This window comes from Scatophagus argus, chromosome 9, assembly GCF_020382885.2.
Source record: "Scatophagus argus isolate fScaArg1 chromosome 9, fScaArg1.pri, whole genome shotgun sequence".
NCBI classification, from domain to species: Eukaryota; Metazoa; Chordata; class Actinopteri; family Scatophagidae; genus Scatophagus; species Scatophagus argus.
The window spans coordinates 2,300,906-2,445,084 of record NC_058501.1 but is presented as its reverse complement, the minus strand read 5'-3'; the positions used below and the strand labels follow the sequence as shown (position 1 = coordinate 2,445,084).

Here is a 144,179-nt window from a genome sequence, read left to right as displayed (position 1 = left end):
TTTGTGTCAGCGTAGTAATTGCAATGGCTTGATATGGCTTTAGCAATTCTTTTAACGTGGGCTTCTTCAAACTGTGTGTTTGAGAATAATTGGACATTGAAGAGTAACTTAAGGCAGCTGTTATCAACATTTTTGACAACGTGAAAACACTGTGACAATGTAAAAGGCTTCTGCAGTGAAGAGAATCCACAGAGGACCTGAATGTGCAACTTTTCTCAGCTTTACAGAGCCTTATAGTGAGTTTCAGCTGTCCAATCAAACTGTTTTCTGTCCAATTGCGACTTTACTGTTTTGGTTCACTTTAACTACTCTCATAGTGTATGTCAAAGAAGATCCAGCTTCAAGCTCAGAGAGAAGTGTGTTTTTGGCTGTGTGTTTGAGTGACAGGTCCTGTCACAGCCACAGTGGCTGCTGCTTGGCTCAAATACCTCAAGATGGCAGCTACTGGTAAACATATGTCTGAGCCAGTTCCCCTTCCATTCAACCTTAACTGCAAACATGTCAGAAAATCAGCTTATGTTAATGGTCTCATTTGATATTCTTAAATAAAAATGATAATTGCTGCACCTTCAATATGAAATCAATATACAATATTCAATATACAGACTGCAGATACAGTACCATGGCCTTTATCCAACGCAAACTGCACATTTCAGGCATGAATGTCTCGTCGAGGATCTCTCAGTGTACAACCTTTCAGAGTGATGAACAGAGAATATACAGTTAATAGATCCCAATAACGCCTCAGACTTGAAGTATAGAGGGAGGTCAAGTATACAGCCAGTGCTGCTGTCCAGCAGAGCTTGTTCCATTAACCCGTAGCAGAGTGCGGGCAGTTAAGGAGACAATAGACCCTGCAGCCCAGCACATGGGAAACTCAATACCACCATGGAGACCAGAGAGACACAAAGCCAAGCATCGATCCAGCAGGAAGTCCAAGCTTTACTCCCACCTGGACTCGTCACAGTGACATTGTCAGCAGCTGAATCTGTGGTCCATATGCCCACGACAACACAGAGACAGTGACCAACGTAGAGCTCTCAGGGTTTCTGAAAAAAATATAATGGTCATTGCTTTATCATACTCTACAAATTAATTAAATTAATTAAAAAAACAGTAAATATAAAAATATAACAGAAGTTTTGCTTGCTAAGAATCTTGAGCAAAGAAAATAAGAATGATAGTCTTGACTGGTGAGACTGACTACATCCAGTTAGTGCTGTGCTAATTCCTGTTTTGGTCATTACCATTTTACTCTTTTTTGCCTTTTAAAAACACTGACACTTATTGTCTCTATTAATTGCTTGATCTATAAAATGATTTTGGCGTCCTTAAATGTCTTGTTTTTCCAACCCCCAGTTTACAGTGTTAGGCCAGTTGTATACTCTTAGCTCAAGGATCTTTCCATTTCACTTTTGACTTGCAACTTTCTCCTTCGACACACAAAAGTACCGCTGGAATCACAGAAGGTACACTCAAGTCGGCTTTAATGTACTTTAATGGAAACAAGTTTGTGTCAGTGGCAGACATTTAGAGCAGCTACACAATGCAGCTCAGTTTGCAAAGTGAGAAAGTCCCGCTTTGTTTGTCCCCCTTTCAGTTTGTGTCCACTGTGTAAGGAAACACATGTATTTCCCTGATTTAGCCATGTAGTTTCTGTGCCTAAGCTTAACTACAGTGGTGTTTCATGTTAAACACGTGTTAAGGCTTTGTGCCACACGGACACATCAGACAATAAAAGGCATCTTGTCTGTCTGGAATTACAAAGGGCAAGACAAAGCATCTCTACACTTGTATTTTGAGTGTAATTCAAATTTGCCAAAAAAGAGACAAAACACACAAGAAACAAAGCTAAAGATAAATTTTACTGAGACCATTATGATTATTTTTATTATTCTTGTTTCAAAATTTCTACACATATTATCATGAATTCTTTTGTCCACGATAATTGTGTGGTGAAGATCTGATATTGTGACAGTCCTAATTCTGTGTGAACATTTCTGGATGCAGATATGTTGATATCCTCGATAAACTGATTAACTGATAAGTTGATTGGGAGAAAATTAGTAACTAACAGTTCTAATTCTAGTTCTAATTTATTCATGGTTTCAGTCATTTTTCAAGCAACAGTGTCAAACCTTTTTGCTGGTTCCAGCCGCTTAAATGCTGCATTTCTTTGTCGATTTTAATAATATTTGGGTTTTGGGGGTTTTGTTTGTTTGTTTGTTTGGTTATTTTTTTTATATTTTATCGAGTAAATGATTGATGATGAGCATCTGTTGAGAATTCACACCATGGCATGGGAAATACATAAAGAAAACAATAATAATGTTCAACATTCACATAAGAATATCAGTCTGTTCATTCACAATCCCAATCTGCTCCTCCAGTCATTAACCTGACCTATTAGTTTCTGCTGAACAGTAAAACAATACTAAATAAATTGTCTTCATAAAATACACATATATGCTGATCATTTTTCAATTTTCATTTCAAGTAGAGAACTGTATGACCTTAACTGAGAAAGGCCACCGGACCGACCTGTTTTCATGACAAATATGCAAAAAGAATATCTGACAGCAGTCAACACAGAAGCCTAATTGTTTTCTTTTGTTTATCATATAACCGCATGTGTGCATATATCAGCCCAATGACCGTACTATTATGTTAGGTCACACTCAATCACACCAAGATCAGTGTCCTCTGAGACAAGGGCACAGTCATGGAATGTGATGGACGAGATGAGAAATAGCAAGTGACACCAAGATCCATTTTCTGAGCATACTGAAATTGTATGTGAGCAAGAATACATTGAATGTGTGTTATCAATGAACACCGCACTCTGTGTTTACCGAGCACTGTTTACCAAATTCAGCTACTTTAAGTCTAACAATACAAAATCTTTCCAAAGAATAAGCTGCTTGTCATGTCCTTAGTGAGGAGCAAACACTGTTGCAGTGCTGAACGGGGAGTTTATCGGAGTTACTGAAAGTGAACTGAGTACACCCTCCAAATTGCCGGAACGCCACAGCTTTCTGAGTGGGGGGAAGTGGATTGTTTAAACTCATTGTGTATTTCAAACAGGCAGGCACAATGCTGCCTTTTCTTGACATTCCATTAAAGAGGCTGGTTGCGGCTTCCACACAGAGGAGAACTGGGCTGGGCTGCAAGAGGAGACAAGGAGGAAGGGGAGGAGGAGGAGGAGGAGGAGGATGATGGAGACAATGAGTTGGCTTGAGTCATATTGCCATCTAGTGTCGGTGCAGACATCAACAGGCGCTGTCCATGGTGCTGACCATGCATGCAAAAATAGGTCTAATTGTTAGTCCTTCGGGGGCAATCATTACATTCTGTGTGTATTCAAGGTAGCATGCAGCATGAGCAGCCACAGCACAGAAACCATTGCCATTCAGCTGAAGGCCAGGCCATCCAAATTTCGGCAAAACATGTTAGATGAGTCTAATTGCAGGATTCAAGGGTAGTTCACAGCCTCTCCCGTGTGCACAAGGAATACCAACCGCACTCATACAGGCAGCTCAGCCCCTGCAGGTTAAGCCTAATAGATTGTAGAACTAATTCATCCCTGGTTCAATTTAACTGCTAAAGCAATATATGTGAGCTCGCAGGAGGCCAAGGGCTGTGTGCAGTGCAGTTCATAGAGAGAAATGTTTGCATCTGTTGCCTGTGGTGTAGACTTGTGGTGAGTTAAAGTAGGTCATGTCATGTAGGGGATACTGTTGGGATGTAATGATGTTTATTGTGGTGTGTGTACTGCAGTGTACTGTTTGTTAATATAAAAGAGAGACAAAGACACAGAGACAAATGCAGACTACAGATGAGCTGACATGACATGAAGTGTTTTTCTTATCTATTTTTTAGGCTTAACAATAGACACGGTTAAAGAAAATGTTGAAATTTAAAAAAACACTACACAACACTGAATTAACAAACAAAACAAGGAAAACAACGGGTACCAGCAGGAGTCATATATGTAAAATAAAACTGAGGAACGCTGGGCTTTGTTGTTCAGGCCAGCTGCAGATGGGAAGAAATTATACTTCTGGTATGAGTTTTGGGCTCTGATGGTCCGCAGCATCCAGCCAGAGGAGAGGACTTCAAAAAGCTTGTGGCCGAAGTGGGAGGGGTCATCCCAATATTTCTTGCTCTCCTTTGGCTCCCGGAGACGACAGGTCCTGGAGACGTGTCAGATTGCAGCCAATCACCTTCTCAGCAGAGCGAGTGATATCTTCCCTTATCCTTGGCTGTGACAGCAGCATACCGGATGGTGACGAAGGAGATGAAGATCACTCAGTGATGGTGTATCAGAGTCCACCATCATTGTCTTTGGCAGGTTGAACTTCGCCTTACTGTACTCTGTATTTCTCAGTACTGATTGTCCATGTGTCAGGAGCTTCCTATGCTCACTCCTGGCACCAAAATAACAAAACGGTAATGGCTATCATGTCAGGCTCGAGGCTCCAGAATGGGAGTCCAAAAGCCCCTGGGTGAGGTCGCAGTGGGTTTTTCATAGTTAAAAATTTAAATAGAGTAATTTCCACTGGGTTCTTAGGCTCTTCTTTGGATGAAAAGCTCCTGGCACTGCAATACAACACTGAATTAACAAACAATATAACCAACACGAGACAGTTATATATGTAAGATGAATCAGACTTTGGATACATACATCATTAGAACCAATTCATTAGCGATTTAATTGGTTGTCGGTAAGAGAAATAAAGCAAAGCCTGCAAGCTAGTTCAGGCAGTCAAATTGAGCTGCATTGCTGAATACACATGTGACATACGTCACTCTGCCAGTGATCAACAAACACACCCTCCAGATCTGGAGGTTCTATTTAAGCCGCAGACATTTTCCATCTCACCCTCTTAAATCATTTTGTCGTCACAAAAATAGAATTGTCTATGGTGTCGAAACTAAATAAGGCTAGATCTGTTTTGGACTAAATCAAATCCAGAATAGATCCCATGCACATCTACATTTAATTAGTCTTTGATTTTGGAGTTATGGCTATATTCTAATACATCCATCCATCCATTTCCTATACCGCTTATCCGTCAGGGTCGCGGGGGAGCTGGAGCCTATCCCAGCTGACTACGGGCGAGAGGCGGGGTTCACCCTGGACTGGTCGCCAGTCAATCGCAGGGCCGACACACAAAGACAGACAACCACACACTCTCACACTCACACCTAGGGGCAATTTAGAGTAGCCAATTAACCTAATGTGCATGTTTTTGGTATTGTGGGAGGAAGCCGGAGTACCCGGAGAAAACCCACGCAGGCACAGGGAGAACATGCAAACTCCACATAGAAGGGCCCAGACCGGGATTCGAACCTGGAACCCTCTTACTATAAGGCGACAGTGCTAACCACTGCACCACCGTGCCGCCCCAGAGGGAAACAAAACTTTCATTTATAACTGGCCAGACTGATAATTGATCAGTCTCTAATATACAGTGTATATATGCTGTTGATACTTTAATATCACTATGAGATACTTTAAGACTTTACTCAAGTACTCCTCTGTAGATAGTGTACTATATTAGGTTGTAAGACTTCCATCAGTCGGCCATAACATTATGAAAACTGTCAGGTGAAGTGAATAACATAGATTATCTTGTCACACTGACACCTGGCAGTGGGTGGGATATATTGGGCAGTAAGTGAATATTTTGTCATTGAGTTGATAGTTGGAAGCAGAAAAATGTGCAAGCATAAGGATTTGAGCAACTTTGACAAGGGCCAAATTGTGATGGCTAGACGACAAAGCTGCAGGTCTTATTGGGATGTCCCCAGTCTGCAGTGGTCAGGACCTACCTAAAGTGGGCCAAGGAAAGAAAACTGGTGAACCAGCAACAGGGTTGGCCAAGGCTCACTGATGCACATGGGGAACACATCCAGCCAGTGTTGACTGATCCAATAGAAGAGCTACTGAAGCTAAAATTGCTATTGGTGAAAAAGTTAATGCTGGTGCTGACAGAAAGGTGTCAGAACACACAGTGCATTGCAGTTGCATATGGGGCTACATAGCCACAGAACGGTCAAGGTGCCCATGCTGACCCATGTCTACTGCCAAAAGTACCTGCAATGGACGCTCGAGCATCAGAACTGGACCACAGAGCAACAGAAGAAGATGGCCTAGTCTGATGAATCACATCATCTTTTTCATAGTGCGAACAGCTTGACGAAGAAGGCAAACTGGCGGAGGCAGTGTGATGCTTTAAGCAATGTTCTGCAGTTGCTGACCAAGCACACCCCTTCATAGAAATAGTATTTCCTGATGGCAGTGGCCTCTTTCAGCAGGATAACACACCGGACAAACTGTATAAATGCTTCAAGAATAGTTTGAGGAACACAACAAAGGTGTCAGAATGTTGACTTGGCCTCCGTATTCTTTAGATTTCAGTGCAGTCAAGCATCTGTGGGATGTGCTGGAAAAACAGCTCTGAAAGATGGAGGCCCCACCTGGCAACTTACAGGACTTAAAGGATCTGCTATGGATGGCTCCGTGCCGGATACCACTTTATACCTTCCGAGATCTGACCCCTCTAGTCCATGCCTCAATGGGTCAGGGCTGTTTTTGTGGCAAAAGAGGGACCAACTTTGGGCAGATCTTCATAATGCTATGGCTGATCTGAGCATCTATACATCTTTTGTGACCATCAGTGACAGAAATACAAATGTTTTTGGACACATTTCTGCTAGTGCAATGTATTTTATTTGTTTGAATGAATAGAAATGTGATGTAAAAAGTGATATTTTGTGTCAGCATAGTAATTGCAATGGCTTGATATGGCTTTAACAATTCTTTTAACGTGGGCTTCTTCAAACTGTGTGTTTGAGAATAATTGGACATTGAAGAGTAACTTAAGGCAGCTGTTATCAACATTTTTGACAACATGAAAACACTGTGACAATGTAAAAGGCTTCTGCAGTGAAGAGAATCCACAGAGGACCTGAATGTGCAACTTTCCTCAGCTTTACAGAGCCTTATAGTGAGTTTCAGCTGTCCAATCAAACTGTTTTCTATCCAATTGCGACTTTACTGTTTTGGTTCACTTTAACTACTCTCATAGTGTATGTCAAAGAAGATCCAGCTTCAAGCTCAGAGAGAAGTGTGTTTTTGGTTGTGTGTTTGAGTGACAGGTCCTGTCACAGCCACAGTGGCTGCTGCTTGGCTCAAATACCTCAAGATGGCAGCTACTGGTAAACATATGTCTGAGCCAGTTCCCCTTCCATTCAACCTTAACTGCAAACATGTCAGAAAATCAGCTTATGTTAATGGTCTCATTTGATATTCTTAAATAAAAATGATAATTGCTGCACCTTCAATATGAAATCAATATACAATATTCAATATACAGACTGCAGATACAGTACCATGGCCTTTATCCAACGCAAACTGCACATTTCAGGCATGAATGTCTCGTCGAGGATCTCTCAGTGTACAACCTTTCAGAGTGATGAACAGAGAATATACAGTTAATAGATTCCAATAACGCCTCAGACTTGAAGTATAGAGGGAGGTCAAGTATACAGCCAGTGCTGCTGTCCAGCAGAGCTTGTTCCATTAACCCGTAGCAGAGTGCAGGCAGTTAAGGAGACAATAGACCCTGCAGCCCAGCACATGGGAAACTCAATACCACCATGGAGACCAGAGAGACACAAAGCCAAGCATCGATCCAGCAGGAAGTCCAGGCTTTACTCCCACCTGGACTCGTCGCAGTGACATTGTCAGCAGCTGAATCTGTGGTCCATATGCCCACGACAACACAGAGACAGTGACCAACGTAGAGCTCTCAGGGTTTCTGAAAAAAATATAATGGTCATTGCTTTATCATACTCTACAAATTAATTAAATTAATTAAAAAAACAGTAAAGCTGTTTTTTTTTTATTTAAAAATATAACAGAAGTTTTGCTTGCTAAGAATCTTGAGCAAAGAAAATAAGAATGGTAGTCTTGACTGGTGAGACTGACTACATCTAGTTAGTGCTGTGCTAATTCCTATTTTGGTCATTACCATTTTACTCTTTTTTGCCTTTTAAAAACACTGACACTTATTGTCTCTATTAATTGCTTGATCTATAAAATGATTTTGGCGTCCTTAAATGTCTTGTTTTTCCAACCCCCAGTTTACAGTGTTAGGCCAGTTGTATACTCTTAGCTCAAGGATCTTTCCATTTCACTTTTGACTTGCAACTTTCTCCTTCGACACACAAAGGTACCGCTGGAATCACAGAAGGTACACTCAAGTCGGCTTTAATGTACTTTAATGGAAACAAGTTTGTGTCAGTGGCAGACATTTAGAGCAGCTACACAATGCAGCTCAGTTTGCAAAGTGAGAAAGTCCCGCTTTGTTTGTCCCCCTTTCAGTTTGCGTCCACTGTGTAAGGAAACACATGTATTTCCCTGATTTAGCCATGTAGTTTCTGTGCCTAAGCTTAACTACAGTGGTGTTTCATGTTAAACACGTGTTAAGGCTTTGTGCCACACGGACACATCAGACAATAGAAGGCATCTTGTCTGTCTGGAATTACGAAGGGCAAGACAAAGCATCTCTACACTTGTATTTTGAGTGTAATTCAAATTTGCCAAAAAAGAGACAAAACACACAAGAAACAAAGCTAAAGATAAATTTTACTGAGACCATTATGATTATTTTTATTATTCTTGTTTCAAATTTTGTACACATATTATCATGAATTCTTTTGTCCACGATAATTGTGTGGTGAAGATCTGATATTGTGACAGTCCTAATTCTGTGTGAACATTTCTGGATGCAGATATGTTGATAACCTCGATAAACTGATTAACTGATAAGTTGATTGGGAGAAAATTAGTAACTAACAGTTCTAATTCTAGTTCTAATTTATTCATGGTTTCAGTCATTTTTCAAGCAACAGTGTCAAACCTTTTTGCTGGTTCCAGCCGCTTAAATGCTGCATTTCTTTGTCGATTTTAATAATCTTTGGGTTTTGGGGGGTTTTTTTGTTTGTTTTTTTTTGATATTTTATAGAGTAAATGATTGATGATGAGCATCTGTTGAGAATTCACACCTTGGCATGGGAAATACATAAAGAAAAGAATAATAATGTTCAACATTCACATAAGAATATCAGTCTATTCATCCTCTAGATTCACAACCCCAATCTGCTCCTCCAGTCATTAACCTAAGCTATTAGTTTCTGCTGAACAGTAAAATAATACTAAATAAATTGTCTTCATAAAATACACATATATGCTGATCATTTTTCAATTTTCATTTCAAGTAGAGAACTGTATGACCTTAACTGAGAAAGGCCACCGGACCGACCTGTTTTCATGACAAATATGCAAAAAGAATATCTGACAGCAGTCAACACAAAAGCCTAATTGTTTTCTTTTGTTTATCATATAACCACATGTGTGCATATATCAGCCCAATGACCGTATTATTATGTTAGGTCACACTCAATCACACCAAGATCAGTGTCCTCTGAGACAAGGGCACAGTCATGGAATGTGATGGACGAGATGAGAAATAGCAAGTGACACCAAGATCTATTTTCTGAGCATACTGAAATTGTATGTGAGCAAGAATACATTGAATGTGTGTTATCAATGAACACCGCACTCTGTGTTTACCGAGCACTGTTTACCAAATTCAGCTACTTTAAGTCTAACAATACAAAATCTTTCCAAAGAATAAGCTGCTTGTCATGTCCTTAGTGAGGAGCAAACACTGTTGCAGTGCTGAACGGGGAGTTTATCGGAGTTACTGAAAGTGAACTGAGTACACCCTCCAAATTGCCAGAACGCCACAGCTTTCTGAGTGGGGGGAAGTGGATTGTTTAAACTCATTGTGTATTTCAAACAGGCAGGCACAATGCTGCCTTTTCTTGACATTCCATTAAAGAGGCTGGTTGCGGCTTCCACACAGAGGAGAACTGGGCTGGGCTGCAAGAGGAGACAAGGAGGAAGGGGAGGAGGAGGAGGAGGAGGAGGATGATGGAGACAATGAGTTGGCTTGAGTCATATTGCCATCTAGTGTCGGTGCAGACATCAACAGGCGCTGTCCATGGTGCTGACCATGCATGCAAAAATAGGTCTAATTGTTAGTCCTTCGGGGGCAATCATTACATTCTGTGTGTATTCAAGGTAGCATGCAGCATGAGCAGCCACAGCACAGAAACCATTGCCATTCAGCTGAAGGCCAGGCCATCCAAATTTCGGCAAAACATGTTAGATGAGTCTAATTGCAGGATTCAAGGGTAGTTCACAGCCTCTCCGGTGTGCACAAGGAATACCAACCGCACTCATACAGGCAGCTCAGCCCCTGCAGGTTAAGCCTAATAGATTGTAGAACTAATTCATCCCTGGTTCAATTTAACTGCTAAAGCAATATATGTGAGCTCGCAGGAGGCCAAGGGCTGTGTGCAGTGCAGTTCATAGAGAGAAATGTTTGCATCTGTTGCCTGTGGTGTAGACTTGTGGTGAGTTAAAGTAGGTCATGTCATGTAGGGGATACTGTTGGGATGTAATGATGTTTATTGTGGTGTGTGTACTGCAGTGTACTGTTTGTTAATATAAAAGAGAGACAGAGACACAGAGACAAATGCAGACTACAGATGAGCTGACATGACACGAAGTGTTTTTCTTATCTATTTTTTAGGCTTAACAATAGACACGGTTAAAGAAAATGTTGAAATTTAAAAAAAAACTACACAACACTGAATTAACAAACAAAACAAGGAAAACAACGGGTACCAGCAGGAGTCGTATATGTAAAATAAAGCTGAGGAACGCTGGGCTTTGTTGTTCAGGCCAGCTGCAGATGGGAAGAAATTATACTTCTGGTATGAGTTTTGGGCTCTGATGGTCCGCAGCATCCAGCCAGAGGAGAGGACTTCAAAAAGTTTGTGGCCGAAGTGGGAGGGGTCATCCCAATATTTCTTGCTCTCCTTTGGCTCCCGGAGACGACAGGTCCTGGAGACGTGTCTGATTGCAGCCAATCACCTTCTCAGCAGAGCGAGTGATATCTTCCCTTATGACAGCAGCATACCGGATGGTGACGAAGGAGATGAAGATCACTCAGTGATGGTGTATCAGAGTCCACCATCATTGTCTTTGGCAGGTTGAACTTCGCCTTACTGTACTCTGTATTTCTCAGTACTGATTGTCCATGTGTCAGGAGCTTCCTATGCTCACTCCTGGCACCAAAATAACAAAACGGTAATGGCTATCATGTCAGGCTCGAGGCTCCAGAATGGGAGTCCAAAAGCCCCTGGGTGAGGTCGCAGTGGGTTTTTCATAGTTAAAAATTTAAATAGAGTAATTTCCACTGGGTTCTTAGGCTCTTCTTTGGATGAAAAGCTCCTGGCACTGCAATACAACACTGAATTAACAAACAATATAACCAACACGAGACAGTTATATATGTAAGATGAATCAGACTTTGGATACATACATCATTAGAACCAATTCATTAGCGATTTAATTGGTTGTCGGTAAGAGAAATAAAGCAAAGCCTGCAAGCTAGTTCAGGCAGTCAAATTGAGCTGCATTGCTGAATACACATGTGACATACGTCACTCTGCCAGTGATCAACAAACACACCCTCCAGATCTGGAGGTTCTATTTAAGCCGCAGACATTTTCCATCTCACCCTCTTAAATCATTTTGTCGTCACAAAAATAGAATTGTCTATGGTGTCGAAACTAAATAAGGCTAGATCTGTTTTGGACTAAATCAAATCCAGAATAGATCCCATGCACATCTACATTTAATTAGTCTTTGATTTTGGAGTTATGGCTATATTCTAATACATCCATCCATCCATTTCCTATACCGCTTATCCGTCAGGGTCGCGGGGGAGCTGGAGCCTATCCCAGCTGACTACGGGCGAGAGGCGGGGTTCACCCTGGACTGGTCGCCAGTCAATCGCAGGGCCAACACACAAAGAGAGACAACCACACACTCTCACACTCACACCTAGGGGCAATTTAGAGTAGCCAATCAACCTAATGTGCATGTTTTTGGTATTGTGGGAGGAAGCCGGAGTACCTGGAGAAAACCCACGCAGGCACAGGGAGAACATGCAAACTCCACACAGAAGGGCCCAGACTGGGATTTGAATCTGGAACCCTGGAACAGTGCTAACCACTGCATCACCATGCCGCTCATTTTGTAATATAATAAACTTTTATGGAAGTTGTATCATGCACACTGCAGTAGCTGAAAAGACAAACATGAGGCAGAAGTCAAAGGGATTACTGAACTGTTCACCAATGCATTCCAAAAATTGGACTAAAAATGGACTAACACATTGTTAGAAAGTTCCCACATCCATTCTGCAGTTCCAGCACAAATTATAATTCATCAGTTTGAGTGTACGGAATCCCATTGGACAAACATAATATCCATGTAACATTTTGCATTGTGGAAACTTCTTTAACGTATTCACCACATTATTCGAACATAATGTTCAGCCATTTGTCATGTTCAAAGGAATAACCCTATTAACCTTGGACAAATTTAGTCTCAATTTCACTGCAGGGTTTTAATATCCAATGATGATCTAAATGCTTCCTCACCACAGCTGAATCTCTTTGCCATGAAAATGCTCCCGTTTCATCATTTTGTATATTGCCGCGATATATCAGCATCTTCAGAAAATTCCACATTGGAATACAGCCTTTATCAGCCCTTTGTGCCTGTCCAGTCTCATTGCTCTGAAATAGATCACAGCAGTTCAACCACACACTGATCCATGGCAAAGGCATTACACACACGCACACACACACATCACCATCAGTCTTTTTGACTGGAGGGCCTGTGTTTTTCTGAGGTCATGGAAGATCAATGTTGACTCCATGGCGTAATCATCTGAGGAATAAGATTAGCATATCTTAGCGCCGATTGAGTTGTCTCTCTGGCTGCGGTGGGGAGGGGTGATTAAGGATTGATTGTCCCAGCAGGAGCGGTTGTGAAATTCAGGAGACAAGGATGGAGAACAGAGGAAAAGGAGAGCAGAATGACAAAGAAATGAGAAACAGTTTGACTTGACTCTGGCAGACATATATTGTTTTTTAAATCCCAGATGATAATTACTATAATTTTCACAATTATGTATAGCTTGTAACTCTTGATAGCTTTATCAGTTTTCTTATGGTTTATTAGAACTTTTCTCAGTGGTTTGGACTATTTATGATAGCATTGCACTCACCAAAATAATTGGCCAAGAGGCTTAAGCAGGACAGTATGGGTAATTAAAAAGTAAAATATACAGCTCAATTTTCTTTCATTTTCCTTCAAAAACATTTAAGAGAATCCTGCAATAATATTAGCAAGACAAAAATGTAGTCTATGTAAACCTTCATATGGACTTTATAAACACACCTGTTCAACATTATGGAAACACTACATTACAGCTTATCTTGCTTTACCCACACTGAGCTTAATTCTGTACAAACTTGTCCCATCACTCACTCTTTATTGTCTTGGTTGTTAGTTCATACATATTCATAAATAAATTCCAGCCTCTGACTTTAACTGTCACAGGGGACAACAAAGGGCTTATCCACATCCTGTGCCAGTTGTTGTCAGAGAATATAAAGAGCCCATTATTGTGTCTGTTTAAGTGGCTGTGAATAACATTACAAAGTCCTCTATGCCACCTCTGAGTGTGTTTTGTGACTCTCCGGTGGGGTAAAGGTTATATGGCGTTCATTTATTGCGACCATTACCTGCATATGCACACCTGCTCTCTCCAGATGCCGTTACATTTGGCCCAGATCATCAGAGTGTGACTGACAGATGCCAGGAGTGATTAGATCCAGCGGATTAAGGTGGATGCTCACTGCCTGAAATACATCTCTGCAGCTCTCAGATGTAGGCCATGAAATGAGACAGACACTCCAAATGAGGGAACAGCTCAGGCTAATATCCCATTACAAATGCTGTTTACTCCGGGTGTCTGGATTTAGCCCGGCTGTCCATGACTGTGCCTGGCCAGACCGTGTGTTGGAAGGAAGAACCACTGCCAGAAACATTTCCCTTGAAATCTAAAGAGATATTCCCTACACTAGACACAGAATGCTCAGTATCTCATCCAGCCAATTCCCTGTCAGTCATGTTTGAAATCTTCCCCCTAACGCAGGCTGAGAGGCTGTCACAGAGTGGCGCCTCCTATTGCCAGGGAGTGGCAAAGTGCCACAGAAGCTCTCCTCGCAGCCAGAACTACAGCACATAACATTAATTAGTGAGTCCTTTGTCCTTGTGTATTTGGCCGGCTTCTTCCCCTTTATGGATGAAAGTGAAAACTCTCCAGCTGAGTTCATCATTAAGAGAATATCACACTTTGGGTGTCAACATAATGCCAGCAGTGATTATTCTCCAGAAAAGGGTTTTCACTTCCATGTGAGAACACCACCTTCATGCAGCATATAAAACATTCAGGCCCTCTCCAGAGGAGAACTTGTACTTAAGTAAAAGGAGCAATATTACAGTGCAGAAATGCTCTTTTACAAGTAAAAGTCATGGATTTTAAATTTGAACTTAAGTAAAAGTACTCATTGTGGAGAATGGCATAAATGACAGTAACATATATATTATGTTACTGGATCATAATTATTGATGCATCTGCTATCTGCAAGGTAGGTTGTGAACTTCCCCTCAAGGATCAATAAAGTTTTATCTTAATATACCATCATAATTATTTTTAAATTGTAGCTGTAATATAAGTTGTCATATAAATGTAGTGGAGTAAAAGAAAAAGTACTGAGTTGCAGCATGGTAGAAGTATAAAGAAGTAGAAAACGGAAATACTCAAGTAAAGCACAAGTAACCCCAAAATCGTGCAGTTCTCGAGTAAATGTACACAGTTACTTTTTACCGCTGGCCTTCCCTTACGCTGTCACATTCAAACATTCACAGTATATTAATGTATAATTGTGAAGTAGCCTCAAAACAGGCTATCTTCACCGCAATGAAGTCCTATTGGAAGCTGACAATCACAAGCAGAACATCAACAATAACTTCAAAATCAGTAGTTTAAAAGCAATATTTACTACTGATTAGAGGTGACAACTAATGCTCTGGTCAACTCTGTCGGGCTGAAAGAATTATCACTGAAAACCTCTCACTGAAAATTAACTGTATTGAATTGACAACAATTCTGTATGTCACACGCTCATGCAGCACATGCAGTGAAGTAAGTCAGAAGGTACAAAGTGTGTTGGTTTGTCAACGCCATCCACATACAGTATGTCATGATGGATATCATGTAATCTGAATGACTTCACACGTTATTGGAAGCTCTTAATCTGAATGTACTGAGATGCCCTCCCTTGAGATCTCAATGTGATCTCAAGGGAGGGCGTACGAATAACTTGCCACTCGAGATGCTGTCTGCGCTTTCACGTGCGGGAAAGGACATAGTCAGGTGACCTTTGTCATTCGCTGTCATTCGCTGTCATGGTCAGGTGGTGTGTGTCATTTGTTGACACAGTCAGGTGACCTTCGTCATTCGTAGCCATTGTCAGGCGACTGGCATTTATCATCATAAGCGGGTGACATGCGGCATTCGCTGTCATAGTCAGGTGACGTATGTCGTCGAGGCGTAATTAATGTTTTGAAATGGTCACTATTAGTTGTGGTGTAGGCAACCAAACTACTTTACAAAACACAACAAATCAGTTTGAACATGAAATATCTTGTCTCAGATACATGAAATAGATAGATATATAGATACTTTATTGATCCCGAGGGAAATTCAAACAAATGTTAGATGTCTGTCAGATGATAGTCCAGTTGCAAACCTACGTCGGTGGCACTCAGGAGATAGTGATTCTGACGCGTCCTGGTCCTAGACACAGCATGCTGTCTGTCTGGGTGCAGCCTGTGTGTCTGCTTTGTTGTCCCTGCTGCTGTTCTTCTCTGTGCAGTGGTGTGATAAGGGCTGCTGGGAGCTGATCTACACCTAGCCTCCGTGTTCAGGCTGTTTGTTTTTGATTGTGAGTCAGCTCCCGTGCAAGGACAAGACAAATGCACAGCTCTGACCCCTTTGACCTCTCAGATCACTGTTTGTTGCACACCTTTCCTCTCCTGTGTTTATTTTTTGTTTGCCTTACGCCGTAAATACCTCTTCTGACTTTTTTCCCCCAGTCTCCTTTCTGACTTTAGAAGTGAAAAGTGCCCCTCATTTCAAGGTGCAAAAATAAAGTTTGAGTACAGTTTGAGCATTGTGTGTTGTTCAGAATAGTTGCTCCCTTCTCAAATTACCAAGATCATGTATTCATATTACAGGAAACAGACAGGTTAAACCATATGTAACGCACTGCACATGACAAGTGTGGAAGAAACTAAAATAACCTTTATATCATAACAGTAAAGTGAGACAGAGCTGACAAACATCATCTGTTTTCATATTTAACATTATATTGCTTTCCCTTCATTCTCTCCCATGTCTGGTTTTCATCACATTTTATTAACTATAAACAAATGGTGCCTTTTTTCCTTTTTTAAATTATAAATTCATTTAAATTGTCTGTACTGTCCTAAAGATCTATTCATCATATCATTTCTTTGCTATTGCATGCTTACACGACCTGTAATTGGACAGACCATGGTGACTGGACTGTCCACTGTGTCCTCATTGCTCCTGGCCCAAATCAAAGCTTATCTAAGCCAAGCTGTGCAACATCTTGGTATTACAACTACTGCCACCTCCTAATATTCATTCTGTTGTCTTGGTGTTTTCCCTGCCTCGTACTCAGTCTCAAATTGTGACACTCCTCCTCCTCCTGCCCTCGGGTAACTCCTTTCTCACCATTCCCATCAACCTCACCTTTCGCGCCCACCTGCTCACCTGTTTCACATTCAGTTCAGTTCATTCAATTCAATTCCATACTTTGTTTTTGGCTCCCAGCTCTAATACCACTGGCTCCTACTGAACAACTAAATCTTTAAATCCAGGTCATAAATATATAGTTTCAATTCAGTATTGGCTTTGGTCTTCATCTAGCTGCTTCTAAATGCCGCACCAGCCGTGCAGCAGTCCAGCACTTTTTCATGAAATACAAATTTGTGAGCCTGCACTGAAATTGTTTAGAGCAGCAAACAGAAAAGTCTTTAATTAGCTGTACATCAACAAAAGACAGCAAAATGAGGAAACATTTAAGCCACCCTGGCTGCTGCAATTCATATTGAAGCTTTTTTGTAACATTAACAGTGTAAGTAGAGACAACTGGTTCTCCATCTTTGATTTGCAGTGTGTGCTAAGACATTATACGTGGAAAAAAAAACCCAATTCACATCCTCTGGGTGTCCATTTTAGTAAAAGACATAAATTCATAGAGTGAAACATTTAAGCAAGCCCATGTCACTTTTCTGTGCTGTATTGTTCTTTAACCGAAGCCTTGCACTGTTTTCCAATCATTTGGGTTGTGCAGCACTCAATAATGGGCGAATCAGACGCTGAAATAGGAGGGTGGGAAAGGCTGACAGCATGGCAATGTCGCTCCGTTTTAGCCTTTAGATCAGCCAGCATGTAACACAAAGTGACAGGCAAAGCAGACTCCAAAAATCAAAGCCTCCTTTAGCTTCCACATTCTGCGAATGGAACTATTTGAGTGGCTTAGAAAAACTTCAAAGCTGGGGAGAAGGGGACTTTTTTAATTTCAGATAAGCCCCCGGAGCTGAATGTGAACTGCTGGAATTGTAGAAGTTCACATCTTAATCGACGTGACCAGCTGAATTGAAGAGCGAAGAACTCATCTTCCGAGTCCTGCTTTTCTTTCTCCCTCCTGTTTTTTTTTTTTTTTTTTTTTTTTTTAAATTTGTATAATCGAAAGATGTTGCCAAACCTCAAACCTCAGTGGGTTGAGAGAGATTGAAAGAGAGAGTGTGTATTGATTTAAAAAGGGCTTTAGTTAGTGCAAAATACATTTACTTTGTTAAGCTGCAGTAGAATCATCAGCTCCATTGATTTCAGTGTGATGCTGTTGTCATTATCAAGCCCAGATAATCTCTCCTAAGTCGGCCTTCCTGCATGAGCAGTGAAGTCAGTGGCTTTCAGTGCATTAGGTTATTGACTCCAGCTTGTTCTGCAGCCTTCATAAGTGTGTGTGTGTGGATGTGTATTCCTGTAGCTGTGGGGACAAAAATCTGTATACACAGTCACATTGTGATGACCCGTCTTACTTATGGGGACAAAATGCAAGTCCCCACAACATAAATCATCAAATATTAGGGTGAAGACTTGCTTTAAGGTTAGGCTGAGGTTAGGGTTAGTTTAAGGTCGGGGTTAGGATTAGGGAAGTAATGTTTATTGTTGTGGGTAGGTGGTGGTTAAGCCTACAGAAAATTAATGGAAGTCTATGTAATGTTCCTAAAAGTGATGGAAGATATATAATCTGCTGGAGCCACTCTTCCAGTTTGGGGGTCACAGCCTCCAGTGCCCCTATTACCACTGGCACCACTGTTGCTTTTGCTCCACATCTTTTCTAGCTCTTCTTTCAGCCCTTGGTATTTTTCAAGCTTCTCGTGTTCCTTCTTCTTGATGTTGCTGTCGTTTGGAATCACTACATCTATCTCCACTGCCTTCTTCTGTTGTTTGTTGACCACCACGATGTCCGGCTGCTTCGACGTCACCATTTTGTCAGTCTGGATCTGGAAGTCCCACAGGATCTTAGCTTGGTCGTTCTCAACCACCTTGGGAGGTGTTTCCTTTGTCCTAGGGACCTCCAGCCCATACTCAGCGCAGATGTTTCTGTATACTATGCCAGTCATTTGGTCATGGTGTTCCATGTACTGTCTGCACAGCCTGCACCTGGGGTCCTGTCTGGGGTGTACATATATAAATCCTCAACAAGTGAATCTGACTTTTTGTGTGGAAAAAAATTGTGCTAGAAGAAAAGTAAAGTAAAGCTAGAAAAGTAAAATGTTTAGTACAATATCCATATAATCCATATAATACTTTATCTGTATTTGTGATGAAAGAAAATCCTCTGCAACTTCAGATCAATCTATATCTTTATTTTTATCCTTCTTTACATATACTTAAATTAACAAATTCTGGTTCGTCCAGTCCAGTTCTGGTTTAAGCACCACCTAATTACAGTTTAAACAATCCAGATAATGTAACTGGTTGAACAAATACAGATAATAATGCACTCACTGTCACGCTGTAAGAGTTTTGTCTTGTCTTTTGGTTTTTGGTCCTCATGTCATGTTTCATTCAGTTCAGTTCAATTCAGTTTATTTATATAGCGCCAATTCACAACAAAAGTTATCTCATGACACTTTCCACTTAGAGCAGGTCTAGACCAAACTCTTTAATTAAATTGTAAAATTGTAAATTCATGTGTGTCATGTCTTGTGTATTAGTTTCCATGTGTATTATGTTCCAGGTTTTTGTCATGTCCTGTTTTATTTTGAAAGCGTCACTTCCCCTGTGTGTCTCTGTCACGTAGCTTTGCTTTAATTTTTCGTGATTGCTTTCTCCTCCCTAATGTGTTGCACCTGTGTCTTATTGTCTTGTCTATTTAGTCCTCGTCTTCCTGGTCACATTTGTCAATTTGTTGTTGCGGCGCTCATCCTCATGCCAGGAAGTGTTTTGTCTCGTCATGCCATGTTTCTGTCCTCGGTTAGTCCGTGATCCCATGCCACAGTAATTGTGTGATTTTTGAGTTTTGTTAATATTAAAAAGACGTAAAGTTATTTTGGACCTCTGCCTCTCTGTGGGACTCTGCATCTGGGGTTCAGTCCTCTGCTCCAGCAAAGTGATCCTCACTCATCTCTTGAAAATGATGTATCAGACAGAAATTATTGTACAGTATTTTAATATGACTCAAAGACATGTTTAAAATATCTCAACAACTATTGGAACATTGCCATGAATTTTAACTTAGACGGTGGTGGTCCTCATAAACTGAATCCTACTGAGTGTGTTGATCCCCTGACTTCCATTTAGCAGCACCCTGAGGGTTTTAATTATTTAATGAGATGTTTTGAAAACTATTGGATTGACTCAGACATTCATGCTCCTCTCAGGATGAAATGTAACAAAATTGGTGATCTCCTGACTTTTTCATCTAGCATCCTGATTAGATGAAAATTTCAGTTTCTTCAAAACTTAGCCTCAGCTGTACCTTCTTTAAAACATACCAACTGAGAATCATCATTTGTGCTTACTGGAAGTAAACTCTGAGGTTAAACAAAAAAAAAAACAAAAACATTGCTACCTGTGTGACTGGACTTAATCGTCTAAAAGCTGTGTCAGTCCTCTTCCAAGGAAACTGCAGTGAAGGTTGTTAGCATGAACAGAGGGCAAACAGACCTGTGCATCACATTCGGAAAAGATGAATGGACCTTAAATTACAGCATATGGACCTGATACAGGAAGAGGGAAAAGCAATAATATGAGCATACTGTCTGGAATGAATTGTGTTAAATGTGAAGAGGGGCTGTAAGGTGGACATTTAAACATCTTTTGATGAAAAACACCTAACAATACATTTTCTCTCTTAATTTCATTGGACTCCGGTAATTATGGGCTAAGGATTCTGCTAATTTCCTATGTGAGAAAACAACCCTTTGCTCCTGAAATGCACTAATTGTATGGGCAAGTAGCCATACACAGGCATTAGGCATAGTGCTTTTGACAATGGGTAAATGTTTCTCCATTGTTCAGGATGGAGTGAGAGGTAGAGGGCTTTCTGCTTACATCTTCTTGGCTCTACCACAGATATGCTGGAAACCATCATTTTACACAGTGACAGATACAAAAGACATAATTAAAGAGTTTGGTCTAGACTTGCTCAAATTGGAAAGTGTCATGAGATAACTTTTGTTGTGAATTGGCGCTACATAAATAAACTGAATTGAAATTGAAATTTAAGAGAGAGAAGAGAGAATTTGGTCACTGCATTGTTTTAGATGGAATAACACTTCCAATCAAAAACTGGCTCATAATTAACAAGTTTTACTATATACTGCAGTTTTTTTTTGTTTGTTTTTTTTTGCTTTGTTATTTTTAAATTGACCGACCAATATTGATTTAATGCCAGTTTCGGCTGCCTCCATAGAGTAGTGCGACTACTGCCGGTGATAGTGTGACTCTTCACTGCTATGTGGTCATGCACTGGTATAAGATATATATAGACATATATATATATATAGATATATATATATATAGACATGAAAAGAGAAAACTTCTGTGGTTCCTAGCAGCCTTTAGCTCTTTGCACTGTCTATATGCACGTGTGGTTTTTTTTCTTTTGATTTGTTTTTTTTTAAAAAAAAGGGAATACACACTAAATGAGACTGAACATACAGGGGTAGTGCAATGTCTGCTGCTTGAAGATTGATTTTGACATTTCTTTTTTCGTTTGTCTGTTGTATGTCCTCCTAATTCGCTTGAGTATCCCTTCGAAGCTGTCATGCTCAATCACTGCTATTGTAATTCACATAGCTGCTGTACTGCAAGCTTAAATCACCAGCATGTATATGAGCATCCTAAATGAGACTGGACTGGACCACCTTGCACCCCAAACCTCCATGGCTAAAAGCTGAGGTAAATGTGTAAGATGCAGTACTGTATTGAAGTTTTTGAAGATTTTAACGTTTAGCCACTCTGTGTGGAGTTTGCATGGTCTTCTTGGTACTTGGTACTGCAGCTTCCTCGCACAGTCCTCAAAAAAAAACATGCACGTGAGGTTAACTGGCTGCTTTACATCACCCCTAGGTGTGAGTGTGTGTAATTGTCTTGGCGTCTCTGTGATTGAATGGCAACCAGTCCAGGGTGGCCTCTCACCATTAGTCAGCTGGGATAGGCTCCAGCCCCCCCCCCCATGAGTCTGAGGGATAAGTGGTATAGAAAACAGATGGATGGATGCCGAATGCACATGATGAAGTCAATTTTATGTTCTATACAAAGCCTATTCTGCAGAACGACCAGAATGTCGTACATGCAAACCTGGTAATATGTCTCATAACATGTATTAAGAGTAAGGCCTTACTGCTGAATGAGATTTGCCAAGTCAATCCATACTTTGAATTTCTGGAAAGTGATGGCACATGTTTATATACACAATTATAATATACATAATTTTAGTTTAAAAATTCAGAAAAATGAACTAAAATCATGAGCAGAACATGCTTATGTTATAACAAAGACATATGTGTACTATCTTGCAGAGATATCTACCGAAGTTAGCTTGCTAACCAGTTAGCCCCATCTTGGTTTGTCTTTCCACACCCATCTCTAAAGCCTGTACCAGAAAGCAGGATTTGTGTTCAGCAATTTAAAGGGTTAACTCTGGGTTTTAAGGCTATGAAAGCAGTTCTCTTCTCATAAGAGTGCTGCACACCTAATGTTCTCCACAGCAGGTTATGTTTGAAGTGACAGATCTAATGGAGGGGTGGAGCCCCAACCAATTGCCCCACATGCGAGTGGTCTGCTTCAGGGCCCACTGACTGTATTAGCTTGTGTTATTACTATGCCACATGTAGCTTAATGTATGCTGTGGGTTATGCAAAACAAACAAACAAACAAACATGAATGGCTTACTTCATCAACCACAGATGTCTGTATGGCAGTGTATATGCTTTTACTGTTACCGTAAAAACTTGTGTGGGAGAACAGACAGAAGCATTAAAGCCTTGTACTTGTTATGAAATATTAAAATAAACCTACTTACTGCTTTGGATTAGGTTTTTATTTTTATTGTTTAGTTGGTTGTGCTGAGGTTATAGCTGAAAAAAAATAAGACTAACCTGCCATAGGCTATATGCCCTAAGAATACATAAGCAATACATTCATTTAATGGAGTACACAACTGTAATTATAATCAGATTTACTCATTCCCCATGATGGAGCAGTGATGTTAAGAGCTGAAAAGGAGAGAGATCTGCACAGCTAATAGCACTCAGTTAAAGGGCTTCTGTTCAGTGCTGACATTTGGAGCATACTGCTCTTCATCAGACTGCTTTAGGGATGGGTGTGTGTCTTTTTTTATTATCTTTGGAATGTTCATATAACTCAATAATTACACATTCACACAGTCTAATATTATAGTGTGCTTTTGATTTGCAAAACTATGCCATTATGAGTAGACGTCCAGGCTGTGACTGGTCATAGGCTGCAAAAATCCTACTCTTTCATGTGAACGCTCACGGCTATTGGGGAAACTTGGGCTGACTTATGGATGGATAACACCCCTGACTTTTGGCTGAATGAACATGAACATGAACATCTGAACTTGTGAACTTGCAGTCTTGTATTTTTGATGTTTCTTTGAATGAAGGAAGGAACGAATGAATGAAGGCTTTATTTCGAATATGTGAAAATAATACAAAAGACAATCTAGGTGTCATGTCCCAAAAGGAGCAGGAAGAAGCATCATTCATATAATTATATAACTCCATAATTAATAAACATATAAACATAGGTGGACTCCCTCACATTATTCACATTATGTGCATAATGTCACATTATTTATGTATATATATATATATCTTTATTTTATTATTTTATATATACTTCCACTGCTATGAGAAAGATTGAGTTGGGATTCCTTTCAATCCAGTTGGCATTCCAATCCTCAGATGACAATGGATCAGGAAATTATCTGCCAGGTTTGGTCCAACACTTGCAAAAAAATTATCACAGCTATTAACCACGTCACGATGTTGGTCTTTATAATAATAATATAATATTATAATTCTAAATAATTCTTTATAATGTTGTTATCAATAAAATACTGAGGGTAATTTCGTTCATAACTATTTAAATAATAATATTTAATATGTCTCATATTCAGTATTTTACTATAGTATTACTTCCTACATATCCATATAATATATATAAAATAAAATATATATATTTTTTTATATTTTTTATATTTATTTTCTACCTCTGTAATTCTTAGTTTTATGAATTCGCTGTAGCGTGTATTTTGTAATCCCTTTGTGATCCATGGTCGATCTGTGAGTTTTTGTTTTCGTATTTGTTTTTATCGTATAATAATGATATGAATATTTTTTAAAAAATGCATCATATCCTTTGTCAATATCAATTTCTTTGTATACACTTCTCCACTTTGTGCCATTAAGTATTCATGACTTCCTCTGCCCTCTCTTGTCTGTGTTGTAGTTTTCCATCAGGCTGATTCCCCCTGTAGTTACTGTCTTTGTACTGAAGCTGTACAAACTGTTAGGTGCACGTTGATGTCGGTGATTAATCGTCTGCTCACAGTATTACCTTCAATGTCAGTGGTGAGAATGTTGTCAATTAAAATGGCAGAGTGGGGTGTGATGCTGCTGGGTCTGACTCATGCTGTACATCGTGTTAATAAATTAATCTGTCATTTTATGCTTATTTCTATTAAACAGATCAATGTTAAAATCACCAGAGATGAAAACAACTTTTTGATTTCTTTTTTGAGAACATTTCCTCTATCCAGTTCTTAAATACTTACTGCTAGAGCCTGGTGCTCTGTATATACATCTAATTATTACATTTGTCTTTTAATTACAAATTTCAGTTGTTTTGCATTTTAAGAGGTTGTCAATCACAGTTGTCAAGCTTTCTACCACCTTATAATACAAGCTTTTCTGCACATACACGGCCACTCCTCCACTTTTGTTCTTTCTCTTTATACAGTTAACATCATACCCTTCCAGTTCAAAGTCCATTCCTTTATTAGCATTGATCCATGTTTTAGATATGGCAATTATTTTGAATGGATTTTCCACATCTGCTTCCTTGTAAGTGTTCATTTCAGTAAATTATTGTACGTTTTGTACTGTTTTCATGCTGCACTTACAGGAAGTTGTACCAAAGAGGTTATCCAGGTTCAGCTGCTGTTTCTTTTAGTGATTGGCACTATAGCAGTCAGTTACTCTCCAAGTCTGTACACTGCAAAAGTAAATTTCAAATCTGTTAATCTATCTTGATTATATCACTTGATTAGTGGATGTATTGTCATGTCGCTGGTTCAGTATCAACACTGATATCCTTGAATCATATATTTTACGTTAATGTTTCAATTGTGAACTATTGTGACATTGTCAATACTATTTAAAACTAATTTAATGGATTTTCAAACAGAAATGGATTTGTCGTTTGTCATGAGATGGGCTATAGTCATAGCAGTAAATGTTATCTGATATGCCATGCAGTTGTTGGCTCAGAGTACTGTTTACTCACAGTTTACACATCACTAGACTCATGTGACATAACAAAACCAATTGCATTGCTGGCGACAGAATGCTCATTTTGTCAGTCCAATATGAAGGATGTATTTTTACAAATTCAATCTAGTTTGGGGCAGATTTGAAGTAGAATTAAACCCAAAGTACAAGCTGTTTTCATGTGCAGAGTTTGCTGGGTTTGCCGCTGCATTTTGCCTTGCCTGCAGCTGCTTAGCTTGTTTCATTATGTCAGAGTGTGGCAAAACAACCCTGTAGCAATCATAATCCTGTAGTCTGTGGCCGTCTTTGGAAACTCCAAAGAAAATTCCATTCCTGTGCTTTCAAAGACAGGTTTTCACACTTCAGAGATGGCTGACTTAGTAGCTGCAGGCGAGCGCCAGGAACCCACACAGCATCCTCAATACAGAGGAGAAATAATGCAGTCCTCTGGACACGCGGCAAAAATATTTGCTTTGGAACTGCAACAGCAGGCACAGGGAAGAGTTCTTTAACCTTGATGTGATAGCCTGGAGTGACAGAGCATCTCACAAATCTCTAAAGTGAATTGTGGATTAGCCTGAATTCTGATGTGTGCAGAAGCTGTGTGCTTCCAATGGCTGTATAATCATCACAAATGAGATTCTGCCTCTGTGGTCAAGTATTCAGGAGGACTTGTAGACTGAGGCTTGTCATTGAACTTCTTACTGTTAATGTCTGAGATGCAAAATTATGAATAAAAAAAACATATATGCACAAAGATTAATATTTAATTCTCCATTATGTTATGAGGATGGGAACAAATAGAGCCAAATATTGTGAGAAAGCAGAGAAGAAGGTTAGGCATTGTCCAACAAGGACAGCTCTCCGAGCATGACGAAGTGCAGGCAACTGAATCACCAGATATTTATTACTCTGATAAAACACTCCTTACAGGTTGAGTCAGATAAAACAATGGGAGATCTGATAAATAAAAGCAAATGAAAGAACATGGAAAAGACCAAGAAGCATAGCACTCTATGCAAGTGTGGCTAGCAAACTAACACTCACTTTGCTTTTCAAAAATATTCAGTAAACAGCAATCAGAACAAGCTAACTTCCTCATCTGGAAGCAAGCTAACATTAGATATCTCAGCTAAGCACGTATGCTAACAGTCCATAGGTGCTAACATTGCTAAAACAGTGAATCCAGTCTACGGGTGCCTGAAGAGGTTCAATGTGGTTGATCCAGCATCATTTATTGTGGTACTGCAGACTTCTTTTGTTTGGGCCACAGGTTGTGAAAACCGTCTGAGCGGCTGCCGGCGTGCTCGCCATGGTGGTGCTGCTGCAGCCGGTGCACACATCAGATGCATAATGATACTGAGTGAGGAAATGACATTCAGCTTGTGCACTATTTGACTCCTGGCAGTCAGGTACATGTAAATTCAGTTAATACTTCAAGACACTTTGAGGGAAACTTTTCTTTGATTCATAGGTGGACGGTTTGACTGAATGTGCAGTAAAAAAAACAGAACAAACAAACAAACAAACAAAAGAAAAACAGCACTGACTGCTTAGCAGCTCAGAGCAGAAAAAATGTAGCTTGATGATTACTATTTCAAGGATAAGTAATTACATATATTTAGTTGTCATGTTGTACTACACAGCACGCAATACAATCTGTCACTGTAGACATTTAACTGGCCCTGTTTGTTTCCTCACTTTAAACACACTTCCTGTTTACTAAAAGCAGAGAGCAGACAGGGGTCTTTGTTGAACTGATGCTCTACTCTCTCTGTCACTTTTTAAAGGATGTTTCATTCCACAGCACTCTTTCTCAAAGAGAGCTGTCTGAATGTGCAAACCTTGTAATGCTCTCTGATTAATTGGCTGGGCTTTTGCAGCACTTTGGCCTGATAGCAGCAGTGGGAGCTCAGTAATGGAAATGTCATTTTCATGCTACTTTAAGTGAGACTTTATTATAGTACATAAAGTGGCTGGTACAGCTATAAAGTGGCTGAGTTAGGGGAGTGCTGTTCTGTTCTTATATTTACATAGATCAGGGTCGGGGCACATTTATTCTCTTTGTGTCAATGGAAACTTCATCTCCTGGACCAACAGTGGGAACACCCAGTTTAGCAGTAGTAAATAATTATGTGAAAATGTCTCAAACTGGCTGAGCTGAAACACTTTTTAATAAAGGGAATGAGTGGATAACCCCACAGTCATTGTGATTATGATCCTTTATTGCAATCAAAAATCATTTATGATATGAAAGTTGAGCCAGTTCTATGAGAGAACTGTTTTTATACGTCATATTAACATCTGTCTGAATATCACACAACATTTGCCACAATGTCATTGTCATTACATTATGTTTTGGCATGCCATAGATAGGTTAGACAAATAAAACAATTTAATTTTCTACTTACAAGGGAACAAGACCAGAATTTTTTTTACTTATTTATTTAAGCAGACAGTCAGACCATCCAATAATGACTCTTTTAAAAGTAAACTCAAGAGAATCATGCAGAATGCTAATAAAATTCAGCGTCTAAGAATCCTGTAATTTCCACTCCTTGCCAGTGTGTCCAGTGTTCAGTAAAAGTGACATGGTCTCACTTCACATCAAAGACAAACATTGTATCAATGTGATAATTTGAACAGTTCATAACTGTATAGAGTTAGAAGCATGTGATTATACATTATACATTAATGTTATCAGTTAATCATACTGCATTTCCGTATTACTCCTCTTCCTCAAGCAGGACAAAACATTTAATTTCTTGCATTCACCTCCTTACGACAACCCACTTTCTTACACGAGCCACAGCTGCCCAGCACGGATACGGTTGTTTTTTTGTAATCCTGCAACATTGCAATATTTTACAGCCACTATATAGAGAATTTCATAATTTGGCACCCACCAGTGGGAGTACCAAAACAGACTATTTGCATGCCAGGTCACACCCTCTCTACCCACTTAGATCTGAGCCACAGACTATAAATTTCATCAAACAAACATTTCCTGGCATCAGAATGATTTGGAAGATGATATAAGCACATAAAAATTCTCTACATAGTGTCTTAAAAATTATTTTATAGTAGTAGTACTTAACAGTAATAACAGTTTCTATGGCTTGTCTTGACTGATTGATGCATCTGAACCAACAAAGCTCCATAAAGATGTGAATTATAAGCAGATTGCTAGGATGCTGTATCAAATTATCAACAAATAGAAACTTCAGAGATTTAACACCAGCTAGCTGAAATAATGAAATGACAGAAGCAATAAAACCACATCCAGCAGAACCACAATCTACTATACCCAGCAGAACCCACAGGCCTGGACTTTAATTTCCAGTGAATGAGGAATCTCCTGCCTCACTCTCAGTACAATCAAACAGCAGCTTTTGTTTCATGGCTGCACATAGAATAAAAACAACAACAGTCACTGCAGTCATCTCCACATGGGTTTGATGACAGTCTACTTATATCTCTTTTATTAGGCCCACCCCCTCTGAGATGGGTCAGGAGGGAATGCATCCTGCAATGTTTTTATTGTGCTGCAGAATAGGGCGTGCCTGCAGCACACTATCCACTGACACACACCAGAAATGAATATGCCATTATTTCACCTATCCAACGAGCAACAAGCGAGCTGTCGGTACTCAGCCAGTCAACTGGATCTGATGGATTCATCCCTGAAGACAAACACAGAACACAGCACAGCGAGAAGGAAATTAACCCAGTCGCAGATTGAAATAAGCTTTTATTAGAACGCTGAAAGAACTTATGAAGATGAAAAGCTGCATCCAGTAAGGTTATTGCATCATTAAAAACATGCAGAAGCCCTGGGATTTATGGATGCTTCGAAAACCAACATCCACGCTTACAAAAAAGCAACTGCTAGCACAGCGTTCCAACATTCGCAACTAGAGATTGATGAGGTACAACAACGATGCTGTGGCGAGGAGGAGCCAGGACGACAGGTCAGGAGGGAGATATCATCATCCCCTCACACCAAGACTGGGTACCAAGCCCCAGTAACACACACAGAGTCCCTGAACACAAGGGCAGCTGACCTGAGAATGAAGATAATAATGAAGCTGGATACCTGGCATCCCTGTGGTCGATTACCACGGCTAAGTGAAAAGTCAGCTAGAAGATGTGAATGCAGCACTATGGACTACCCCTACTAAGCTGATAACCGAGACCAATGAGCTGATGTCCACTACCACTTCTTAACACTGTAAGAAGGAGCAAGGAGACTATCCCGCATGGAAGAGGAGGCTGGAGGCCAAGATCAGGGATTTAAGGAGAAGTCAGATGGCTCTCAGAACTATAAAGAGGTGTGATGAAGAAAAGGCTACCAATGAAGTCTACACTTGAGGTGCTGGAGACTGCCAGGCAAGGAATCACAGGACTCTGGCTGCCCACCTGAAGGGATATGCCGAGAAGCTGAAGCTAGGAGAATAAACAGGATGTTCTCCATCAAACCATCTAAAGTGTACTCCCAGTGGCAGGGCAATAACATAACAATAATGCTGGAAAACATATGAGAGAAGGAGCACAAATGAACCAGCTGCTGATGGGGGGAGAGTGGCTAACCCAAGAAAGGATCCTCAGAAGGGAGCAGTTCCATCCAACTACCAGCCTATATCCTGCCTCTGCACAACATGCAAGCTCCTGTCAGGCATCATAATGACTAAGATAAGCAGGCACATCTAAGATAAGTAGGCACATGGATCCATACGTGAATTGGGCACAGAGGGGAATTGGTAGCAACACTGGGGAGCCAAGCACCAGCTACTGGTCAACAGTGGGACTGCAAGATCAAGCAGACCAACCCGTGCATCAAGTAAAGCAATGCAAAGCCTACGACTCATTGCCACACACATATAGAAACTGGAATGTCCAGAGGTCAACGTAAAGCAGCATAGTGCAGCATAAACCAAGTAATAGATGTAGCAATTCCAAGTGACAGCAACATCAAGAAGAAAGAGCGTGAGAAAATCAAAAAAATACCAAAGGCTGAAGAGTTAGAAAAGATGTGGTGAGTAAAACCAACCGAGCTCTGGGTCTGTGACCCCCAAACTGGAAGAGTGGCTCCAGCAGATTTCAGGTACAACATCGGTGATCTCTGTCCAGAAGAGCGTAGTCCTAGGAACAGCTAAGATTCTGCAAAGATCCCTCAAACTCCCAGGCCTCTGGTAGAGGAACCGAGCTGGGGGAAAACAAACACCACTGTAGAGGGGATGAAAGGGATTTTTTTTTTCTCTCAGTCTCAGAGTTTTGTTGTATCTGATCAGCCAGTCATACGTTAGAAGGAACATGTCTGTCTGGAGTGCAGTTGCGTTTGTGTATGTGGTCTGGTAGGGAGCTCTGCTTGAGGGGGATGTGACAAGAACCTCCAAGATTCTTGGGGGGTTTCAGTGCTTTGGTTAGTATCGTGCTCATCAAAATGTTCATTGTTTGTGCATAGACACTCACACATATACACACACTTATCTGACTACGTTTTCAATTTTCTTATTGCAGGAAAAGCAGGAGAGAAAAAAAAAATCATTTCAGACCCATGAATCTATTTTAGAAATTTGCATCATCAAGCAAAGTGCAAGAGTGGAAATGAAAGCAGACTGATAGCGTTTCACTCAGTCAAATCCACTGGGTTTAATTATCTAACAATTCAATCAAGATTCAGCGACATGCCATCATCCAGCATATCTTTCCATATATTCTCTACACTTTTAGACTTAATGACTAGACTCAGATTTTCCTGGTCAAAATGGGAATTCCAACCATTTGTTCTGAGTGGCCCCAGACTTTCAACACAGCATTATCATAAAAGTAAACAAAGCAGGGGAGCTGAGAGTGACAGGGAGAGCAAACAGAGAAAATGAAGGTTCCTGTGTGCATTGGCCACGGGATATTAGATTATGGTCTGTGAAAGGAGTGAAACCACAGCTGCTGCTCTCTATCTCCAGTCTTCAAGGTTAAATAGAGATAAAAGCCTGTGAATGGTGGGAGCCCTGCTTGCTCCAGACCACCATGAAGGCCCATCTGTAATGTTGAACATGCTCTGCGCTAAACCTCCTATCACCATATCTTGTTTCTGCTGCTTCACCATTTACTGTGGGGCTTTCTATTTCATATGGCTCGCACACGGGGGTGACCTTCACTCTAGCTCAGAGGAAATCAAAACAGGCTGGAAACAGAATCACAACAGAGAATTACAACAGGAAAATAAACTTAGGATGAATGAGGATTGCAGATGTTAATAAAGCTTCCATGCAGAGCAGCAGGGAGATAAGGCGTGTGGAGAGGGAGAACTGCTCATTGATTTACCAGTCTTTAAAATGTTGCGGGCTGTTAACTGCTTATAGCGCACCCTGTAACCAGGAGGTGAGGATTTGTTTTGGGGGTGGGAGGGGGGGTTTCAATACCACGTGTTGTAGTGTTTCCAAAGAAAATTTATCAGGATCAAGATAACACTCACGATTTATAGTCCTATGCAGCAAGGAGGGGGAAACAAAGAAATGTTTAAAAAGAATGTCAATGTTTTGACAAGTTGGCAAATGTAGATTCCTGTTGGGTAAGGTGAGATAAGTGTGACTTATAGGGTCATGGACACCCTTAGACCACCAATATTTTACACATGGTCTTTAAATCAATACTGACCTGTGTGGATCCTGAACTTTTGACAGCCAGTGCAATTATGCACCACCACATCCTTAACTCCAGCGCCACTCAGGGCTGCTTGCTCAGCCCTATTCTGTACTCTCTGTTCAAGCATGACCGAGTGGCCAGCTTGCACGGCCATCATCATCAAGTCTGCTGAAGACATCTTGGTGCCAGGACATCTTTCGTGTGTTTGAGAGTCAGCAGCTCTAGGTCCCTCACGGTTCATATCAGCAAGGAGCAGACCTTGTTCACCTTACTGACACCATCACAGGTTTAACAGGTTAACATTGAGAGCATCCCAACCAACTGCATCTTTGCCTGGTATGGCAATTCCATAAACCTGAAGGCCTTACAGAGGGTGGTGGAAACTTCTTAAACTGCTTGTTTTCATGTTCATGTTTCGTGTTTGTTGATTTACATGCTTAAACTTCCAGACGTCTCAGTCATTTACATCCTTGGAAAAGATTCAGTTGGATGACACATTTACAGGACCATCCAAAACACTGATAATAACATATTTGAAATGGTTTATTTGGGGGCAGCTGTGACCTAGAGGTTGGAGAAGAGGCTTGTGATCGGAGGGTCAACGGTTCGATTCCCCCACCGGATGGGCAGGAAAAATTTGGCTGTGGTGGAGTGATTAATGCCGGCTGATGTGCCCTTGAGCAAGGCACTTAACCCCCCAATATGCTCCCCAGGCGCTTGATGCTGCCCACTGCTCCTGTGTGTGTTTCACTGCATGTAATTTGCTGGGTGTTGCATGTGTGTGTTCAACTAGGGATGGGATAAATGCAGTAGTAAAATTCAGTATGTGTGTATGTAAAAATATATATATAATGCCAATAAAAGTTGATTCTTCTTCTTCTTCTTCTTCTTCTTGACTTCGTCCTTGACTCCCAACATTTCGTCACTTTGACTTTTCCCAAGTGTGTGAATGTTTGGACATGTCTCCACCCAGACAGATACTACAATATGTTCATCACAGATAAAGAAGAGAAATATACTGTAGATTCAATTAATCTTTTCTGGAACAATGAAACACTGCTTTTTTCTGCCTCTAACTTTTTGTAGCGTGATGTGTTTGGAGCCCCAAATCGTTCTGGGCACAGATCCAGCCTGCGAGCAAAAGCAAAGAAAAGGAAAGGAGTGCTTTGAGCTGTGTGTGATAAATGACTTCTGTGAGCTAAAATTCGTGGAGCACTTGTTTATAGCGGGAACATAACGTACCATAAATTCAACCTCCACTTTTCCAACTCTCAGATAACATTTTATCCAATTCGCCGGTGCTTTCTCTGCTGATTAAAAAGCCACTCTCAAGCAAACAGTTTTGCAGCCGCTGCTACATTGCTCTTTCTTCCTCTCCTGCAGTATCTCACCCTCATTTCTCTGACTGTACTTCTTTCCCTCCCCTGGTTGGTCAGTTATAGCTTTCCTATTATTTCCCATCTGTCTTTTCCTCCCACCCCCTTGCACTTCACTTCTATAGGCAAGGGGAAAGCCACAATGCTGAACTAACAGTGTGCAAATGCTCTGTTTTTGTGTGCAGTGCCTCCATAAAGATAAGTGCAATTTTTGAAACAGGACCATGATTTCAGATTGGGTACACATATCTCTAACTCTCAACCCCTTAGCCTGGTCCAAACATTTCCCCATAATGTAGGGATGATAATATTTATGCATGAGAGAACCTTACATTGATCTTGATGGCAAAACACATTTATAGTTAAGAGCAGCCTCAAAGCGACGCTGCAGCTTTTCCAAGGCTCTTCTCCCACTACCTACTCACTGTCCAATTATTGTCTGGGAAAGCAGGGCCATGACACAATCAGCACACAAAGCAGAGACAAAGTAAGGAATACAACATGCAAGAAAAGCAGGCCATTTTTAGAGAATGAGGAAGATAATTAAAGCCTCACAAGGAGTGTAAGGGCTTTAAATTGAAAGAAAGATACACAGCATCTGAGTTTGGCCTTCTGTTTTCCAACAGTTAAGAAAAATCATCCCTCAGAAAACAGCTCAAAGTGTTAAATCCACCTAAAAATATCTGTATTTTTGTCTGTGTAATGAAGGAAAATATATTTTTTTGGAGATTACCATTTAATATCCAAGTATAAATTCATATGAATTAGTTCAGTTTACATTTCCTGCATCCCACATTTGTTATCCACAAGTCTACCAGATTTTAGGCTGATATGAAACAGTACACAAGTTTTGCAAGGGAATTAAATCAGTGTTTCACTCTTTTTCAATAGACAATGCCAAACATCTCCAAAACAGCTAAAACGTGCTTTTGAATATTTTTGTTACGACTGGAACTCTACAAAGCACAACTCAAAAGCACCACTCAAAAAAGAGTTTGGGTTTCAAACAAACACGGTTTACTGCAAAAAGGGTTCAGTAAACGATAGTCAGTTCACACGGCAAACAGAGGCAAAGGCAGAAGCAACAAGCAAATAGTCCAAAAACCAGGAAAACAGATCACTAGCAGTTTGAAGACTGCTGGTACACTTGACACAGAAGAACAAAGACAAACTGGCACAGAGAGGAGGAGAAACACACACTAAATACACAAGAGAGGGGAAGGATGAGGAGACACAGGTGAATCTAACGAAGGTGGGACAGACAGTCAGAACTGGACGGGAAAACACAGGGGCAGGAAGTGAAGTGATCTGAAGCGAGAGCAGAGTTTTCACAATAAAACAGGAAGCATGAAAAATGAAAGAAAAGAAAAACAAAAAGACATGACCTTAGGAATGACAGGATGTGTCAATTTCACAAAATCCATTTTTCTAAACAGATAATATTTTTGGGAGCTTATGACAAACATATTTACAAGTACTGTGGTGTAGAAAACTCAGGGTATACATTATCTGACCAAAAAGCTATCCTGAACGTATTCAGATCTCTCCAAACAACAATATGAGGCTTTATTGCCTATTTGTTTGTTATTGGTATATCACTTTGTTTATTTGGGTGACTTAACTATTGACATCTTCCACCTGGTACAACTGAGATTCACTTCTCAGTGCCATGCACCCCTGTTGGTCATTCCACTGTGTGAGATACAGACAATCTAGGATTATCCCCAGAGGGACATTTCAACACCTGCCAGTTACAGTACAGTTCTTCTTTCTTTGCATCACATTTTTGTTCCAACCCGATAATGGGAGCTTCACAAACTGACACAAGCACACATGCACTCAACTTTTCTCTTAAATGGCCATTCTCTGTTCTTAGATCACTTAATCTCAGATAAAAAGGTTACACAGTCATAACTTCCATTAATATAAAAACTCAGCCTAATAAAACGACTAATTCAGCACTCATATCTCCTGTGAGCAGAACCTAATTTATGAAACAAATGGATGAATAAGAGATATGAAGGAGCGATAACAGTGCATAAGTGGTAATTCATTCAAAGGCCACCTGTTTAATATACTGTATCTCAGAATAAAAAAATAAAAATAATAGCAAAAATAAATACAGTAGAGACATCTTGATGATATGTGATAAGATATAAGATTAAAAAAAGAACTCTGAAGATTAGTAAAGACTGATAAAAGATGAAAAGACAATGACTGTATGGAGAAACAAAAATACAGAGCCATTATTTTTTGTCTTTGTCATTAACTGTGCAGGACTGTGACTGGATGCTGAAAGGAGACTGGCAGAGGTGGAAATGGAAACTGAAGCAGACATGTACCAATCCTCACTCGGTTGATTCACACAGATCCTGAAAATAACCCAAGTTTCACAAATTCCCCTCTTCAGTAACCCTGATCTGTTGAGTCCTTGTTAGCTAGTGAAGACAGGCCACAATGGTTAGCTATCACACTTACTACTGTCTTTATCTCTCTGTCTCACACACAGCATGCCATCCTTTATATATTTCTTTATTAGGATTCATTGAAGAGTTAATTCATTGTGATTCTTTTTAGTTTGGTAAGTTTAGTTTATGCAATGCTGCTTTTATCTGGAAGACACACATGACCTGTTCAATCATTTCTCACTACTTTCTCACACAAACACACAGAGGCAGGATGTGATTGCTTATTTTTAGCATTCATCACAGTGGGGTGTGCAATTTTTCAATGCCATTTTTTGTAGGTATTTATTTTTTCCTCTCTCTTCACTTTCTATGAGATCTTCTCACTACACGGCTTTGTTGTTTTATGGGAGTGGCACATTTGGTATCCATATTAAAATTGGTGATCAATTGTGATGAATCATTAGGGTTAAAGTTAGAGTTGGAGGGTGGGGCTGCAGTGAGGAGCTTCATCTATGCTCAAAGAATACAAGACTTATTAAGTTGTAAAAAAAAAAAGAAAAAATTCTTGCAGTCAAAACTGACCTTTAAAAAGTGCTCCTTTTCTCAAATTAGTATTCTGCAGGCTACAGGATGAAAAACGTAAGGACTTGAATACACTGAAATCAAATGTATATGCAGCTATACGCCTGGCCAGCATTTGCTAAAAGAGAATGCATTTTTTATTTACCTTCATGCGCAGAACCAAAAACGTAAAACAAAAGTTAAGATGAAGGAAAATACAGTAGAGTATGACAGTTCATGCAGTGTTGGAGACAGAGTATGTTTTGAGAGACTGTGTGTGAGTGCACGTGTGTGTGTGTGTGTGTGTGAACATGTAGCAGCCTATGTCTATTTGAAAATTTGCTTCAAGAATTGTGTTCAGTTTTGACCTGCAGGTCAGAAGCATCCAAGGTCATCCCAGTATACATCCACAATCTATCTCAGCAGTCCTTTGGAAAACCTTACCAGTGCAAACAGAATCACATATCACTTGTCGTAGCTGGTTTGTTTTAAGATAAAGTTAAATGCCCAGTGCATAGTTTCTGCCTCTAGGAGTCTCTCAAACAAGCAAACAATAAAAAGACTTCAATAGTCTGGGATCCTGGAGTTTGTTGTCTTCAAACAATCACCACTGACAATGAAAATCTACCAGACATAACTCAAGCCTAAACAGACAAGGTAATGTTTTGTTCATGATGCATTACGTCATCTTCATCCTCACTCTGACTCTCTACTGGCAGCTATAGCAACAGGCAACAATATTAAATGCACTGTTGAATAAAATTACAGATTTCTCTGGGTTTGAACATTGTTGAAAACGTTTAGAACAATGTAATTTCACGAGTCAACAAAATATGTAAACATGTTAATGTAGAGTCAACCACTGGAATATTCTTGGCAATTCTTGCTCTGTTTCCATCTTAAGTCTGGAACAGCAAGAAATTACTGTCTTCACTCTGAGCACTTATTTGTACTAACTGTCTGTGAAGTCCATACTGAACTTGAAAAAGGGCATTTAATTATGCTGCTCCCTCTGCTTGGAATTGGCTACAAAATTGCCTGAATCTTCAGACATGAGTCTCAATGGGTGCATTCAAAGGGATTCTAAATGACTTGAATGATGGCTGTTTTTATTTTATGACTCATCAATTTGGTCCTCCTCTTCGCTTTAATTGTTATATATTGGCTTTATATCTGTAACCATGTATCTGCGCTGCTGCCTGTCCTGGCCAATACTCTCTTGACAAAGAGATTTTAAACTCACTGAGACTTCTTTCCTAGTTAAATGATGGTTTAATTTAAGTTTTCTGCATGCGCTCCCATTGATGTAACCTGCAAGTTAAAGATCCAGATGGCAAAACATAGAACAGATGGTTCATGGTTGGCCTCTTAATACTTTATGTAAGCTATCTACAAAAATATTCAGACACACCTCTTTATTACTGAATTCAGGTGTCGTATGGGGCACTTTTTCAGGGCCAGGCCCCTTACTTCCAGGGAAGGGAAATTTTAATACTTCAGCATGCCAAGACATTTTGGACAATGTTGTGCTCCAACCCCGCAGAAACAGACCGGGAAAGGTCCCCCTCCACCCCAGCACTACTGTGCCCCAGCACACAAAGCAAAGGCCACAAAGACATGGCTGAATGAGGAGAAGAACGGAAGAAATGGTACCAGGATGCACCATGGGAAGAAGGCAAGCCGTCACAGGTAATGTGATGCTGGTGGCAGGGTGCAATGAGTTTGAGGTGTTAACTTGGCCTCCAGATTATCCATATTTCAATCCAATTTAGCATCCTTGGGATGTGCTGGAAAAACAAGTCAGATACATGTAGGCCACATTTTTGGCTGATCACTGTAGATTCAGTATATCAGACCATGTGTCATTACAGTCTGGTCTGGCAGGGGAACAGCACTGCTTTCTTTCATTTGAATTGTGTCTTAATATTATTTAGTTGCAATTAAGTTCAACAAGTCAAGTCAGTTTGACACTGTCAAACTGTGAAATTGTTGACAGTGAGGGGTAGTGCCCTCTCTTCACACTTGCCTGGCCACAATAAGGAATGCTCATTTAGTCTCATTCATTGACATAATTACTATACAAAATGTTTTTGCGTTAATAAGTGAACAGAACCATTTTTGGATCGTTTATATACACAGTGCTACCAGCCTAGAATTCCCCTAGGTCTGGTGCTGGTAACACATGCAACAAATTCCTGTGATCCAAGAGACTTCTGTATCATATTGTATATTGTTTGACATTTTACAACATGAGATATAGTAGAATTATGACTAAATAACATCAGATTGATTCAATCATGTACAGTCCCATCAAACAAGTTTCTATATAGATCCAGACACTGGATATACACACTCTCATCACTGACTTCTCTCTCTGTATATTAGTATGTTGTTGAGTTAAGAAACTACATCTAACTCCTTTTTGTCATCACTTCAGAGCCACAATTTAACAACACATGAACCTAAATATCTGTGCACCCAGTAACTCCCTCCTCCCTCTGCTGTTGCTTAAAATATTGCCTTTTGTTTTAAATTTGCTTAGATTTGACAAAACAAACCCAAATCAAGCTCCAATTGGTTTTTCTGCGGTATTCAACTGTACCACATTGTTTTCACTGCTGAAGGAATTGTCATGGAGATGAAGTTGTTGATATGCAAGCATCTAAAGCAGCTTTCACAAATGGTTTTAAAGTTACCATCATTGTTTTATCGAAAGTGTTTGAGAACACTTCTGGGCCGATAAAGTGGCTATTCCAAACCTTTGCAAACCTGCAGGGGGAGATTCCAAGGAAATCAGTGTGATAGTTGAGTTTCCATAACAAAAATGAAATTCATTTACCTGAGCAGGGCAGTGGAATGAGAAAAGCAAAGCACTGCTGTTAATAACAACCTGCTGCTGGCACAACAGGTGCTCCTTCACGTAGTAATGTGAGGACTGATGGTGATGGTGGCAGCACATCTCCGGCTCATGATGACGATGTTGGTAACAAAAGGCTCTTACATTTGAAATATGATGCCTCCTTCTCTCACAGGATGCAGCCCAGAGATGAATTTCACAGTATAGTCACCTTTACCACACGCCCTTCTTAAAGATTAATCACAAGATAGACCACAGAAACATTAGTAGTAGATCAATTCAGCAGTGCACTGATACAAGAGGAAGAGTAAAGGGCTAGAGAAGCAGGTAAGGAGGGCCTCTTGTCTGTGTCTGCCTTAGTCCCCAGACCACCAAGACGGTCCCTGCTTAGTAAATCATTCATAACACACAGACACATACTGAGACAGAGTAAGTTCAGACATGCCTTCCTTTGATCTTCCCAGTCACTCTACCTATGTTGAATTGATTAAATAACGAACCTAACGGTGCTAGTTTCCTCTGTCCTCTGTCCTGGGCAACAGTCTCAGAATAATAATAGATGCACAAAGACAGAGAGATGTCGGAGAGATGAAGAAAGCTTTTCTACAAAGCCTCACCTGCCTTAACAGTTTATATTCACCCCTGGGACTGTCTTTGCATTCTGCTCTTATAGGCAGGGAAACTGAACAAGAGAGGGGAGGGATATTAAAGAATAAAATACAGCGAGACTGTAGAGAATGTGTGATTGTAAGCAGGAACGCTTCAGCAGACTAGTGTGATCTCTTTGTCTCTGAAAACGTACAAACACAGAGAGGGAAAAGATAAGATACTAATATTGATTTCTTGCATCATGCAATTAATTCATATGAAGATATATATTTCCTATTGACGCATTTTAAACAGTACTAAATTGCCTCGAAGGTTGAGCCAAAGTTAACTGTCAGGATCGGTTTCTGAAATTGCCTTTTCAGCCAAACCACTTTATGGAATCGATGGCCTGAATAAGAAGCAATTAATTGACCTTGCAGTTCTCTGTGAAGCTGTAATATCACTTCTGTACGCACACAGCAGGGCTCTTATAAAAGCAGCATCCTTGGTCATATACAGTACACTTGAATTTAATAAGAGATTTTTTTTTTTTTAGCTTTTTGCTTTCTGGAGTTCTGTCAGAAAGTAAATGGAGTTAACTTCAGATATCTTTTATTCTGATGAAACTGGAAGTGAGACTCACTTCTCTTGCTGTTTCATATTAAATAGATACCATCATGTCTTGTTCTGATTGTAAGTGTTTTATGCTGAACTGTACTGCAGAATGCCTGCAAAGCGATGGTGGCCAGGCCCCATGTTCATTAGCGGCCCAGGCTTGGGAATCAGGTTCAGAATGATGCATGTTCCTACTTAAAGCTCAGGAGTAAAAGCATTGCATCAACTTTAATGTAACGGGTGTGAGTTTCAGAGTTTTACAGATATATGCTATAGAGATATCTGCTTTTTCTGAAATATGATGGAACTGGACGCGGCTCCTCTTGTGGTGCTTAAAGTGCCAAAAAAAATGCATAAAATACACAAAACTCAACAGCAATGTTTTTTTCCTGATTTTCCACAGACGTTGGTGTGAGCACTTTCATGTAAGAACTATTTTCTTCTAAACTACGGCGTAGTTTAGCTAGACTCTAATATATACATATGTATGTGTGTGTGTTATTGTATATTGAAGTTACTTTATTGCTTCAGCCTTGCCTTTGTTTTCCTGTGACTTTACAGCTGAGTAGAATGTGTGTGAATATGTGCTTCACATTCCTAACCTGCACACCTGTGTATCTCAGTGTGTGCCAGTGCATACTATGGCTCACTGGTTGCTCCAGCAGGCGGCATGGCATTGGTTTGATATTCAGTGCCACATCAACATAATGAGACCTGGGAGAGGGCAGCGGGCCGATGCCGACAGATGGCCACATCCACTAGACCTCAGAGCGCTGAAACATTTGGAAAAGACTGCATACCGACTGCTTTGCATGACCAGCAGCAGCGTTCCTTCAGGAGACTGGGAGGCTGCAGAGCAGTGGGAGGGATCCATTAGGCTGAGAGCTGCTGACGTCAAAGCTGCTCTGAGGAGAGAAAGATTGTCTGGCTGCTTCTACTTTCATTCAATTACAAGACAGAATAAATAGCAAGTTTAAAGTTGTTAGTTGCTAGGTAATTGATAGCCAGTTTCAGGCACAACTGATGCATATTAAATTGTTGCCTTTGCATTAGGTCTTTATATCTGCTCTGTACAAATAGGGCTGTAGTCATAAATCATTCTTCCAATTATCTCCTGAGAAATTTGCTAACCCATCAAAAAAATTTGCTGTATGACAGCAGGAGTGGCCAAAGTTCTTTTTGGAACCCTAAGGACAGTGTATAATAAAAAAATAATCACTTTTTAGCTAAAGGAACCTGAAGAACTGCTGGGTTGTATGATTCCAAAGCTAAACAAACTGAAGAAGGAAATTTTGTTTTTTGTGGAGAGTTAGAACTACTTGTTGTAGAATAACAGGGTCGGTCCTGGTGACTGTCAGGTCCTGGTAATGCTGTGAGGTTGTCATCAGGTGGATCTGATTCACCACCACCCTAACGGGTCGGCGATGCTGTTCAGGGTTGTATGTGGACAGCTGGTTGTTTTGGTGCACCCCACAGCCAAGCTTTGAGCCAGGTTTTGCTGGTTCAGACACCATATCTCTGTGCAGTTGAATTCCCCAGCAGCATATCAGGGATGCATTCTTAAAGGTCAAAGCATGTGTTCAGGGTTTTATATTTGTCTTTGCTTCCTTGCCTTGCAGTGTGGTGGGCATGTGTTGTGGGGATGATCTGGAATAATATAGTTTACTTGAGCCTTTGCTTAATACAAACTTTTCTTGAGATAGGCTGCCTCTTTTAGTACTCTTTAGTCTGTGTGTACACACACACACACACACACACAAACATTACTGTGAACAGTTTAGTAATTACTGAGTTTTTGCAGTGTTGGCTGATGCTTTACCCTTTCTCCAGTCTTCATGCTAAGCTAAGCTAACCAAAGCCAAAAGATGATGACGACGACAATGATGATGATACCAGTCTCAGCGTTTGACTGTCAATCCATCCTTGTGTATGTCACACTGCTTAACAGGATAAAGCTTTCTCACACACACACAGACACACACACACCTGCCCCCTATTTGGATTCATAAATTCATCTCCACTGAGAGCTATTAAAGTGCCATTAGTAAGCCAAAGTGCAATATAAATTGTTGTCTTTTCCATGGTGGCCCGACTTTGTAATAAATCATCCGTTTGAATCAAAAACATTTTTTCTTTTAAGAGATGACATGTAGGCATTTTGTTGTGACGGCTTGATTTTTTTCTTTTTTTTCTTCCTTCAGCAGAGAATTTGTTTGATGACAGATTGAGAGAACTGCACTCAGCCAGCAGTGTTGTGCTGAACACTAATCTGTGTTTGAAATGTGCCATCTCAAAACCAGTGTTTATCTGTATTCATAAAAGGATGTGGAGACACATGCCACAGCAGCAGCACTATCCACCCACTCAGTAACACTACAATTTAACAGCACAAGAATTATTTTTTGACCTGTTGATTCAAAGGGAGGTAGGCCTCAGTCACATATAGAAATGCCAGCAATATGCACATAAATACCAGTGTTTAAGCTCTACCATGCTGCCTGAACAGGCAGAGCACATGATCCAAAATGAAATGTTTTGATTGTTTTGAGTAGTTATTCATTTGTGTAATCCAAGTCACTAAAAGTTAACATGGAAGTACTGTGTGCAGCATATGCTAATCAGAACCTGCCCTGGAACGGTTAAAATGTTATTCAGAGAAAAAAGAGCATCAGAAGGAGAAGAAGAATATAGTGCTGCATATAACAAGATGCACAGTATAGGCCAGGGATGTTACTTATATTAATGTGGATGCTGATTTGTAGAATTGTTGTCTACATTACATTGTTAACACTATCGTATTAATACAGACTGCATGTGTACAGTGACAACTCAACCGGAAATAATATAAAAATATGACTGAAAGAATGCTTTCTCTGGCTGGTACAGCTACTGAATCTCCTCCAGAGTTGGGATGTTGTGTAAAAGGCGATTCAAAAGAGAACGCGATCATGCGAGACTCAACTCAAGTGTGCTGCGTCAGCACTAAAGTTGCTCCAGTATAAACCCATCTGTGTACAACGTGATGTAGTTTACAAAACAAGAAAGTCCCAAAAGGTGATTTCTGTCTGAATTGACTGGTTGGTCACAGACACCTCTTTCATCAATATGACTGAAGTTCACATCCTGTGTAAAATCAAACGTCTTCAGTCTTCTCATAGACCTATAACCAAGTAGTTTTTGAATGGCGAAGGAAAGCCTCAAGCAGTCACAAATGTACATGATCTACAAATGAAAAATAAGATTTACAAATGTGTATAATCATTGGTTTGTTATTTTAGATACTCACAAATGCATGTTCCAGTCCACACACAAATGCCAAGCAATTTGAACACGTAGAACAGTTTTTACAATGCACACATTACAACACTGTGGCATTATTTTGCATGTGTGTACAGACTGTCAGATGTGTGTGCACAGATTTCCTGATGCACACAGATCAGGTTACATTTGGATTTGAACATTTGAGACTCGTCTCCAGCTCCACACAGATCCACAAATGAATATTGCGCTTAACTGCTGATGAAAACTGAAATATCTGGTCGTTCAGTAAATTAGTGTCTAATTTCAAAATGGGAAAGTTGTTTTTATTTCTAAATAAACAGAAAAGCTCAACACCCTTGGATTAGAACACATATATTATATGTGAATATGAATATTGTTTAAATAAGCTGCAGCTAAGTGGGGGACATGTTCTACTGGGGGAAAAAAAGATGCTGGTGTTGTGCACGTCTCCGTGGATCATCCTTTAAAATATGTGTAAAGTAAAGGCCTTGTTTTAAGCATGTGTGCAAATGTGTAGCATTTTGCTATATGACTAAGGTCGTAAGCTCAACAATATGGGTAACTTCAAATAATGTTATCTACACCTGTTGTTTTGATGTCATGTTTGTGTCCGTTGTAAAACCAAAAGCGAACATTGCTAAGTTGATAGACGTAATATATTTAATTTAAATCACGGACAATTAATGTACTTAACCCTAACCATGATCTTTTCCTCAACCTTAGCATGTGTTTCATTTTGTTACCATGACAAATGAAACAAACAATCGAAAATAAACAAAACATAAAATGGCTTGATACCACAATTCCAATGTAATCCAAATCTCTGGAAGCTCATAGATCCCCGTTTTTAAAGCAGAAATCTTCATTGTAGCTGCTAAACAAAAAAGTGTTAACGCATACCCCGTATGCAGTGGACGCACAAGCTTGAACACTCGTACATGGTATTTTGGGGCTTCAAGAGACTGGGATTACACTGGACAAGCTGCATGGAGCCATTTTTCTTCCATGTCTCTTTTTCACGCTTTAAAATAAGACTGGTGGCACGGTGGTCTTGCGGTTAACACTGTCGCTTCACAGCAAGATGGTTCCACATTCAAGTCGGGTTCTGGGCCCTTCTGTGTGGACTTTGCATGTTCTCCGTGTGCCTGTGTGGGTTTTCCCCAGGTACTCCGACTTGCCTGTTGTCAGCTGGTATAAACTCCAGCACAGATAAGCAGTATATAAAATTCAGTTGTTTCGGAGAATGTTGCAATGCCATTTTGCTGAGAAGACATGTTGTGGACGAAGAGACTTCACTCAAGTTTATATTGGTATGAGAGTGAGTAGTTAATGGCTAAATTTTCATGTTTAGGCAAATTGTTTCTTTAAATAGTCAATTACAAAAGACATTATTAAAATGATGAGTGCGCTGCGCGTGTGTTTAATCTCTCATTCATGCTGTGTCCATCTGTTTTTTTGTGTCTGCTGCGTGATACTGAATGGAAGTGTATTCCATGAGCCTGCCATCGAGGTCAAAAGTCTAAATGATCCTCTCAGTAGGAGGATGTCCTGATTGTGGGATGGAGTTGTCATTAGTCATTGTCCCAGCCACCCTCCCCACCAGGCTCTCATTTGTTTCCCATCTCCCCAGCCAATCATATGCCCATTAGTCTTCATTTTTCCTTTTAAAGCCAGGACCCGCTCAGTCCAATCAGCTCCTGCTCTCATTTTCTTCACATTGGATTTATCTACAAAATCGACACAGCTGGCAACCCTCCAGCCAGATACTTCCCCATCATTTACTGAACCCTACTAACACACACACACACACACACACACACTCCTGGAAATTTAACCACCACCGAACTATAACAATAAACATTGCTTGCCTAATCCTAACCCTTACATTAACCTAACTCTTACCTCTGCCTAACCTTAAAACAAGTGTTCACCCTAATATTTGATGAATGTTGTGGGAACTTGCATTTTGTCCCCACAAGTAAGGTGGGAGTAAGGTGGATCCTCACAATGTGACCGTGAACAGGTTTTTGTTCCCACAACTACAGGAATACGTGTCCACACACACACACACACAAACATAGTGAGAGAGAGAGACTTCAGTGCATATAATATTAAACATGTCTCTTTTTTAATAATAGAATAGACTTCAATAGACTTTAAAACTCTCCTACTTACATATAAGGCCCTAAATGGACTATCCCCATCGTATCTGCAGGATCTAATAGTCCCATATATTCCCAATAGAACACTCAGATCACAGAGTGCAGGTTTACTTGCAGTTCCCAGAATTTGTAAAAGTAGAACGGGAGGACGAGCCTCCACTTTTAAGACTAGACCGATACCACCACCATCTCTACTCCCCCACCGCCTCTCCTCTTCTTCCTCTCCCCTCCTCTCCCCTCATCAGATCAACATATGATTCATTATTTTATGTCACTAGCTGTGTGTCCAGTTCTCCTCGTAGTTTTGTGTCTCTCCCTCCCTTTCTTTCTCTCTCTGTATCTTTCTGCAGGTTTCTCTCCATCCAGATCTACATGTTGAACTGAATCCGGCCCTCTGACAAACCCAGTGACAAACCCAGTGACAAACCAAGTGTTTACTGTCAACATCTGTCCATGTTGTTCTTCTATGTAGTGATATTATAGCTAACTTGAACAACATATCAGCTAAAAAACAAATACACACAATACATAGTCTTCAGAATTCCAATTATAACAACCTGTCTTGTTTGTCCTTTGTAATGTATGATGTTTATTGCATGTATGTTTCTCTCTCTCTCTCTCTCTTTCACCCTCTCTGTCCTGTCTACCTCTTCTTCCCCCTCTTCACCCGGCCGACTATCAGCAGGATAGTTCTCCCTTGTGGGCCGGGTCCTGCTCAAGGTTTCTCCCTGTTAAAAGGGAGTTTTTCCTTGCCACTGTCTGCTTGCTCAGGGGTTCAGGCTCTGGGTCTCTGAAAAGCACCTAGAGACAATTTTGATTGTATAAGGTGCTATATAAATAAACTGAATTTAATTGAATAAGATATACTCAATAAGAGGTTCTCTCTTACTGACCAGAAAACAAAAGCTTTATAGGAATGATTTTCGAGATTATGTTGGAAAGATTAAGAAAACTAAATAAAAGACAGACAAGAAATGACATTTCTAATAGCAAACTTTCACAATCATAACAATCAATGACAGCTTCTGAAAAACAGAGATTGTGCAACTGATTTTAAATTTCTAAGGGAGTCCACTCTCTTGGTAAGACAGGTAAGACAGCCCAAACACGTAATTTGCATTACAGTGAACCAAATAGAAATCAGACAGCAACATGTTGTTGTTGTTGTTGTTGTCCAGTGGGTGTCATTTGAGTAGGCAGTCCTTCACTGTGGCCTAGGACACACTCGCACAAAAGAATGTGTTCATGTGTGGCCCTGACCACCAATGAATGTGGTCTAAGTGATTTCAAATGTTTCCTCAAAGTGTCTTCAGTTTGTCAGACCTATGACACACACACACAAGTCTCTACTTTCTCACACTCCCACTGGAGCCAAAGTGTCTTGGATACAAATGCTGCCATTTTGGACTGTTGACATAATTTGGAGCCTGCACTGTTGTAATCAGGAAGTATCGAGTGCTCCAAATTAAGTGAATACCACCAGTGATGACTGTCACAAATCACCTTTATTGAACCTGCTTTACTAAACACCTAACACTATATTCTGCTCTGTTACAAGGCTACACCACATCAGCACACAGTATGGAGGGGATAGTATTTACCCACATATAGGCCAAACATCACTCACATGTTTAATAACACTATGCCGTATGTGTCGATGTGTGTGTATGTGTGTGCGTATGTGTAAAAATATACTGTGGTTATTTCTGATGCTGAGATATATTGAGGGTCGAGTGGGTATTTATGCATGAAAGCGAAAGCATGTGTAGGCTTTATGTTTTTCACATGGACGCCAGGAAATGTAGGAAATGTAGCACTGTAACAAGTAAGAGAATGCAAATGAACAATAAACAGTAACCATATGTTGTTGCTGCTGGGTGCTGGGCAGGTTTTCTGCAGTGGGTTTCTTTGTGAGAGTTTTGACTCAAATAGAAATGGGAAGTGTGCTGAACCAAACAGTTAAGTTGTAGCCATAAAACGAGACCTGAGACCCATGACTAAAGCACTCCACAGAGCTGAGGGGGGTGATCATTTTCTCTCTTTGTTACTACGAGCGACTCCTTTAACGTTACACACCAGGCTTTAAAGATGTCAAGCCAAATGCCATCAGTTTTGATTCTTAGGTCACTCATTACTGCTACTTTCAGTGGTGCATCACAAGGCAGCTGTCTAGAAAGGACACGGACGGTTCTCTTCCACATGGGACACAGTCAGATGATTGCCATACAGTGTTCATTTGTCTGGTCCCAACAGAACAATTCCTGACTTACTGGGTCCCAGAACAAGTCAAAACTGATGAAAGTGCTTTCAAGAGGGGGAGGAGGCCCAGTTCATCAAAATTTTGTCTCCAGAGACCCGGTAACCTTTCAGATTCATGAATGCCATTGTCATGGATGAATGAAGGAAAAAGTCATTGCTATGTTTTTGTATTCTTTATATTTTAGTTTACTTTTTAACATTAAAGTTTGTTATTTGATAAATGTACACTTTGATTTTTGTGGCTCTTTGTATCTACAACCTGTGAGACATTCTTTTAGTCTTGTTTTTATGTCCCATCAGAACAACTCTGAGATGTATTTGCATCACTAAAAGCCTCTGTCCAAGACAGTGTTTTTGTTGCCGTAACTTAATTTCTCACGTCTGACACAACAACCGTGGTGAAATGAGAAATGGATCTTAAATTGAAATTGTATTTTTTCATTATGCCTTCATATATTCAGCACAGATGGAGAGAGGTTACAGGAGCAAATGTCACTTATTGTTTCCATTGCATTCTTTTTTTTCCTTCTAACACTCTTCATTACGGGTTTATTTGTTTGGGAGATGCAATCATTGTATATGCGCTCTGTTTTCTCAGCCTATGGAATGACTGCTCTGAGGGGACTCTGCCAGCCACTCACAATAAATGAGATGTGGCATGGCAATCTGTGCTAAGAGATTCAGGTCATAAGAAGTGCCCTCATACATAAATTACCTAGTTAATGCACAGCTAATCACCCAGCCAGACTCACTGCATGAAATAAGACTGACATCAGCAGTCAGACCATAATGATGGAGGTCTGACACTGTAGGAAACTCTATTTGCAGGGAATGTGTATCCCAAAAAAGAAAACCAGAACTGTGCTCAAAGTTTGTGGAGATTACACTGCTGTTGATTTAGTGATCACAGGAGACACACTATCAACTACCTAATTTAGCAACATCTTACAAACACCCAGTGGTGCATATTGTAAAGTGTGATTTAACCAAGTAGGACATGTTGCTGGATCAACATTGCATTGGTAGTGTGGACCATATCACCATGGATCCTGGATAGATTTATTTTAATGTCAATGAACAATATTCTTGCTCAGTGGAGAGCATAGCCTATTTAGTAAGCTAACTTTCAATTCAATTCAATTTTATTTAAAGTGCCAATTCATAACAGAGTTATCTCAAGACACTTTACAGGTGTGTAAACAACACATTCAAAAAAAAAGAGATTCAGAGAGAAACAGGTCCCAGGGCAAAACCTCACACTGAGTAAGCATATGGTGACAGTGGCGAGGAAAAACTTCCTTTTAACAGGCAGAAACCTCAAGCAGAACCAGACTCAGTGTAGACGGCCTTCTGCTGCGACCACCGGGGGGGCAGGGAGCTGGAGAGAGACAGGAGAGGGGGAGATAGAGAGAAAAAGGAGAGGGAGAGAGAGACAGGGAGGATAGAGAGAACAGTGCAGAGCAGGAGCAGCAGGATCCAGGCAGGGCCATGGAGAGTGTTCTGGATCCAGCAGCAGTACCAGTGCAGTAGGCAGGGCCATAGAGGGCTCAGGATCCAGCAGCAGTACCAGGCCTCAGGAGGGCGGGGTAGGAGATTCTGGATCCAGCAGCAGTCTGGAAGTGCTGAGAAAAGATGGAGCATGAGAACTCTGGGGGAGAGGACAAGTTAGTGCTGTACCGGTGATGGGACATGATGAGTGAGTCCTACTGCTCTGAAAGCTTGGTGTCTAAGGATCTCCCCCAGCACTGTAAACCTATAGCAACATAACTAGGGGTTGGTCTAACTATAGGCTTTGTCAAAAAGGAGGGTTTTAAGTCTACTTTTAAACATAGAGAGGCTGTCTGCCGCCCGAACTGGGGCTGGTAATTGGTTCCACAGAAGAGGAGCTTGATAACTGAAGGCCCTAATATGCTAATCGTGCAGTGGCTACAGCTCTGAGCATGTACTAGACATCTGAAGATTAAATATTTATGACTTAAAGACATGCAGTTAGGATTTTGTTTAGTTTTACTCAACTTTTACTTTATTTCATCACATTCTATGATATGGCACTGGAAGTTGTTTATGCTCACCAAGTGTGAAAATTAGTGACATCAGGTAGAAACATATCTTCAACTGTCTTATCTATGTTATCACTTAAGATGACAGAGACTGTTTCTCAAGTCCATTTGGTCTTTGATCCAAGGTCCTTGCTTGCTGAAACAAGTTACAGCTATTTCCAAGGTCAGTAATGAACCTTCTACACATGTACATGTTGTCTGTGTATAAAGGTGTTGTCACTTGCAGACATGGATCTGTGCATAAGTTATTCCGAGTTAGGTTAAAAGAATATGTAGTTCCTCAAATCATGTAAGCATGCTGCAGCCCAAAAGATGAAAGTGGAGAGAAGTGCATCTAAAAGTATGAATTACACATACCATCTTAAAATACAGTACAGCCCTAAAGGTTTGACTTTTATCAACTCCACTATCTCATCCTCTTTTCTCTCTCCCTCCGTGCTCATGTTCTTTGATAAATGCTCTTTTTTTCCTTTGAGTTTCATCCTCAGCTTAGAGAAACAAACAGGCCGTCCAAGGTTGGTTCTTGAGCTCCGACACATGTGATCAAAGCCGTGTGCTTCAGGGAGCCGAGATCAGTCGGTCAGAGCTTTAAGCAGACAGACAGGTACGTCACACACACAGACAGTGTAGCAGTGTCATCATGATGGAGAGCGGAGCGCTCACCGTCGCTGACCCTGTCTGCTCAGAGGATTATCTTTTTATTTAAAGACGTGGGCATCAGTAGGGCCTGGAAGATTACTGGACCCCCTGGACATACATTTTGAAACCTGAGTCTATATATGGAAATATTATACACTGATAAACAGAACAAAAATATAAAGCAAAGTTCACATAAAGAATTTGAACACTGTTTGGCGAACATTGACAACCAATACTTTGTTGATACTAGAACTACCAAGGGGTCATTTTTAACAGTAATCTCTGGGAGTGCTCCATGCAGGACACAAGAAAGGAAGAATGGAATAGGACAGAAAACGGAGGGGATCAATAAGTGATCGTTTACATCCGACAAGAAATGTTCACCTGAAGACGAGGAACAGATATCCCAAAAAAGTCCCAGGCCTTGAATAGGTGTCTACGAATATCTAGAATCATACATATCCACAAGTGACAATATGAGCCAATTGAACAAAGTGCCTACTAACTGCTACCTACTACTAACTGTGCACTGTGTATTTCTACAGCATCTGTTCTCAGAGTAGTTTGTGTGACGGGGAGAAAAATAGTGACACTCACATTTACTAAATATTCTAATTCTGATTCGATTATTGTAGCCTACAGTCTATTTCTGAATTTTTAAATGTATTTGACCAATCAGATCTGTAAGGGAATAAAACAATTCTAAAATTAATAAACCCAATAAACTGAATTTTATATAGTTATTTTGTTAAGTCTTATTTATTATTTTTAAAAAATGATGAAAATGAGCTAATTAACTCATTCATGAAACATCTTTGTAATTGTTGCACTAATTACTAACAATAGATAAATCTATTGAGCTCGACTAGTAAAAATTACAGCAGATAAAAACAGCAGATCTGTGATACAAACCTTCCTAAAATGAATGCATGAAACACTCAAACTGATATTTCCATTAAGTTTTCTTCTTCAACAATGATAATTTAGACAGCTGACTATAATTGTAATAGCAGACTCTTACTGGACTCAAATGCAGAACACAAAAACAAAGATGAGCTGGAGCGAGGAAGTATGTATTAACAAACTGATACTTGTTGAGACTGAGTAGAGAAGTCTTTGTCCATAGGGGAGCCAGGGGGGTGGGGAACCGACCCATAAGAGAATACAGAAAAAGCTAGTGCAGTGAGCCAGGAGAGACTGAGCAGATCCAGCGTAGTTCAGGCTGAGCAGGAGTGGGACAGGCAGGAATCAGGTAGGGGGAATCCTTCAGGCACAGGGAAACAAGCATCACAAAAAGTACAAGCAAAGAGAGTTTAGAATGCTACAATGAGACAGAGTGTAGAGCAGGGTCTGTGTTCTGACATTAAGGTGGAGCTGAAGCCTGGTATGCAATGGTGACCCAAGATGATCAACAACAGCAACTGTACACCACACCTCATCCTATACAATCAGAGCCCAGCACAGACAAAAAGGAACTCCTCGCAGGGTAAAATGTGACACATTGTAAAAGTTCAGTAGAAAAATTAGTTTTTCAAGGATTTTATTATCTTATCATGTGTTTTTTTTGTCCATATTAACACACACACACATAGTCTTCCATCACTTTTAGGAACATTACATAGACTTACATTCATTTCCTGGAGGCTTAACCACCACCTAACCATAACAATAAACATTACTTCCCTAATCCTAACCCCGACCTTAAACTAACCCTAACCTCAGCCTAACCTTAAAGCAAGTCTTCACCCTAATATTTGATGATTTATGTCGTGGGGACTTGCATTTTGTCCCCATAAGTAAGATGGGTCCTCACAATGTGCCCTTGTAAACAGATTTTTGTCCCCACAACTACAGGAATGCATGTCCACACAGACACACACACTCATGACAGAAATGATCTGTTTGTGGTTTGTTCAAGTGGTGTTGCCGTACTTCGGCAGAATCCATTGCTCAACTGTCTGTGCAGCTACAATCAATGTCAAGCACTGTACACTACTGTCAAAGTAATATGAGGCTATGCAGGCTACATCACAAGTAAACACTTTTCAACCTTTTTTTTTTTTTTCAAAGGGGGTTATAGGGTTGCATGGTCCACCTCAGTACTATCTCAATAGACCTTGGATGGACTACAGTAGGACCATATTAACACGACAGTCTCATCTCAAGATACGAAACACTTTGATGTCATTATTGAGGCTAATGTGAGTTTAATAGGAGTCCATTCTACGGCGGGGGGAACATGGTGTAAATCGAACGTGTGGGGTAATTTCAGAAGAGGTTGTGGGAGCAGGCTGACACTGCAGCAAGGGGATGAGGTATAGAGTGAGCCCCAGGCTGCCTGGCAGCTTCTCAATAGAAGTGTCAGACTGACTTACAGGAGAGGCTTTACTGCCAGTCTGACTCAGTCAACGTCAACAGTCTATGGAAGAAGCACAAAAATCACAAATGTACTTACGTTTGCCAAGTTTGACAATGGAATTCTCTCTTTCCCTCACACACACACACACACACACACACACATATGCCAGTGACATTCTAGCCTTGTGAGGGCTTTCAATTGTGCATACATCCATAACCCTAATTAAGCCTGATCATAAAGTACCATTTCACAGATTTTTCACAGATAATAATCTCTATGTATTCACATCTTTCACATCTTTGTCCATCATTAAGCTTAAATATTCTGTATTTATTTATTTTGATTGCGGCCCTGCGATTGACTGGCGACCAGTCCAGGGTGTACCCCGCCTCTCGCCCATAGTCAGCTGAGATAGGCTTCAGCTCCCCCGTGACCCTGACGGATAAGCGGTATAGAAAATGGATGGATTTTGATGGATGTCTATGCCATTTCAAGCCCTTCCTCTGCTGATGTAAGTGTAGGGATTGACAATTTTACTGTCTAACATTTAAAATGTTGCTGCCCACACTAGTCAACACTAGAAATACTAGTCAGTTATTAAACTAATCATCATTATTAGATTAATGTGTATGTAGATGCCATTTCTCAGTCGAAGTGTATGTAGGACACCATATTGGTCCAGTAGGTGTCACCTTTGTACTTTGGGTCTCTAACAATACAGGTAGGAGCTTTTACTTTACTCATGAGACAGGTGTTGCTGGAAAGAACACTACAAATGCTTTTTGGAGTGTTGTTGGATTGGTGAAATGTTTGTTTGCATGGAGGTTTATGATGAGCAATAAATACTCCATTAAAGCCAAGAAGCAGAAGGTGGACTCTACAGCGAGTGGGTTGGTTATTAGCCGGTCTGATGTTAGCTGCCACAGTACATAATAACATAATTTACACTCAAATGTCATGTGTTTGTAGTCAAATGTTGCTCTTATAATAATAATAAATTAACGTTACAGACTAAACTGTATCCTTTTTCTGTTTTCTGAGCTGTTCCTTACTTTTAGACTGTAGTCTAAGTTTAAACTTCCTGTTTAAAAGTCAGGGAAATTAGTTGTTAGGAACATCCCTACTAATCTCTGCCACGTGTGATGGCATATGTAATGTAATTAGGGATGAACAAAGCGCAATTTTAACTATAATCGTACAGAAAGGCATGCTTTTTTATATAAAGACAAGTCTATTATTTTTATTGTTGTTAATTACAACATTGAATTTCCAAGCAAACTTAAGTAGGCAGCAGGGACCTTTGCTTAATTCTCTTCTATCTTCCCATCTTCTTTCCAGTCCTCTCTCCTCTCCTCTCGTCTCCACTCCTCTCTCACCATTCATGAAGTGATCGTTTCCATAACACTTTACAAAAACCATTACAAGCAAAGCTCGTAAAGCCTATGTAACACTCACAATGCACTTTTTGATACTTTTGATAGAACTACAGAGACAGTACACTGTTTGACATTGATCGTACCCACATCAGTAAAGCAATGGCTTCCTCAGGGGTACTTTAGTAGTCTCTGTCAGGTATAAAACAGGACAAAATGCTAGCTGAGCGTATCCATCATGTCATGTCACATTGTTTTGATGAAGAACAAAGCCTATAATTGCTTTCTTCCAGCCCGCTGTGAGTAGCTGTGATCAAATCTCATGCAATGATCATCATCATGCTAGTAGTTTTCCACACAACAACAGGGCATGGTAACACCAAACTCACATATCTCTAAACCAGTGCTTCTCAAATAGGGGACGATGCCAGGGGGGGCGCGTGTGACCCTGGGGAACATGCTTTTTTTGCCGTACTAGAATAAAGTGTAATTGCACTATTACTATTACTATTATTTATAGTCGCGGCGGAGAGTGGGGGGGGGGGGGGGGGGCGAATTGTTTTCTACTTGCTGGGGGGGGGCGCAACAGAAAATAATTGAGAAGCACTGCTCTAAACTATCCTTTACTATTTAAACCATTCTATGCGATGTCCTTTAGATAACTACTGTAATAACTGTGTGGCTGAGTCCTGTGTCTCCAGGCAGAGGGCTGGACACACTGTAAAGCTACTGTAACTTCTCCCTTCGTTCGTATTTCTGTAGAAATGTGATAATAATTTGAAAAGGCTTGATATTTTATTCATAAAGTAAACAACAAAAACATGAAGGTCTGAACTTCTGTACATGCACAAAAAGATGGAGGTGACCTTAGTTTGGTGACATATTGTACCAGACTAGAGGATTATCAGTATTCACATGAACTGCTGTCAGACTAGAGGTGCAGCAGCAGGTATATTGCAGGATGTGTAATAGCCCTTCAATGCCTAATTAGTTAATGAGAAATTTGCAACTGATAGACATTAAAAAATATATATTAATTAGAGAGAAGTGTCATTAAGTTTGTCTTGTAATGTGCTTTTCAAAGTAGACAGGATTTTGGGTCTCCAGACTGCAGTTCTGCTCAGTCGCTGCCCTAAAATATTACCACTCATGTACACAGAAAGAAGGACGTCTGAGTCAGGGGCATTTCGGAGAACCAAAACACACTTGAAGGATATAGCCTCGACAAGTCTCTTGCTAATGCCTCCTTAGAGGAGAAGAACATAAGTACTGAGATCTGGGATGACTGCAACATTTTCTTACTCTCAAATCATGAAATACAGCAGCTTGGCCACTGGACAGTCACAGTCCCCTGAGTGAAAGCCCTGTGTTTGACCCATCCAGTCACAGTAACCACCTCCCAGCACAGACTTTTCTCGCTTTTCATACTGCTGTGCTCAAGGGGCACCTACAGAAATTACACTAGTACTAGGGTGACTAACCAACCTGCTGCATTTCACTTGTATGGGAGTGAGATTGGCTGACTGTGGACATTGCTAAATAAGTCAAGGGAAGAAAGGGTAAAAAAGGCTATGTCCTTTTCTTTACCCTTTTTTTTTAGCCATTTGAGCCAGGGTTCAGGATGAGGACATAGGGTAACCTTCTCCAAAGGGTCAGAGCAGAGAACATCTTACTCAGTGTAAAAGGCCTACTAGTGTAGATAAAAGACAGGAAACAATACAAAAATCGACAGCTTCACAAGTAGCTCTTTGTAAAGTACAGCAAAACCCTTCTGAAGTTTGGATCTTTAGCAGTAGCACTTGACTATATATATATTAAAAAAACAGAGCATTTTGACTGCCCCCTGGTGGCTAACTGCAGTGCAGGTCATAAACCTCTACCCCTCCGTGTAAGCAGATAGGACTTGAGCCAAACTCAAAATGTACACATCTAAAACAAATGTACACATCAAAAACATTTTTCCCAAAGATTTCTGTCATTTGAGTTAGTTCTTATCATGCTGATTTATGTTCAAGTGCTCCTTTTTCTGATAAGTTTGCTTTTAATGGATTAGAAATTTACCCGAGAACTGCTAGCGACTGGGTCAGAAGGGTGTATGGGCGGGAACTCGATATTGCAGCTCCACCACCTGATCACGACAGAACTCTGTCATAGTTGGGAGAATGTCTAGTTGACTAAATGTCATAATATTCATGTTTTTGGCATTAATTTGAATGACAAGGCCAATTTACATCTAATAGTTATTAACAACAATAACAAAAGTTTGAAAATTGTTCGATACAACGGAAAACAGCTAACTTGGACAAAAATATACTGTAGCTTATGTCAGAACAGCCAAAGCAAATGCAAGGAGATTGGAGAGGCGAGGGACAGCGCCTGGGAACAGGCTGAAGACGTAACCAACAAGCATTTCATCATAGTTTATAATAACGCAGTGAGGACACGGATGTTTCATAGAGAAGACGAGTAAAGCTTAAATGTGAATCTCACTGTTTCTCACAAAACTCCAGCCTGCAGTGTAGCTCAGGCACTTTGCTGATAATCCACGGAACTGCAGAGTAATATGAGGTTTCATGATCAAAGAGAGGTTTTATATCAGGCCAACACTTCTGTCCATTTTCTCACAGTCCCTCTCTCATCCTCACATTCTCTCTCTCTCTCTCTGCTATATGACTGTATTCCACTTTTTCATGTCTGGTTTGCTGCAACACAAGGACAAAATAAAGAGTTATGTAAAACATTAATACAAATGGAAATAAAATTAGGAATTACAGACAAAGACAAAAAGACGAGGTAAAGTGGCAGTGATGTGATTAAAGCACAACCAGCAGGTCTAGTGTAGGTACACATCACACGCTGGAAAAAGATTTGATTAAGTTATAGTGTAGTGTGTGTCTGTACAAATTAAGACATATAATACTGTGTATAATGTAATAGTGCAGTATAATATAACATAATGAGGTTCAATATAATACATAATTGTGAGATAATAATTAAAAAACGATTTGCGGATCTAAGTCACCCCAGGAAGAACAGTCTGGCCTGTCTCTGTTGACTTGCCCTCGTTATTATCTTGTGGAGGCATCCAACAATGGATGGAAACTGATTGTTGGAAAACTTGCCATAAACCTCAGTTGAATCAAAAGTCTGATGTATAGAGTGTGAAGATAAATCGCACCAAAACGGTGTTGCTTATAATAAAATCAGAGGCCATCAATTCTTCCATACTGGGGCCAGTCAGACCAGTGAGGTAGTCCTTGGTGCAGGGTGTGGCATCAGGGTACAGTTGCAAATGGAGATGTGTGTCAAAGGGAAAGAAAAATGTTCTTAATCAGTATGTACACAAACTGCAAAAGCTTCCATTAAATACAGCTGGGAAATGCAGCTTTACCTTAATTTAAAGAATATCCCCTTGATGATAAATAAAGGAATTCTGATTCCGATTTAGAAGACATCCCCCAGTGCCCCACAATCCGTTGTGTGCTGTTCAGTTGTCTGTGGGTGCAGTTGTAATGCCTTCTGTCCAGTCAGCATCTCAGACAGCTGAGATGCTGACTGATGCTGACCCCCACCACTACAGAATATGAGCTCTGGCTGAAGAAACAGGAAAGCGTGCGATACTTCACATTTTAGGATACAGAGACACCATCGAGAGCATCCTGACCGGCTACATCACCGTGTCCTGCCACAGGGCTCTCCAAATGCGTAGTGAGACCAGCTGAGAAGATTGTCGGCCCCTCTCTCCCCTCACTTCAAGACATCTACAGCACCCGCCTCACCTGCAAAGCCCTCGGTATTGCAGGTTCTTCAGTCTGCTGCCATCAGGGAGGAGACTGCGGATTCTCCTAGCCAGGACCGGCAGACTCAAGGACAGCTTCATCCACCAGGCTCTAAGGAAGCTCAACTCCCTCCACTCCCCCTTCTGTTTCCTGTACACATGAACTCTGGACTCTGACGCTCTACCCCTCCTCCTTCAACTACAGAACTCTGTCTTTCTCCGGGTACTCCGGTCCACTTTACATCTAGTTCCTTGACAGGAAGTGCTTATAAGAAATGCAGGGGTCCCTGAACTAGCTGCCCCTTACAACAGATCCACATGTTTAAATGTGTTATCACATAAATATAATTAGTGTGATGAAGATTTTGACTATACCCAGCTTCACAGCTGACCACATGGGGTGTGGAGCACATGCAGTCACTATCGGTTAGCACAGGAATTACTGGGTGTTACAGTTACTGTTACTGTGCTGTGTGTAAGAGCTGTTTTAAGGTAAGACGGTCTGCATTGTCATTGTACAGTCCCTTATAAAATGAAATTGAAAAGGGGAACTTAATTTTGTGCAGATGTTAGTCACAGGAGTCAGTGAAAGCAGAAGTTAGAGCCTTAATCTGTCATGCTGATGACCTGTGAGCCATTACTTTATTTCATCTTTTCCACAGAGGAAAGTAATGGATTTACTCATGTTAATGTAATTAACTAATATAATATATCCAATAACATCAGTACAAAGACAAAAAGCACAACTCAGCAAGCACAAAAAAGAAGTATGAAAATATAGAATTAAAGAATAAAACAGCCCAATGGCATGAAAACCATTGTTTGTATTTCCTTTTAAAAATCAGTTATTTAATACTTTTATTAAGCTGTCTCTGTTACGGAGTTAAAACAATAGCCTGAAATTAAGAATGAGATTCTTATGGATTAAGGTTAGCATTACTGTACTTGGGCATGTATCTATCCTAATCATTCAGGGTAGGTACACCACATGGCCAGCCCGCTAAGTTAACCAGATCAGACACACACATTATGTTACGTGACTAAAAGGTGACATTGGGATTGGCAAAATGCTAAAATCACAGCTCTCCCACCTGTGCTTTACCTTTGCTACATAGCTGAACTCTGAGGTGTACTTGAGTACATACCTAGTAACATAGCATTGCGTACACGTCACTCAGTGTGTGAAACTGTGCAGTTCTCGCTGCAGCAAAGAAGCAGTTATTTCATTTCTGCATATTTATTTTTGCCCATGATGTCAAAACCATCAAAGGCCACCTTTTCTTCACATGCGCCTCAGGGTCAGATGATCAGGGCAACAGCACAGCACAACATAGCAAAAAAAGCAAGACAGCGTTAAGAGGGGTGGAAGTCGGGGTTGAGTGAAGGGCCACACACATGATTTTAATGCTGGAGACTGCAACAAAGATACTTTGCACATGCCCAAAATGCTAGTAACATGTACTCAGAGTACATTTAAACTGACTTACTTTTTACTTTCGTCACATTTTTAGTCCAGTACTTGTGCTTGTGTAAAATTTGGTAGCAGTATAAGTATTAAGTATAATATTCTAATACTCTTTACTACACCCCTGGCCTTTTCTTCCTGTCACAATGCAGATACAGTGTCACAGTTGAATACAACACAGGAATTAAGAGAATTGAAAGGTTTTACATTTGCATGTTGTACTTTGCGACATCTAGTTTGCAACTGTCAGTATGAGCTTAACCAAGCCCTCAGCTGTGCAGCGACCACAACACTTCCTCTTTCATTGTAAAGGGAGACTGAAAGTAGCTGTACCTCTCATCAAAATAACAAGTATGTTGCTTTCATGCTACACACACGAGACAGAAGAGAAGCCAACCACAAGGCAGAGAAAGCTCTTTCATCCGCTGCAGAAGTTATAGATTTAAGCTGAAGAAAATATAGGAAACGGCTCTCAGAGACAAATTTGCTTCTGTTATTACTAACTGTGAGGTAAGTTCTGAAAGGATTCGACTGTGTTCACTGTAGTTACCCTCATTTAAAGAGCCATGTTTTCAATACGACTTTGCAATGTTTTTTCATAGAAACCTTGAAATGGCACACGGCAAAGAGAAGCAGTTCCTGCTTTCTTTCACGTTGGTGTTGTCAGTCGTTCTGACCTCAGCTCTGCAAACCCTTGATTCAGTCCAAGAGCTACAGCACAGCGGATTCGGTCAACCACCACCTCGCCATGGTCTCAAGTTGCTGGTTTGGTATGTTCAGAACTGCTTGGACAACAACATGGTGGCTCTGTGTGATCCCACACATGGAGATTATGGATTTCATGAGTTTGAGAATAGGGGGCATCTGCTTCCAAAGATAGAGGACAAAAAACAATACAGGTACTACACCATTGGAAACCTCAACTCTCCTGGGGCCAAAGACCTGCCCTATGAAGTCAGGCAATACTATGACCGTAGCAACCCTTTAAGCAACATGGACAGAGTTTTGGTGAGATACAACAAAAACAACAGACATGTCATCGAGATCTATGTATCTGCACATTATAAACCAAAACAGACCTACGTGATTGGTCCCGATCTGTTTGATTCTCTTCGCCACCCTACAGCCTACGTTAGCGCAGAATTGTGATTTATTTCTGATGTTAACTCTATGATGGAGTTTCAAACAGCAATCTTGAATGACATATTTGGCTGCTGCTTTTCTCTCTAGTCAGAATGTAAGAAAGTGCCAGGCTACTTTGCTGACCTTATTTGAAAGCTTGTGTATGAGTCAGGATGGTTTGTGTAAGCTTGCACAGCCAACCTGCTTGTAGAACACACAGCGCAGAGCAATGCTTTGGAGAAAATTTAATAAAATAAGTGTTGAATGTTCTGCCTAAGAATGTTTTTTTTTTTTTTTTTTTTCAAAAGCTGAGACATTCAATAACTCTCTCTTTCTCTTTCTCTTTCTCTGTTTCTTTGTGTGAGTATGGATGTGTGTTACTGTAGTTGTGGGGACATGTTTTTTACACAGTCACATTGTGACGGTCCGTCTTACTTATTGTGACAAAATGCAAGTCCCCACAACATAAATCATCAAATATTAGGGTGAAGACTTGCTTTAAGGTTAGGCTGAGGTTAAGGTCAGTTCATGGTCAGGGTTAGGATTAGGGAAGTAATGTTTATTGTTATGGTTAGGTGGTGGTAAAGCGTCCAGGAAATGAATGTAAGTCTATGTAATGACCTCCAAACTGTGTGTGTGTGTGTTGGGTACAAAAAAAATCATGTATATTAGAACATGGGTCTTTTTTTTCCCAGATTTGGCCATGTTATTTTTAAGAATTACAGAGGTCTTAGCACAGGGCGGCACGGTGGTGCAGTGGTTAGCACTGTCGCCTCATAGCAAGAGGGTTCCAGGTTCGAATCTCGGTCTGGGTCCTTCTATGTGGAGTTTGCATGTTCTCCCTGTGCCTGCGTGGGTTTTCTCCGGGTACTCCGGCTTCCTCCCACAATACCAAAAACATGCACATTAGGTTAATTGGCTACTCTAAATTGCCCCTAGGTGTGAGTGTGAGAGTGTGTGGTTGTCTGTCCTTGTGTGTTGGCCCTGCGATTGACTGGCGACCAGTCCAGGGTGAACCCCGCCTCTCGCACGTAGTCAGCTGGGATAGGCTCCAGCTCCCCTGCGACCCTGACGGATAAGCGGTATAGAAAATGGATGGATGGATGGAGGTCTTAGCACAAGTCAAGCCATTTTATTTGCGTTGCCACTTTACAGTCTGTACAGCATATGAAACCTTCTGTCCTCAGACCCTTGATTCAAGTAAACAAAAAGTCTCTTCCAAAAAAAAACCTTTTAACAAGGGAAAAAAATAGAAGAAATCTCAGGGTGAGCCACAGGGGAAGGATCTGTCTCCTGGCAGTGGTGGAAAAGTATGTGTATTTAATACTGTACTTAACTTGAGCATTTAAAAACAAAACAGATGATTTACTAATATGTTGTGATACAGTTCTACTTATCTATCCAGTACTATACATGGTGTATAAAATTGATGAATTATAACATGACATTGCTTGAATGAGCTTTTGACCAATAATAAGCAAGTATAGCAATAGCAATCACACCTCTACACCTTATCCCCTCCCTAATAGCTCTACACCCAAAGGAAAAGTTAAATCTAAACATTAGAGACCAAAAAGTTGATCTCTCTAAGTAATCGGTCATCAGAAGATGACTAAAAGCAAAAAGCAAGATCAAAGAGATCAAAAAGCAAGAAAACAGCAGCATGTTTATTGAAATACATGAGAAAGGTACAGGGGGGAAAAAACACACAGTGTAGAGTGTGTTGTTTGGTTCTTTCTGCTGAGGATTTTAGATTTACTCAAGGTCAGAAAGTACCACCAAAAATCTCTAAATGTGAAATTCCACAAGGCTTCAAAAATTTGTATGAACTCCAATATCAGCTTGAATAGCAGGCAGTCAATCAAAATGTTGACTCTAATGAGTTGTGAAACAAGGCGGCACACACCTTCTGGGCCAAAAGGCACAAACTCTAGCAAAACTCACTTTCAATATTATGATGACAAAGCACCCTAATGCCTGCAGTCCTCAAAACCCACAGAAAGGCCTCATTCATCTTCTGTTCTCCTCTGTTGCCAATGGGAGGACACCATTTGGACCGCTGTACACTCACAGGTTGAATTCAGATTTGATTTGATACTCCCACTGAAAATATAAAAGGGCTCTTGGACAAGCAGGACCAATCTGAACAGATAAGAGAGATTTATAGGGTCCTCGCTCAGCACAGAAATATGTGAAACATTAAAGATACACTAGCTGATTTTGTTAAGGTACCCACAGGTGCCTCGAAACCCCAAGATGTCCTCTCAGCTTACCGCTGACATGTTAAAATTCAATTCTAAGCTGTTTGCATGCACACTTACAGTCACGATTAAACACTCATTCGGCCTGTGTTATTATTGGAAACAGCTTTACATGTCAGTTTCATACAGAACAAAATGCATGGCAACCAGCCAGGTTGCAGCAAATGCAGTCCCTGAGCAGGTCTAGCCACAATTAAAATCATCATACATTTTCAATCAATTCTCAAGCCATTTGTACATAATTATTTTATCAGTTCTTTTTTTCCTCCAGCATGGAAAATGGCTTCCATGTGGTATTTTTTGTTGACAAATTTGTAAAGAAATGTTAAACAACACGACATGAGGGTGAATGAGATTTTTACGGAATTTCTCAAGGCTGTGGGTATTGTAGGGCTGACACACACACACACACACACACACACACACCTCTGGGATCGTGTGTTCCAACTACATAGGGATCACCCTCCTCAGCCTCTCTGGGATGGTCTACTCCAGGGTGCTGGAAAGTAGAGTCCATCTGTTAGTCGAACCCCAGATCCAAGAGGAACAATGCAGTTTATGCCCTGGTCGTAGAACACTGGACCAGCTCTACAACCTCACGAGGGTGCTGGAGGGGGCATTGGAGTTTGCGGGAAAAACGGAGCAGGAGATTGACAGGTTAATCGGGACAGTGTCTGCTGAGATGTGAACGCTGTACTGGTCCATTGTAGTGAAAAGAGAGCGGAGCCAAAAGGCAAAGCTCTCAATTCACCAGTCAGTCTACGTCCCGACCCTCGCCTATGGTCACAAGCTGTGGGTAGTGAGTGAAAGAACAAGACATCCCGGAGGGGCTCAGAGTAGAGCCGCTGCTCTTCCACATCGGGTGGAGCCAGCTGAGGTGGTTTGGGCATCTGGCCAGGACGCCTCTCAGACGTCTCCCTCGGGAGGTGTTGTTGGGTATGCCCATCCGAGAGGAGAACCAGATTTAGGGGGATTTAGATGGGGGATATAGGTTCATATGGGCGCAAATTTTACTTAATGTTTAATTTTTCTTCATTCGTGATTCTGTAACTTTTTATGATCGAATGTGTTTTCATGTTCAAGGAGGATCATTTTCAGATTTCCACAGCACATACTGCACAAGGTTTTCAATTTTAGGTTCATGTCACAAAGTATTTTAATCTAAATCATATGTTTGACCGGTTCGTGAGCTCGTTCATGTTAGTTCACGGTTATGGTACGGTTTGGGGTTAGACATGCATCGGTTTCAGTTAAGCCTTGACTGAGCCTCAATAAAAGTCAATAAAAAGCTCCCCAAAATGACATATAGCAGTTGTTGTAGTATGTGGGTGTGTCACGACATGCACACGACCGTTTCCTCTATGACATCCAAGTTTCTTGCTTCATAAAAACAACCATATGCAGATAATAGCACTGATTTACACGTTGTGCTCTTTTCCCAGTCCCTGTGTTTTATTCTCCTTAAATCGGTTTAAATAGAATTCAAATTGAAGGCGTCTTTTTTTTACGGAGACTGACTCTGGTGTTTCATTCTGCCTGTCCATGTTCAACGGAGGACAGGTTTTCTCTGAGTGGATGGTTGGGGGGATGTGGGGGGAGTCTGAGCTCTTTGACAGAATTGTAAAGCGGCAGAATGAACAGATGTCTCCCAATGATTAATGTTCCTCCCTGCCTTGCCTCAGAGGATCTGCGTGCCCATGCATCTCTAACCCTACACCTCCTCCCCAACACTTTATAAAGCTAATTTCTTTAACTCGCAGCCTTCTCTCTCTTTTCTCCAAGTTCATCTCGCCTCTTCATCTTTTATATTTCTCCCTCGAGACACATCAACTTCAATTTCTTGCATGTTTCGGGAAAAATCAGAAAGAAGTGGTACCTTTCCTGACTAATGAGGAAGGACATTAAGTGACATTACATGCAGTCTAATTTGTGCCAGTGTAACAGTTTAAATAGAAATCCCCTTGTATTGTGATGTGGCAAAATTATAGACGTTAAAAGTATGTGTAGAAGAGATCCATCATAGAGAGAAACAAATAGAAACAGTTTGGCTCTGTCCCTACTGTAATTTAAAGAACAGCTGCTTAACCTCTGTCAAATAGTGTAAGCCTGACCCCTAATGGCTGAAGCTGGATTTATTTATTTATTTATATATTTATTTATCTATTTACATGTGGCTTTAATGTGCACAAGGTGAATTAGGAGGAAAGTGTCTGATCGGTGTCGTCAGTCACTTGTGTGTTGTCCTCACCTTATCCCTTCAGCAGCTGGAGGTTTTCCCAACATGCATTGAGTCGATGACATGAAAACACACTGGGCAGATGCCGCTCTTATCACACAATTGATGTTCCAATATACAATTTCATTTTGCACGCGACTTCACCTCAACCCAACAGACTTTGCCGTACGACTTGAAAGAGAAAAAAACACAGCAGTTCACTGTGCAAAAACTGCACCTTTGATTTTTCTCAAAACATGTCTCTCAGTTCATCTCCTCCCTTTAAAATGTTTTTAGTTTTGGATGTGCTCACCAAAGACACGGAGAGCAACAGCGCCCCCTGCTGCAGTTTTGAGGGAAAGAGGGAACTCACACAATCTCAGGGGAAATTGACCATTAAAATCCAGCACTGCATGGTAATGAATACCAGGCTCATGGTAAAGGGCTCACATTAAATATTTAGACTCTCAGTTAATATTTCATATGGTAATTTTGTATTTAAATTGGATTTAATATTTAATATAAATACAGAGCTAAGTGGGGTATACTGTTCTCAAACACCAATCCAGACACCTTCCATATCACTGGGGTGGGGGGGGGGAGTAAATATGACACGGACTGCATACACATGTAGATCCTCAGAGCTAGAACACACACACACTAACCAGGACACACAGACAGAACGTCCCACTGTTGTCTCCATGTTTTCCCCTCTGGGAGGATTAGGGAGGTCAGAGCAGCTACTTAAGAAATCCTCACAGCAGTGACAGTGAGCCCTCCAACTAACTTAATTACACAATGTTGTGCCTCTCTGTAAATAATCATAATATTCTAAAAAAAAAAAAAAATATTTTAAGAAATGCAACTTGCCCAGCTGTGGTGTCTCAGACAAGTACTACTTAAAGGCTAAAAATAAGATCAGGGAATAAGATCATTTAAGCTTTAACAACGGTATTTTAAGGTGAACATACAGTGCAGTGCAGTACACTGCTGCTCCCAGTAGATCCTTTTCACAGCAGACCTTTTGTCTTGTTGTAGGTACCAAAACAACTGATAAATGACCTGAAATAAATGTGCCCATTTGGACAGATCATGAACTCAGTTACAATTTGTCTTGGTTTACAAGTTTGTCAGGGTTGGCCCTCCTCCAGTTCAGAAGGTGGTGGTGGTGGTGATGCACCTGAAGCTGCTTGGTATGACTAGAAGAGGAACAAAAAGAATGTCTGCCCTTTAGAAGTTTAATTTCAACAACAGAAGTTTTATCATCTCCACAAGTTCTCACTCGCACAGCTTTTTCCTTACCGTCCAGATAAATGCGCTCTCTCACCCTTGCTGCACATAGCTGAACTGATCAGGGATCGAGTAAAATGCTTCAGCAGCACATGGAAACTTCTGTATGATCATGTGTGTTTAAATCACTGGAACCTTTTTTTCTGCAACCATCCCTTTAATGAGACAGACTTAATTCAATGTGACTGTATCTGCCATTATCACAGAGGACAGACCCCGTGGCTATGACCACCGGCTGCCTACTACTTACATTATCTGTCTAGAACGTTTCTCAAACCTCCTCCTGACATGTTTTCAACAACCAAATATGTCTTTAATTCTTCTTGGATGTATTTACACATTTATGTATTGGATCTGTTAGCTATCTGATCCACCCAAGATGCAGTGGCTAAGTCTAAATGGTGTCTGAGTAAGAAAAGCACTGGTGTTACTAATGACATCAATTCTACTTAGGTTTCCCAGTGAGTCAAGTCATTATGTAAGTCAGTCAGTTCTCTAGAAAATGGCATTATTGTTCTTAGATTCAGTTCCTTGGTGAGGTGTACTCCACCTGTGTAGGAGGACCCCCTTTCTGTCTTCTTCATTTCATTTTTTCCCGTTTCCTGTGAGCAATGTCAAAGCCATTTCACTGTGCTATTGTATGTCAATATCATCCTGCAAGAGAGACTCACTAAAGCAATAAATCCTGATTTAAATTACATTTTTAAATTACTGCTTTACAATACATTTTTATTTTTTTTTATTTGCTGCCAAGTCCATTTGACACTGAGTTGAAAAGGCTAACACTGTAAAACACAGCATAAGAATACACATAAAGCAATGCTGTGATTTACTGGAATACACAAGTGTAACATAACAATAACCAGAGCTACTCGTGAATGGATAAGGATGGGGCACCGGAATTCTGAATCACATTGTCTGCAATATTTTACAAGCTGTCTTTGAGATATTTCCTTTCAGACTGGATTATTTGTTTAATGTATTCTTGTCTGTCTAATATTAGTTTGCCCTTTGTTTGTAACATATGATGCTCTGCTGCCAGTAGAGTTGTCCATGTTTGTTACTGGTTACATACTGCAAACTCCATCTGTTTAATGTGAATGTGTTCAGGGCAACATTGGGAAGACCTGGGTTTAATGAAGCCTTAGTAAATGAAAATCTATCCAGGGTATGTTGAACTTGTTTGTTCTGCAATATACAGCACTCAGAAACAGAGGGGCGAAATGGAATTCAGTTTTCATTAAATATATTTTTTAAACCACCTTATCCCAGCTCCTCACATGGCATCACTTTGTCATGCCTGTGGTGTCTGTGGCCAGTATGTAAAAGGCACCTACATGAAAGCTTACAGTCACATTGTGAGGACAAAACACAAGTCCCCACAACATAAATCATTAAATATTAGAGTGAAGACTTGCTTTGAGGTTAGAGTTCAGTTAAGGTCAGGGTTAGGATTAGAGAAGTAATGTGCATTGTCATGGTTAGGTGGTGGTTAAGCCTCCAGGAAATGATGGTAAGTCTATGTAATGTCCCCAAAAGTGATGGAGACAAGACTGTGTGTGTGTGTGTGTGTACAAGGGCACACAACACACTGAGAATGAGACCAAGTTCATCCTGCCCACCTTTGTACTTTGATGCTTTGACAATATTGTTCTTGAAACTTTCTTACCAATGAAGACCCATTGAAGTAAATTGAAGAAAAAAAAGGTATGCTAGGATAGGCATGTCATCTTTAAGAATTTTGACTCCTTAAAACAAATAATATGATGATATCTTAAATGTACTTTCTTCCTTTCCCCTGGGTCTCCCTAGGCAAATTAAGAATTGATTTAAAATTAATTACTTCTTCAAAATGTGTTGACTGTGTTCACGTGACTAATTTTGATAGAGTTTTTTGGAAACAAGAAGTGAATGGCGCCACTGTTCCACTAGCTTAATTCACCCCACTCTCTCATAGGAAAATAAAGATAATCCCTTCCCCATATGGCATTGGCAGGCACAATGTGAACTACAAATGGCAAGAGACAAAGAGGAAGAATTTTATCTACTTTTGATAAAATTCCAACTTGTATTTCATTGAATAATTCAGACAAACAAGACATTATTTGACACACTGCACAGACTTGTGAGTATTAAAGTAAATACATGTTTGACCTAGCTGGCATTGTTCTATCTGCATGGCACAAGACTATGAGTGGCAGCACAAGGAAGATTTCTCAACACTCAACAAGAGCTGAGATAGCACACGAGGATATGTGAGGGTATATCATCCTCGTCAGTGGCCGTCAGGTAAGCTGTCATATCAAAACCTTCAGCCCAGAGGGGGAACAGGCAGTACGGAAGAGATATGTCTACAGGAGCAAAGTGCTGAGCCTCCCTACAGTCATCTTCTTTTTTTTTTTTTACTCTCAGCACACATTATGTGGTTTCCCCAAGAAGAAAGTGATGGAGAGGATTCACCAGACTTGAGCTTTTTCAATCAAAGCGAATAGTGAAGACAGAACTAATCGATCACTTAAATGAGCTTCAAGTTGATGAGGTTTAGTCAGATTGTTAGTTCTCCAGTGTGACACTTTTTTTTTTTTACTCATTTATCTCTCGATTGTTACATTCATCTTAATTTTATGCTTCACCTCAAACATCTTTTTATATGTTCCCAGTACAGGTGCCTGAGATGTCACAGCTAAGCTAATACCTGAAACACAATGACACATCCCTTCACACCCGTCTGGAATCATATGTTAGCTGTTCATTACTGTTTGTCACTCTCTGATATCAAACTGATCGTCATTTTCCATTAGTTGCATCATCTCGATCAATAATGCAATGTTTAGCACAAAGATTTGCAAGAGCGTGAACACTGAAACACTGGACACAAACATTAAAATCAGTCATTTCACAGTTTCTCCACCATCCCCTTAAAGAAAGACTACATTAAGAGGGAAAAACTCATTCTTCCTTATACAAATGAAAAGATGGATTTATGAGTAATAAAATGCATGATTAGGCCTACTCAATTCAAAACACTCCTGGGTTTTGCTGCTATAGTCTTATTTAGTCTAATATGACCACAAGCACACGGTGGCTAATGTCAGCTAATGCTGGCAAACTTGAGGTATCTGTTTCCTCATGGACTTTACTGTTCTACTTAAAGAGAGATTCTGTTATTTTTTAACTTTTACTCTAGGGTTCCAGGTTCGAATCCCGGTCTGGGCCCTTCTGTGTGGAGTTTGCATGTTCTCCCTGTGCTTGCGTGGGTTTTCTCCGGGTACTCCGGCTTCCTCCCACAATCCCAAAAACATGAACATTAGGTTAATTGGCTATTCTACATCCCCCCTAGGTGTGAGTGTGAGAGTGTGTAGTTGTCTGCCTTTGTGACCAGTCCAAGGTGTACCCCGCCTCTCACCCATAGTCAGCTGGGATAGGCTCCAGCTCCCCTGCGACCCTAACGGATAAGCAGTATAGAAAATCAATGATTATGAACTAATACATTTATTAGAAAAGTAACCAAAAGGTTATCACACTCAGTGATGAGTGGAAGCTAATCTGAGTTAAATACTGTCTTGTTTCCAACATATCTGACCTGTTGGACCTATTTTGAGTGATGCTTGTTGATATGTAGTGCATATGCATCATGTACTCCTGCCTCATGATTTACTGCAGATCAAGCAGCATCTCTTCTTTGTATTCTGTCAGAGTAGTGTTGTATAAAATTAGATAATGTGACATTGCCTTGATTAGATACTCCTTCCTATTATTTTATTTCAAAGGTCAATATTTCTCAAGCATCACTTGAGCCTGCTAAGCAAATTCAGTGGGTACGTGGGTTTCATAGCCACACTTTTTTGTGGGATATAGGGACAGGATGTAGACTGAGTCATCCTCTCATGTTCAGGAGATTAAAAGGTTTGGTTTCTATGAAGACGTGTAATTTCTTATAGGGACATTCCTAGTGTATCGTAATTCTTTCAGAATACTTTATGACTACATCCATAAACATGTATTACACTTTCTGATGCACCACATCAACAATCATAAAATGTTATAGATGTGACTTATAATGAATTCTAAATTCAAGTGTCTTATGGATGCTCTTGACTAGTTATAAACTAGAGATTGAATGATGTGCCTTACATTATGACTGCCTATGCTTACCTTACTCACCCCAGCACTCAACTTTAGCTTCCATCACTGACTGTGCTCTAGATGGCCAAACTGGGAGTCTGGCCCAAAGCCATTAAATGCGTCCAATATTATGACAGTACCTGGGGTAAGGGAGCATGTATCTATAAATGTGCAAAGGCAGGTAAAAAAATGCAGCATCCACTGTGTATTCTAATACCCTGAATCAACAACAGAAAGTTGAATGGTGTAGAAGGTGCACTTTACTGAAGGTCACTCCAATTATCTGAGATGGAAGTGCATCCTCTTAAGCCACTTTTCTATACATCTACAGTGAAATTTAAATCAGAATAAGGAGTTGGTTAGTGGGAGGATGAAGGTAGCTGTCCAGTTTTCTCAACTGAGATGGTGATGCCAATGTCAGTGTGACAGGAGAGGACGAAGCCTTCATTAGGGCAGGGAAATGGTACATTTACATCAGAAATGCACATGCAAACAGGGGAGTGCTGAACAGCATTCCCAACTCAAATAGTCCACCAGTTATAGAGCAGCACAGTCAGATGCAACAGCGATAGTACATCCAGCCCCAAAATACAATATTAGAACATGTAAAGTATTCATTAAGCTGATTGGAATAACAGTGTTATCTTACCTCCTGTTATTGTCATAATCCCTGGCTGTTTTTCCTCATTTGTGTTTAAAATGGCAGAAATGACACAGGAAGTGAACTGAAGGTGAGATTAGTGTCTGGCTGCTTCTAGAAAAAGGGATTATTGTATCACATCCCTATATTTATAGAAATACACCATGTATCCAGACACACCTCTGTTTCAGAGGTTGGGCTGGACCCCTCGTTTCCAGTGAATGAAAATCTTAATGCTTCAGCGTTGGTGGCAACAGTTTAGGGAAGGCCCATTTCTATTCCAGCATGACTGTGTCCCAGTGCACAAAGCAAAGTCCATGAAGACATGGTTGGATGAGTTTGGTGTGGAAGAACTTGACTGGCCCACACAGAGCCCTGACCTCAACCCCATCCAACACCTTTGGGATGAATTGGAACAGAGATTGTGAGCCAGATTGCATGAATGGGAAAAAACGTCCCACAGAAACTCTCCAAAATGTTGTGAAAAGCCTTACCAGAAGAGTGGAAGCTGTTATAGCTGGAAAGCTGACTATGTATTTAGAATATGATGTCAGAACTACAGCAGAACTACCTTTCTTGGCACACAATTGATTAGAATCACAAATAATTGCTGTTTTGATCAAATTATAGATCGTTTGATACAAGCTTCTCCCAACTTTAAACTACAGAGAACACAAAACCAGAGGAAAAGATGCCAGAATAAGAACATCTCCACTGGTCAAACAAACAAAGTCGCTTGATCAAAGTCGAACAAAGGTTATCTGCGCAGGAGTCATCCAGAGATCACAGTGAAACGGGAAATGCATGCTTTAATTTGTCCTTCGTATAGGATTACTTTATTTGTCCCAAGGGAAATTTGTTCCGGAGATAAAGGTTGCCACATAAAAATACATACATGCAATAAAAGACAGACAGAAAGTGCATAGCATAGACGTGCAGGCGTGAGTAGGCTTCACGTATTTAACATTCACATGTAACACTGGCTGTACATACATACTCTATAATGCAAAAATAGACAAATGCAGACATTAATGAAGTACAACAATACAGCTCCCAATTTCATACCCACCTTATGGCCAGAGTTTAGGAGATTCACTGACCCATCATTTCCTGTATTTAATTAGCACCCTGTGGTGTTCATCTGAAGGGGGCAGTTTGTATTCTGAATGCAGGGCGTGGGAGGAGTCAGCGATAATTTTCTTCATCTGTCTAACTATAGTCCTCTCAAAGAGCATTTGGAGGGATGCTCCCTCACCCCCAGTGTTCAGTGCCGTGTGGTGCAGTCAGCAGGCTTCGGGTGAAGTGGATAAAAAACATTGTGAATGTTCAGAAGATGGAACTGTTAAGAGGGCCATAGCTTAAGCAATGACAGTGTGACAGTGAGCCAGCATGTACAATACCAGGACTCTGAAGCTGAAGCAGCTGAATGGCATTCAGCCTTCATTCACTGGTGAAAAAAGGTCCGGGAAACTTTGTATGGTCTTATATGGTTCCTGCACATAATATTCAGCTTCCGTTGTCTTTATATTATGTTAAGATCATAATAGCTGTCAAACACACTGCTGTATGCATGCATTTGTTGTTCCTTATATTGCGCTGTGAGCTTCATTACAAAAACAAACAAACAAATAAAACACAGTTTAAGCAGATTTTGTGTGAGTGTGTGTGGAGGTAGAGTATTGTGCTTGCTGTGTTGATATCTATCTATCATAGGTTTAAGGCACCTAAACTGGAATAAGGCTGTAGGATGGATCAGAATCCCTCCTTGTGTTCCTGACACACAGTATGGAGTGTTGGAGTGTGTGCAAGGTTATGAGGGACAGAACCATATAGGGAGACAGGTGAAAACAGAGTTTATATGGATCCGTCCTGACCTCTGAAAGAAAGAAAAGCAAGCAAGGCAGAGTTTATTAGATTACTACTGATCCCTGGTGACGGACTGCCCTTCCAGGTGTACAGAGACAAGGATGAAACAGACTGATCTTCAGCTCAACACTGCCACCAAGTGGGGAAAATTTGACCTCTACTGCTGAGGTTAACTTCAATCCACTCCACCAGCTACTGCAAAGTATCAGTGTAAAATACACGGAGATATTTTTTATCTGCAAAAACAGATTTGAGCATTATTTGATTTTTCAGCAGGAAGAAATCCAGCCAAACAATTCCACATCCTGTCTGCTTTAACTAAAAAGCAGGTTCGCTCAAATCTTGTAGTCCTAAATTTGACCTAAGAGCCCACTGAAGAAGAAGCACTTGTCCTTGAGCCAGCTCTGCATGTTGTTATAAACTGCTGAAGAGGTTGTGGTGCTAAATTAGCGTATGAGCTCATATCATAAACCAGCACTGGCCATAACAAGATGATTTTCAAATGATAAAAGATTATACTTTTTAACTATATTGCAGTAGTGATGAGAGTTAGGTCTTCTATCCATGATGTTTAAAGCTTGCCGATTAAGACTATGAACATATTGCAATAACACTTTTGAGTTAAAGGTCAGGATATTAATGAACAGTTTCACAGGAAAGGCAATCGAGCCTTTACAGATGCATAGTGGCAATTACCCGCACAAAGACGTTAAAAGACACCTGCACTCTGCGGGTTGGCATGGCTTTTAGTGTCTTTTATTATTTATATATTTAACATTCTGGGTTTTAGCGATAAATGCTTTAAAATACAGACTACTGTAGTCCTCAATCACAATTACACGACAATGGTAAATCAAGGTGCTTTTTTTCGTGCGTCACATATCAACGTTATAATTATACCGGGGTGTGCTTTTACCAATACACACAAAGTAAAGCCCCGAAGTGCTCGCGCTGTCTATCTTTCCGTCTATTGGATATCATTTCTTATGACGTTTGTTTTTCCTCTCCAATGGGATTGGCTTTGTCACCCGGGTGTTGTCGCGGGAACTACCATACGCTCAAAACAACAAACCAAGGAGTTGGAAGTTTCAACGAGTACTCAGTTGAACGAGCAGCCAAGGTCTTTTTTGTGAGTTCTGTCGATACATGACTGATATATCTACGCTAGTAAAAGGGTGATGCTTTATTCCGCATGCTGTGGGATAGGTTAGCTTTGTTCTTCTACCCAGCTAATGTTACGAGCTAAGGGATAAACTACTTAGCTATGGTTTGTTGTGTCAGTTTGCTCGAAATACACAGGAAGTTAGACATTACTTTCTTCAAAATACAAATGGGGCGCCAGCGTTACTGCACTGTTTTTGTACTGCCATCTCTGACATTTATAAGAAAAAACGAAGAGTGAAGAGTGAGGCACTACCTACACGTAACATTAGTCATGAATCTCGTCTCGTCATAAATAAACGTTAAACGTTAGGCGTACTTAAACGTGCTCAATGTAGCATGTTGGTTCAATGGACCAGCTACGGTACAGTTTTATTTTGATAGTTGTGACCGGAATAGGTACTGTTCTCTGTGTTTGGCACCTCACGTAAAACATCCTCTTTTTTTGTCTGAACATTTAAAAATGCTAATCTGTGCTGTAGTGCATTGTGTTTGCCTTCATTAATCGTTAGGTCAAACGCTCGGCACAAGTGTGCTTTAACAAGCATCATTTTATTTCAACTTTATATCCCCTTTGACAAATGGCTTGCGACATACAGGTGTCAAATGGTCCTGGATTAACTGCATATTTGTTAGCTAAACGATAGCTTGAAAGTTTTAATGACAGATTTTAGATTCATATTTCCAGCTCGAAAAGTCCAAAAGACAGCATCTCTTTATCAGTCCAACACCAGACTAACACCAGACTTCAGTATGCTGTGCCACTAACAGTTATTTTCATCATTGATTAATCTTCTGGTTAATTGTTTTGTCTATAAAATGCCAAAAATTGTAAGAAAATAAAGACTCTTCATTTACTGTCATAAAAGACAAAGCCATTTTTTGCTTGAATTAATGAATCAGTTATCAAAATAGATGGCAGTTAATTTTCTTTGGATCAGCTAATTGTGGAATCCAATGCTGTGTTTGTGTTACAGTGCAAAATGGATTTGTTTATCTTGTCATTAAGTGGGCAGTTTTTACGGCTCAGATGCGATACGGCTCAACATGGATGTTCGATTAAAAGTCATCTCTGTAACTGAGCAAACATGATGACTATTTTACTAACAAGACTACTTTTTCCCGGTAATGAACTTTCATGCTCATATTTCAGCTGATTTAAAACTCTTAACTGTTTATTATGATTAACATTTTCTTTTTGAATATTTACATGAACATACGTTCATTTTAAAACGAATATTTTCCCTTTAGCCCAAATGATTATCTGCAGCAAATATGTACTACTTACAATTAAATGTCTCCATAATGAAAAGAACATGATGCCTGTACATTCCATATTTCACCTCATCATGTTTAGGTGTTAGAATTTTAAAGTATATAAAATTTGCTACACACAAAGCGTAATTGGGCTTTTTTTTTTTTGTTCTTATAGCAGGGTTCCCCTTGGCTGATGGAGTGGATAATATCACTATGTCTCACAGACTGACCAAGGAGGAACTGGATGAACAGTTCGAGCTGTTCTTGAAGGAGGTAATGTAACAGTTTGGACACGCTACTGTGGTGCTGTTCATAGATTCATCATGTTAATGACTCATCAAGAGCCATTCATCTGTAAATGTCAGGGATGCGTCATTTTTATTGATAAAAGGGAAATTTATGTTATCGGCTGTATAGCTGCTAAATAGAGCTAAAAATGTGAAACCACGTTAATTTTACTGACTAAACAAACGCAGCAAAACATTATTTTCTGATTGTTTCACATCAGCTATGTCCCAAAGCACAAAAGCAATCCTGTGGGAAGGTGCCGCATTGCAGGAGTTTGTTTGAATTCAACCCAAGTGCACTCTTTATAATGTCCACTGCCTGTGGCTGCCTTGTGTCTGTGTACAGCTCAGCCTGTCCTCAGCCATGCTCAAACAGACACAGACCTGCAGGTCACAAATTCACAAAGGTATCAGAAACCTCTGTCATGTCGCATGAGAAAAAGTGCTTAGGTGGACCAATATTTCTTTATACATGAATACACAAGGAACACTACAAAAGTGCAAACACCCTTTAAATTATCTTTACTCAGTCATTGCAGTTGAAGCCTTGGTTAATGACCACCGTGAGTGGGAGTCCCTGGCCCTGCTTTACACAGTGAATCCACTGATACATTTTGGCATCTTTTTTTATCATATAATGTGATTCAGGAGCAAACTTGCATGCATTTAATCTCTGTATGAATGCTTAACCTTGTGCCGCTATGGCATTCAAGTCAGATACTTGCAGTGCTGAAAGGGTTATGGAAATGTTACTGGATTCGGCCTGGACAGCTTTGGAGGCACTAAGAGGCTAGATTGGCATGAGTTATGCCTGTGAGTTGTCACCAGCAACAACATGAATGAAAGCACATGTACGTCTGTCTAATTAAACTCTCTCAGAAATGATAGCACTGACTAGATAATAACTTCTCTTACTTAAAAGTGCTGTCAGAAGAATGAGTATCTGACATTCGTCTTGTAGCGAAGTGTTTCCGAATCTGAGCAGCAGTTGAGCAGCGGCTGGTCAAACTGTCTTCATCATGTTGGTATAAGAAATACACAGTAAAGACAGAAATATGAGTGCTCAAAATCAGCTGAGACCTAGGTTAGGTCAGTGTAAAAAATGTTAAAAAGAGTTTGACCAGTTTAAAGACAAACTTACCAAAAGTTTTGTAATTGGTGCAGTTGCTGGCAGCTGCAACATAATCCTGCTGCAACTCTGAAAGTCAAAGCTACGCCCACTGAAAGTGCTTGTTTTGTTATTACAGAAAGGATCAACAACTTGCAAGACAACAACAACGATCTTGCAATATTGCAAAGTGAGACTTCTGCCTTTCTGGTTAAACAGAAAGGATTTTACTCTTTAATAAAAAGGTCAGTCTTGGCAGGGATCCTTTCTGTCAGTGAGTTTCTCCAAAACTTCTTCCCGCAGATGTTGTTGGTGATGTTTTAAGTTGAAACTGGTACAGGAAAGGTTGATATGCAGGAACGTAAAATGGTTTAAGCTTCTATACAGAACCGACAAAACTGCAAACCCACCCAAGCCTAATTGAGACAAAAAAAACAAAGGACATCATGATTTAAACACAGGATTTGTAATTCCTGCTGTTATGGCATCGCTCAGTCAGAACAATTATGAAAGACGAGGTTTGCTAATGGCGTAAAGTAGCATGGGAGTTGTTGTCTTCATTGTTAACCAAAGGAAAATAACTAATCGCTCTCCATCATTAGTGAGCAGCACAAACTATAGTCAACAGTGGAGCGGTTAGTTAGTGGTCTTCTGACATCCTTCCTCACACTAACGTATCATGCAGTGTTTCCTGTACTTCCCTAGAGGGAGTGAAGGGGATGTGACACCATATGCAGGCAACCAACTGAAATGCACCGTTACTTTGGATTAAATTAAGCATTTCTCCGGGCTTAATTGTTGAAAACTTTTGGTACACAAATCCTCGAAATATTACATTGTATCCCCTTAATCTTATTTTGAAGCCATTGTTGCAACTTAAACTTGGTCTCCTGTCAGTCTGTTTCAGATGACTCAGTGGATTTGGGCAACTCTGACAAGAAGTCCAGTGTTGAAAGCAATCGCAAATCAGTCCAGAAACCAACAGTGTCCTGGTGGGAAGATGACGAAGACAGCGGCAGAGGAGCAGGGAGAGGTAAAATAATGAGGAGATATAATATGCATCACATTGGACGTGAGCCTGGCCTAGCCTCACAGGAGGAGAAGGTGTAAAGTCAGTGGCTGCAGTGGTGTCAGTGTTTCAGCTTAACAATCCAGGGAGAAACTGAGAGACCATTTCGGGCATGTGTTACTGCAAATGACAGCTGGCAGTAATTAAACAGCCATAAAAGTAGTCATTTGTGAAACAACCAAATCGAGGTCACTGACTTCCTAGGGAATAGAGATTAGAATTCTTCCTTTTTTAGCTATAGAGACATTAAGTTAAATTGGTATGCAGACATATAGCCACCCACAATTTCACAAATTGCTAATTTTAATGCTATTGCCAGTAGAATCGATGTGACAAAATCAAGACACAAAAACACAAGTGCTGCTATTTATGTTGATATTCCACATACTTGTACTAAAGTTTCTACATCCCAACCTGAAGTCAGTACTTTTGGTAAAATGTGGAAATTGCTGTAGGTACCATTTGGTTGTTGGTACCAGAGGCCTGTTGATAACTTTGACTTTTTGATTGTGTTGACTTCATCAGAAAAAGGTTTTCTTGAGGATGTTGTTGGTAGAACTAAAATCATTGGTCAATTGATCAATTCACTCATTTGTTTTATTTGATATTAAATTGAATATCTTTAGATTTGGACCGTTGTTTTAACATAACAAGTAGAAGACAACACCTTGAGCTTTATGAAACACCCTTACCTATTGTTTATTATTATGTAGACCAGTCTTACTCTTATTAAAGTTAATTATGAATGGTTAGATCTTTGTTTAGATTGAGGTTTCCATTAGAAACTAAACCTTAGTTTTTTAACTTGATGATAGCATTCTCCCCTCTCCACCCCACCCATCAAATTAAGCCTAATTTAACTTTAATCCAACATTGTTGCCTGGCTCACTACATTATGCCAGGCAGCCATATTGATGGATAACTTTTTACTTTTTATTTGATTTTCTCTTAGTGCACTGTAAGCCGATGATTAATGTTATTCGTTTTCCCTGTCAGGGGCTTTAATGTTGTGACTGATCGCTGTATTGTTCTGTTTATTAGCAGTTATCAAACAACAACAAACAAACTTAATTGTCATGTATAATCTCATTCACCTTCCTCTCAAGCTTTTGGTGGGAAACTGTGCAAAACATCGCTGAAGTTTCACCCACGTCCTCTGAAGCCGCCCAGCTAAAATCTGTTTCCAGGATAATTGAAATATTAGCTAAATGTCTGCCACGTTTTCTCACAAATTCCAGATTGGTGCCACACATGTGCAACTCTCAGTGGAAATGAGAAGGAAGCAAGAAGGCGCACTCTTCAGATACTTCCATTATCAGCTCTGAAAATTCTCTTTTTTTACCAGTGGTCTGATTGGGCAGGTTGCCAGGGGGGGTTGAGGTGGCATTTTGCTTGTACTGGGCAATGTAGTACTTCATGATGTTGCACTGTCTAGTCAGTGTTCAGTATATTTATTGTAAAGATGTATTGACACTAATTAACCTATTCAGAAATTATCCTCGCTAAGATGACTGGCTAAACTAGTTAACTTGTCCTGTATTACTGTACAGTTAGATAGAGCAGAGCAAATGAGAGATGAAGCCTCCCGACAAGAACAAAATGGATGCGCTAGAACACCGCTGCAGGGCATCTTAAAAAGGTTCAGTCTTAAATTCACTTTAACTACTTTAAAGACCAACATTAGGCTCATTTAGATTCTAAATTAGTATTTGGGAAGTGTTGCGCTTTGTTGTATATTGTAATGTACTCGGTATGTAGGAACATCCAGTCAACAAATCTCTCTAACTGTTACTTTGAAACATCAAGTTCACTGCAAAATGCGAAAATGTGCAGAAAAATGGATGTCCATTCCCAGCTCTGTGGGTCTGTTCACTGTCTCTTCATTTAAAAGACTGTCCCCTTCTGTTCTTCCTCTTTCCCCCGCAGAAACAGCCAAAAGCAGATTTATCAAAGCCAAGAAGTCTCAGCCCGACAGCAACAATGGTGAGAATGAGTTGAGAAAAAGTCCTACGACAGAGAGCTAAGAGTTCTTTTAGACTTCGTCCACATTGAGCCAGGCCAGTTTTAGAACCCTACTTAAATAAAAATGCATCTCCAGTGTTTCCAGATATATTCATATTTGAATTGAAAGATGACAGATAAAGTTAGAAAAGACATAAGATTGTTTCACTATTTTTCAGTATTTTATAAAACAATACACTAACATGCTGATTTATCAAGCTACTATTTTCACGTTCTTTTCTCTGGAGACCTGAGACTGACAGAAATGCTGGCTCAGTGTGCACAAAGTGCTGCAATGGACATTAAAAGTATGTGTTTATGTGTTCAGCTTGTTGATCTGTCAGTCTGTTTTCTCTCTGGTTACGTGGGTTGTACCTCTAGCACACAGCAGGGTGTTAAAAGAGCACTCCTCCGATTTGACGTTGCACTCTTATGACATTCGAAATCGTGCTGGACAGTGTAGGAAAAAAGATCAAGCCTGTGTGTGACGATAAATCAAAAACAAAGCCTGTCGTAGTTTAGATGTCATATTCAAATACCCATACAGGAGTTAATTGGATGTCGAATCATCATTATTTTTTTCCTCGTTGTTGTCTGAAGTTGTCAGTGCGGAGCCCTTTTGTAAGCCGGTCCCCAAACCTCGCAGCAAAGCTCTGGATAAAATGTTTCAGTTGGACTTGAACCGCAGCAACACAGTTTTGGAGGTCTCCCACACTGTGGAAAGACGCAGGACTCCATCTGATGAGTCGCGCTCTGACGGTCTGAGCAGTCCTTTTCGTGAAAATGTCGAGGGTGTGTCAGGAGAGAGGAACCCTGATGATACCTGCTCTAGTGATTCTCCACCAGCCAACACTGATAGTCATTCCGAGGGGGACACTAAAGATGGTAACTTCAGCTTGAACCCTAAAAACCCTTTTGTAGTGTTGCATTAGTCCCCCAGCAGTAGAGAAGCAGTTTTTGTCATTGTCTTCATCATTGTTTTGTGTGTTAAAGTTATAGTTTTAGTGTCTGTCACATAGAAGACTAATAGTCTTGTATGTCTGCATACTGATGTATTATTAGATTATGTGTCATTTGATGAAATAAATTGATTTAATTAGCCCAGTTTTACTTTGAAATGGCAGAGAGGCATCTTAACATTTCACAGCAGAACAGGAAGTGATGACATTGCCTATTTGTTGGTAAAGCACAATCAACAAAGCATCTACAACCCGGTACAGTAAACCAAGCCTTCATTTGAAATACTTTATGTCATACAAGTTCATTTATTCAAAAACACAGTTGAAGGATGCTTTTAAAGCAAAGGCCACTATGTGGCAGTGTGGGGCCATGAGCACCAGTTCACTGAGAGCACTTTATTTCTCATCCATCAGTAACATAAATGGGGAGATGAAAAATAACTGAAATTGTAAGCATAGAGGCATGAATCAGGTATGTTCTAACTGCACTGACAGATCAGAAGTGGGTACAGACAGGAAAGGGAGGATATTCATTTGGAGAAAACATCCTCAGTAATTACTCACATGTTGCTTTTGGTTGATCAACATTCATCAAGTATCAAGACTTGAATCAAACATACATTCATCAACCCGTCATCATAATTAGTATTCACCTGCGGCTGATGTTCATTGATGGGCGAGTTGCCAATTTGATATATGATAGAAATGAAATATATAAAATTCATGTTAGGAAATTGACTTTTCGAAAAGGTTTGTATCGATTGGGTAAGGACAGGGCAATGTGTTCCTATACATGTACTCCCGTGAAGTTCTTGCGTTCTCTTGTGGTGTCTGTGAGGTAAGAGTGTTGTGTGTCATTTTTGTGATTGTGTCAGGTTTTGAATCCACTGCAATGGTAACCTTTCTTGTTTGTTCGTCCTCATCTGCATTAGTAGCGTGCACAAGCGGTGTTGAATGGGAGTTTGCACAATAAGAATAAATGCACTGAATTAAGTAGCTGTAAATATAGTCCGTAATTATTTACACTCATACCATTTTTCCTAGGACTGCTGGGAACTGGAAAGACTTTTAAGAAGTCTTTGAGGAAGTCTCAGTCTATTCGAGAGGAGGAGGAGGAGGAAGATGCAGGAGGCAATGGTTTGAGGGAGGAGGAAGGGCTGGAAGCAGCTGCTCTAATCGATGACAATACTGGGGAGACCCAGGGTGAGTCTTGAGCAACAGCTGAACAGAGAAAGACAGACATATGGGGCCAAGATACTTTTATGAGAAGCACATAAGTAACAGTGCCTGAATGAGGATTTTTGAGGCTGATTGTCAATGGCTGGAAGCAGTGGCATCGCTGCACTCCAGTGCAATACTTATTGGTAAAAAAAACCTCCTGACCATTGTACTTGTGGAACATGGGTATAGACTTTTTTTGATTGTGTGTTACGTGTTCTGATGCTTTCCTCCTCACTAAAGGAGCTTTCACATGCTATCAGGCATTCCACATAATTAGTAATTTGAAGTAAACAGCAGCCCTTAATGTTTCTGTTTTTTTGGTTCTTAATGAACGATAAACCAAATACAGGATATTGTGCTTGAAAATTCTACTTTGTCTTCACGCTGTTTAGAAATATGACATATGTGCTTTCCTTGTGTGCAGACTCAGTGATGTTAAGATCTGTGAACACAACCAATATTGGCTTGGACACTCTGGAGGAAGAAGAGGAGAAAGCCAGGTTCTTTGCCCAACTGGAGGCAGGAGCTTCATCAACTATAGATTACTCCAAGCTGAACAGGGAGCTGGACTCAACAAGTTCTGCAGTTGGTCCAAATCTCAGGTGTGTAAACATCCATGCTCTAATATTACACCCGTGAGTTGGCTTATTTTTGTGAAATTTGACAATAATCATAATCAGCACACTAAGTTAATTTGTAAGGCTACCTTAGCCTTCAAACAGAAGGGATAAAAATAAATATTTCACACTGCAAAGCTTCAAGTCAAGATAAAAAAAAGCACATTTAACACATCAGTAGTGGTACTACAAGACCCAAAAATAACAAAATGTTACTATCCAGTGCCTTGATCGTGTTCAGTCTGGGTGGTCTTGATTGACTAGGCCTTGTTCTAGCAAGGTATAGGAAAGTTATTCAGGAACTTTCTATGAAGACCTCATCTATAGGGCATTATGGTTGCATTCAGAGTGTATTATAATGCACTTGATCTATTAGAACATACTTTGAGTCCAAAGGACAATTGATTGTTGAGGTGTGTATACGTATTCATAAAGTATTAAAAGCCTATAATACATCACAAAGCATGAATGTTTGTGAGTGTGGTCATGCAGCATTGTAAATGCTCCCTTAATATATGGTGGATAAGGTCTTCATGGAACATGTTACTGGTTGTTCTCTTGAAAATCCAAGCAAAATATCCTTGGCTGTTACAAAACATCTCCTGTAATTTGATGATGTCTAAAAATACTGTTATGAATCGCAGGTTAGTTTACTGAAGTTCCTTCTGAATATTTTACTACCGACATTAGTTAGGGGTCAACTGATATGTTTTTTAAGTGCTGATAATGATAACTGTTACTAGTAACCAATATAAATCAATACACATTTGCAGTAAAATGAAGATCTTTGTCACAATTTACAACGACCAATGGGGGAAAGTGACAGTTTTGATGCTGATGATCAGATCCAGTAACTTCCCAGGCCACTCCGATATGTGGGCAATGAGTATTAAACGTAGCATACTAACAGACCCCCACTCTTTCCTGTGAGCTCTATGGTGCAGTGTCTTCACTGCTGCTGAGCCCTAAAAGATCAGAGTTGTGACTGTGATGTAATTACATCTTCCCCTCAGGAAGTGTGAGGAAGCTGTTGAGCAGAACGAGGATGATCAAAGGAAGGCCGGAGCTACAGAGACTGTCAGAGAATGTCCAGGTGAGAGAAGTGAAACCTTGGCAAACCTCTCTTTCTGTCTCTTCACCTCACAGTCGGGTCTCTCTCTCAGCTTTTACAGGCTCTCCACACTACAGTGAGGATTTTGAGGAAGAGGAGAATGGAAAAGAGCCATTGGATGAGGTTTGTATTTGGAATCTAGAATAAATCGTTAATTAAAACTATTTTAGGAATTTAGTGACATAGCCACTAATCACGGACAAGAGGCTAGCTAACGCATATAAGCTCAGCTGAGGAAGACATCCCACCCTGTTTGACCCTGTTCATAAGTAGATGCACATTTCCTCCTATGTGGTGATATGAAAAAACATAAAACTCCTACATGAAACTGCTCACAACAAGGTCTGTGGATTATCTTGAGCAGCTGGCTCGTGATTTCTGGAAAGAGACATTGCTGTTGAGTTTTTCCAAATGTAATTTTTGGTGTTTTCGGCACCACAAGTGAAGTACCCTCTAGTTCACTCAAATTGAAGAGAGGGCAGACATCTCTGCAGTAGGTATCTCCAAAGCTTTGTTTATGTTTGTTTTTGTAGTTGGGTTGAACTGTTCTTACAGTATCAACAAGCCGCCAAACATGATCCACCTGTGCAAAGCAGCAAACTAAATGATTTAGCAGCTCAGGTTACTTTCTGTCCAATTCTGCTGCAAACAATAAATATGTTATGATATTACAAAGGCTTTATATATTATATTATTTCTTTGTTTATACTGAAATGTCACAAACTGAGTCAATAATTTGTGATATGATGTGTTTTTCAGAAGTCTAAAATGTCTCCAATTCTTGCTAAAGGTAAGAGAAAAAGAGGTGATGTTTCACTGAGGTCATGGGTGGGCCTTCAAAGTGTTGAATGGAGTTCGGTGCCTGATGATTCTTAGAAGCCTGACACATCCAAGCTGTGTGTAGCATTTACAGCATATCACTGAATAATAAAACGCTACAACCTTCTTACCAACTACATATATCTGTGCACAAACTCATTCAAATATGTCAATATTTTTCATTTAAGTTATGTATTGAGACAGTATTTCACTCTTAGTTCAAGTGTAACAGTTGTACTGTACTGGGAACTGATATTCACTGTAATTTGAGTTTGACTTTAATTGCTTCTACATGTAGTTTCTGTTTTATTATGATCTTTAGTCTCTATGCTTCTATACTGTACTGTAAGTTAATAAGGATCTTCAGCTAACCGTATAGTTGTGATTAAATGTGGTCACTCTAACTTCACTTTGTGTCAGTATCTCTGTATGACTCCCTGGATGACACCGGTGGACACGACACAAAAAAGGACCCTGCAGGACCACTGGACAGAGGTAACACAAACACAAAGGGTCAAATGAGTGAGGAGAGTGTTATCCATGGAGCGAAACCAACATCACATAATATAATGCAATTTGCAACATTGCCGATTTGTTTCCTCATTTTGTTGGTTAAAAAATGTAGTTGCATAGTTTGTATCAAAATGTATTTAGCTGTTCCAAATTAATAGTGTATGAATGATACTTATAATTAGTTTTCAGTCTCTTACGCAACATTAAGTAAACATTTCAGCCTGACTTTCGTCAGAGTGTGAGCTATATTTTTCTGTTTTCTCCTGCTAAAAGCAAATTGTTCCTCAGACAAGATGTGTTTTCTCACAATAAAGCGTTGAGCCTCCATTTGTTTATCATTAGACTAATCCTAAATCAGTTCACCGCAGTTTCCCTCCATGATCGTTCAAGTTTCGTCTTGTTGCAAATTTGTTTTCTGTGCAGGCCAGCCGTATGTGCAGAGTGGAGGCTCGGAGATGGAGGCTCTTCATGAAGCATACAGACAGATCCATGTTGTGGAAGATTCAGATGACCATAATTATCATGATTCATGTGAAGAAGGGAGACGGGGGGTCAGCAGACCTGAGTCTCAGCCCTCCTCCCCGCAACCTGGCAGACAGTCTCTTCAGCCTGCTTCTACCACTGAGTCAGGTCAGACACTGCTGTGTTGTAACCAATACAGGGGACTCATTCTGTCCATCTGTGTAATTCACTGATCTAACCTGAAGAATGATGCATCTTCTAAAGCTGTATCCCAGTTAAGAGGGGTGACTTTTCAAGTATGTATTCATGGATTGAATGTCAGTCAGTAAATCAGTTATTTATATGGTGCCAAATCACATGAAAAGTCATCTCATAACGCTTTGCAAATAGTGTTTAATTTAGTCTTCAATATAGAGAGACCCAACATTCCCCTTGAAACACCTGGCAAATGCAGCCATCTTTGAGGTGGAATTGCTTTTACATTGTGATCTCTAGTCTTTATCTTCTCTCTTAAACTTTTGAACCTGTTTTTGCTACACTTTGACACACTAGTTATGTCCTTCAAACTCATAGTGTCTGATTCCTTCCAGAATCGCTTTTTAATTTTTCAGGTAGTGGAAAATAGTGACCGTGTAGATTCCAGGCAGGCAAGCTCTAATACTGTAGCTTGACAGACTAAGCAGCAGGAAACAGTTTTTTAATATTTAATTTTTTTCATTGTTTTCAATGTCTTTACTTATTTCTTGTTTAATCCTGAGTGGGAAATTCTTAATCCTTAATAACACTGTGCTTTTAGGAGCTCACATTAGATTCAGGGTTCTGACCTTCAATTGTCCAAATCTTACGGTGATATATTCCACATTCTTCAAGGGGGCAACCCCGGAATGGAACACATCCACTGTGCTGAGGTGTTTACAAAAGTCAAGTTTGTGACAATACCGACACATGTTGAATAATTACTTTATGTTTATGTAGAGCTACCCACCGCAGAAGAGTTGATGAGACCCATCCGGCCAGAGACGAACCATATCAGAGGCTTCACCCTCCAGCCTGTAAGGTTAGGAAAGCTTGACAACATTAATAACAGGATTTTGGTATTATTATTATTATGTTTTTATTATTATACTTTATCAGCTAATGTCTTTCCTACCCCAGCTTATCCTCTAGTGTCTTGTTATATATGACATCAATGTGTGTCATATATGACACATAAGACACATAAGCCTTTGTTCCTGGAAAGTTGCATAGTTGACAGATTTACATGCAGGACCATCAGTGTATACTACATGTTAAATGTTTTTCTTTTATATTTAGGTACATATATAAACCGTCTACTAGTTGTTTATCAGTATGCATATTATTTCCCTTTATTAGTCATTATAAAGAATACAGTTTAGTCTGTACTAGGCCATTAACTAAGAGTTGTCCCTCAGTGACCTTACTGCTTACTTACTGCTTGTTGAAAGTAGGTAAGGAAGAAAAAAAGGGAAAAACTGATTTAGTTCACAGCTATTCACAACATTAATACAGTGCTGTTTGCCTTTTACATTTTCTGATTACAGTGTTGACCAAGAAAAGACGTCCCATTACTTGGAAAGGACTTTCCCAGATGTGACCTCTCCACAATCACAAGTGAGGAGACCAGAGGAGGCTGACCCTGTTGCAGAGACAAAGGGAGCCACACAATTGGACTCTCCAGACCGTCCCAAACATAATCTGACATGGAGCATCAGACAGGAAGTCGAGAGGCTGATGCAGGATCAGACCAACTATTCCTCTTACACTTCATCTCAAGTTGGCAAAGCTAAGAGGCAATCGGTGAGATAAAATTTAAACCTTTCAGTACTTGTTGACTCAGATAGACCTCTTAAAATAGCAATTCTTCCAATACGAAAATTCCTGTATTTAACATTTTTTAGGGTAGTCTGGAAACCTGGGGAAAAGACTCAACAGTAATTTATCTTTCTCTTTTTATTTGATTCCAGTTGTGCTCACGTAGTAAGCAGCGTTACTTCCTTGAGTTTTACTGTGGGATAATTTGTGTTCATTGCCCACAAAAGAGCCAGAGTACCTTACTGTATATTAGCCTTAAGCTAGTGGGAAACAGCAGGAGCCAAGGTTGCTATATGTGTGTTACCTCTGAGGCCATCACTCTCCAGAGAATCCAATTATTTCCCTCTAGTCTCCTCTTTTAGCCTTCTTTTTCTCTCATCAGTAAGGCTGAGAATAATTACATTAGCTTACAGTACACCACTACTGCAGACAAGTTAAGAAAGGTGAAGATAAATTCACAAAAGTTTAAAAGCAGGAAACTCTGTGCTGTCTTCCTGCCGGTAAGCAGCTCTGGCTCGGAGTAGAATCTCATTGTTTATTCCTCCAAAAGCTCCAGCTCTGCCAGCAGGAATCTCCTCCAGATGTCCCCACATCTCAGCAGCTGAGCAGCAGCTGTGCCCCACCGCTTGGCTTAGTCCTTCCCACACAATGCTCTGTTAAGTCTGTAAAGACGAGACAATTATTTTGAATGAACATTATGACCAGAGAGATTTAAATACATTGGTCTAAAACAGATTTTTCTGCTAATTACCAGATAAAGGATCAGTCAGGCGTATCTAAAATTTATATTTGGACAGGTTTTTTGAACCAGAAAACACCTCCAGCACACTTGTCACCCTATAATTTTGTTACTTCCTGCATTTTCCCCAGGCCTCCCATGGTGTCGCTGTTTCTCACCCCTCTACATCTTCGCTGAGGAAACCCACTGTGGCTCCTGTGAGGGGCAGGCGAGTGGAGGGGAGAGCAGCAGTCACTTCCAAGTCAGCAGGACCAAGCAGACCTGCCGCACCAGCCAGAACCCAGTCTTCTGCTTCCCGTCCTTTGCAACATCCACAGGAAAGAGCCAAACTTACAAAGAGCCCCAAAAAAGATAACTACACAGGTTATTAGTGGCACTCACACAAAAATACCATTGTTAAATTGCTCAGATTGTGTAAGACAAGAGTCTTGTGTTTCTCTGATGATTCTTCTTTTTTTGCCATTTTTGTTTCCTTTTTAATTTCTTTCAAAATAGTTTTTCCCCCTTCTCTGAATCTGTCTATATCTTCATACAGAGCATAGTGTGGAGGTGTGAAATCTATGTGTCATGTTTGGCACTGTGTCTTTCATGTTTGTTTGCTTGATACGCAGAGCCAGGTCTGAAGGTGAGCAATGAGCTAGTGGCCTCTGTTCAGTCCTTAGTTGCTGTCCTCCAGCAGCAGAGGGACACCAACAGTCACCGGCATGCTACAGACACACAGAAGACCACCGGAGAGACTTATCACCTTCCAAAAGACAATGTAATAAAATACTTCATCTCCAGATGCTTGAAAGTATGCACATCGCAAATAGTGTGGAAACCAATCCTGGTCCAATATTTAGGATACACAAACGTGATGTAGAAACTTGAAGCCTCCAGTGCACATATATTGAGAGTGGACTTGACAGAGACGGAGGAGACAGCAGGAAACCTTTAGAAGTGAACCATTTTATGCTACAAAAAAACATAGGCTCTTTATGCATGTGAATATGGATCTTAATACACGTCTGGAGGGCATTTTAATGGATATATAAACAATGCAAAGCTAGCTCGGCAGTGTCATGATGAGTGGACTAAAGCATGCGTCTCCCATTTTGACTGAGGACAACTGAGTTCATTGTTGATATCTGATCTGCAGGGGGAGGAGGACAATTCTAATTCTCTGCTGGACGAGCTGAGAGTCCAGCTGGCTCAGAAAGAGAGGGAGCTGCAAGTGATGAGGGAAGGAGCCGAAGAGCTCAACTCACTCAAACAACAGAACTACCTACTGCAAAGCAAGGTGCGCTCAGGACACAGGACATAAGAGTATTAATTCCATGCCTTGTCACTGTCTTTGCTTTCCATACAATATGCATCTGCCATGCACCTTACTCCAGGAATCAGTCTGCAGCATATCTATCCAGAGACAGATTCCCGCTCCTCTTTGTTTGCAACATTTTCACTGCAGCAAGCAGGATTTTTGCATGGCTCTGGTACTGGTAACATTCTGAAATAATAAGTGCATTAAATCATTTTTGCAGAAGCACTCTTGAGATTTTTTTTTTCCTCTGGCTTTTTCTACTGAAGATTTTCATTTCTTTGGTCCTTCATCAATTTCGATTTGAAATAATATTTTTGCTTGACCTCCGACACTACATGGACATACAAATCCACTTGTGGAAGTAGTGGGGGCTTTTCACTCCTTTATAAAAATCCATTACATAGCAGTGCAAAAGCTTCATGAAACAAGGTTGCGAAACCTTGTTATATATGACACTGGCAGTATATTGGCGATATTGACTGCACAACATAGCAGCCAAAAAAAGCAACTTAACAGAGCTTCTACACCTTGAAACCTGCAGTTGAACAATGTTTGTGTATCCAAGTATCCAACCAACATCTCTCTCTGTCAGTAAAACACAAAACACTGTTGGACAAGCTAGAAAAATAAATGAAAGCTGTGATGCAGGAAAGACAAACCTAAAGTACTGAGTGGTTTTTTTTATGTTTTCTTTTTGGAGGTCCAGTGATTACTGTGCACTTGTTTTGTATGTAGATAAAACCTGTTGTCATGGACATCTGTAGTAGCAACTGTGATATATACGTAAGTATGTCATAAATAAGTTGTGTTATTTTATTCCACACTTCAGCTGCGAAGTGCAGAGGAAGCCTGTCAGAAGAGCAGATGGGCTGAGGCCACTGACTCTGCTACAGAGGAGAAGCTACAGCAGGTGGATAAAGAAATAAAAGAGCAGGAGATGCTCATAAAAGGTTACCAGCAGGTTTGTTTCTTTTAGTACATATCTCTTCACTGCTACTGTTCATGGTCCTCAATTTGTATGTGCCTCTCCTTTGGATATATATTTTTGGATATCTACTGTGTAACTTCTCCAACACTCTGTTAAGCTTTTAGGAGAGAAAATGAATGTTTAGACAAATGGTCTTAAGGTGCTGGAATGCAGATGGAAATTTTCGCCACACATGAGAAATTGATGAGAAATCATGTTCTTATTACCGCATTGCAGTTTTTAATATTTGTGTATTTTTAACATTTCAGCCGCAGTAACACTTGCGTTGTTTTACAGGAGAATGAGAAGCTGTATTTGCAGATGAAGGCCCAGCAAGCCAGGAGTAAAGCCAACGAGGAGGCCATGTTTAAAGAAAACCAGAGGCTACTGAATGAGCTGGTCTTCATAAGGTGAATTCAGTGAAATGTCTGTCAGAGCTCTGACCTATTTCTAAATTCATTGCCATTATTTATTTGGTCTGAGCTTTCCACAGTGATATAAAGTAACCAGTTAGGGGTCTGCACATATGGCCCATCTGGAGAAAATATTTGGCCATAAAGGCCCAAATTTGATGGCCTCTGGCACATTCTAATGCTATTCAGTTACATATACTGATCTTTGTTATTGCCTCCCCGATTGCAAACATATACTGAATTTTTGTAAGGGAGAATTAATCTTCATGTTTTAGCCACTGATACAATGAATGATGCAGAAAAACATAGATCATATATATCACTTTAGGAAGTTATTACATTTTGTTATATTTTGTTTTTAAAACATGATGTGGGACAGAGTCAAACCACACCCCCATTACCAGTTCAGCCAGAGTGGGCACAAAGCCTGCCCAGCTCACCTCCAAGCGGGTCGTGGTGATGTCTCACCGAGCTCAGCCAACTCCTAACAATCCTCCTCCGCCGCCTCAAACAAGCATGTGTCGCTTGACTCGACTCATGCGCAGGAAACCAGAAAGAAAGAAGAAGTTTAGTTTCTCTCCCGCCTCCCTGCGATGTTTCTTAGAGTTGGGTCTGCTGTAAAAAGCACAGTGTGGGCAAAATAAAGATAATTTAACCGTTTGTTCATTCATTACGGCCATAAAGATCATAAAGAAATGCAATACGTTCAGTTAACTTTTTAAAGATTACTGCGCAGTCAGCAATTTGCTAGTCACCAGTGTTTTCTGAAGTACTGTCTGTACAATCTTCCAAATTTGAATGTCTTATTAATTCTTCTCTGTGGCATTTTTCCATTCTCACCAGGGAACAGATGAATCAGACTTCGAGGCCAGTGGGAAATATCTGCTTAATGGATCACACACAACGGATTTCAGAACTGTTAGCCCAAATAAATACATTTCAGGTAAGTACTTCACTCAGCGAAGTCCTGCAAGTTCTGTTTCTGCCCCTTCGCTTACCGCAGAGATATGTTTCTGTGTGCAGAAGAATGAGGCCAAGCTCTCTGAGGACATTCACAGACTGAAGCAGGAAAAGCAGGCTTTGGACGTAGACTTGCAGCTAATGAAGAAAGAGAGAGATCTGGCGAAAGCTCAGGCCATGTCTGTCTCAGGTAAAAGACCTTTACGCTCTGTGTGAGCGTGTGAACTTTGGTATTACTGACAGTGTGTGTGTGTGTGTGTGTGTTTGCATTCTGAATGTGTCAGATGACAAGACCTTTGAGATCCGTATGCTAGAAGACAAGCACAGAGAGGAAGTGACTGCCCTGAAGAAGGAGCTGCACTGGTTTGCCGAGAACCAGGAGCTGCTGGACAAAGATGCTGGCAGACTGAAAGCTGCTACAGCTGAGATACACCAACTCAAAGAGCAGGCGAGGCTGCGCTGTCACATTCTGTTTATACACTAATCTCATTTCATTTACCATCAGTGTCTCTGTAGAAATCTGTGCAGCCCTCCTTCAAAAGGCTCACATAATTATCACTAAGGATGTACAACATATATTTAACAAACCAGATTTGACAGCCTGACACATGGAGAGTTTATAACATTGATTATTGGCCAATAATGAAATTGTAGCTCATAAATACAGCCAATAATTTGAATGAGTTTCAGAGGAGAACAACGCGATTGTTTTTGCTTGTGATTGCTTTTTGTGTTTCACCAAACAGATGAATATAATGAAATGTTAATCAAAAACATTAGAACACACATAGATGTATATGTAACTATGATTTTATTAACTGTGATCAGGAATCAGGACCTCTAAGAGTTGATTCCTGTTTTTATCCATCTTGATAGCTGGACGTAGTAGGATCAGTGTAAGCTGCCTGGACAGTGAATTTAGCCACATTGGGATTGACTGCTTTGCTGTTATGAAATGTGTACAACATTATTATCGGGCATATACGTTTCTTTAATTTCTTAGTTTTGTTTGTATTGAGTTCTTATTTGCAGCTACAGTTGAAGGCAAATCTACCTAAACATTTAACGTAGCTGAATGCTGCTGAATTCATAAGTGAGTGTTGCTAAAAGTGTTTTGTGAGAGCTGAGCACTGAGGTTTGTGTGCTGCTTGTGAAGCTGCTCACTGTGATGAAAATAACATGTTGTCTCTATTTCAGGTAGAAAAACTCAAAATGGATGTAGGCAAAAGAAGCAGTGAGCAGCAGAGGAAGGCCAAAGAAAAAACAGTGGACACTAAGAGGATGCAGGACCTGGAGCGACAGGTTTCCCACACAAATAAGCACACCGATGAAACTTGTTGTTACACTCACTCCTTTCCTCTTTCAGTTCATGTCTCTTCTTTATCTTTATATCCCGACCAGGTCAAGGAGCTGGAGCAGATACTGAGACATAGAAACCCAAACTCTCTGCCTGCTCTGATCTACGCTGCAGCCACGGCTGGCGGTCAAGACCATGTGGATGCTACAGAGATTTCTCCACCCAGCAGGATCAATGCCCTGTTGGAGCGCAGGATTCAGCGTTTGGAGGCTGAGCTGGAGAGTCACGGTGAGGAGGCCAAGCGCAGCCTGCGGGCCATGGAACAACAGTTTCACAGGATCAAGGTACAACTGAAGTGAATAGCTATTCAATGTTGTAATAACTGCTGCTCTGTCATGGTGAATTAATAAGTACTTTTCAGTGCCTGAGAATGCACGGGGGGTTGTTAATTTGTTTAATTTTTGTTTGAATACATATAGCTGTCATTAATTTCACAATCCTCATAATATATTCATTTCTACAAAGGCATTTTCAAAATTTAAAAAAATAAAAATCTTCATCAAAAGAAGAAATCAAAGTTGGTAAAATCAACTATATTCTAGTACAGCAAGCCTCCTTATGCCTCTGATCATTTTCAAGTTATCCCATCACTGCTGGGTCACCAAGTTGGGGCACACACAGTAAACACTGAAAAAGGGCTCAAGACACCAGTACTGGTACCAGTTTGGTACTGGTTTAAATGTGAATGCTGCAAGTAATTTGTTAGTGTTTGTTCAACAGTGACATTAATTATGTATTTCCTGATGTTGTTATTACAGTACCATTTTCATAATATTATAGACATACTGTACGGTGCAGTATAACTAATAAATTGGCTGTACTTTAATTCTTTTTATTTAATCCTTTATTTAAACAGATAGTCTCATTGGGATCTGGATCAGTTTTTCAAACAAGAATAAACATATACAGTTTAAACACGGGCACACAGATATTCACAGACACACATACATTATCACTACTAAGGAAAACAATTGTAAACATAATTCCACACATCCAAGTGCAGCCTTTTAAAATGTGCCTACTTTTGTCAAGAACAGCATCAAGTGGAACAAATAATGTAAATTGAACCAGAGAGCAAAGGTAATGTGGTAGGAGGCTTTAATGTGGAGAGAAAAGCATGGATGTATACAATATCACCATAATCAAACACAGAAAAACATGATTTGTTTCTATACAGAAGTCTAATTTTGACCTTCACTTTGCTCGCTAGTTGTTCCATAATGGAAAACCACCCAGACAAGAGAAAAAAAACACCCCCTAATGTTTTCAGTAGAAAGGGATACAATCAAGCGTTCATTCTCAGGTCAGGTGACTCTGTAGAAACATGGCACCCAGATGGACACATGGATTTTGTCTGTTCATCTGTTTCACGATGCTGCAGTATGACACGTGTTGAAGTTCTCGACATTGCTGCATAAATGGTCGTCCATCTGTCTCCTTTCAAGCACCAGTTGTTAAGTCTGAAAGAGAGACTGAAGTAAAAGATACTAAAAGACAAACTCATCAAATGCGTATATAAAATGACTAAGCAGAAGTTTGTGTGCACCGTTTAGCTGCGCTATGAGCAGCAGATCTCGGAGCTGGAGCAGCAGCTGGAGCAGAAACAGAAGCCGGAAGCAGCTAACTCAGCAGCTGGAACTGAGCCATGGATGTCACAGGTTCGAACGCTGGAGCAAGAGTTGCAGCATGTGAGGGAAACCCACCAGGAGAAAGAGAAATCCCTCCTGGACCAGATTGAGTCTCTCCAGCTGCAGCTCAAACACAAGGTTGATATTGGAGTTACACAAGCCATTCAAATGTAAAACGCCCTTCTTAGCTTTAGCCTCACTGTTAGCTTTAGCATGCTATCACAGGCTGATCTTTGTCAGTGAAAGGTGAATTAGTTAAACTTTAAAAAATATGAGATTCTTGCTCTGTACAGTTGAAATATTGGACTATGTAAATTGATGGATTATATGTGATAAAGCAAAGAGAGAGAGAGAGAGAGAGAGAAAATGAAATGCCACTTACTGGTACAAACTGATGTAAACCCTCCCACAAACAGGCCCATCCAAGTCCAGGTCGACACCAGCGTCAAGCCGAGGAAGCGTTTGGTATCCGGATAGAGCGGCTGAACCAAGAGCTCAGCGCCAAGACGCGAAGCATTCAGGAACTGAGCCGCACTGTGGACAGACTGCAAAAGGAAAGGAGGAACATGCTGTCCGTCTCTAACCCCCGACCAGAAACCCGTTCAGCAGAGCCCAAACGACAACCAGGCCCAGCCAAAACACCCTGTTCTGCATCTGCAGGAGAGACACGTGGAGGGCAAGAAACGTTTCCAGCTGCTCATGACGACAAGACCTACCAGCCCACCGTTTTTACAGGTAAGAACTACACAACCACACAAGTGTATGTTTTTAATCGAAGGCCACATTTCGCACAAGAGGCACTTGAGCCTGGTTTACGGTAGGTCACTTGACGCTTTTGATGTGTTTTCGACAGAAAGGTGTCACTCAGCATTCTTCTTTCATGCCGCACACCTGGAGAAATTTCTCGTTTGTCTTGTTCCGTGCAGGTTCCATTTCATTAAAGACAACAAGTTACTATGGAGATGTCTTAAAAACCTTTTATTGAAGCATACATTGAAAACAACAGATGGCTGTTTCACTGCTTATCAAGAAAGTGTTGAGTGAGCTCCCTTAAATCAGCCTTTACTTTAAAATGTTCTTCGTCCATTTTCAGGGCAAATAGAGATGAAGAAAAAGTCCATTATCATCATTCCAAAGCAAAAACAAATACCTGAGAGGAATAGCTTGCTCTGATATACAGTAACCATGTCTCACATATTCATAAAAAAGTGTCAAATTACCATATTCTAAAGGCATAATCAAACAATACTACTAGAATATGTCATATATGAACTGATATCCAAAAAGACAAATTGAATGACAGTGCTCACTTCAACTGTCTTGAACTGTCCTTTATTTAAGCCAGGACTACCTGGACTTAAGTCAGACTACAAGATATAAACCGAAACCAGATGTGACTGCAGATGCATGTAAATTGTGATCTTTGATGAATGAATTTCCTTTGATTTAAAAAAAAAAAAAAAAAAAAAAAAAAAAGGTCCACATAAGTCTCACCTCTGAGTCCGAGTTGGAGGTATTTCCTGATATTTGTATTGGCCAAGTTACAGGATTGTATCGGATAATCAGGAAAGCGAATGAACCTGTTGGATCCCTGTATGAACCCAGCAGTCAACACAAAGGTTTGTCTGTTGTGGGGATTCCTTTATATGTCCTGCAGAAGCTGTGGGTATCCCTCATGGTTCACTTCGTATATCGCATATGCGATATGTATATCACATCTTCAATCTTTTTTCTTAAAAAATTGTAAAATTAGATTTTGGTGTAATACCAAGTACCTCACATCCTCACGGGGAACTGACAGCCGACTGCTAGCAGAGCTCTGAGAGAAGCCAATGACGCTTGCTAGGAAAGGCAAAAATGAAGACAGCTGAGATCAAACACTTTAATAGCAAAAAATCTCTCAAGAGCAGACTGGAGTACTGCAATCCCTGGTTGTTGGAGGTTGTGAAATTGGCAAGTGATGTCTCTCTGTTTGTAAAAGGAATAATGTTTATTGTCATAGGCAGTACATTTATTACAGTTATAGGTGATTAAAAACAAAACGTCCCCTACATTTACTGCGATGTGGCAGGAGGGTGAGAGTCAACGTACACAATCCATTGGCCTTAGTTAGAGTTAAAAACGACACACACACGTCCGTGTGTATGTTGACAGTTTTATCGGTTTCTATAATCATCCCTGCTGTCCACATTATCCTTTAATACAATAATTCTGCAGTCTTTCACAGTTCAGCTAAAGCTAATGTGAGACTTCAACAGTCACAGACTGGAGAGGGACAATAACATAAAGAGGGACTTAAGAACTGAAACATACGGGCATGAGAGTGCTGTTTAAAGACAGAATAAAGCAGATAATGACAGCACAACAAAGACTAACACTATGCTAAAAAACAAAACAAAACAAAAAAAAAACGTTAAATTGCACTTACACGATAACCATCATACCTCTGAGGAGGTGCCAGTGAGATTCTCTAAATCAGGCATGTCAAACTGGTCCACAGGAGGGCCGGTGTGGCTGCAGGTTTTCTTTCCAACCAAGTAGCAGCACACCAGACTTGACTCATTTAATCAACTGATCTCCGTCTTCAGACAGTTGATTGGTCAAACGGTGTGCTCTTGGTTGGTTGGCACAAAAACCTGCAGCCACACCGGCCTTCCTGTGGACCAGTTTGAGATGCCTGCTCTAAATGGTATGTAATGGTAAAGGGTAGCTGATATTACTGCCCCAAAGTCTGCTATGTGTTTAATGCCCGTAAACTGCCTGCCATGCCTGGAGGAGCCTCGATTAATGCCACTGCTATAGCTTGAAGCATTAAAAGCATTTGAAGCGTCCATTTTGTGGTTGCGTCTTTTTGACAGGCAGTCATATCTCAGAGGTTCTGCAGGAGAACGAGGTTCTGAAGCAGCGTCTGGAGCTGCTGGACCTGCAGAATGAGCAGGACAAGGAGGCACTAAAGGCTGATGCTGTCCAAGCCAGGGAGGAGCTGTGCAGGTATGCGTATCAGTGTGTTAGTCACCTGACATTTCTTGTCATCAAATAACTGATTTTAATGTGCTCTGTCAGGTTACAGGAGCACTTTGAAGAGCAATTGTCTTCTGTGAAAGCAGAACACCTCGGCATGTTAGACCAGCTGCGGGCCACCCACGCCTTGGAACACTCTTCCTCAAAGGTTGCTGAGCTGGCCAATGAGCTCCACACTCAAGAGGTACTGGCTCTTCTAACCAACTGGCGTCATGTCACCAGGAAGTCCTGAAAATGATCCTGTTGTTTTAACCGTCACATTTACCTACAGATAATGGTGAAACATCTGAAAGACCAGCTGAAAGAGCTGCAGGGAGCTAAAGAAGCACTGGCAATATCAAGGACTCGAGAGGACGCTCTGCAGAAGCAGGTGCAGCTTAAATTCTGATTTTAGCGCTGGAAATATTTAATGACATAGCATATTGAAAAGGCAATTTTGCTTAATGTCTGTGTTTTTTAATTTGACATTTTTATTATAGACCCCATGTCCAAAACCCAACAACTCTTCATCTGCTATCATAAATGAAAAAGAAGCTGGAACCAGCAAACGTTTGACATTTTTGCATGAAGAACAAGTGAAACAATTAATCCATTATCAAACTAGTTGCAAACTAACTGTCTTTCAACTGACTGACTGATTAATCGACTAATTGTGGCAGCTCTGCTTGAAAACATGTATGCAGCTGTAACACCAGCTAGCAATGATCTTCTCTGCCAGGGTGACAGACCTAAAGCAGAATCATTACTCATAACTAAAAACTAACCTTCATGGGGACATCCCCAGTACATGTGCAAAAAAGGGTGAGTTGCCAGGATGATGTTACTGTGTGGCAAAATGGCCCACAGCGTCTTCTGGATTAGATTTATTCCAACAGCATGTCTTTGGATTATAGTTAAGTTACTGCTTCCACTGTGTGTTTAGCTGACCAGACTGCTGAAGGAGCTGAAGGAAGCTAAAGACGCTCAGAACCCAGAGGTGAAACTCCTGTGTAGCCTGGAGAAGAAGATCTTCAACATGGAGCTCAGACACCAACACAGAGAGAAAGAGCTGCAGCAGGTACAAATGATGGTATTATTGTTATTAATAATCAGTGAGTAAATGGTAAACTTTCAGCTTTCACTGTTCATTTTGGCACTGTTGTTCTCTTGAATCACACAGGAGCCTTGTTTTTGTGAGTTCCCCTCATGGACATGTTAGACTGCCTGTACTCCATAACATCAGTCCATGTGTTTATTCTCTCCTGAATTACAAGATATCACAGTTAAGCCAGTGACAGAAACTCATTTCTGAGCAGTTTTTTTTTTTTTTTTTTAAATCAAGAGAAATTGAAATGAAGCCCTGCAGCGACTGCTCATGTTTTTCTGCTCCAGTCCTGCATCACTGATGGCAAAGCAGCTGTTGCACTTCCGGAGTGTCCCATTTAGATTTAGTACCACATCCTAAGCAGAGCTGAAATTTAGGTCAAGGAACTGTTCTCCAAAGAGGGACAGTACAGTAACAATGCAGATCAATTGCTAAAGTTGATGTGGAAAAAGCTTAACAGATAGACTATATAGACAGAAGTATTGGGATGGGGCTGTTTTTCAGGGATTGAGTTAGGACCCTTACTTCCAGTGAGGGCAAATCTAAATGCTTGTGCATACCAAGACGTTTTGGACAATGCTATGCTTCCAACTTTGTGGCAACAGTTTGCTGAAGGCTCTTTTCTATTCCAGCATGACTTTGCCCCAGTGCAAAGGTCCATAAAGACCCCATCGAGCACCTTTGGGTGAACTGAAACAGATTGCAAGCCAGGCCTTTTCGTCCAACATCAGTGCCTGACCTCACAAATGCTCTACAGCATGAGTCTGCAAAAATTCCCACAGAAACGCTTCAGAATCTAGTGGAAAGCTTTTCTGGAAGAGTGGAAGCTGTTATAACTGGAAAGCTGTCTATGTATTTAGGATGTGATGTCATTAGTCCCAAGTCCCCCTTGGTGTAATGGTCAGGCTGTCCCAATGCTTTTGTCTACATAGTGTTTCATGGGTGACATACAGTGCTGTACATGACAGCTGCAGTATACAGTATCAGAGATGTTCAAGACACTGAAGATTATACCGAACAAAGGTATTGGCTAACCTCAGGATCCGCCTGTACCTCTCCCTGTAGGTGATTGGTGGCTCATGGCCCACACTGGACACTGATGAGCAGTCAGAGGTGGAGCGCTGGAAGCGCATGGCTCAGGACAAGAGCAGAGAGCTGAAGGCTTTCCGTCTGGAACTGGACTCCATTCTGGACATCCTGAGACATCTCCAGAGACAGGGAGTGGTCCTCCCCAAGAGTTAACGCACACACAGGGTTTGACTGATGCCTGTCTGACTGTGAATGCTGGTAATTGTGTGTGAAGCCGGAGGCAAACAACAAAAGCAATAATCAGTATCTCAGCGTTAAAATGAGTTCAGGTGAAGGGCTTATCATTGACAGCAGTAAGTTTGATATTACACCTCTGAAATGGGAACTGCTTCCTGGCCCATATCAGTAATACTTAATGTTAACATGTACAAACAGAAATAAAGCTACATTTTGTTGGAATACAGAAACCTGTAAAGGGTAAAAGCTGGAAATAAAAAAAGTCACTGAATGTCTTTATACACATACTCTACCTGTTTTTTATTTTTGAGTGTATATTTTAGAGTTTATATTTTGTATGTAACTATTGTAACTTATTTAATAAATGTTTTTTGTGGTCTTAACTGACCTAAATTGTACTTGGTTCCTTTTTTAATGCACTCTACATTGGAATTCCAGTCCTGACAGTCAACTGGGATATTTTTCCTGTGGAGTGGGAGGAAGTATAGAGCTAAAAAAAAAAAAGTAACCTCACCTTGCTGATCCAAAAGGTAAAATCATTTTTTAAAATCCTTTCCCTGAAAGTTGTTGTGCAGTATTTGGCGTTTTCTTTGGCGACTCTTGTGCGGGTCTTGAGGGTGAACAACACAGCATTAGCACAAGCAGACAATGTTCCACAGCAGCAGCACATTCAAAATGAGATAAAATTAAACAATTAGTCTCCATTGAGAAAATGGCCACTGCCAGCAGCAAATCCATACAAAAGAAGCCGACTAAAACGGTCCACAGTAGCTGTGGAATTATGTCAATACAATTGTTCTCAAGGGGAACATGCAATTATAATAAAACAGATTAACACTGCTGCTCCAAAGGCTGCAGAGGGCTGCATGGTGAGTTATAGATAGTGTGAAATACTGCTAGTGGTTTCTAAAGACATTACACTACAAATAAGTCAATATGCTTTACATTCAAATGTATGAAAAAGACAATGAATAAATGCAGAAAAGTCAATTAAAAACATTAACAAACCTTGCACACATTAATCAGGGGTTTTCAGTTGACTTTGAGCGTGGACACAGCTGTGAAGGTCTTCAAAGTTTACATCCCCCGCTGTCACGAGCATGAGCTTCTCGTCCTTGAGTAGATATTTCCCTCCGTTCAGGGAGTACAGTGTAGTTTGGCGGAAAAAACTTGTTCCAAACATGAAACTGTTAACAAGGTGTGTAGATCATCCTGAGTTCATCAGGTTACTGCTGCAAAAGGGTCACAATACATTTGGACTACACTAATACTTGCTATGAGGAAGAAAATCTAATAAATTTCCTTATTTAGTCAGTAGGTTTGATGCACAAACTCTGTCTATTAATGCTCAGTTACATTTTACACATGACATTCGTCTTTAAGGTCATCAGAATTAGCCAGAAGTAAAAACATCTCCAACATCTTATTTCCATCTCCGTAACATGTTAGCCATACAGAACAGCACCTTCTGTTGCTGTGTATGTATTGAGTGTATACTGCATATACTGTGGAGTGTGGCTCAGCCTTGTCACATTCTATCTTTGTCCACTTTAGTCACAAAGCAGGAAAGTTTCTTCACGAGGGACGAAACAGGTAGCATTTGTAACAGAAACTTGTCTTTTACAGTCACTCATGATGGGCTGCTGCTGCTTTTTTTTTTTTTTTGTCCAGCCAAACGTAACAGCTGGTTTCGCACCATTAAAGATGGAATTTCACATAATAGTTCTTCAGGTCTGGAAGTGTGAGCACATCATCCATCAGTGATTTCAGCTCTTCAGATCTAAGTGAAATCATCGTGTCCGTTACAGTCTCGCCCTCCCAGAGCGACTGGGAGCTCTGGTTCTCCCAGGAGCAGGTCGTCCTCCCCCAGAGTTAGGCTCTAGTCAGAACTGACACAGTTAGGGATGCTGAAGTGGGCCGGCAGGATGGCTTGTTTCTCTGTCCTATCAGCTGTCACTGCTGGCTCCTGTACGAGTGTTCTGTCCCCGGCCTCTAGACCGGTGCTGGGCCTCCTGTGGCAGCCTCCTAAAGCTTCTCCATCTGCACCATCAGCTGTGGCCCGCAGGGCTCTGGGACTCACCTGACCCTCCGTGGACACGTAGCACTGGAAAACAGAGGAGGACGAGTCCGTACCACGAGGGTGAGGAGGGCGTGCTTCGTTGTTGAGGTTGGTGTCCATGTAGCCAATCAGACGGGGCCGCTTCTCACACTGCTGACCAGCATTGCTATAGAAAGGAAAAGACACAGAGAGGGGGTACAGTGTACCTTTACTACGCAGAAAAAGCAATATTTTTTCAACTTTTGACGGATATGCGGCGTCATGCAGGTAGACGTCCAGCTAGATTACGAAGTTTGAGTTCCCAGAAAACATAGCTAATTAAATGTTGAAAGTGCTGGAGACTAATCTTTGTATAATCTTATAACTTCCTACCTCTCTAGCAAAAGCTTTTGTTGACTTGAATTCATAGTTATAAGAGTATGTATGTATGATGGTAGTGTGTTTGTATATACAGTATCCAAATGTCTTTGTTTACATGTCATCTTAAAAACGACTATGTGTGGTGAGGCGGAGGCCACCAGAACTGAACCAGACAACGCCACCTGGTGGGGGTCTCACCCCAGGAAATACTGTATCAGTGTGACTAAGACCTCAATTACCTGACAGACAAGCTTGTTAACTTAGACCAGAGACGTGGTTCCAAAATCAAACCAAATGTATTAATATCAATAATTAATTAATGAAGGTAAATATCTGTAGAGAAAGAAAATAACAGCAACACAGGTGAATCAAAGTGTAAAAAAAAAAAAAAGTAACAATTTTAATCAACAAAGGATTCTTTTATAAGAGAAACACTAAAATAATTTATTTTTTTAACACTCCAAAATTAACTAAAGGGAGTGGACAGAAGCCAGCTAAAGGGAGGCAGCCCACTGTAGGATGTGTTCCAGGAGTGCAACCACTTACACACCACACATGTTCACTGCCATCACTGCAAACTGTGTCCCGGTGAACTTTAACCACTCTACCGTGCCTAGCCTCCACTACAAGCCGACTAATGCCACTAAAGAAAGGAAAAAGAGAACAAAAACCACATTACAAATCAATTAAAAAGACACCAGCTGGTCCAGGCTAACATGTGAGGATTAATACAGAGCAACACTAGTGCCCAGGCAAAACAGCAGCTGACAATGACCTTAATGAAAAGGTACACTGGCTAACCCAGCTTAATCAGTGCCCATGACAGTGGAGAACTATAAAAGGACAAAAGTTCATGTTCATTAGTGCCACTTCACATCACATCATAAACCAGTAGTCCACACAAACCTTGATTCACTAGTGAATGCAGGCACCAATACGACCAAAAAGGAGAGGGGAGCTCAGAGTCAGGAAGCCCACACAACAGCCAGAGAAGAACAAAGAGGCAACCATGAGGCCACAGGTGGCTTAAATGCCCTCAGTCTAATCAGGAAGCAGTACAAGGGGTTTGGCCTGAACACAAGGCTGCGTTCAAGACCTTACCACATAATGAAGGTAACACTGGTTTCCCCATTACATATGCAAATTTAATTCAATTTAGTCAATTCTATGACGCTGCACCCAATGAGAAACATTACAGTCCAAATCATCTGATGACTGCTGGATTTCATTTTGAAGTGCTGCCAACTGCTTAAAAAGAAATTTGCCTTTTCGCTCATTTCATTAAGCATGCATTGCTTTCATTACATTTCGTTGTTCTGACCACATCTTGTCAACGAGTGGACACCACAGTATGGACCACAGTTTTATCAAAGAACAGTATCAGACAGATAGATAATTATGTTTGCAAACATATGCCTCTAAACCCTGTATGCTCAGTGTTGGCTCAGGAGTTTTTCTCAGATGTTCTGTCACCATCCAGCAGCAGAGTAAATGCTGGCTCATTCCTTTTGGATGCTCTGATAACATGAGCTAATAATCCAGCAGGCAATGCCCTCCATCTGTCTCAGCTACCAGTATCACCTAACAGTACTGCAATTTTCTACATTTACAGAACCAAACAGCAGCTACGTATTTAGACCGACTGTATGTGGACATGGGACACTCTTTGCTCTGTACACTGAAAGAGACAGGAGCTTTGTATATGAAAGACTTACTACATAGCAAGTAATACACAGTATCTTCAAATCATTCTGGCCACAGCTGGATGAGATACCAGAGAAATTAAAACTATTACAGTGTCCTTACCCTGGTCATCCCTCAGACTGTACTTGTGACTGTGCGTACTCCCTTTAGGTGGACAACACGAAATGTTTTTGATTTATTTTTAACTCTTGCTGGTGACATTGTGTTTTGTCACGTCTCTGCTACTTATCACATATTAGTTAAATATCGCAGTAAACAGGACGCTCACAAGCAGCTCCCAAACAACAGGGCTGTAAAAGACAGCTACTCTCAGTGAGTCAGTCTGGTATAAGCATAACCCACCAGGGGTTGCGTGATAAATTTCATGAGGGTGGCAAGACAAAAGGTAAATTACAGTTTTGTATTTTCTTTTTTGAAATACAGGGTTGGTGGCGGGTTGGTGGTGGCTGGGGGGTTCCAGGTTCAAGTCCAGGTCTGGGCCCTTTTGCATGCTCTCCCTGTGCCTGCATGGGTTTTCTCCAGGGACTCCGGCTTCCTCCCATAGTCATAAAAACATGCACATTTTAAGTGGCCTCTCTACATTGCCACTAGGTGTGAACATGGATGATTGTCTGTCTTTGTGTGTCGACCCTGCAATTGACTGCCAACCAGTCCAGGCTGAACCCCGCCTCTCGCCCATTGCCAGCCTCCAATAGTCCCAGACTTGCCTCCAGCTCCCAAATAAAATGACTCAGTAATTTCACAGCACAGCTAGTGAGTGTAGTTGTTAGAAAATGTTAATCAGACAAGCTGTAATAGTGGATTTGGTGGATACTATTTTCACCTGCAGATTAATACACATTTGGCACACTAGTGAGCATTTGTATCATCTGTATGCATGACTTCTTCCATTTATCATTCGGCAGTTCCTGTCTCAGTGTTGACGTCTTTGTGAAGACATTCTATGGTAATACATTTCATCCAGGATGCACTGAGCTGGACTGAACAGACTCACTCAGGATGTGGAGCTCCAGTCTTGGACAGAAGCGTGAGCAGAAAAAACAGAAATATGACGAAGACGGCCAGGCCGACCCAGAATCCAATCACTATAGAGTCTACAAAAAAACAAAACAAGATGTGGGTTATGATAAATGTTGACAATGATGATAAGTCCCTGTAACAGTTATACTTTAATTTGAGATGGATTTGGTCCAAATATTAAATGAAAGGGCTGTTATACGAATAGTCGTAGCGGTACCATATAAATGTATATAAATATATATAAATGCCCTGTACATGAGCTCACTATTGAATCACACAGACACACTTAGAGCATATATATTTGTGAAAAGTACATAAAAAGCAAGTTGAAATTGTTGTATAAGAGGAAAAGCCACCAGATCGCTCAATAATATCCACAGGGCATTAATACTTGACACGCAGATTTCATGGCGCCAACAATGGATTTGGTTCTACCTCTGGAGAGCCTGAACAGTAAAAATCTGAACAGAAGGCCTATCACCTCGAGGTGGAGCCAGAGTGAAAGACCAGGGGTCATCACAATCATAGACAGAAATCTATGATTTCCATACAACCATAAATTTGACTAACTCCAACTAACTCCATGTGTGGTTGGTGGGATTATATGCTGGCCACAAGAGTAAATCAAATCACTGCTGATTTATAAAGTAGTGAAAGGATCATAAACAGACAATCAGCAAATGTTTTTGCATAGTAAGCTGCTCAGTACAATTTCTTTATGTGAATAGCGTTAGAAATTAACATTTTAATTTCACCGGGGAGATAAGAGTAATTGCTTTACACCGTTGGGTGATTTTTTTGTAAACTCCACATTTGTTTATGTGTGATATCTCACTCTCTAAAGTAAACAGTAACTATAGCCGTAAAACAAATGTAACGAGGTAGAAGTATAAAGTCATATGACACAAAAATACTCAAGTAAAGTAAAATGATCTCAAATCTGTAATTAAGCACAGCTCTAAAGTGAATGGAGTTTTTTAACCACTGCTAACAGGAACTGGAGGTGACACTGTTGTCAGCTGCTCTTATTATAGTTTGACAAAAACACGTAGGCTGCATAATGTATACTTAATTCATAATACATATAATACAGTGTATAAAATCAGCATTGCATTTTCCACAAATACTTAACAATATTTTTTTTTCTTAAGGTCTGATCAACTCCAATAAGAAGAATTATTATTATTATTATCACTATTATTAGCATTTCCTAAGTGAGGAAGCTTTTGCTGCTGAAATTCCAGAGATAATGCTGCTACTCACAGCGGTGCACTCCGAGTCCTTCAAAAGACACCGGCTCGTCCTCGTCATAGTATTCATATCTCCATTCATAGTGTGGGACTGGAGACACGTCGCTACCATTCGAACCGTCAGCGCCTGGCATCTCAGAAATAGTTCAGATCCAGAGTGAGCTAAAGGCTGTTTCCTGTGAGCCTTTGGGATTCCTTATATTGACCGACTCAAATCTTTCAAATTGCCTCAGTGAGTGATGGTACACAGTGGTTTGGAGGCTCAAAGCAACACCAACACTCTGCTCTGAGAGCTGCTGCTGCACTCCTCGTTCTCTCTCTCTCTCTCTCTCTCTCTCCCTCTCTCTCCCTCCCTCTCTACCCTTTGTCCTTCATATCAAAATGTGGAGATGGGAATCTGAAGCTTTTAGCAAGGAGATGGAAATGATTTTTTTCTACTTTCTGCTCTGATGGCACAAGCCTGTATTCACCAGATTCTAATCGGAATCTTCTGGTAACCTTCAATTCAGGTAAATAGATACAAGATACGAGTTCAGGTCGCACACACTTGAAGCTCCAATACTTTGTCTTTGTCGGTATGTGACATTAAAAAGTCTCTGTGATGCCATCATTTCAGGTCACAGCATGCTGGGTAAGGCCGGAATGTTGACGATATGCCGAAGCTAAATGTTGAAGATATCAGAACAGAGTTTCTGTTGGAGCCAGGAGGAAGCATACAGCGAGCATGCCTCTGAGTGATGAGGCAGAAATGAAGCTGAAATTTCTCTTTTGGTTTAACTAATTTGATATTGTGAGAGATGACATACAAATTTAAAGGATTTCAAGACTAATTGTTCTTACATTAGAATGGGTTGCAGCGTTTCTTGATAGCTTCCACACGTTTTGTAAGTTATGGGTCAGCTCGATCAAATCATCATAGAGTGCTTTTCTTTTGAAAGGGTTTCATCCAGTTTTCCTTTGAGTTTTAACAAATTTCTCGCAGAGAGAATAACCATGTTGAATCAACACATCACAAGAACAGTAAGCAGCCTACTGAAACTGCTCTTTCTATTGTCAGCACCTGCATGAACTCTACGCACAACTCACCAATTTGTTTTCAACTAAGAAAGTATGTCATATGTTAGTCAGGGATGATGACATGGTGCCTGTATAAGATCTCATGAGATGAGACACTGATTCAGTCATAACCTCTCCATGAGAAAGGCTTACCAAAGGCTTCAGTGAAACCTGACCCCTAATGTGTCATCGCTTGTACAATGAAAAATGGGTAAACAGGTTTTTTTTGTTTGTTTGTTTATGCTTGTTGTATACTTGCTGTTGCTTAATATGCGTTCATTTTTTTCTAGGAATTGCGAGCACACAAAGTGGTTCTGCTGAGGCCAAGGACAAGTTATAGCACAACAGTCTCCTAGGAACTGATGCAGAACGACCACAAACAATTTTACTGTGTCTCTTTGTGGTATTTTGCATCTTTTTGTGTAGTGTGGATGTATAGTGTGTATTGTATTTCTTTACTTGTTCTACTGGAGCTGGTTGTTTAGCTTTTACTTTATCGGAGGCCCTAGAGGGTAAAAACACTGAAATGCAATCACACACACACACACACACACACACAGTGGGATACAAGCTACCTTTGTGTGTGTATCTATAGGTAAAAACAACTTCAATGCAGCCCGAAGTTGTTGTATTGTAGCAGGAAGGCACCGCGGCTTCAGGGTGAACCTGGTAAAACATGGATTTGTGAGCAAGTGATGTGCCTTGTTATGACAGCATTGTTAGACAACCTTCAGAATCAGAATCAGAATTCCTTTATTTGTCCCCAAAGGGAAATTCTTTCATAGTCCCATTGGTGAGTACACAACACATTCATAGCAGCTGTCATAAATTGCTCACAAAGCATTCATGACTGTTTCCTAAGACATGACACAACATTCATAGCCAACCTTTCACAAACGTGGAAGACAGAATGGCGATAACTTGTCAAAATAAAAGTCCAACGATCTCAAAGCAGCATTGCCATTTTTGTTTCAACCCTGTTACCTGATCATGTCACATAATCACTTATCTGAGTTTAACACTGGGAATGGTCGGACACTCTCATGTGAGTGTAGGCAAGGTAGCAAAACACGAGAATTACCTGCAAAGGTTACATTATAAAACATAAAAACATTTTTATGAAACATAAAAATTATATGTTTGATCATGTTCCGTCTCTTTGGCACTGGACTAGCCAACTGACTCAGATGTGACATGATCGCACTGGCCTTCGAAATACCACACCCTAATCACCAGTTGGTTTCATTCAAGTCTAATCTGTCCAAACTGAATTGACAAAACACTCCAGTCATGTGATAGAGCATCAAAGAGGACTCGGATGACTTCTGTTGTAAAGTGGAAAAATAGATGAGAAAGAAACACATGTGAAAAAGCAGCACTGAGAACGGAAAGCAGGAGGAGGAAGTGGTAGAGGACCAGAACTCCTGACAAAAAAAAAGGCTTGAAAACACACTCTGTTCAGCTTCAAAATGCAGGTGATCATTTTTCTACTGTGATTATGATGTTCCACAATTTAAAAGGTCTTGAAGATTGGCAAATGTAAATAAAAAGGATGGTGGGAAAGCAGTGGTGGTAAGTAACTTCAAGGTACTTGTACTTTACTTGAGTATGATGATACATGATGCCTGTTAGAGGGTGACACCACCTTCTGTGACATCCACTGTGATTTCTGTGAGATTGATATTCTGTTGACGGAGGTGAGGTGATTTCAGTTGTTTCCAACCGTTTTTTTTTTTTTTTGGTTTCTTAATATAACCAATGTGTTCTTGCAGCACAGGATGCACGCAAGCTTTGCTTGCTTAAATCAGGGTATCTGCACATTTTTTAAGTATAAATTTAATGGTCAGATTCAAACATATCTTAAAGTGCTCATATTAACCTATTATCTGACCAGAACATTACACTCCAAGGATGTATGGTTATTTGTGGTTCGGACAGTCTCACATGGATCCGTCTTCCAGTCTCTGTCCGGGAGACAGACACCTTTTCTATGTTTAAGTGTAGACTTAAAACCTTCCTTTTGATTGAATCGAATGCAGCAGTTAATGAGTGATGTTCGTTACAGTAATTTCAATTTCAATTTATTTATATAGCACCAATCAGAATTGTCTCTAGATGCTTTACAGAGACCCAGAGTCTGAACCCCCGAGCAAGCAGACAGTGGCAAGGAAAAACTCCCTTTTAACAGGAAGAAACCTTGAGCAGGACCCAGCTCACAAGGGAGAACCATCCTGCTGATAGTCGGCTGGGTGAAGGAGGAGAAGAAGAGGTAGACAGGACAGAGAGGATGAAAGAGAGAGAGAAACATACATGCAGTAAACATCATACATTACAAAGGACAAACATGACAGGTTGTTATAATTGGAATACTGAAAAACTATGTATTGTATTTATTTGTTTTTAGCTGATATGTTGTTCAAGTTAGTTATAACAGCACTACATAGAAGAACGACATGGACAGATGTTGACAGTAAACACTTGGTTTGTCACTGGGTTTGTCAGAGGATGCAGTTCAACATGTAGATCTGGATGGAGAGAAACCTGCAGAAAGATACAGAGAGAGAAAGAAAGGGAGGGAGAGACACAAAACTACGAGGAGAACTGGACACACAGCTAGTGACATAAAATAATGAATCATATGTTGATCTGATGAGAGGAGAGGAAGCAGCAGCAGCAGCAGCAGCTCGTAGCTGAGTGCTGACTGTCACAAACTACAACACTGATTGCAAACAAGTTGGGATGTTGTGTAATTGTGCTGTGATCACTTGTAAACAGACTGCGTTTGCCCACAACTGGCTTTTACAAACTCTGCTTATATGTATTTATATGTAGCTATGTGTGCTGTATTTGTTTTTTCTTCAAGGTCCCTTCAAAGATTTATAAATGCGTTTGCAAATGCCTCATATAAACTTTTGTCATTATGTATGTATATGTTGTGTGGAGTTTTGTGCAGATTGAATCAGATAAATCTTTACAAGGTCTTCTTAGAGGCAGCTGCTGAAGTGATAATGTGTCAAAACCGCAGAGAATCAAAGCTTTGATGATGCTGAAATAAAAGTTTTTATTGAAAGTTGTTTACCAGTTCCTTTGTTTCCTTGCAATAATAGAAGTTGTCTTTCATATAATCATATTTAATTCAATATCCTGCAGTTGAATAGTACAACTCAAATTGAATTAAAAAAAAAAAAATCAATGGAAATGGGGAAGGAAAGACATCCCTACACAGGATCAATGGACACACACTGTAGAGGCAATCTACACAATGGAAAAAATGACACACAGTCTGTTTGCAAAACTGGTGACACATCTGGCCGGCTAACATCCATTTGTCTTGCTTTGGCCTTGATAATGCTCATATAAAAACAGAAAATTAGCTTCTGTCCCATGTTTGCGGTCCAGCCTTAAAGAAATCCATTCCCTTGCACTGAACAATAGGAGCACATGTCCATAATTTCTGAGACAAAACAAAACCGTGTGGAAACAAGGTGTATGTCTGAAATCATTTATGATTTGCTATATAGTGCGCTACACTACTTTCTGCTAACAATCCCACAATGCAATGCTGCATTTCAGATTAAAACTTACAACTTACATACATAACATACTCTCAAACAAATGTAAGTGTGTGTGTAATCAACTGTCTAATCAAAGTCTTTAGTGTCTGAATTGTGAGATCACAATTAAATGTGGTCAGTTTCCCTTAACACTAGTATACAATGTGTTGAGTCTACTTTTCAGTGTTCTGAACTAGTTGGAGGCGTGAGAGGGACTTGCGGGAGATGCTGGACAGGAGAGAGTTGCAGTAGTAGTAGAACATGAAGGTATGGATCACCTTTTTGAGGTCAGACTGTGGGAGGAGTGGTTTGAGTCTTGAGATCATACGCAGTTGGATGAAGCATCATTGGACAATTTTTTTGACTTGGGGGTCAAAGCTAAGGTTTGAGTCAAATATAACTCCTCCGTTTCTGGCAGTAAGTTTTGACTGGTGGACAGAAGATCAGGGCTGATTGGTGTCTGGGGATGTGGGGGGCTAAACAGTATGATTTCTGTTTTGAATTGCTGACTTGAAGAAAGTTTTGAGCCGTCCAACAGACATCACTAAGACAGTCGATAGCAGTAGCTAGGCTTCTTGGCTCATTGGGTCTCAAGGGAAGGTACAACACAACATTGTGTCTCTGAATAATTTGAAGTGGGAGCATATAAATAGAGAATAAAATCAGACGTAAAATTAAGCCCTGCGGCACACCACAGGTGATGTGGGCTGGGGATGACGTGGATTCACTTGTGTTGTCCAAAAGATAAGAACACAGCCAATGGAGTGCATGACCCCGGATGCCCACCCAAGACTGCATACGGTTTGTTAAAATGTCAAGGTCTACAGTGTCAAATGCTGCACTAAGGTCTAAAAGAATTTAAATAGGGCTCTCTCCATGTTCTACTTTCATGTTAGTATTAAAAGGGTTAAGTCTACTATCCAGTCAAATTTGAATGTAAACAGTCAACTGTCCAATCACAGTGTTCGGTGAACTGTGACATCTCAATTAAATGCTGTTATACTGTTACATTAGAATTGAATATGTTCAGTCTACTGGCCAATCACAGTGGAATGTGAACAGTCAACTGTCCAATCAGTTGAATGTGTTCAGTGCAGGGAGACATCACAATTTAATGAAGGTAGATCTGCTGATACGACTACAAAGACAGTCATTGACTCATGACCTAGGGTGTCCTGGTGCCAAGTGTGGACACCCAGACACTTATGTTCAAACATGGTGTTAATCATGGACATACTGTGACTAGCACTGAAGGCCAGTAACTGTACACCACTTGGGTTCCGATCTTATTGAATAAGAGACTAAGCTTCAAAGATTTCATCATAATACATTTTATTTCACTGCAGTGGTTGCAAATAGATAAAAGAGGATCCTGTGCAACGCACTTCAAATCCCATGTTAATTCTCATCCCAGTTTCAAAAAATGTGACACAAAGTAAAACATAAATAAAACCAGGATGCATTTGGGAAGCGAGGACACTAGTTTCAGAAGTTTTGATAGTGAAATGTTTTCCAATTCATGTATGATGTACTATGATGTCCAGTTGCTGAACAGTCTGGGCTTGATGAGGCCCTTATAAGGCCTTATAAGATGCTTATTAACATTATTAAGTGTTTGTATTAAATGACAATAATAAACATGTTTACATGTTATGAATATTAATCATTAAAATATTATTATATTAAAGCTGGGGTTGGTAAAGTTGGAAAAACATGCAGGATTAGCCTGATTTTGAAAGCATCCAACAGAAGAAAATCTCACTCTTTCTCTTCAGAATTTCCACCAAAGCCACTCCTCTGAAATAAATGAATGCAAATTGCCTAAGTCCTGACACACTGAGTGGTCCCTTCAGCTGGGAGATATGTGTTACATAAGTTTGTTTGTTTTTTATTTTTAAATCATAGCATTTGATTTATTGATTTCTGTTAGGATCTTAAGAAAGTTTTTACAAATTCAACCACAAAAAATGATTAAAAGTATGTTACCAACCCAATCTTTAATATTAATTATTTAATTTGTAAGAAGATAATATAAGAACACCTAGGAACAGTTTATAGACTGCTTAAGAAAGTCAATAAAAGTGTTGAGTTCCTTACAATTATTTATAATAGGATTACATATATTGAGTTAACTACTATTGTCGAAGCTTTTACCTGTATGTTGTCCCTTTATTAAGATTAATATATTCTTTATTATTCATTTATTGACAGTTTAATATTCACTAACAGTTAACTATTATTTTTACAGTTACCAATATAAATCAATGCCTTATTGACATTGATTTATCTTTTATCATACACTTTTTAACAATTAACAATGCTCCCCCATCTGGAATGAGCACTACATGTGGTCAAAACTGATAAAATAGAAAAATAAAAATAACCTATAAATACAATGTTTTCACAGAAGACAGCTTTTTTTTTTTTTAATTGAGGTAAACTGTATCTTATAAAACGTGATATAAAACATGACTAATAGTACTGACTAATAAACAACACAACCGTACCTTAAAAACTAAGATTTAACATTTCTATTGATATACTTCTAAGATAATTCAAACATCATTCTATTATATAGAAGAACAAGTGCTGTCAAGCACTCAATGAAAGATTGACAGACTGGGATTCAGCAGCATCAAACGTGTGACAAAAATCAAATCTGATTTAAAAACTAGCCAACAAAGACATTGTGCTAAGGGATGCAACATTGGAAATAGTAGTGAAATATACCAAATACTTCCAAACTGGCAGTGAGTACAAGATTGTCTTTTTTCCTCTCTTCTCTCTCTCTTTTTTATAAATTATTTTTTTAATAATTTACTTTAAATTGATAACTTAATTTAAATCTACAAATTACATTCGAGACTCTTTCTATTACGGATGCATGATATATTTGCCACTACATAAGCACTGGCCAACAACTGGAGAGAATAGAGGCTTTTCTCAGAATGTCTGGAACCCTCATTTTCCCTTCCAATTCGAAGAGACAACAGTTGCTATCAGCAAAACACTCTGTGTGTTGATATATTAGACAGTGTGAACAACACTGTGAACAAGTAGCAGTGGAACAGTACTGCAGTATTATTACTGTCTTACCTCCACTACCACTGCACGGAAACTAGGCATTCTTCCTCTCTAAAGTGGTGTTATATTGTTTCTGATCATTAAGATGTATGATAAATACATTGTTCAATAGAATATTTTTTTCAACTAAAACCTACCTCAGTTTTTAAGTTACTAGTGCACTATTTTTTATTTGGTTTATGTCATTAGTGATGTTTCACATCTTAACTTTTATGATATACAATTTAATTGCTGTAACTGTACTAACAATTGTACTATTGTCAAAGGCCTGCTTGAGGCAATGTTTAAGAGAATTATCTTTTTATTCCCATGACTGCCATGTGACGTGACATCTAAGTCACAATCAGAATCACAATGCTTTGTCATGCTTGTCAAAGCAATAAAAGAAAGTACGAGATTTGTTGTGTACCCTAAAGGGAGAATGTTAATACACACACACACACACACACATTCTACGTAGCAGTACATAGATACACACACTCCAACACATATATGCACCTCTATTCACATATCCACATTAAAACAAAATATAATAATAAATAAAAAACAACAAAATAATAAAGAATATATAGTATTATATAATAATATTGTAAGAGATTAGAAGTTTTTTAAAATAACCAAAAGAGCTTAAAGTGTGTTTTGAGTTTCATTGCTGAACACAACTGTATTTATATGTAAAGTTTTGACCACATGTAATGCACATTACAGATGGGGAGCTGTGAATATGCATAGTTAACTGTTACTAAGTATATAATAAAAAGATTTATTACCATTAATAAGGAACTGTTCTCACTTTATATCAATAGCTGTAAAAATCCTAGTTGACTGTTAGTAAGTGCATATTAAACTGCTAATAAATGCACAATACAGTATATATTAATCATAATAAAGGAGCAAAAATGCTCTGTAAGGGCCTATAAACTGTTAACAAGTATCTTATTATGTTTATTATTATTGTTGTAAGATTTTATTTTTAACATTGTACATTCTAAGTATTATCAACACATAATAATGTGACATAACACATAATTCTTATGACATAGTAACAGGTTATAAGGACTTTAACATAAAGTGTTCCCCAAAAATAATGACGCATTAGTTTGAATATTAAACACCTTTGTCTCCGTATTGCATTCAATTGAATATATGTTGAAAGGGGATGGCAAATCATCACATTCTGTTTTTATTTCCGTTTTACAAAGCATTGCAACTTTTTGGGAATCGGGGTTGTATATTGCATAAAGCCCACCCACCCAGGTTTACACAATCTCATTCGTTTATCTTTGTCTAAATATATTTAAATGCTTTCATTTTACACACTTTAAATGTTTCAACTTACAGTTGTCATGAACTGTTCTTTAGACACTGACCAAACTGTCCAGACTCAAAGGGAATCTCTGATTTTCTTTACAGACCATTAAAGCCTGGGGTGTGCTCTCTGCTGAGAGCATCATCAAGTCCCTGGTGCATAGAAATACAATGTTCCTTTCATTTCTCACAAACACATACATTAAAATTGACTCAGTCACTTACAGGCACACACAGTGTTTGCAACGTGGAGTTGGGCTGAGGCAGAGGCTCATCAGCCTTGGAAGGCGTGGAGCTCCTCTTCACTGAAGCCCTGCTGCTTCAACAACCTGAAAAAGGAGATGAGGCAAAACAAAATGCTGAGAGCAATAAAGTGACTGAGTACAAGACAAAGCTGAACTATTACTACACTTCAACATCAACATTACTTAGTGGGAAAATGTACCATTATTTTGGCAGATATCCGATCAGTTATGATGACACTGGTGCTGTCATTTGATGAGTACGGTAGCATTTAAGAAAGAATTGTTGGCTGTTTCAGCTTGGATTTCTAGTCTCTCCCTCTTTGAGGCCAGGAGGCATGCTGCCACTCAGATCCAAAACTAGTTTTCCTGCTGTCCTGCTCAAAAACATTTAGACTGAAAAAGTGGCCACTGGGAAAGAGTAGCAGCAAGGTTGCCTGGGAGTGCCATATCCACCTCTAAGAGAGAGGCACCACATCACTTACCCAACCGGTTTATGACGAACCGCAATTTTCTTGAGCTTTTTTGAGCTGCGAAATTATTTACTGAATGGACAAACATCATATGTGTAATTCATGGCACAATTCAAATGGGATCGAAAGTTATTTGTCTCTTGCCACTAATTACCCGTACACGTTTTCTGCAATAACGTCCCATGGTGGTCGCCTCTCTGTACATTTATTGTGTGCACTACCTTCACAAGGTTGAATGGGGCATCATATTGGAAGGTACCTAGTTTTCTTTCTGTTTTAACTGACTGTACTCTATTTACCACAGTTTCTCAGATCGTTTCTTGGATGGTCTGACTTGACTGTAGTGATGTCAGTGTTTTCCCCGAATCTCAGCAGTTATTTCAGTAGATCGATTGTTATAATAACAGGTGAAAATTAATGCCAAAGCAATGAAAAATATGAAAAACACATAAACAGTGGTTCTAAAATAAAGGTTATATTACACACCCTATTGTTAGCTCTGTAAAGGCAGTGGGGCCACACACACACACATAGCATTTGGAACCATCTGGCCTGCTGAGGAAATCCTTCAGCATGGACTCGTCCACCCGTCCCTTCCTGCCTGTCCAGCTTTCACAGGGCTCCGAGAGGACATACTCCACTTGAAACCTGACACACACACACACACACACACACACTGGTATGAGTTACATCCACAATCATGTGAAAAAAAGGTTAGCTGTCACTGTCCATATTATCAAAGCCTGTTGTCCAAAGTTTGCTTTGAATGTTATCTTTAAATAATGTTGTAACATTCACAATGTGAATGGTGAAGGCATTTTTGTGTCAGGTAGCACAGTTTGTTTGGTTTTTTTTAATTATAAGCATTGAAATTTACAAAGACTGCAAGAGCCGACCTTCTTCTTTTGTTGTGATGTGGCGCTATGTATATGAACTGAAATTAACTGAATTCTTCTGATGCTTTATTTGGGACATGTTATCACACAGGGCTTTACGAAGGACCCCAAATCTGCTTCAACTAACCGCACGGTTTTAACACAGACAGGCTGTCAAATCAAAACTGATATTCATTCTTCTTGTGATATATTTTACTCTGATTTACTTTTACCCTCATGCTTGATAAGCATTTCCATTCTCCCTTTCCCCTCCCATTCCACCCATTAAGTCATTATTTTAATACAACTCCAAAAAAGAAATAGGCCTTGATCAGATCTTCTCTCTTCAATATATTTACCAAATATAAACAATAATCAGTATGCTCTAAAGGATTTACTGGTGATAACTTATCTTCTCTGTCATCTCTCCCTCTCTGCCTGTATGCACTTTCTGGTTGTCTATTCAAACACAGCCCAGCCCACATTGCACAGATGGTTTTATATAATTTCTAATAAATAACATTTGCAGACTGGGTTGTGACAGGGGCAAACAGTATAGTATACGGTTGTAAACACAAACACACAGCTTCAGCACCTGTCATTACTAGCAGCCAGTTCATCCAGCTCACAGCGCCACAGAATGTCCTCCTCTTGTCGGTTAAAAAAGAGCAGCTTGGTTTTTCTGAGGACACACACAGACGTGAATTATCAGAAAAACAGTCTTGGATTTCTAAACGGTGATAACAATAACATGGAACGCATTGTGACTGCTGCAAATCTGCTGTGAATGCAAAAGGTTGCTGATGACAACAAGGACAAGCAACCTTTCTTAAAAGAAAAAATAAAAAAGCTCTCGATACAGGAAAGACTCTAGTTTCTACTTTGGATTTTACAAATGTGCTATGGTTACAGCTGTCAACCACTACATCTTTTACAACAAATACACCCCCTATTCCAACAATAAGTTCAGTTCTAAAATGTTTCTTTAAAACTTAAATAACAATACTAAAACCTACTATAATAATAAGGTAGATTAGGGATGTGCTATTGGAGTGTTGTGCTTCTTTTTTAATGTACAGTATTTTAAACGTGGCACATTAAACAAAGACAAGTGACTTACAGGATAAGTATGTATAACTATCTATTCAGGAAATAAATAAAACACAGGAAATGCCCCCCCCCAAAGTGTTTTGTCTCATGATTGGGGTATTTTGGTAGTTCCCACCTGATGGTATCAACCTCCTTTAGGGCCGTTTGGATGAGGCGAGCCATAGGCGTGAACCCGGTGCCTGCTGCTAAAAGGTAGAGGTATGTGATATCACGAAGGGGCCGGAGACTGAAGGTACCCTCAGGACCACTAACAGATATATGGTCACCTAAAGGTTCAAAAAAAAAAATAAAGTTTCAGAGTTAAAAAAAAAAATCTGAAGTAAGTTCAAGGGTGTCGAACACAAGGAACACTGCAAGAGTTTTGGATGGGCAACATTTTTGGTGATGATATTCAGTGACTCTCAATACATGCAAAGTCAGAAGTTACACACTAACCACAAAGAGAAAAATACATTTCAATTGGCTCCAACAGATGTGTGTTATTTATAATTTCGAACAGGCACAACAGCAGCATGGCAACACATTTTGCCTGGTATCTGCAGTGCATTGTGTGTGTCCACAGCAAAGAGTGCCTCTCTCCAGTGAACTTATGTATGTAACAGAACAAAAAAAAAAGGGGGATATGATAAGGATACCAAAGAACTTTTTCATCTGAACTTTATTTAATTACTTAAGTTAATATAAATATCTTAACTTTTTTAGTAGTGGCTAGTCTGTTTTGGAAAGTTACCAAAATGGTCAGACAAATGTGTGGGGAGACAGAGTTTCTGAAGCTGTTCGGCCATGCAGCTGAAGAGGATGCTGCCTTACTAAACAGCACGCACTAATTACACGTGGATTGCATGGGAGAGCTTCTGAAGGCACGGTGCTGCCCTGCGCTTTCATGTGTGACGCTGCGTCTCTGTCCATCAGTGGCTATGACTTACCAACGTGCAGGCTGTTGAGATATGAGGTGAGCACACCGTCGGGGTACACTTTGATCATGAGGTAGAGGTCCGATTCCTGCGACGAGGGCTGGGAGGCTGCTGCCAGGCTCTGATCTACTGCAGTGTAAGGTCTCACTACCTCAGTGTCTGGATATGAACAAAAATGACAATTACATAAGACCCACATTTAAAAAAAAAAATGAAAATATTAATGAAATACTACTTTAGTATTGAAAAAAACTGCTTTCACAAAAAAAGGGGCTCAGTTTATGAAGCTCTGAAGAGTCAAGATGTTGATAACACCCTTGCTCACTCAATAAAAAAATAGAAAAATGACCTCCCCATCACTCCATTAATAATTCTTTGAGCTCCTTCTTGTAGCTATACTGAGTGTATAGTATGATGTCTATATGGAGTAATACTCCTCTACTTACAATACAATCTCTCTTCTTGACAATAAATACTAGCTTTATACCATTCAGTGCCACCTGATGAACGTGATAACATAACACATGCATCATATGATAAATCATGATTTCACCTGTTTGTGTTAAAGTCACATGTTCGTTACTGCATGAATTGCTGAATTAATTTTTACCAAAGCGTCGTCCACATCAAAAATCAAAATACATTTCCGAATTTTTATGAAAGATTTAGTAGAGCTTTACATATATATTTATTTCATGTTTATCTGTCAGTTTTTTTGTTTTTTTTGCTTTTTTTTTATCAAGTAAATATTTTTGGACTCACCAAAAAAACAAGATAATCAATGACCTGGTTAAGAGACAGTAAAACAATTGTAGGCTATCATAATGAAATAGCACTTAAATGTTTGTGTAATCATCCAAAGTTGTAAGGCTGGACTATTGAAGTACATATGCTTAAAGTATTAGTTCAGGTTTGTTGAAGTAGGGTTGTATGAGGCACTTGTCCATAGTCAGTGTATGCCCTACAGTTGATGGTGGTTGGCATGACCCCACTTTGGAGAAGGAGGCAGGAGTTCTGGTGTAGGAAGCTAAGCAATAACCACAGTTATGTCCCCTGTCTACAGGTCCTTCATATCTGTGGCATAGTACAGTGCGTGACATGTGTAGAAATACAAAATTCCACAGCTGGGAAAATGCAGTGCCAAAGGAAGAGAGTGTCTAACAGCAAGGTAAAGGATTCTAAATATTCTAAACTGATATTTTAGGTGAGCATTCACTTGGGTGGCTAAAATAAATTTTGCTGCTACCCCAATACATTGTCTACAGCAGTACATTGCATTGCTTCCTACTGTCGCTATCTAACGTTGTTATAAACTGACATTGCATTACTAAGTCATACAACCCCACTTAAAAAAAATCCAAACTAACGCTGTAATAAAGCAGAATAGTTACATATTCCTGTAGTGGTACCTGTAGTCAGTTTGAGTCGAGGACGTGAAGGCAGATGTGACACAGGAAAATTTAACACTGATCTTAAACCAGACCGTTGGATGTACTTAGAGTACTTACCACTAAGTACCTACATGGTTGTGGATAATATGGCAGTATAGTGAGCCTGGCAGGAATGCTATATACTGCACCATCACAACTGAAGGTAGCAGCATCGATGTTTTCCTTACTTGAAATATCTACAAACTTATTTCAGTAAGTTTAAGTGAAAATGTTTTAAAATCACTTGGTTCAATCAGCTTGGTTGCTTACCTTGGATGAGGGCTTTGAGGTAGACATGTTTTCCAACAGGTACATGCCTGACAGTCCCACGCGGAAGTTGCAATCTGAACAGATGGGTGTTATGAGTCACCTCAGTCTTAGACACCAACAAGCAATCCCGATAGTACAGGGCTGTAAAAAGGAGTTTGTAGATGTATTAACCCTTTTCTTGCTATATCCAAGGTGATGCGATGAAACAATCAGGAAAGGTTGCAGAACGTGGAGGGAGGAAGGAGACGAGTTTAGAAAAGCTATTATGTACTTTTGGCGTCAGAAATGTTCATTGAAATGTTCAATCACTCACTGTTCACATTCACATCCTTAAACACTCAAGTAATATGCTACAGATTATCAGAAGGAAAGAAACAGTGCTTGGCAGTGTCTTGTATCTTCTATCTCACCTCTGTCTTTTTTGCGTAGAAATGTATTGTGAAATTCTAGCGGCTGACCCAGACTTGTCCATTTTCGTTTAACCTGTTTGCGTATGGTGACCTGGATCTTCCCCACTAAGAAGGCAGTGTGGACTGTTGAAGAAATGACAGTATAGAATAATATAATACTAAAGCTTTTTTTTTTTGTCTTTATCTGAATTGTGTTATTGTCTTACCGGTAACATTTCCTTCAACTTCATCAGCTAAACCTGAAAAAGCATGAAATCATCATTAATTTTATATCCACAGTCGCGTGTACATCAGTATAATATAGTTTACACTGTGTCTTTATCTAATCACATACTTTGAGAGCATAACAACATAGAAACAGAGGCCACAAGTGACTGCTGCAACGCTGTCAGTCCAGTGTTTTTTTAGATGAGGACGTAGAAGCAGGACCGGCGCTGATGAGTACACACATAACTCTGACATGATGTTAAATGGAGCTGTGTCACACTACAGTGGGTTTGCATCTTTCAGTTTTCATTTAATACACAAACAGTGCTAGTTCTGCCATCTACAGACGGCTTTAGGAATTTAATTGTACCTTAATAGCATGCCTGATTGGATTTAGAGCTCCAACACTTACTTAATTAATCATTAAGTCGATCAGAAAAAAAATTAACTGACAGCTATTTTAATCAAATAATCGTTTCGATTCCCATTAAAAATGTCAAACATCTCCTGGTTCCAGCTTTTTAAATGTAAGGATTTGCTGGTTTTCTTTTCTTCATTTATGATTCTTTGGGTTTTGGACTATTGGTTGGGTAAAAGTAGCAATCTGAAGGTATCAACATGAGTTCTGAGAAAATGCGACGAGCATTTTTGCCTTTTTTTTTGGACATTTTATAAATAAAACGATGAATTAACTAATTTCCAGAACGCACATTGTAGGCGGCTGTCAGCTGTAGCCTCTGCAGTGTGTTCAAGTGCAACTTTTTGAGCCTTTGCTGTCACTAGTTGTGTGATGTCGGTTTGGAGTGTCTAGAGCTTAACTGCTGTTGATGATGTGATGTAGATGTGAAAAGCCAAAGCTCTACTCACGTAAATGTATCATGTAGGACATTTTCCCCAGCAGCACTTCTAGTCGAAGAACATCTGCCTCGAGGTCCACGATGGTACAGCCAGTACTGGGGAGCTGACCCAAAAAAAAAACCAAAAAAACCAAAAAAACAAAAAACATGTTATGCATGTTATATTTCATCAACTACTGCTCCAGACACCTCTTTGGCAAAGTGGTCATTTTCATCCATCCAACTTTTATCAAAATAAACCAACTGAGTAGTTTCAACAGAAATTCTGATCAAAATTATGTTGAAATGAATAGACAGAACGTTGCAGTCAGGAGAGACACGTCAAGAGTGATTTTTACATTCTACTAAATGTCACTTTATAGTTTCCACTGTGTGCCAACAGTGGTTGGAGTAGTTGATGTCTCACAGATGTGCATATGATTGGTGAGTGATTACCTTCCGTTTAGCATAAACGACCAGATGAACAGACATATCAGTCTGGAACCAGTCATACCTACACAAACAACAGACGGCACAGATAGTAACGTCACAGACAGTAACGTCACAGACTGTGTACAGATATGTTCACTTTAAATGTGCCTGTATCGTGTTAGACGTTTTTAAATGCGCCATTTTTTCATACCGAGGGCGAGAGTCTTTGTCTGGGGGAGGAGCCAGTGAGACAGGAGGCGCCAGGCCAGTTGGTGGAGGAGGAGGAGCAGGAGGGATGATAGCTGAGAAGAGAAACATCACAGCAGCTAAAACTTTCAATCACAAAGGCTGATTAAAATATCTGCACTTTAGCTTCTTCAGTACAGTCACTGATCTATGCTCATGTCATTATCCACCTGCTGACCATTTGCACTGTTAACCTCACTTACTTGCACTACTTCCACTCCATACTACCTCACTTTTGTACTACCTCCAGAACCATATTTATTTTACTTATCTTATTTTATTTTGTTTTACCTTATTCTATTTTATTTTATTCTATTATTACATGTTACTCGTTCTTACGTTTTATGTATGCACCAATCACCAAGACAAATTCCTAGTAATGTGAAACCTCTTCACTTACAATGGCAATAAAGACAATTCTGATTCTGAGTCTGATTCTGTACACTAATGCCAACAAATACTGAGGCACAACATTATTTGTTTCCGGTTAACAGTACGTTAAAATCAATCGCAGAGAACTGATTGAGATAAGCAATCACAACACACCGCTGTGTTTATTTTTTTTTTTAAGTTTTTTTGGGCAAAAGATTTGAGCGGCATCAGGGCTCATATTAACAAGCATTAGAGAGCAGGAAATCAAGCTGTCAAAAACAGATATATATTGGGTACAACTAAAAGCACTTTATTTAGAAAATGACCTTGAAAAATTACTCAGATCTCTACTGACATTCAAAGAGCTTGAGGCAGAAAGATATTTTGGCACCACCATCATTTTAGTGATAATAATATCTGAGAGTTTTAACAATCCTCTATCAGTATATCAGCTGATATTACTTCTTGTCTGTTGTTTTTATTAAACATTATCACATGACTTAATAAGGGATAACCCAATTATTACTTGAGCACTTGATAATCAGCATTTTTCTGATAACCTGAAGCGGCTTTTATTATTTTTGATTGACAATATGGTTAACACTGAGATAAGGTCACAGATTAACTCCAGAAGACACAAACACACAGCATGTGAACACAATGATGTAAAGAAACTGTAAGTTCTTTGTGTGTGTGTACCTTTAATAGCTGTGGCCATCCTGCCCACCAGGCACTCTTTTAACATGGATTCATAGTTCACCCAGCGATGCACCTGTGCCAAACAAACAGAGTTACCATAGCTACACATATAAACCCACATCACTCACACCCAAGTTAAAGAGCTTGCACAACCACACCAAACAAACACCAAGCACTCACAAGGCAGCCAAAACAAAACATGTTCCTATTCCCTCAAGGTCCCAGGGATTGTTTCGATCCCTGCTGAGTTTGTTCAGGACACGCTATACTCACTGCTTGGGCAAGTGTTCTTTAGTTTGGCCCCAAAGAGCAAGCAGGGAACCAGTTTTTATCATTTAAGAATAAGATCTGTTGTCAGCAGCAAATTCTGCCCCAGTATGAAAAAAAGCATTTTGAAAAAGAAAGAAATATATGAGACAACAAGGGGTTTGACCTTTCATCAGCTATTGCCAAAGCAGAACTGCACTTCAGACAAACAAAATAATTTGGGTTTTTAAAAGCGCTGGATCTCTACTGCTTTAGCCAACAATGTGAGTGTAAGTTCACTTCATTGGGACTTTAATAGCTTGGCCTTTTCCATTTGTACCATTAGCTTTAAAAACATAAAACATAACATAAAAATGACACCGTTACACTTCTTCCATCAGCTTTCATACCTGGTCAAACAGGTCAGTGCCATCTATGCCAGCTGCCTTCATCAGCTCCTCTTCTCCACCGGGGTGGTAGTCCATGTAGGGCGTCACATTGTAGACCATACCTGAAAACATACAGAAAAAAAAACGGGTACTCAGTACAAGATCAATAGAGGTTGGGGTCCACCACCCCAGACAGGATCCCAGGTGCAGGCTGTGCAAAGATGCCCCTGAGACAATTCAGCACATAACAGCAGGGTGTGAGACGCAGGCAGGAACAACACACATGGAACACCATGACCAAATGACTGGCATAGTATACAGAAACATCTGCGCTGAGTATGGGCTGGAGGTCCCAAGGACAGAATGGAAACACCTCCCAAGGTGGTTGAGAACGACCAAGCTAAGATCCTGTGGGACTTCCAGATCCAGACTGACAAAATGGTGACGTCGAAGCAGCCGGACATCGTGGTGGTCAACAAACAACAGAAGAGTGGTGACAGTGGTGACAGATGTAGTGATTCCAAACGACAGCAACATCAAGAAGAAGGAACACGAGAAGCTTGAAAAATACCAAGGGCTGAAAGAAGAGCTAGAAAAGATGTGGAGCAAAAGCAACAGTGGTGCCAGTGGTAATCGGGGCACTGGAGGCTATTTCACATGTATTTCCTGTTACAGTTAATATTTGCTTGTTAATAAAATAATTGAGCAATGTATTAATTTAATTATTGATCATTTCATATATATAAAAATCTTCCAAGGTTAGAATAGGGTTCTGCTAACAGAAACTGATAGCAGTACTAATATCTGATGAACTGTGTAATGTTTTAAAAGGGATTCTTTATCAACTAAATGACTATACAGTGTATCAGAGCAGAGCGGCCATGTAACTGTCAATTTAGGATGTGACATTTGCATTTAAAGACTAAGTCTGGTGGACTAAACAATGTCAATGCAGGTAAATAGACCATCACACGGAAAAAAAACTTCATAATAAACAGATAAGTTGTCAAATCAACAAGTAAATCAACAGCTTAACAACTTCCACCAAAGCTGGTGGACCACAGAAGACCAGCATAGTACATGAAAAGAACGATAAAGAGTAACAGCATTAAAACTATCCAAAAGATCTAAGAACGCCTAACCTCAAGGGCTTGCAACTCAGCCTATTACCTATGGATGAATTAAAAGTGCTGCATCAAAGCATAATGATCCCCTGCACCTAAGCGCACAAGGGATGTTCAGTCTCTAAGGGTTCACTGCCTTGGTCTAGTGGACACAATTACTGGATGTCCATGTGGAGAACAAACCTCTCTAAATTCAACTACATTTGAGACAAAGTGAGATCAAGTATCATCAAGCTGACATCAAGGAGGCTATTCACCTGTTCGGTGTGGATCAGCCCCTGTCCTACGTCAGACCATACCCTATGAGCTCACCTCGAATGCAGGTCCAGCAGTCATCTCTTGTGTTGTGTTTCTGCAGCTCTTCCTGAGTGACTTCAATCAGGCGCCCTCTGAGCCCAGTCAAATCTTTTCCACTCTTCGAAAACCGGATCCAGTCCATCAGACTGTGTCCAGGCTTCAAGGCCACCTAAACAAGTAAAGGGACAGGGTCAGGTAACACAGGAAAAGCTGTTGCGTGAAGGCATGTTAAGGTTACATTTAAGACAGTTGAGTAGCGTCTGTGTAGGCTCAAACTACTGCTAACAAGCCTATTATTAATGTCATTTTTATTTGATGCTGACACACGTTATAATGTTGATTGTGTGAAAATGCACATTGGCTCTGAAGAATTTAGCTATAAATGACTGTCACAATTATTATGGTGTATCAATATACTCTAAGACAGCATTAACAGCCGTATGCTCTCCACATAGATCCACCGTAGTCATCCGTTTTAAGAGTGTTACCTTGTTCCTCCCAGACTGGCCGGACGGAGAGACCCGCTGCTGGGAACTCGGCGCTGGGAACGACTGGGTCGGAATGTTCAACATGTTGGGAACGCTTTGGAGGCAGCCCCAGTTTCGAAATAAACCTATTTCACCAACGGCAGTTTACAACAACAACATAAGAATGAGGGTTTTGTAGTTACACTGACTGCTAGGTGTTACCGGAATAAGTTCCTTCCATCTCTGTGAAAACTGTGTTGAGCAATGCTGCTCAGCTAAAAGGCTAAGCTAAGCTACGGTAACAACACATTAATGTTACGTGCTGACTATCTTATTAAGCAATAACAGCTTTCCTGTTACACCTAACGTTTGCTTATTACAAATTTAGATAATGTATTAATTTAATTACTGTTAGTCTCTCACTATCTGGTGATAAATTGCGAGCTAAGGAGGCTTTGAGGTTCCGTCACTATGTAAAGACTACAATAGTTGTCGCACATTTTGACAACAACGTCAACAAAAGGTGTCATCAAGTTGCGACGGTCCACCGTTGCCCTCTTCTGTCCGTATTATATATTGCAAATAAGGCTTATACCTACAAAATCAAGAAGCATGAATTTCTTACGGAATATGATCGATTATTTATTGCACGGATGTTTTGACATGTCACAGCAACAGAGGCACAGGTATCATCTAGAATATAAATAACGACTGCGTTATGCTCAGGTGTGCCAGTCCACAGACTCTAAGAGTCTAGTCTATACTGTCTTTCATAGTTGACAAACTCAAATTGAGCTCTACTCTAAGCACACCTTTGCTTTTAATTCAAACTGACATGAAAAATTCCAATAACTCACCTGAAATTAAACGGCTGAAAAAGGTGGCCAAAGATGAACGATGTCGTCCTACGCTTGACGTACTCTCACTGTCATCACTGTCCTCCTCTCCTGAATCTGTCTGGTTTTCATCTGACATCTTGAAAACATGGTAGTCTGTCTCACACAGCTTTCATGCAGTCTTCATTTACGGTGGAATACAGTGTACCTCAGGGCAACCAAGGTGATTGCTTTGGAAAGGCTAATCTTCTAAGAGGATTCAAGGACAAGAGTTCTCTGACTTCAAAATAAAATTCCATGTGGACATCGCAGAGCTTATATATCATAACAATGGAACTGAAAAGAGTTTATAACCCCATTTAGCAAATTTGCAGAAAAAGTGCACACGTAAATAATAGCATTAATAATGACTCTATTTCATGAAGCTATTTCATCTAACACGCACAATACTAGTTTCTGAGAACTGGCTCACCTAAATTGATTTCAGTCATTGTTAATGTCATTCATTAAACCTGTGTGTTTTTTAAAAACGTCTATGCACAGTTACACAATCAGATAGCAACGGAAGTCTGAATACAAAAGAATGCTTAAAAAGCTAAACTTACAAAATTAATATGATTCCCTCAAGCTATGTATAAATATGATGTACTTCAAAGTTAATGTAGCATGCACCGTGTTTAAAACCTCCATTCCTACGAGAGCTGCGTAGAGTTAAGACTAGAAGGTTGGTGATACATGGCCCTGCAACAAACATCGGACAAACATTTGTCCTGTGCAAGCAGGGAAATCCTAACTTCACATACAGGTACTGGCAGGCGAGAAGTACTGCAGGGAGGAAGCCAAAGTCTTTCAGTTCAAAGAGGTTCTGGTAAACCAATAGATGATGCAGACATGTACATTCATCATTGGCAGAATAATCTTTAATAGACAGAGAAACTTCAGGTGTTTTCTTTTCAACACACTGTTGAAATGTTCATTTGTTCAAACCTCCGACAGAAGTTTCTATTAGTTGATATCTAAGGAATAGTATTTTTTTTCAGAAACTCTTAAAAACTCCATTGTGCTCATAAATGACTTCCCGAGTTTACTTAGATATGTAGTTTCATGGGATTTAAGAGCACTTTTTATAGGAATTTATCGCTGTTCGTGTCATCACTTAACTCCTGTTGGAGTGGGAGCTTAATTATTCATCCTTCTATAGTTTTTAACAGTCATTGTATTTTGCTTGTTTATTGTTTCTTTGCTGTGCTAAAACTGTTCTTACAACCAACCAGAAAACCCTTACAGATCAATAAGGGTTTCATACCACAGCAGCATGCAGCGCCACATGATCTTCCACACGGACCCCTGCAGATGGCAGCAGAGATCAACAATACTGATTTAATTATCTTCAGCATTTTTCTGGTTTTGTTGCTTTTAGCAGTTTTATTTTCCTCCATAACTTTGCAACATGGGCACAAATGAGCCACTTCTGAGTTATGTCCTGGTGCTGACATGGATTGCACATACATAGAGTGTTATATATTAATATAAAGGTTACAAATGGAAGCTAAATCCCCTGCCAGTGGTGTGACAACTAAATCAGAAAGTGCCATGTTTGTTGTGCTGTATTCTACCTCTTCCTCTACTTCTTGCCACAGCCTGCCTTTTATTGTGTTCTGCCTCTTATTCGCATTCTCTTTTGTTATTCAACACATCTTTTACTTTCTGTCTGAACATCCACTGCAGGGGCAGATAATTATTATTTCAAAACCATTTGCCAGATCATTACCAGCTAATCCCATGTTTGGTCTGATGAGTCACGCGCCTCATTTGCCACGGTGAGGGGTGGCTTGGGGCCCTTTCACAAACACTGGCCAAGGACCGCTGGCCTGCCCTGTGGGGCCACCAGAGCACTGGGGTTGGGGGGTGGGGGGCGTCCGGGATTGGGAATCACAAGACCCAGCAGACAAAGTGTTAAGTGTGAATCTAGACAAGATTTTTAATTATTCTTTACATCTTTGTATTCGTGAAAAGGCAGTATCACTGTGACTAGTTGTCATCATCATTTTGTCTGAAGTATTGCACTTAAGCAGTCATGCAGTGGTAATATTACTATTATTACCCTTGTATGCCCTCTCTATGTACAGCCTACACCAGTGTACACTTTTTACTACATGTACATTACAAAATGACTCAATTTTCCCACCACTGTAGCATTTTGAGCAATAAAATAGGGCTTGAGGATGGTAGTAAAGTATATTGCAGTTTGTGCTGAAGCGATATTTTGCACAAAATTGTTTTAAAAATTCAGCAAGTGAGATCCTTTTTTAAAACTGCAGCAAAGGAACATACGTACACGCAGTACAAGGATTGGGGCTGAGGGAAAGGTTTACAAGCAGCATATACTGCATAGACAAAAGTATTCAGACTGGGGGTGTTTTTCAGGGGTTGGCCTCGGCCCCTTACTTCTAGTGAAGGCAAAACTTAATGCTTCAGCATACCAAGACATTTTGGATAATGCTTTTCCAACCTTGTGGCAACAGTTTGGGGAAGGTCATTTTCTATTCCAGCATGACTGTGTCCCAGTGCACAAAGGAGGGTCTATGAAGACATGGTTGGATGAGTTTGGTGTGGAAGAACTTGACTGGCCTTCACAGAGCCCTGACCTTAACCTCACCAAACACCTTTGGGATGAACTGGAACAGAGATTTCAAGCCAGGCCTTTTCATCCTAAATCAGTGCCTGACCTGACAAATGCTCTACTGCATGAATGGGTAAAAATTCCCACAGAAACACTCAGAAATCTTTTAGAAAGCCTTCCCAGAAGAGTGGAAGCTGTTACAGCTGCATAGAGGGGGACCAACTCCATATTAACGCCTCTGTATATCACATTATGTGTCCATTAAAACTTAATCTTAAAAAGAATACAGAACAACAACACAAATAATAGCAATAATAATAATAATAATAATAACCAAGTCAGTTATTGCTGCTAAGATTGGTTAGGACACATGTGTATGCAAAGGATCATCTGTGTATTTTTAAAGATAGAGAATCCCATGTTTGGTCTGATGAGTCACGCGCCTCATTTGCCATGGTTAGGGGTGTATATGTATATATAGTGAGTTAACAATGGTTTCTATATATTGTAGCTGTGGAGACGAGAAACACTTGGTTCTTACCAAAAGCAACCCATTAGATCTTAATGTCCATCTGTGTCCTCCTCTATGTGTTCAAGTCTTATTGCCAATTTCTTCTCATAAACATTCACACCCAGTGGACTGTTTGTTGTGATTATTGACCATTATTTCCCAAGGGCATACTGATTGTCAGTGCATACACACTGCCATATGGTTGTACGTGTGGCGTTTCCTTCGGTGGGCCAGTTGACCAGACAGCTCGTGATGCCGTGGCAGAGGGAGTTTCCATGGCAACACATGAGGTCGAGATGTTTGGATCAACAAATGGCTTTGGCAACCATTTCATTCTGCAATGTATTGCACAATTCTTGCATCACTTCAACAGTCTCAATAATTGTCAAACACATCAGTTGTTATGGCTTGTGTGCACAAGCGTGTAAGTTTACCTATCATATCAAAGTGTAATCACTGTACAAGCCAAGGTATTTTTGTTAGTTAAACTGCTATTACAGCTATCGATGGTAAATTTGACTGTAGTAGCAATTTCTGGATAAATGAGGAGGAAGGCAATTTTGGGCAACAACCCAAGTCAGGGGTGTCAAACTCAATTTCATCCCAGGCCACACCAGCATTTTAGTTACCCTCAAAGGGCTGGTTGTAAATGTAATTGAATGTATCTACTTATTATCACATCACATAACAATTAGAGCTCTGAAAAATACTTTGACAATCAGGCAATTTATTTAGCCACATTTAGTGTTGTCACAATACCAAAATTATGACTTTGATTCAATATCTCCCATAAATATCACAATATTAATACTGAAACAATACCATGGAAAATACTGAAAACGTCAGGAAAAGTAACAGAGTATTAAAAAAAGTAACAGAGTATTAAATTAAATGACATAACTTTGTTTTCCTTTGCCACCGCCGCTGTCTTACCAAGAATATGGCAGCCTCTCGTTTTCCCGTCTCTCATTAAATTGCCTTCGCTCTGCATCAACTTTTCTTTTCTTGGACACTTTGGTTGGCTGCTACTATTAACATTACTAGCGACAACCACTTGCTGGAAACAGCTTCATGCCTGTGAGACACTATAGACACCTCCAGTGCATGGATAACAACTAATGTATTCTGAGATGTGTAGTTTAGAACATGGACACTGTACTTCCATAACAAATCACAGAATTATATTGTGCAAGTAATATTCTTGATATGATATGGCCTGTGGGCCTTGGGTTAAATACATGTGACACAAGTGATTTGGTTGAAAGAATACCTAAAACATATATAAACTTGAAGACTTGGTTTTTGAAATATTTGATATCATGTCAGGTAGCATGGTGGCTAAATCCGTGATTAGCACTGTGGCCTCAGAGCAACAGGGTTCCAGGTTTGAGTCCCGGTCTGGGCCCTGCTATGTGGAATTTGCATGTTCTCTCTGGGTACTCCAGCTTCCTCCTACAGTCCCAAAAACATGCACATTAGGTTAACTGGCTACTCTACATTGTCCCTAGGTGTGAGTGTGTGTGATTATATGTCTTTTAGAGTCGATCCTGCTATTGACTGGCGACCGGTCCAGGGTGTATCCAGTCTCTCACCCACAATCAGCTGGGATAGGCTCAAGCAATCTCGTGACCCTACACAGATTAGTGGTATAGAAAACGAATGGATGATAAATTGTCATTTCAGCTAAACAAAAATGGAAGAATTAAAACTGAGAAGATGAAAAGTCTGTTCACAGTGATCAACCCTGATGCAGCTTGGTGTGACTGCATGTCCACTGGGATACTTGTCTAGTCTTTGACGTCACACACTGTGTGTATTTGTTCTCACTAAGGGGAAGCGGAATAAGCTGAAAACACAACAGCTGATGTATTAAAGTTGATCCGGTCAGTGTGTAAACCAACATTTGCCCATTTACACATCAAGCTAACATGACACAGAGCATCAGTAGCATTTATTTGAAGTTATCTTTGTGTCCAACTATTGAATAGTTCTCTGTTCACTGTCCTTTTAGCTCTTTTAAGCCGTCCTCCACCTGTGAAAACAGATAGCTAGATAGATACATAGTTGTAACTGCTGCTGAAAACAAAGCTAAAGCAATTAGCCGTAAAGCTGAGGCAGCTATAGATTGACTGATTCTCTGTGGGTTCATCACTACTTTCACATTACATATAGTCATTTCAGCCTCATATAACAGTAATCATTAGTGCACCTTTACATATCTATTTCATTATCCTGGAATAACATGGAAGTCATTTCAAGGCAATGACAACGATTTTAGTCAACGATATGTAGAACTTCTCATAAACCCTCCTTCATTCTGGAAGCTGCTAATAAATACTATAAAAATATCCAGTTTACTAGTATATCTCTGGATAGTTATCGTGTCCAGTGATTTTCTAAATTATCTTAATATGTATTTCTTGTTAGAGGTGAGATCAACAAGCTATGCTTCCCAGCCTTTTCTTGGCTGTTTTACTGACCCTTCACCTCTGACCCTGGCTGAGGGGCTCACTCGTCATTTAACTAATCAATTCTGCCTCAGAGGTTTGAGGTGGTTCGGTTGAGTCTGATTGGCTGTGTCTAATTCAGATCCATGTTCGCAGCAGGTCAGCAAACAATAAATCATTTGGACAAGTCATTCTGGAGTTTTTCTTTTTCATTCATTGTGGAATATTCATTATAATTCTTACAAAACATTAGTAATAATTTTAGGCTGGTCTAAGTGCTGCATTATTCATTTATGAATATGCAAAATACAGATCATTTCATTCACTGCAGCAAATAAATGACATGGAATGTTGTGCATCTCTGGCTTCATCAGTCACACTGCATCTAAAGGCCAAGAATGTGTCTACATGTGTCTCTTGAGACCCAGAGATGTCAGTATAGCATAACTGCCATGGCAATTTTCAGGTTCACCATGGTGGGTCAGCAGGAAGGGGAGGAAAAAACAGAGATGGCCCTGTCAGTTTGAGGGCTATATGAGTACCCCCACAGAGAAACTCTCGGCAGGACAAAACCAACTGAGAGCCCACTAGACCTGTGGCAGGTCTGTCAAAAATGTCCTCAAAGAGACATGCTTATAGCAGATGAAGTGCCCAGATTACTTAAGTAAAAGTAGCAATACAACAGTGTAAAAATACCCTGTTACAAGTAAAAGCCATGTATTTAAATTCGAACCAATAACACTTTTCCAAACTCACTGTGACATACTGAAGACCAGTACAACGATTAACCATGAATAGTAAATTTTACAGATTATTTGTAAAGTACTACGTTGAAGTCAGTGAGTGAAAATAACTTGTCATGTGGATAACTTCGCCGCATACAACGCAATTAAACTTAATTATCTACTGCTGTCACAAATGGTCGATTTACTGTAACTGGAAGGAAAGATCCTCCTGTTTCTCTTTGTGTCATTCTACTCCAGTGAACTCCATTCACATGTGGTGACTATTGTGTCTTCAAAGTTGTTTAATCCATACATGTCAAAACACGGTGCCTGGATTCCGCTTATCACCACTTGCAGCTAAATCTGACCTGGATTTCAGTCTTCCTGTCTAATTATAAATAGTGTTCGTTCGTCTTGAGCACCAACAATAAGTAGAGGACAATGGAGCTGACATTAAATACTGTCCTCCATAATGAGTCTGACCTTTGATAGCTTCTTAAATGTTCTGCACTTGTGATAATTAATGGAATTACCATGGTTGTGCGAATTGCTTCGTGCCTTGTCGTTGACAATCGCAATAAAGTCTAACAGAGTTTATTAATTACTGCATACTGTGTGCTAATGATATCACATTCAGCCCTGGGAGGTCGGGTTAGACAGTCTCATCATCGTTGGACAGTTAAAGGTCTACTTTTGGTAGAGTGAACTTTCACATGGAGCAGCTCTACTTGGTGGAAGTTTTAGGAAATAGAAAAGTTGTCTTTTGGATTCGATTAACTTTTTCTTTATTATTTTCCTAGTACTGATCAACTTACTTAATATGCTGATATTTAGATGAAGCAGGCTGAAAAGTAATACAAGAGAATACACTTACATTAGATCAGCACGAGGATGTTTTAATTAAATTTTGCAGTGTGCACAGAAATGTGGTTAACCACATCCAGGAAGAAGATGTAATAATAATAAAAAAAAAATCATTGTTGTTATTCGTTAACAATCAAAATTGAAAAATAAAAGTATAAGATTCAGGGCTAGACTAGAACAAAAAATGGTCCCTTGCATTTTCCGCCCTGGCCACCTCCTCCAAAATAAGCTGAACACCACCCACCAGTACACCACCCTTCTGGTTCCCTTAAAAATATGCACTGTATTATTTACCATGGACAAGTGTACCAGTGCAAGTGTTTCAGTGCAAGTGTACCAATGTACTTGCTCCATCTTGATCAACTCCCTGGTGATCAGAGAGAGCTGTGAAGTACACAATATCCATACTCAAGCAGTCTACAGCTTCTTGTTCCTCCCTGTCTCTCTCCTCCAGTTCTAATTCAACAACCTGGCCTGACTAAACAATGGCATAAGGAGAGAGGGAGAGATGATTACAGTCAATTGGGTGAGGTGTTAACATGATTGCAAACTCAAATCAAGAATTGTTGCAATTCCGTTTTTCAGTTCCTTTAAGTTTTTTTCATCTTATTTCGTTGAGTATGAAGGTCACACACATTTCAAATATCCAAACACCGATGGTAAATTGCTTGCATGTTTTACCGGACAGTGGCACCAATCAGCTTGAACATAGTGGAGGTGCAGAAAGGTCTGGAGTAGACAGCATGTTGGCCTATGTTACCCCACGGATAGTGATAACAGTAATCCATGGCATATTTCAATAGTTACCACATAGCTGAAAATAAACATAGGGCAACTTTATTGCCTGTTGTTGGAAACAGGTTGCCTTTTTTTTCCACCCTGTACTAGGCTAGTATCTGAACAGGCATAAAGTTCAGCATAGTACTTGTTCAGATGCAGCCTTTTAATGCATCCTTTTGTAGAGAACCCTTAACATATTCACTTTATTATTAGGCTAATTTACAATATGGATCCAAGTCATTCACTGCTTAACCAGCACTACCATTAGCAGAAAAGACCAGAGGTGCTAAAGTCCAAGATGGCTGTTGCGCCCATCAACTGTAATGAAAGCTGTTGAATATACTGTTTATTTGAATTCCTTCCTATTTCTGCTTCATTACTTCAGATATACACACAGTACTGTTTGATTTTAATCGGTGTACATATTGCTTATTGCTAATAATGGTTAACATGACAAGAGCAATCCATCTTTATTTTCTAATTTGTTGTCTTTGAGGGTGTTCAGTTCCCATCTGTTCCTGGATGTACACTACATATATTTCTGGAGGCTTTAGAATAATAATTATAATCCATTTATTTTATTTTTTTATTTATTGGAAATTTGTGCAGTTTTAACCATGCATCTGACCCAACATGTCCTATGCCCTTTAAATTCTGCATGTGATTATTATATTATGCTGTAATTAAGCTAAGAATGTACTTAGAATTATCTGAAGACATAAACTAACATATTGTTACTACATTAATGTAATCACACAGGAGTTGGAGTTGTAAATACGGTGAGAGGAATGGCTCTCCTGAAATAATGAATAATTCACAACAGTTTCTCCAGATATTGCTTACTTCTTTATTTCTTTGCCTTTCATTACAGGTGCCTCATACAAACACAGTTTTTGCAAGTAATAAATTCTGATGACAGCAAGGTCCATGTTTACCAACAAGTGACGGTGAAATTTCCCGCCTTTCAAAGGTAAATATGTACTCTCCCACACTTCACTATCACAGAGTGAGATAAAGAGGGGTGAAGAGAAACTGATAATGACTCAGAGAGAGAGAGAGAGAGAGGCCAGATTTGGGGTGTAAACAGTGGTTGAATAAGCTGACGGTGTGAGCACAGCTGATAGTATTTAAGTCACAGCGTCTCTCTTCGTAGGTCCTGCATTGTTCTCTGATGCCTCTGGCTGTGTTTTACGGCACAATTAGAGCTTATTTCACTTGAAAACACCCACGTGCTACACATTCCCTTCTGCTTGGTTTTCACTTCCTCACTTCCCATCACATACTGAAAGACGTGTGGTTGGTTTTCATGTGATTTATTCCCATTAGTAATCTTAGAGGTTCACGTTTTAGAGCTGTCTGTTTTGTTTCTCAATATGATTGATCATAAGTAGTACTTTGACCTATTTCGCCTGTATCAAGAAAACGTATTGAATGTGCACTTCCAAACATCCAGTAGCTCTTTCAGGGAAAAAAATCTTCCAGCACGCACGTTCAGTTTACATATCTACTGTGCATGCAATAAACTGAAGTGGGTGGTTAGCCAGAAAGGTGATCTATGGGAAGCGTAGGATAAAAACATCACAGCAAAGGCTTTTGAAGGTCAACATCTGTCTCAGATGGCAAAAAATATTTCAGAAAACTAATGCATGTATATATATAAATGTCAAACAATATCTAATTAGACAGGTGACCACAAAAAAACACTTTTTCTCGTCCAAAGATTCACCCACTTACTTAAGCCGCTTTCACACATGAACTCTGGTTAATGTATGGGTAATCAGGTCCAGACATTGTTGAAGTTGCCTGACACATGCAGCTGTTACGAGCTCAAAAACAGGATCCAACAAAAACAGAACATTCTGGACGAGCAGTTGGTTAAAAGCAACAACTTTGCAGAGAGTCTTTCGGAAGACAAGCGCATGTGGTCTCAGGAGTCCAGAGCTGGGTCCCAAATGAGCGAAGGTACAGACAGCTCTCACAGAAAAACTCACAATGACAAAACCTGACTGGAGCAGAGAATGGCAGAGGTGAACAGGTGAATGTGAACAAGAAGAACAAGAACAAGAAACAAGGATTAGAGCCACAAAAACCACTGACTAAACTTGCAGAAAACAGACTGGCTTGACAATGATGTCTCAATGAAGCTGGAACAATCTGGCAAATGTGGAGTTAATTGCAGAAGGCAGAACAAAGGTGTGCAGGTGAGAAGCGGGGGGCGGCAGGTAAGGCCAGACAGCCCAGAAAGGTGACCAGAAATGCACTCACACACATTTAAGAAAAACAAACAAACAGCAAAAACAAACAAACAAACAAAACAGAACATGTAGAAGAAGGACTCTTTCATAATAATTTTATGCAACTAGAACTCTACGCTCCCAGGACACAGGGTTACTTACAGAGTCTCCAAAAGTACAATGAGACCAATAGCCTTTAGTTATCAAGCTCTTCTCCTGTGAATCCATCTTCCAGTCAACCACATATTTGGGTTCACACGAACACTTCCTCCGGGTAATGTCTAGACAATTTCAGGGTAGCAGTACACTACACGTGTGAAGGAACTTTAACAAGTTCAAGTTCTCAAGTCATCAATGACATCCCATTTGTCTGACTCGAATTTTAATGATCTGCTTCATGTATGAGGAAGACTTTGTTCAATGTAGCCTTCAATAAGGGCTTGGTTATGGTTAGGAAAAGACTGTTGTCATAGTTTAAAAAAAAAGAAAAGAGCTGCTAGACAACCATTGGCCATATTGAAAGTCTGCACTCTAGGTTAGGTTGTTCAGGGTTAGGAAAAGATCATGTTTTGCATTGAAATATTTGGTTTTGTCCCCATAAACACAGCTGGAAAATCTCCTGAAATGTCATTCACAATATCTGCTTTTGGTACCATAAAGTCAGCTAAAACATGTCCAAATGCTCACTAAAATGACCCAATTTGTTGCTTGGTTGATGTGGTGTCAAATGATCTGCCATTTGTGCCACAAAGACAACTACAAAGTATTGGTCACTAAAATTATCCAGTTTGTTGGTTGATTGAAGTGATCTCAAACAGTGATCTCTCGCTTGGCAGCCATTTGGCTACCACAAACCCCCACCCCCACCTCCTGATAAGACAGTCATCTCACATACATGTAGTCAGAATTTGATATGACACATTTTATATAAATGTTGATGTGACACTTGCTGTGTTAGGATGCTAACTGCTGTCTCTGCTGTTGGGATCATGCATACTGTAAGCCCAATTATCCACCTTTTATCATCATTCTTTGTTAGGGTCCTCAAAAAAACATTACAGACTTACTCATATGACCATTTCCTGATTTGCCACCACAACGTTCAAGGTTTGAATGGATTTAGGCACCTGAAATGACTGAGTTAAGGTTAGGGAAAGAAACCATTGCTCATTTTGACCTCTTCCACTTGAAAAAAGAAATGCAAAATATGTTGTTTTTGGACATTTGAACAAATGACAAATTCTGATATTTTTCGTTTGGGTATAGTCTGACTTGTACTCTAGAGCATCCAACTTTACTCAAAGTCACCACTTGTAAAACACGAGGGAAGAGAGCACTTCACAATACAGTGGTGTTTTATTTTCTCAAAGCTGTCATGTGTGAGTTTTCCCCCACCAAGCTGTTGGAAGTCTCATAATCACAATACAAACATGGCCTCAGAGGTCAGTAAATTGGATGATGTGGCTTAAATCAACTCATCAGAGCCAAGCAAATGGGACCAATTTGTCCTTGTGGAAGTGCATGTACCTGACAAGTTGAGACTATCATGTCTTGATAAAAGTGTGTATTCAAAAAATTAAAACATCACCGTCACAATGTCCTCAGCCTTCTCAGACGGTACAAGCAAACTGACAGTGACTGATTTTTAATTAAACTATAGGCTCACCAATAGCAATACAGATCATGTTTGCTGGTTGTTAGATTTTATCTGTGTCTCCTTTTGCATTTATCCATCAAATTTCCAGTTCAGGGATAATACTGTGCTATTGATTGTACACTTTATTATATATTTTTATTTCTTTATGACACCTTCCCCTATGCTACTGCCACTGGGGGTGTGTTAGTTCAGAAAATAACAGCTTCACACAAAGTCTGCTAGTTTAAGCATAGTACATTCTGCTTTGGAATAGAGTTCCTTCAGAGAAATGCTATTTTATACCAGGGGTAAGTTAAGCTTTAGGTCTGGTGCAAGTCTAATGCTAAAAAAAATATCAATACTGATTCTGGATGGAATTATTACTTTTGTTTGTTACAAGCAAACACAGAAGTAGAGTGATATTATTATAGAGTGACACAGTGGGAGGAAGACAGAGCAGATGAATGGGTCAGCAAAATGTTTAACAAAGGAGACTGCTGATCATTTTCCTATTTCATAACCACAGTCAGGTCCTTTCAGACAGTGGAGGGTCCGAGGGTGTCCTTAGTGTTGGTTTCTTGGTTAAGGTCCCTTAATCTAACCAAGTCACTTTATGGGGACCGTTCTTATTTCTGTTAAAGAACTGGATTGGTCAAAGAGGAATAGTCAAATCAGACAAAAGACTGAGACACAAACTAATGTCAGCTTCAATACCAAACATATCTTACTTGGGATTGGTACTAAAAGAACCATATTGGTTGATTCCTAATTGATCCACACCTGTATTTAAGGCTGGTCTGGAAACAGTGCTCTGATATGGCAGAGTGCCAACATGCCAAACAAACCATCTGGCATCTTTCACAGAAAGAGTTCATCTTCATCATCCAGCACTCCCCCCGGCTCCATCGTCATCCCTTTTTCTCCATTATGTTCAAGATTGTAAATGTCAATATCAAGGAGGGTTGACAGATAATTTCAGTTACCCTCAATGCACACACATGCACACCATCAAACTACACACACAAATACACATCAATAGCAAGCCCATGCTTTACTAATCAGCTTAGAATTCTCTTGCTCTGTCTTTCACCCCACTTGTAGGGTAGGATTGATATCTGATTATGTCAGGTCACTCAGCCAGATGGACCCACGTTCAGACACCCACTCTCGCCACCCTACACCACACCCGACCTCTGACCCCCTGTGGTGTTGCCTTGGAAACGTGTTATGTGGAGATGAGAAGGGCAGGGATGGAGGGGTGGGGTGTACCCACGAGGAAGTGTAAGGGGTGGAGGATGCAGGGGGACGTATCTGTGTTTGGTATTCCAGGCCAATCTCATGGCTGGTTAAGCTCCATGAATAGAGAGTGAGCTGGCCTTGAACATCTTAACCCCCCACCCCCCCCCACCCCCCTTCTCTCATCCCTCACTGTCTCTTCTCTGTGTCTTGCGTACGCCACCTCTTTCATACTCCTCTGTCTGTTCTCTTTCTCTTCTTTTCTCTGCTCTGATGCCAGACAGATGGTTCACAACACAAACATTTGTTTGAAGTTTGGAAAGCATCCCTAACAACCCTAATAAATAAACTGGAGGAAGCAGAAGATTTTGTAAATAAGTTCTTTGTGAGTACAGATGCACTTATCCATGCATGTATACATAATGATGGCGGCTGCTTGCCAGTTTTGAGATGGGCACACTCTCATACCCTGAACAAAAAGATGACATACCATTCTTGGACATTTTGAAGATGTTGAAAGAAAATTTGGGTATGTTACTGCTTTAGCCTTATTTTTGTACTTTAGGAAATCATTCCTATTAGTTCCCTAATTATACCTCTATATACCTACCATAGCAACCTTGCCCCAACCAAGGGATTGCTCAGACTTGCTCAAATGATAAAATCTGGTCCCAAATCTGACGGGGAAAAAAAATGTGAGCAGTCAGACAACTGCAAATTTTGTGAACAAGCCAAGCCAACAAAAACATTGCCTTTATATAAAGATGGATGACATGAGCGATCATGATCACCCCCTGTTGGCCGGCTGCAGTTTAGGTCATAAAACTCTCCCTGCTCCATGTTAGCAGATGGGACATGGACCAATCTAAAAACATGTCAAGTGAAATCTTCCTAAACAAGGTTTCTCTCATTTTAGATAGTTGTTATCATGCTGGTGTATGTTCAAGTGTTCATTTTTTTTCTGATAAGTTTGGTTTTAAATAGTTATTTGATGCAATGAACTTGCTATAAACAAGAAACTTTATGACCAGTACTGCACAGACGCTGGCTGGAGAAGCTTTGTCCATACTCATATTATATTCATATGCATTCCATGTTGTGCATGAAAGATTTTTAAGTATTGTATTTCAGCTATTTTTGAGGGGAAAAAAACAGTACTGAGATTATGATTTGTTTGAGAGATACTATATAGCCACATATTTGTATGTAAAATAAACACCAGTCTTCAACAATAAGCATTGGCATTCAGGGACCACTTTGTTTCTGAGACTTCAACTTCAAACTTTATTTGTCAGTGTATTTTTACTTACACTGAAATTCTTCTCTGCATTTAACCCATCACTGACTGCAACATGCAGTGAAAACACACAGGAGCAGTGGGCCGCCATTTCAATTGGAGCCGGTTAGGTGCCTTGCGCAAGGGCACATCGGTCGTTGTTAATGGAGGAGGGAGCCTTGATTAATTACGCCACCCCCACTTCCTGCCAGTCTGAGGGGGAAATCAAACCGATGACCCTCTGGTCACAAGCCCTCTAGGCCACAGCTGCAGCCCAGACTGTACTGAGGCAGTGAGATAAACACAAAGTAGGAATGTGATTAGCTTTCCAATTTTTGATTAGAAACCAAAGAGAGACAAAGGATTGACCTTGCATCACATTGCATTAGAAGAAAAGTGGAGATCACATAAAATATTAGAATTTATCTTGAGGGAGCTATGTGTTTAATAAATTTCACTGCATCTCATCTAAGGATTTTTACAAAAAGCCACAAATGTTCTTTACCACCTCATGTTGTTAAAGTCAGGAGCTCACTAAAAGTCAGTGGGAGCTAAAAGTTTTCTGTAGCATCATAGAGGAATGGTTTGACATATGGTGATGTAAAGAATTCCTTTAAAATCCTTTAACTTATCCAAATTAGGAGTATTACAACATTCAGATAACCACAATGGCTCATTTGCCATGATTTTCCAATCGTTTTCTTGTTGTATGTCAACATGCCACTCCACTAAACAAGGCACCTTCCTCTGTGTGTAATCTGTGTCGAAGAAGGATGACTTTCACATATGTGAGTGATCTGTTCCAAAACTCTGAAAATAATGGGGTTTACTCACAAACGATGTGCTCTTATGGGATGTGGAAACAAAGTCAACTATTACAGGCCATTGAGTGCTTATCATATGTGATCAATTACACTCCCACCTCACAGCCCCCACTCCTAACACGTACACACCTCCAAATTTAAATACATAACTTACATGTGGTGTCTTTATAGTTACAGAATTCAGTAAACAAGTTAATAAATAAGAAGAGATTTTTAGGAACTTGTGAATATTTTCTCCCAATGCACACACAACACACAGACTCTAACTGTAACAGGGAAGCGCTGACAGCAGCCTTCTTGGTAAATATTGAATTTAGCCAAGCAGACTCAGTCTAATCTCCCAGCATGCACTGGGCTGATGCTCATTTATCCAGATGGACAGCTTTGCTGGGAGTTATTTAGTAAACAGCTCTCATATGTTCTGCTATGTTGCAATCCAGACAAATAGATGAATACCTCAGCCAAAAAGAGAAGCCAACAACATCATCTTTCTGTTAAAAATATCCATTTATTTGTAATCTTGCGAGACAGTTAAGTACTATACACATATATATAGCTAGAACAATGGAACTTTTACAGCAAATTCAATACACAGCAAACTAAGTATCAGCTGAGATATGACTCAGAGACCGCGTCGGAAAGGGAAATTCTCTCCGTTGCCTCGAGCCATGGAGACGGTTTTAGTTAGATAAGTTAGTTTCTTTCTGCCTTCACTTTGTCTACATTCAGGTAGGTATTTCATAGTGTCTTTTTTTAATGAGCTTTTACATTGTACATTTAAATTTGTACCAGATAAAGTAGTGTAATGTTGTGCAAAGAAACTTATTTTATTTACATTAATTTACCGTTGTTTAGGCTTAGGCAAGCTGTGTGCTTCTGCGCTCCAAGTTCATGACAATGTGGCATAATGACAGCCTGTATCGTAAGCTAATAACACAGAAACTTTTAAACAAATTCAAAGTTTCATATGACACACTGACAAAAATAAGATCAGTGTCCAGTTTAAATTTGAATTTTTTGGGGGGAATCTGGCTAAGATAAGTCATCAGGTGAAAAAAAACTGAAAAAAAAAACATGTAACCAGTGTCAACCGCATACTTTTCCTTAAAGCAGGTTCTCCATTATTTAATTCTTGTTTATTTTTAAACTCTCAGCCAACAAAATAATAATAAGAAATATCTATGTCTCAGTCTGAGTATTTCAAAGTCTGTGTGCATTTGAAAGTAAATCATTTACATTTAAAAGATAATTGTGCAACCGCTTTTGTTCAGGCAAATATTTTATATAACTCTTTCTGTCACCTGGAGACAAAAACAGAATGTTTTTCAGTTCCATTTCATTAAGTAACTTGAGGAAAGAGGTGTTTATTGGGTGAGTAATGAAACATTCTGGATGAAGTAAAACAGTAATTACGATCGAGGTTTTCTCACATCGTCTCACACAAGTCTTAACACTGCTC

The 144,179-nt window shown here is 40.0% G+C and overlaps 3 protein-coding genes and 1 pseudogene across 7 annotated transcripts; 2 read left to right on the top strand and 2 right to left on the bottom strand.

Annotated features, from left to right (window-relative positions):
• The first annotated feature begins 59,921 nt into the window (after positions 1-59,921).
• Positions 59,922-61,014, top strand: si:ch211-198c19.1 (uncharacterized protein LOC100151013 homolog). Its single transcript, XM_046399747.1, has 2 exons — positions 59,922-60,132; positions 60,225-61,014. The coding sequence occupies exon 2, from the start codon at positions 60,235-60,237 to the stop codon at positions 60,769-60,771; it is 537 nt and encodes a 178-aa protein (XP_046255703.1). The 5' UTR covers positions 59,922-60,132; positions 60,225-60,234; the 3' UTR covers positions 60,772-61,014.
• Positions 61,015-74,135: 13,121 nt separating this feature from the next.
• On the top strand, positions 74,136-100,681 carry cep162 (centrosomal protein 162). Of its 3 annotated transcripts, none has more exons than XM_046399853.1 (30): positions 74,136-74,270; positions 75,738-75,832; positions 77,852-77,986; positions 79,946-80,006; positions 82,028-82,186; positions 82,629-82,806; positions 83,835-83,914; positions 83,985-84,055; positions 84,692-84,722; positions 85,172-85,246; positions 85,688-85,894; positions 86,702-86,783; positions 87,289-87,544; positions 88,430-88,661; positions 88,910-89,058; positions 89,437-89,577; positions 90,428-90,559; positions 90,863-90,975; positions 91,822-91,921; positions 92,002-92,128; positions 92,223-92,386; positions 93,136-93,240; positions 93,340-93,579; positions 94,849-95,061; positions 95,340-95,658; positions 97,782-97,914; positions 97,987-98,128; positions 98,216-98,314; positions 98,867-99,001; positions 100,094-100,681. In XM_046399853.1, the coding sequence occupies exons 2-30, from the start codon at positions 75,773-75,775 to the stop codon at positions 100,268-100,270; spliced, it is 4,116 nt and encodes a 1,371-aa protein (XP_046255809.1). In that variant the 5' UTR covers positions 74,136-74,270; positions 75,738-75,772; the 3' UTR covers positions 100,271-100,681. The 3 variants fall into 3 exon arrangements, with proteins under 3 accessions (XP_046255809.1, XP_046255811.1, XP_046255810.1); XM_046399855.1 differs by having other exon boundaries at positions 77,852-77,987; positions 79,950-80,006; XM_046399854.1 differs by having other exon boundaries at positions 74,171-74,261.
• Positions 100,682-101,229: 548 nt separating this feature from the next.
• Positions 101,230-103,723, bottom strand: LOC124065412 (annotated as a pseudogene).
• An 8,889-nt stretch (positions 103,724-112,612) lies between these two features.
• On the bottom strand, positions 112,613-127,238 carry LOC124065027 (cytochrome b5 reductase 4). Of its 3 annotated transcripts, none has more exons than XM_046400034.1 (16): positions 127,150-127,238; positions 126,750-126,874; positions 126,277-126,430; positions 124,862-124,962; positions 124,206-124,278; positions 123,100-123,190; positions 122,913-122,970; positions 122,488-122,581; positions 121,620-121,652; positions 121,414-121,536; positions 121,004-121,144; positions 119,316-119,462; positions 118,505-118,655; positions 117,875-117,961; positions 116,891-117,052; positions 112,613-116,018 (listed from the first exon to the last, which is right to left on the bottom strand). In XM_046400034.1, the coding sequence occupies exons 2-16, from the start codon at positions 126,831-126,833 to the stop codon at positions 115,964-115,966; spliced, it is 1,554 nt and encodes a 517-aa protein (XP_046255990.1). In that variant the 5' UTR covers positions 126,834-126,874; positions 127,150-127,238; the 3' UTR covers positions 112,613-115,963. The 3 variants fall into 3 exon arrangements, with proteins under 3 accessions (XP_046255990.1, XP_046255991.1, XP_046255989.1); XM_046400035.1 differs by having other exon boundaries at positions 127,138-127,156; XM_046400033.1 differs by lacking the exon at positions 127,150-127,238 and having other exon boundaries at positions 126,750-127,122.
• Positions 127,239-144,179: the final 16,941 nt, after the last annotated feature.

Coding starts and splice junctions, on each gene's coding strand:
- si:ch211-198c19.1 (XM_046399747.1), top strand. CDS start 60,235: ATGGCACACGGCAAAGAGAAGCAGTTCCTGCTTTCTTTCACGTTGGTG.
- LOC124065027 (XM_046400034.1), bottom strand. CDS start 126,833: ATGTTGAACATTCCGACCCAGTCGTTCCCAGCGCCGAGTTCCCAGCAG. Junction 124,279..124,861: donor GCACTGACCTGTTTGACCAG/GTATGAAAGCTG, acceptor TGTTTGGCACAG/GTGCATCGCTGGGTGAACTA. Junction 119,463..121,003: donor CCTCAAAGCCCTCATCCAAG/GTAAGCAACCAA, acceptor GTTCATATCCAG/ACACTGAGGTAGTGAGACCT.
- cep162 (XM_046399853.1), top strand. CDS start 75,773: ATGTCTCACAGACTGACCAAGGAGGAACTGGATGAACAGTTCGAGCTG. Junction 82,807..83,834: donor GCAGTTGGTCCAAATCTCAG/GTGTGTAAACAT, acceptor TCTTCCCCTCAG/GAAGTGTGAGGAAGCTGTTG. Junction 90,560..90,862: donor TCATAAAAGGTTACCAGCAG/GTTTGTTTCTTT, acceptor GTTGTTTTACAG/GAGAATGAGAAGCTGTATTT.